Source organism: Oncorhynchus gorbuscha, linkage group LG13 (assembly GCF_021184085.1).
Source record: "Oncorhynchus gorbuscha isolate QuinsamMale2020 ecotype Even-year linkage group LG13, OgorEven_v1.0, whole genome shotgun sequence".
Taxonomy (NCBI): domain Eukaryota; kingdom Metazoa; phylum Chordata; class Actinopteri; order Salmoniformes; family Salmonidae; genus Oncorhynchus; species Oncorhynchus gorbuscha.
This window is the reverse complement of record NC_060185.1, coordinates 22222365-22366543: the sequence shown is the minus strand read 5'-3', so window position 1 is coordinate 22366543 and position 144179 is coordinate 22222365. Positions and strand designations below refer to the sequence as shown.

Genomic DNA, 144179 nt, shown 5'->3' with positions numbered 1-144179 from the left:
GGTGGCTAGTCTGACATACATGGAGGACAGGAGAGGAGGATGGCTCGTCTGACGTAGATGGAGGACAGGAGGGGAGGATGGCTAGTCTGACATACATGGAGTACAGGAGGGGAGGATGGCTAGTCTGGCGTACATGGAGGACAGGGGGAGGATGGCTAGTCTGACATACATGGAGGACAGGGGGAGGATGGCTAGTCTGACATACATGGAGGACAGGGGGAGGATGGCTAGTCTGACATACATGGAGGACAGGGGGAGGATGGCTAGTCTGACATACATGGAGGACAGGGGGAGGATGGCTAGTCTGACATACATGGAGGACAGGGGGGAGAGGATGGCTAGTCTGACATACATGGAGGACAGGGGGGAGGATGGCTAGTCTGACATACATGGAGGACATGGCTAGGGGGAGGATGGCTAGTCTGACATACATGGAGGACAGGGGAGGTGGGTGGCTAGTCTGACATACATGGAGGATAGGGGGAGAATGGCTAGTCTGACATACATGGAGGATAGGGGGGAGAATGGCTAGTCTGACATACATGGAGGATAGGATAGGGGGGAGAATGGCTAGTCTGACATACATGGAGGACAGGGGGAGAATGGCTAGTCTGACATACATGGAGGATATGGGGGGAGAATGGCTAGTCTGACATACATGGAGGATAGGGGGAGAATGGCTAGTCTGACATACATGGAGGATAGGGGGAGAATGGCTAGTCTGACATACATGGAGGACAGGGGGAGAATGGCTAGTCTGACATACATGGAGGATAGGGGGAGAATGGCTAGTCTGACATACATGGAGGATAGGGGGAGAATGGCTAGTCTGACATACATGGAGGATAGGGGGAGAATGGCTAGTCTGACATACATGGAGGATAGGGGGAGAATGACTAGTCTGACATACATGGAGGATAGGGGGAGAATGGCTAGTCTGACATACATGGAGGATAGGGGGAGAATGGCTAGTCTGACATACATGGAGGATAGGGGGAGAATGGCTAGTCTGACATACATGGAGGATAGGGGGGAGAATGGCTAGTCTGACATACATGGAGGATAGGGGAGGGAGAATGGCTAGTCTGACATACATGGAGGACAGGAGAGGAGGAATGGCTAGTCTGACATACATGGAGGACAGTCTGGGGGAGGATGGCTAGTCTGACATACATGGAGGACAGGGGGGGTTGGGGGAGGAAGGCTAGTCTGACATACATGGAGGATAGGGGGGAGAATGGCTAGTCTGACATACATGGAGGATAGGGGGAGAATGGCTAGTCTGACATACATGGAGGATAGGGGGGAGAATGGCTAGTCTGACATACATGGAGGACAGGAGAGGAGGAAGGCTAGTCTGACATACATGGAGGACAGGGGGAGGATGGCTAGTCTGACATACATGGAGGACAGGGGGGAGGAAGGCTAGTCTGACATACATGGAGGACAGGGGGAGAATGGCTAGTCAGACATACATGGAGGACAGGGGGAGGGGGTTGGCTAGTCTGACATACATGGGGGACAGGGGGTGGTGGCTAGTCTGACATACATGGAGGATAGGGGGAGAATGGCTAGTCTGACATACATGGAGGATAGGGGGGAGAATGGCTAGTCTGACATACATGGAGGATAGGGGGGAGAATGGCTAGTCTGACATACATGGAGGATAGGGGGGAGAATGGCTAGTCTGACATACATGGAGGATATGGAGGGGGGAGAATGGCTAGTCTGATATACATGGAGGATAGGGGGAGGATGGCTAGTCTGACATACATGGAGGACAGGGGGAGAATGGCTAGTCAGACATACATGGAGGACAGGGGAGGGGGTTGGCTAGTCTGACATACATGGGGGACAGGGGGTGGTGGCTAGTCTGACATACATGGAGGATAGGGGGAGAATGGCTAGTCTGACATACATGGAGGACAGGGGGAGAATGGCTAGTCTGACATACATGGAGGATAGGGGGGGAGAATGGCTAGTCTGACATACATGGAGGACAGGGGGAGAATGGCTAGTCTGACATACATGGAGGAGGGGGGGGGGGTGGCTAGTCTGACATACATGGGGGACAGGGGGGGTGGCTAGTCTGACATACATGGAGGACAGGAGGGGAGGAAGGCTAGTCTGACAAACCTGGGAGGAGGGTAGGGGAGGATGGATAGTCTTTCATACATGGAGGACAGGAGGGTAGGATGGCTAGTCTGACATACAGGGAAGACAGGAGAGGAGGTTGGCTAGTCTGACATACATGGAGGACAGGGGGAGAATGGCTAGTCTGACATACATGGAGGACAGGAGGGGAGGATGGCTAGTCTGACATACAGTGAGGAAAGGAGGGGAGGATGGCTAGTCTGACATACATGGAGGACAGGGGGGAGAATGACTAGTCTGACATACATGGAGGACAGGAGGGGAGGATGGCTAGTCTGACATACATGGAGGACAGGAGGGGAGGATGGCAAGTCTGACATACAGGGAGGACAGGAGGGGAGGATGGCTAGTCTGACATACAGTGAAGACAGGAGGGCAGGATGGCTAGTCTGACATACAGGGAGGACAGTTAGTGGAGGATGGCTAGTCTGACATACATGGAGGACAGGAGGGGAGGATGGCTAGTCTGACATATTGATCACTTGGCTCCATAGCTGATGCATGCTGGACTGTCCATTAATCACGGTACTCCATTCTGCTTGTTTATGTTTTATCTGTCGGCCCCAGCTGCACTCAGGCTCTGTGTGTAATTAATCCGACCCTCCCTGCCTTGCCTACGCCATTTTACCTGCTGTTGTTGTGCTAGCTGATTAGCTGTTGTTGTCTCACCTACTGTTTTAGCTAGCTCTCCCAATTCAACACCTGTGATTACTGTATGCCTCGCTGTATGTCTCTCTCAAATGTCAATATGCCTTGTATACTGTTGTTCAGGTTAGTTATCATTGTTTTAGTTTACAATAGAGCTCCTAGTTCCACTCTTCATACCCCTGATACCTCCTTTGTCCCACCTCCCACACATGCGGTGACCTCACCCATTACAACCAGCATGTCCAGAGATACAACCTCTCTCATCATCACCCAGTGCCTGGGCTTACCTCCGCTTACCCGCACCCCACCATACCCCTGTCGGCGCATTATGCCCTGAATATATTCTACCATGCCCAGAAACCTGCTCCTCTTATTCTTTGTCCCCAACTCTCTAGGCGACCAGTTTTGATAGCCTTTAGCCGCACCCTCGTACTACTCCTCCTCTGTTCCGCGGGTGATGTGGAGGTAAACCCAGGCCCTGCATGTCCCCAGGCACCCTCATTTGTTGACTTCTGTGATCGAAAAAGCATTGGTTTCATTAATGTCCACATCAGAAGCCTCCTCCCTAAGTTTGTTTTACTCACTGCTTTAGCACACTCTGCTAACCCTGATGTCCTTGCCGTGTCTGGATCCTGGCTCAGGAAGGCCACCAAAAATTCAGAGATTTCCATACCCAACTACAACATCTTCCATCAAGATAGAACTGCCAAAGGGGGAGGAGTTGCAGTCTACTGCAGAGATAGCCTGCAAAGTAATGTCATACTTTCCAGGTCCATACCCTACAGTTCGAACTACTAATTTTGAAAATTACTCTCTCCAGAAATAAGTCTCTCACTGTTGCCGCCTGCTACCGACCCCCCTCAGCTCCCAGCTGTGCCCTGGACACCATTTGTGAATTGATCGCCCCCCATCTAGCTTCAGAGTTTGTTCTGTTAGGTGACCTAAACTGGGATATGCTTAACACCCCGGAAGTCCTACAATCTAAGCTAGATGCCCTCAATCTCACACAAATCATCAAGGAACCCACCAGGTACAACCCTAAATCTGTAAACAAGGGCACCCTCATAGACGTCATCCTGACCAACTGGCCCTCCAAATACACCTTCGCTGTCTTCAACCAGGATCTCAGCGATCACTGCCTCCTTGCCTGTATCCGCTACGGAGCCGCAGTCAAACGACCACACCTCATCACTGTCAAACTCTCCCTAAAACACTTCTGTGAGCAGGCCTTTCTAATCGACCTGGCCCGGGTATCCTGGAAGGACATTGACCTCATCCTGTCAGTTGAGGATGCCTGGTCATTCTTTAAAAGTAACTTCCTCACCATTTTAGATAAGCATGCTCCGTTCAAAAAATGCAGAACTAAGAACAGATATAGCCCTTGGTTCACTCCAGACCTGACTGCCCTCGACCAGCACAAAAACATCCTGTGGTGGACTGCAATAGCATCGAATAGTCCCCGCGATATGCAACTGTTCAGGGAAGTCAGGAACCAATACACGCAGTCAGTCAGGAAAGCTAAGGCCAGCTTCTTCAGGCAGAAGTTTGCATCCTGTAGCTCCAACTCCAAAAAGTTCTGGGACACTGTGAAGTCCATGGAGAACAAGAGCACCTCCTCCCAGCTGCCCACTGCACTGAGGCTAGGTAACACGGTAACCACCGATAAATCCATGATTATCGAAAACTTCAGCCACGCTCAAGGTACTAAACGATATCATAACCGCCATCGATAAAAGACAATACTGTGCAGCCGTCTTCATCGACCTTGCCAAGGCTTTCGACTCTGTCAATCACCATATTCTTATCGGCAGACTCAGTAGCCTCGGTTTTTCGGATGACTGCCTTGCCTGGTTCACCAATTACTTTGCAGACAGAGTTCAGTGTGTCAAATCGGAGGGCATGCTGTCCGGTCCTCTGGCAGTCTCTATGGGGGTGCCACAGGGTTCAATTCTCGGGCCGACTCTTTTCTCTGTATATATCAATGATGTAGCTCTTGCTGCGGGCGATTCCCTGATCCACCTCTACGCAGACGACACCATTCTATATACTTTCGGCCCGTCATTGGACACTGTGCTATCTAACCTCCAAACGAGCTTCAATGCCATACAGCACTCCTTCCGTGGCCTCCAACTGCTCTTAAACGCGAGTAAAACCAAATGCATGCTTTTCAACCGATCGCTGCCTGCACCCGCATGCCCGACTAGCATCACCACCCTGGATGGTTCCGACCTTGAATATGTGGACATCTATAAGTACCTAGGTGTCTGGCTAGACTGTAAACTCTCCTTCCAGACTCATATCAAACATCTCCAATCGAAAATCAAATCAAGAGTCGGCTTTCTATTCCGCAACAAAGCATCCTTCACTCACGCCGCCAAACTTACCCTAGTAAAACTGACTATCCTACCGATCCTCGACTTCGGCGATATCATCTACAAAATTCCTTCCAACACTCTACTCAGCAAACTGGATGCAGTTTATCACAGTGCCATCCATTTTGTCACTAAAGCACCTTATACCACCCACCACTGCGACTTGTATGCTCAAGTCGGCTGGCCCTCGCTACATATTCGTCGCCAGACCCACTGGCTCCAGGTCATCTACAAGTCCATGCTAGGTAAAGCTCTGCCTTATCTCAGTTCACTGGTCACGATGGCAACACCCATCCGTAGCACACGCTCCAACAGGTGTATCTCACTGATCATCCCTAAATCCAACACCTCATTTGGCCGCCTTTCGTTCCAGTTCTCTGCTGCCTGTGACTGGAACTAATTGCAAAAATCGCTGAAGTTGGAGACTTTTATCTCCCTCACCAACTTCAAACATCTGCTATCTGAGCAGCTAACCGATCACTGCAGCTGTACATAGTCTATTGGTAAATAGCCCACCCATTTTCACCTACCTCATCCCCATACTGTTTTTATTTATTTACTTTTCTGCTCTTTTGCACAACAATATCTCTACCTGTACATGACCATATGATCATTTATCACTCCAGTGTTAATCTGCAAAATTGTAAATATTCGCCTACCTCCTCATGCCTTTTGCACACAATGTATATAGACTCCCCTTTTTTTCTACTGTGTTATTGCCTTGTTAATTGTTTACACCATGTGTAACTCTGTGTTGTCTGTTCACACTGCTATGCTTTATCTTGGCCAGGTCGCAGTTGCAAATGAGAACTTGTTCTCAACTAGCCTACCTGGTTAAATAAAGGTGAAATATATATATTTTTAAATACAGCCAGGAAAGGAGGGGAGGACGGCTAGTCTGACATACAGGGAGGACAGGAGGGGAGGATGGCTAGTCTGACATACAGGGAGGGGAGGATGGCTATTCTGACATACAGGGCGGACAGGAGGGGAGGATGGTTGGTCTGACATACATGGAGGAGAGGAGGGGAGGATGGCTAGTCTGACATACAGGGAGGGGAGGATGGCTATTCTGACATACAGGGCGGACAGGAGGGGAGGATGGTTGGTCTGACATACATGGAGGAGAGGAGGGGAGGATGGCTAGTATGACATACAGTGAGGACAGGAGGGGAGGATGGCTAATCTGACATACATGGAGGAGAGGAGGGTAGGGGAGGATGGCTAGACTGACATACAGGGAGGAAAGGAGGGGGATGGCTAGTCTGACGTACATGGAGGAGAGGAGGGGAGGATGGCTAGTCTGACATACAGGGAGGAAAGGAGGGGAGGATGGCTACTCTGACTTACAGGGAGGACAGGAGGGGAGGATGGCTAGTATGACATACAGTGAGGACAGGAGGGGAGGATGGATAATCTGACATACATGGAGGACAGGAGGGGAGGATGGCTAGTCTGACATACAGGGAGAACAGGAGAGGAGGTTGGCTAGTCTGACATGCATGAAGGACAGTGGGCGGGAGAATGGCTAATCTGACATACAGGGAGAACAGAACGGGGGGATGGCTTGTCTGACATACATGGAGGACAGGAGGGGTGGATTGCTTGTCTGACATACAGGGAGGACAGGAGGGGAGCATGGCTACTCTGATTTACAGTGAGGACAGGAGGGGAGGATGGCTAATCTGACATACATGGAGGAGAGGAGGGGTGGATGGCTAGTCTGACATACAGGGAGGACAGGAGGGGAGGATGGCTAGTCTGACATACATGGAGGAGAGGAGGGTAGGATCGCTAGTCTGACATACAGGGAGGACAGGAGGGGAGGATGAATAATCTGACATACATGGAGGAGAGGAGGTTGGGGGGAATGGCTAGTCTGTCATACAGGGAGAACAGGAGAGGAGGTTAGCTAGTCTGACATGCATGAAGGACAAGGGGCGGGAGAATGGCTAGTCTGACATACATGGAGGACAGGAGGGGAGGATGGCTAGTCTGACATACATGGAGGACAGGAGGGGAGGATAGCTAGTCTGACATACATGGAGGACAGGGTGGGAGGATGGCTTGTCTTACATACATGGAGGACAGGAGGGGAGGATAGCTATTCTGATATTTATGGAGGACAGGAGGGAAGGTTGGCTTGTCTGACATACATGGAGGACAGGAGAGGTGGATGGCTTGTCTGACATACATGGAGGACAGGGGGGAGGATGGCTAGTCTGACATACATGGAGGACAGGGGGGAGGATGGCTAGTCTGACATACAGGGAGGAAAGGAGGGGAGGATGGCTACTCTGACTTACAGGGAGGACAGGAGGGGAGGATGGCTAGTATGACATACAGTGAGGACAGGAGGGGAGGATGGATAATCTGACATACATGGAGGAGAGGAGGGTAGGGGAGGATGGCTAGACTGACATACAGGGAGGACAGGAGGGGGATGGCTAGTCTGACGTACATGGAGGAGAGGAGGGGAGGATGGCTAGTCTGACATACAGGGAGGAAAGGAGGGGAGGATGGCTACTCTGACTTACAGGGAGGACAGGAGGGGAGGATGGCTAGTATGACATACAGTGAGGACAGGAGGGGAGGATGGATAATCTGACATACATGGAGGACAGGAGGGGAGGATGGCTAGTCTGACATACAGGGAGAACAGGAGAGGAGGTTGGCTAGTCTGACATGCATGAAGGACAGTGGGCGGGAGAATGGCTAGTCTGACATACAGGGAGAACAGAACGGGGGGATGGCTTGTCTGACATACATGGAGGACAGGAGGGGTGGATTGCTTGTCTGACATACAGGGAGGACAGGAGGGGAGCATGGCTACTCTGATTTACAGTGAGGACAGGAGGGGAGGATGGCTAATCTGACATACATGGAGGAGAGGAGGGGTGGATGGCTAGTCTGACATACAGGGAGGACAGGAGGGGAGGATGGCTAGTCTGACATACATGGAGGAGAGGAGGGTAGGATCGCTAGTCTGACATACAGGGAGGACAGGAGGGGAGGATGAATAATCTGACATACATGGAGGAGAGGAGGTTGGGGGGAATGGCTAGTCTGTCATACAGGGAGAACAGGAGAGGAGGTTAGCTAGTCTGACATGCATGAAGGACAAGGGGCGGGAGAATGGCTAGTCTGACATACATGGAGGACAGGAGGGGAGGATGGCTAGTCTGACATACATGGAGGACAGGAGGGGAGGATAGCTAGTCTGACATACATGGAGGACAGGGTGGGAGGATGGCTTGTCTTACATACATGGAGGACAGGAGGGGAGGATAGCTATTCTGATATTTATGGAGGACAGGAGGGAAGGTTGGCTTGTCTGACATACATGGAGGACAGGAGAGGTGGATGGCTTGTCTGACATACATGGAGGACAGGAGGGGAGGATGGCTAGTCTGACATACATGAAGGACAGGAGGGGATGTTTGCTAGTCTCGCATACATGGAAGTAAGGGTTAGGGGTGGATGGTTAGTCTGACATACATCGAGGACAGGAGGGGAGGATGGCTAGTCTGACATACATGGAGGACAGGAGGGGAGGATGGCTTGTCTGACATACAGGAAGGACAGGAGGGGAGGATGGCTAGTCTGACATACATGGAGGAGAGGAGGGTAGGGGAGGATTGATAGTCTGACATACAGGGAGGACATGAGGGAAGGATGGCAAGTCTGACATACATGGAGGACAGGAGGGGGGATGGCTAGTCTGACATACAGGGAGGACAGGAGGGGAGGATGGCTAGTCTGACATACATGGAGGACAGGAGGGGTGGATGGCTTGTCTGACATACATGGAGGACAGGATGGGAGGATGGCTAGTCTGACATACAAGGAGGACAGGAGGGGAGGATGGCTAGTCTGACATACATGGAGGACAGGAGGGGTGGATGGCTTGTCTGACATACAGGGAGGACAGGAGGGGAGGGTGGCTAGTCTGACATACATGGAGGACAGGAGGGGTGGATGGCTTGTCTGACATACAGGGAGGATGGCTTGTCTGACATACAGGAAGGACAGGAGGGGAGGATGGCTAGTCTGACATACATGGAGGAGAGGAGGGTAGGGGAGGATTGATAGTCTGACATACAGGGAGGACATGAGGGAAGGATGGCAAGTCTGACATACATGGAGGACAGGAGGGGGGATGGCTAGTCTGACATACAGGGAGGACAGGAGGGGAGGATGGCTAGTCTGACATACATGGAGGACAGGAGGGGTGGATGGCTTGTCTGACATACATGGAGGACAGGAGGGAGGGTGGGGAGAGGGGTGGATGGCTTGAGGGAGGCTAGTCTGACATACAAGGAGGACAGGAGGGGAGGATGGCTAGTCTGACATACATGGAGGACAGGAGGGGTGGATGGCTTGTCTGACATACAGGGAGGACAGGAGGGGAGGGTGGCTAGTCTGACATACATGGAGGACAGGAGGGGTGGATGGCTTGTCTGACATACAGGGAGGACAGGAGGGGAGGATGGCTAGTCTGACATACAGGAAGGACAGGAGGGGAGGATGGCTAGTCTGACATACAGGGAGGACAGGAGGGGAGAATGGCTCGTCTGATATACATGGAGGAGAGGAGGGTAGGGGAGGATTGATAGTCTTACATACATGGAGGACAGGAGGGGAGGATGGCTAGTCTGACACGTTGAGGACCAGTTAGAAGGCAGGTGTCCTTGGATCTAATATGCTTAATATTAATACAGGGAGTAGCAGTGTCCCAAATGTAAAGTGTCCTATTAAAGCCACCATGAGCCACAACAGCTTCAATGTACCTTGGCAAATATTCTACAGATGGTGATGAAAAAGGCTGTCTCAGGCACTGCGCCAGAATCTCCCATAAGTGTTCAGTTGGGTTGACATCTGGTGACTGAGACACACACATCCTTTAACACCTCTATGCTCCTTTGAGACCCCTCTTTCAAAGTCACTGAGATCTCTTCTTCTAACCATGGTAGTCAAAACAGTTGGCAACTGGGCATATTTATATGAGACCCTAAGCATGATGGGATGTTAATAGCTTCAGTAACTCAGGAACCAAACCTGTGTGGAAGCATATGCTTTCAATATACTTTGTATCCCTCATTTACTCAAGTGTTTCTTTTGTTCTGGCAGTTACCTGTATGGGTGTGTGTGTGCACTTATGTGTGTGGGTTGTGCGCCATTAGGGAAGACTAGTAATTCTTTAGAAGGTGGGTGGGCGGGCAACCAGCTCCAACACCTCCTTATGGTCACATTCTTAACCAACTAACACCACATATTTGATATTGGGTATCACCATATCAAATCCATGAGGACAACATACTCTGACAGTCTTTGATAATGGGTATCATATCATTGAGAATCTCTGCCCAACCTCTCTGTGTGTGTTTCGGTTGTCTGTCTGACCAAGCAGCAGATGTTTTTAATAACATACACTACATGACCAAAAGTATGTGGACATCTGCTCGTTGACCATCTCATTCCAATTACATGGGCATTAATATGGGGTTGTTCCAACACCCCCCCCCCCCTTTTGCTGAAATGGCAGCCTCCATTCTCCTGGGAAGCCTTTCCACTAGATGTTGGAACATTGCTGTGGGGACTTGCTTCCATTCAGCTACAAGAGTATTAGTGAGGTCAGGCACTGATGTTGGGCGATTAGGCCTGGCTCACAGTTGGCGTTCCAATTCATCCAAAAGGTGTACGATCGGGTGGAGGTCAGGGCTCTGTGCAGGCAAATCCAGTTGTTCCACACCAATCTCGACAAACCATTTCTGTATGGACCTCACTTTGTGCACGGGGACATTGTCATGCTGAACCAGGAAAGGGCCCTCACCAAACTGTTGCCACAAAGTTGGAAGCGCAGAATTGTCTAGAATGTCATTGTATGCTCTAGCTGTCACGCCTTGGTCTTAGTATTTTGTGTTTTCTTTCTTTATTTGGTCAGGCCAGGGTGTGACATGGGTCTATTTTGTAGTGTGTTTTTGTATTGGGGTTTTAGTAGGTATTGGGATTGTGGTTGAGTAGGGTTGTCTAGGAAAGTCTATGGTTGCCTTGAGGCGGTTCTTAATCAGAGGCAGGTGATTTCGTTGTCTCTGATTGGGAACCATATTTAGGCAGCCATATTCTTTGTGTGTTTCGTGGGTGATTGTTCCTGTCTCTGTGTTTGTTGTCACCAGATAGGCTGTATAGGTTTTCACATTCCGTTTGTTGTTTTTTTTTTTTTTGTCATTAAAGATGTATCGAACTAACCACGCTGCATTTTGGTCCGACTCTCCATCAACGGAAGAAAGCCGTTACAGAATCACCCACCACACCCGGACCAAGCTGCGTGGTGACAGGCAGCGACAGCAGAAGCAGTGAAAGGAGGAATGGACATGGGAAGACGTTTTGGATGGCAAGGGTTGTTACACTTGGGAGGAGATACTGGCTGGAAGAGATCACCTCCCATGGGAACAGGTGGAGGCACTTAGGAGAGCAGAGGCAGCCGGAGAGAGGAGCCGACGATACGAGGGAACACGGTTGGCAAGGAAGCCCGAAAGTCAGCCCCAAAAAATGTATTGGGGGGGGCCTCAGGGAGAGTGTGGCAGAGTCAGGGTTCAGACCTGAGCCAACTCCCCCTGTTTATCGTGAGGAGCAGCGATCACAGGACTTCTGAACTTGGGAGAAGATATTGGACGGAAAAGGACCCTGGGCACAGCCTGGTGAATATCGACGCCCCAAAGAAGAACTGGAGGCGGAAAAAGCGGAGAGGTGCTGGTATGAAGAGGCAGCACGGCGATGCGGATGGAAGCCTGAGAGTCAGTCCCAAAAATGTATTGGGGGGAGGCTCACAGGGAGTATGGCTACGCCAGGTAGGAGACCTGCGCAAACTTCCTGTGCTTACCGGGGGGCTAAAGAGACCGGGCAGGCACTGTGTTATGCTATGGAGCGCACGGTGTCTCCAGTGCGGGTGCATAGCCCGGTGCGGTACATACCAGCTCTTCGTATTGGCTGGGCTAGAGTGGGCATCGAGCCAGGTAAGGTTGGGCAGGCTCGGTGCTCAAGAGCTCCAGTGCGCCTGCACGGTCCGGTCTATCCAGTGCCACCTCCACACACCAGTCCTCCGGTGGCAGCTCCCCGCACCAGGCTTCCTGTGCGTGTCCTCGGTCCAGTACCACCTGTTTAGCGCTGCCAGAGCCTTTCTCCTCTCCTGCGCTGTCGGAGCCTCCCGCCTGTTCAGCACTGTCGGAGCCTTTCTCCTCTCCTGCGCTGCCGGTGTCTCCCGCCTGTTCAGCGCATCCAGAGCCTTCCTCCTCTACAGCGCTGCTGGAGTCTCCTGCCTGTCCAGCGCAGCCAGAGCTGCCAGCCTGCATGAAGCTGGGCTTCCCCTCAGTGCTGGGCTTCCCCTCAGTGCTGAGCTTCCCCTCAGTGCTGAGCTTCCCCTCAGTGCTGAGCTTCCTCAGTCCCGAGCTGCCCCTCGGTCCCGAGCTGCCCCTCAGTCCAGTGGGGTTCTGGGTGAGGACTACTGGGCCATGGTCGGCGGCGAGGGTCGCCAATCATAGGACGCGTTACAAGGGGACTAAGACTTGGTTGGAGTGGGGTCCACGTCCCGAGCCGGAGCCGCCACCGTGGACAGACGCCCACCCGGACCCTCCCCTATGGGTTTAGGTGTGCGGCCAGGAGGCCGCACCTTGGGGGGGTTCTGTCACGCCTTGGTCTTAGTATTTTGTGTTTTCTTTCTTTATTTGGTCAGGCCAGGGTGTGACATGGGTCTATTTTGTAGTGTGTTTTTGTATTGGGGTTTTAGTAGGTATTGGGATTGTGGTTGAGTAGGGTTGTCTAGGAAAGTCTATGGTTGCCTTGAGGCGGTTCTTAATCAGAGGCAGGTGATTTCGTTGTCTCTGATTGGGAACCATATTTAGGCAGCCATATTCTTTGTGTGTTTCGTGGGTGATTGTTCCTCTCTCTGTGTTTGTAGTCACCAGATAGGCTGTATAGGTTTACACATTCCGTGTGTTGTTTTTGTATTGTTCGTGTTTTTTTTTCGTCATTAAAGATGTATCGAACTAACCACGCTGCATTTTGGTCCGACTCTCCTTCAACGGAAGAAAGCTGTTACACTAGCGTTAAGATTTCCCTTCACTGGAACAAGGGGGCATAGCCCGAAAACATGGATAACAGCCCCAGACCATAATTCCTCCTCCACCAAACGTTACAGTTTCACTGTGTATTGGGGCAGGTAGCGTTCTCCTGGCAACTAGATTCGTCCGTCAGACTGCCAGATGGTGAAGCATGATTCATCACTCCAGAGAATGCATTTCCACTGCTCCAGAGTCCAATAGAGGTGAGCTTTACACCACTCCACCCGACACTTGACATTGCACATGGTGATCTTAGACTTGTGTGAGCCTGCTCGGCCATGGAAATCCATTACATGAAGCTCCTGACTAACAGTTCTTGTGTCAGTTCCAGAGGCAGTTTGGAACTCAGTAGTAAGTGTTGCAACTGAGGACAGATGATTTTTATGCGATCCACCCTTCAGCACACTGTGGTCCTGTTCTGTTGAGCATAGCTTGTGTTGCCTACAACTTCGCAGTGCCACAATGAAAGTCACTGAGCTCTTCAGTAAGGCCATTCCACTGCCAATGTTTGTCTATGGAGATTGCATGGCGGTGTGCTTGATTTTATACACCTGTCAGCCACGGGTGTGGCTGAAATAGCCAAATCCACTCATTTGGACGGGTGTCCACATCCTTTTGTATGTATAGTGTAACTTAAATAAACCAAGCAGACTTGTGTCTGTGATCTGTGTCAGTCATGCCTGGGCATGACTGTTTATCATCATCATTCCCACCAGGGGGCAGTGTGTATGAACAAAATAGACTAGGGGGTCTATCTGTAGGTAATATCTTTGTAATGACCAATGATGTATATAAAGCCTGGATTGCTGATGCCATGTATCTGCAATTGAGAGGTTTTGAAGCCACCAGTTGGCCATATTGACACTCCCCAGTAGGAGCATGAAATTCTACATTATTTAAATTAAATGTTTCTAGGACCAAATTACATGTATTTAAGTATTTCTTGTTGTTGTCGTGGGGACAGTGACATTAGTCATCTCCAAAAATAATACTTTAAGTAAATTGTTTTAATTTACATTTTGTATTTTTATATTCATTACAATGGTGGGGGGGTGCCAAGATGGAGGCAAGGTGGCTTTCACACAGCGCCCCCTATCAGTTTATCTAGTGAGTAGTGTTAAGGGCGGCAGGTGGACTAGCAGATCGAATACCCGAGCCAACAGTTGAACAAATCTGCCGATGTGCCATTTAGCAAGGCACTTAACCCTAATATGCTCCAGGGGTAACATACTACTGGCTGACCCTGTAAACAACACATTTCACTGCATCTATCCGGTGTATGTGACAATAAAACTGGTCATTACTGGCCTTATTCAGTGGCTGGGTGGCTTTGTCTTCAGACTGCATTTGTGGTGTGTCAGGTATTGACTCTAATTACCAGTACGTCTAAATTCATGGATTAGCTACTTTGTCATTCTGAATTGATGTCATTGCAGATGTGTATTTTCATAGGTAAATATCTATGGAGGATATTAACTACATCTTTAGACTCAACACAGAATAAGCTTTTTACCCTCTCCCTCGGACGTTGCTGGCTGTGGTAATACCAGTAAAGGTGTTTAATTGGAGAGTAGCAATAAGCAGCCTAACAGGATTATTTCTTCAAAAGAAACATTAGCTGCTTTTAGAGAGAAGTGTGAGATTGAGGCCTACCCTCCTAATCTGCAGCACCCCTATGGTCAACACTCCTCACCAGGCTCTCATTACCCCTCGCCAATCCCTAATCCCTCCGTTTGTTTTGCTGGACAGAGGGAGAGGGATGGAGGGAGATAAAAGGAGAGCAAAGAAGATAGACAGACAGACAGATAGATAGATATATATTATTTGTCTGGGTGTCCGTGTGTGTGTGTCTGCCTGTACATTTGTGTGTATGTGTGTGTGTCTGTGTGTGTGTCTGCGTGTACGTTTGTGTGTGTGTGTCTGTGTGTGTGTCTGCGTGTACGTTTCTGTGTGTGTGTGTGTGTGTGTCTGCCTGTGTCCATGTGTGTGTCTGCCTGTATGTTTGTGTGTCTGTGTCTGCCTGTGTCCGTCTGTGTCTGCCTGTACGTGTGTGTCCTGCCTCGCCGACCTTCTCTCTTTAATAAAAGTATGGTTTGTGTTCCCTGATTAGGAACATGTTGGGTCGGGTCTGGCTAAGCCAGGCCGTGGAGGGGGGGTATTTGAGGGTCGGACTGGGGGAGCTGTATGTGTGTCTTCCTGTGTCCGTGTGTGTGTCTGCCTGTACGTGTGTGTGTGTGTGTGTGTGTGTGTGTGTGTGTGTGTGTGTGTGTGTGTGTGTGTGTGTGTGTGTGTGTGTGTGTGTGTGTGTGTGTGTGTGTGTGTGTGTGTGTGTGTGTGTGTGTGTGTGTGTGTGTGTGTGTCCTGCCTCGCCGACCTTCTCTCTTTAATAAAGGTATTGTTTGTGTTCCCTGATTAGGAACATGTTGGGTCGGGTCTGGCTAAACCAGGCCGTGGAGGGGGGGTATTTGAGGGTCGGACTGTGGCCCTGTACTCCGGGGGTCTTCCCTCCTGCTCCTTCCTCTCCTCCCCTCAGAAGTCCCGTCCGCTCACGGGGCCCCGAGGTCGGGATGACCCCGCTGCGGGATGACCCTGCACTACCACTATTGGGTAGTCCCCCCTTAGTCCCTCCTCCCCTCCCTGCAGGTCAGTAACACACACACGCTGGTCACACAGAGCCATAACACAATCTCTATCCCCATAGGTCAGTTTGTCTAATGAAGGGTGGGGTGTGCTCAGTTCTGCCTGTGTGACAGCAGCCCTCTTGCCCCGGCGATGCCTTGCGTGGTAGATCACTGGCCCCGATAGTGTAAACATGATCACTTTAAACCACTTTAAACCAGGTGAAGTATGGAGAGAGAGGGGATGGAGAGAGAGGTGCAGAGAGAGATGGAGAGTGGGAGAGATAGAGAGGGATGGAGAGAAGTATGGAGAGAGAGAGGTGCAGAGAGAGGTAGAGAGGGAGGGAGAGAAGTATGGAGAGAGAGAGAAGTGCAGAGAGAAATTGAGAGATAGGGAGGGAGAGAAGTATGGAGAGAGAGAGAGAGAGGGATGGAGAGAGAGGTGCGGAGAGAGATGGAGAGAGAGGGATGGAGAGAGAGGCAGCAAGAGATTGAGGGAGGGAGAGCAGTATAGAGAGAGAGAGGATGAGATGGAGAGAGGAAGGGAGAGAAATATGGAGATAGAGAGAGGTGCAGAGAGAGGGAGGGAGAGAAGTATGGAGAGAGAGGTGAAGAGAAAAATGGAGAGAAAGAGAGTGAGGGAAGGAAGCAGTGAGAAAGGGAGAATGAGGTCGAACAAGAGAGAGAGAGGGATATATGGAGAGAGAAATATTTTTCGAGAGGGAGGCGGATATAAAGAGAGAGGGGTGTAGAGAGATTATACCATACACATCCCACCCTCACAGCATGATAGATGTACACATCATTCACACCATCACAGCATGAGAGATGTACACATCATTCACACCATCACAACATGAGAGATGTACACATCATTCACACCCTCACAGCATGAGAGATGTACACATCATTCACACCCTTATATTAGCTCACTAGTCAATAACCAGCCACACCAGTTGAACATGATGTCATGTTCTGCTCTTATCTGATGCTCTTATCTGATACAGATAGGATTTCAGAGAGAAAGAGAGACAGACCCAGACACTGTAGACCAATATAGGCCTACACTATCTTACACATATGTGTAGAGAGAGGGGGGGGGGCTCAGATCTTCCGAACTCTTGCTATGATGTTCCGATCTCAGCTCTCCCGTCACAAACGCTCAGGAAGCAAGAGAAGTGTTGAGAAGTGAGGCTGATGAGGTGAGAAAGATAGACAGGGACATAGAGAGAGAAAGAGTAGAGGCATGTTTAGAGTGACAAAATGAGAGGAAAGAGAGAGAAAATACTGAGAGGAGAGGGAGAAAAAAAGGGTCAGTGTTTGTGATGTCACTGTGACTTACAGCAGTGTGAACAGACATGAGCGGAATACTCACCGTGAGCCTGGTCTATGCCTCAGAGGTAAACTGTGTGTACGTGTGTGGATTCACATCCGTTACCCACTTGCCTGTGTGTGTTAATGTGTGTTTTCATGTCTGTGTGAAAATCTGAGTATACAGTCGTGGCCAAAAGTTTTGAGAATGACACAAATATTCATTTCCACAAAGTTTGCTGCTTCAGTGTCTTTAGATATTTTTGTCAGATGTTACTATGGAATACTGAAGAATAATTATTAGCATTTCATAAGTGCCAAAGGCTTTTATTGACAATTACACTAAAGTTGATGCAAAGAGTCAATATTTGCAGTGTTGACCCTTCTTGTTCAAAACCTCTGCAATCCGCCCTGGCATGCTGTCAATTAACTTCTGGGCCACATCCTGACTGATGGCAGCCCATTCTTGCATAATCAATGCTTGGAGTTTGTCAGAATTTGTGTGGTTTTGTTTATCCACCTGCCTCTTGACGATTGACCACAAGTTCTCAATGGGATTAAGGTCTGGGGGGTTTCCTGGCCATGGACCCAAAATATTGATGTTTTGTTCCCCGGGCCACTTAGTTATCACTTTTGCTTTATGGCAAGGTGCTCCATCATGCTGGAAAAGGCATTGTTCGTCACCAAACTGTTCCTGGATGGTTGGGAGAAGTTGCTCTCGAAGGATGTGTTGGTACCATTCTTCATTCATGGCTGTGTTCTTAGGCAAAATTGTGAGTGAGCCCACTCCCTTGGCTGAGAAGCAACCCCACACATGAATATTCTCAGGATGCTTTACTGTTGGCATGACACTGGACTGATGGTAGCGCTCACCTTGTCTTCTCCGGACAAGCTTTTTTCCGGATGCCCCAAACAATCGGAAAGGGGATTCATCAGAGAAAATGACTTTACCCCAGTCCTCAGCAGTCTAATCCCTGTAGCTTTTGCAGAATATCAGTCTGTTCCTAGGAAAGCTGCCGTTACCATCAATATTACTCGCCAACGTGCAATCATTGGACAATAAACTAGACGAGGTATGGTCACGAATACCCTACCAACGGGACATCAACAACTGTAATATCCTATGCTTCACGGAATCGTGGCTGAATGACGACATGGATATTCATCTAGCGGGATACACGATGCACCGGCAGGATAGAACAGCACACTCCGGTAAGACGAGGGGAGGCGGTCTGTGCATATTTGTAAACAACAGGTGGTGCACGAAATCTAAGGAAGCCTCTAGGTTTTGCTCGCCTGAAGTAGAGTATATTATGATAAACTGCAGGCCACACTACTTGCCTAGAGAGTTCTCAGCTATACCTTTCGTGGCTGTTTATTTATCAACACAGACAGATGCTGGCACTAAGACCGCACTCAGTCAGCTGTATAAGGAAATAAGCAAACAGGAAACCACTTACCCAGAGGCAGCGCTCCTAGTGGCCGGAGACTTTAATGCAGGGAAAATTAAATCAGTTCTACCAAATCTTTATCAACATGTTAAATGTGCAACCAGAGGGAAAGAAATTCTAGATCACCTGTACTCCACACACAGAAACACGAACAAAGCTCTCCCTCGCCCTCCATTTGGTAAATCCGACCACAACTCTATCCTCCTGATTCCTGCTTACAAGCAAAAGCGAAAGCAGGAAGCACCAGTGACTCGGTCTATAAAAAAATGGTTAGATGAAGCAGATACTAAACTACAGGACTGCTTTGCTATCACAGACTGGAACATGTTCCGGGATTCTTCCGATGACATTGAGGAGTACACCACCTCAGTCACTGGCTTTATCAATAAGTGCATTGAGGACGTCATCCCCACAGTGACTGTACGTACATACCCCAACCAGAAGCCATGGATTACAGGCAACATTCGCACTGAGTTAAAGGGTAGAGCTGCCGCTTTCAAGGTGCTGGACTCTATCCCGGAAGCTTACAAGAAATCCTGCTTTGCCCTGCGACGACCCATCAAACAGGCAAAGCGTCAAAACAGGGCTAAGATTGAATCCTACTACACCGGCTCCGACGCTCGTCGGATGTGGCAGGGCTTGCAAACTATTACAGACTACAAAGGGAAGCACAGCCGCGAGCTGCCCAGTGACACGAGCCTACCAGACTAGCTAAATCACTTCTATGCTCGCTTCGAGGCAAGCAACACTGAGGCATGCATGAGAGCATCAGCTGTTCCGGGCGACTGTGTGATCACGCTCTCCGTAGCCGACGTAAGACCTTTAAACAGGTCAACATACACAAGGCTGCGGGGCCAGACGGATTACCAGGACATGTGCTCCGGGCATGTGCTGACCAACTGGCAGGTGTCTTCACTGACATTTTCAACATGTCCCTGATTGAGTCTGTAATACCAACATGCTTCAAGCAGACCACCATAGTCCCTGTGCCCAGGAACACAAAGGCAACCTGCCTAAATGACTACAGACCCGTAGCACTCACATCCATTTCCATGAAGTGCTTTGAAATGCTGGTAATGGCTCACATCAACACCATTATCCCAGAAACCCTAGACCCACTCCAATTTGCATACTGCCCAAACAGATCCACAGATGATGCTATCTCTATTGCACTCCACGAAACAACCGTGGTAGGCCTGATCACCGACAACGACAAGACAGCATATAGGGAGGAGGTCAGAGACCTGGCCGGGTGGTGCCAGAATAACAACCTATCCCTCAACGTAACCAAGACTAATGAGATGATTGTGGACTACAGGAAAAGGAGCACCGAGCACGTCCCCATTCTCATCGACGGGGCTGTAGTGGAGCAGGTTGAGAGCTTCAAATTCCATCAACAACAAACTAGATTTGTCCAAACACACCAAGACAGTCGTGAAGAGGGCATGACAAAGCCTATTCCCCCTCAGGAAAATAAAAATATTTGGCATGGGTCCTGAGATCCTCAGAAGGTTCTACAGCTGCAACATCGAGAGCATCCTGACCGGTGGCATCACTGCCTGGTACGGCAACTGCTCGGCCTCCGACCGCAAGGCACTTCAGAGGGTAGTGTGAACGGCCCAGTACATCACTGGGACATAGCTGCCTGCCATCCAGGACCTCTACACCAGGCGGTGTCAGAGGAAGGCCCTAACAATTGTCAAAGACCCCAGCCACCCCAGTCATAGACTGTTCTCTCTACTACCGCATGGCAAGCGGTACCAGAGTGCTAAGTCTAGGACAAAAAGGCTTCTCAACAGTTTTTACCCCCAAGCCATAAGACTCTGGAACAGGTAACCAATTGGTTACCCGGAGTATTTGCATTGTGTGCCCCCCCCCTCTCTTTTACGCTGCTGCTACTCTCTGTTTATCTTATATGTATAGTCACTTTAACTATACATTCATGTACATACTACCTAAATTGGCCCGGCCAACCAGTGCTTCCACACATTGGCTAACTGGGCTATCTGCATTGTGTCCCGCCACCCACCACCCGCCAACCCCTCTTTTACGCTACTGCTACTCTCTGTTCATCATATAGGCATAGTCACTTTAACAAAACCTACATGTACATACTACCTCAATAAGCCTGACCAAAATGTGTCTGTATATAGCCTTGCTACTCTTTTTTCAAATGTCTTTTTACTGTTGTTTTATTTCTTTACTTACCTACACACACACCTTTTTTTCGCACCATTGGTTAGAGCCTGTAAGTAAACATTTCACTGTAAGGTCTACACCTGTTGTATTCGGTGCACGTGACAAATAAACTTTGATTTGATGTTTGTCCTGGAGAGAAGTGGCTTCTTTGCTGCCCTTCTTGACACCAGGCAAACCTCCAAAAGTCTTTGCCTCACTGTGCATGCAGATGCACTCCCACCTGCCTGCTGCCATTCCTGAGCAAGCTCTGTACTGGTGGTGCCCCGATCCCAAAGCTGAATCAGCTTTAGGAGACGGTCCTGCCATTTGCTGGACTTTCTTGGGTGCCCTGAAGCCTTCTTCACAACAATTGAACTGCTCTCCTTGAAGTTCTTGATGATCCAATAAATGGTTGATTTAGGTGCAATCTTACTGGCAGCAATATCCTTGCCTGTGAAGAACCTCTTTGTGCAAAGCAATGATGATGGCACGTGTTTCCTTGCAGGTAACCATGGTTGACAGAGGAAGAACAATGATTCCAAGCACCACCCTCCTTTTGAAGCTTCCAGTCTGTTATTCGAACTCATTCAGCATGACAGAGTGATCTCCAGCCTTGTCCTAGTCAACACTCACACCTGTGTTAACGAGAGAATCACTGACATGATGTCAGCTGGTCCTTTTGTGGCAGGATTGAAATGCAGTGGAAATGTTTTTGGGGGATTCAGTTCATTTGCATGGCGAAGAGGGACTTTGCAATTCATCTGATCACTCTTCATAACATTCTGGAGTAAATGCAAATTGCCATCATATGAACTGAGGCAGCAGACTTTGTGAAAATTAATATTTGTGTCATTCTCAAAACTTTTGGCCATGACTGAACAATGCCTTCAAGAAGGTATTCATACCCCCTTGACTTGTTCCACATTTTTTAAGTTACCGCCTGAATTTAAAATGGATTAAATTTCTATTGTTTTGGTAATGGCCTACACACAAAACTCATAATGTCAAAGTGAAATTAATGTTTTTGTAATTTTAACAAATTAATAAAAAATGAAAAGCTGAAATGTCTTGAGTCAATAAGTATTCAACCCCTTTGTTATGGCCTAATTACCTTCAGGAGTAACAATGTGCTTAACAAGTCACATAATAAGTTGCATGGACTCACTCTGTGTGCAATAATAGTGTTCAACATGATTTTTGAATGATTACCTCATCTCTGTACCCGACACATACAAGTGTCTTTAACCTCAAATGACTCCCCATCCCGCATGAGGGAGCGTAATCATCGACTGACACTAATTAGCATAACGCAACGGACATAAATATTCCTAGAAAATATTCCTATTCATGAAAATCACAAGTGAAATATATTGAGACACAGCTTAACCTTTAGTTAATCACCCTGTCATCTCAAATTTTCAAAATATGCTTTACAGTCAAAGCTAGACAAGCATTTGTGTAAGTTTATCGATAGCATAGCATTTTGTCCAGCTAGCAGCAGGTAACTTGGTCACGGAAATCAGAAAAGCAATCAAATTAAATTGTTTACCTTTGATGAGCTTCGGATGTTTTCACTCACGAGACTCCCAGTTAGATAGCCGATGTTCCTTTTTTCCAAAAATATTATTTTTGTAGGCGAAATTGCTCCATTTGTTCTTTCACGTTTGGCTGAGAAATCGCCCAGAAATTGCAGTCACTAAAATGCCAAAGAATATTCCAAATTAGCTTCATAATATCGACAGAAACATGGCAAACGTTGTTTATAAACAATCCTCAAGATGTTTTTCAAATATCTATTCGATAATATATCCACCGGGACAATTGGTTTTTCAGTAGGACCGATTGGAATAATGGCTACCTCTGAATTTTACGCGAGAATCACTCTAAAATTACATCACAATGTTGGAGACACCTTGGGGAAATGGAGAAAAAGTAATCTGGTTGATAGCCCATTCACTGCTCAATAGGGACGCATTGGAATGTGGCGCATTCAAAACATGAGGCACTTCCGGGTTGGATTTTTCTCAGGCTTTCACCTGCAATATCAGTTGTTATACTCACAGACAATATCTTTACAGTTTTGGAAACTTTAGAGTGTTTTCTATCCTAAATTGTCAATTATATGCATATTCTAGCATCTTGTCCTGACAAAATATCCTGTTTACTACGGGAACGTTATTTTTCCAAAAATGAAGATACTGCCCCCTAGTCACTTAAGGTCCCTCAGTCCAGCAGTGAATTTCAAACACAGATTCAATCATAAAGATCAGGGAGGTTTTCCAATGCCTAACAAAGAAGGGCACCTATTAGTAGATGAGTAAAAATGTAAAAAGCAGACATTGAATATCCCTTTGGGCATGGTGAAGTTATGAATTGCACTTTGGATTGACACCCAGTCAATACATCCTTCCTATCTCAGTTGCCAGACAGGAAGGAAAACACTCAGTGATTTCACCATGAGGCCAATGGTGACTTTAAAAAGTTAGAGGTTAATGGCTGTGATAGATGAAAACTGAGGATGGATGAACAACATTGTAATTACTCCACAATACTAACCTAAATGACAGCGTGAAAAGAAGGAAGCCTATAGATGATAAAAAATATTCAAAATCATGCATCTTGTTTGCAATAAGGCACTAAAGTAATACTGCAAAAAATGTGGCAAAGCAATTAACTTTTTTGTCCTGAATGCAAAGTGTAATGTTTGTGGCAAATCCAATAGAACACGTTACTTAGTACAGCTCTCCATATTTTAAAGCATAGTGGTGGCTACATCGTGTTATGGGTATGCTTGTAATCGTTAAGGACTGGGGAGTTTTTCAGGATACAAAATAAATGGAATGGAGATAAGCACGGGCAAAATCTTAGAGGAAATCCTGGTTCAGTCTGCTTTCTACCAGACACTGTGAGATGAATTCACCGTTCAGCAGGACAATGACCTAAAACACAATGCCAAATCTACACTGGAGTTTGCTTACCAAGAAAACAGTGAATGTTCCTGAGTGGCTGAATTACAATTTTGACTTAAATCTGCTTGAAAGTCTATGACAAGACCTGAAAATGGTTGTCTAGCAATGATCTGTCATGTTTTGTCTTATATTGTCTTGTCATTTTGCTTTTCCTTCTGTTCGTTTTCCCCCTGCTGGTTTTTTTAGGTTCGTTCCCCTTTTTCTCTCTCCCTCTCTCTCTCTCTTCTCTCTATCGTTCCGTTCCTGCTCCCAGCTGTTCCTATTCCCCTAATCAATCATTTAGTCTTCCCACACCTGTTCCCTATCTTTTCCCCTGATTAGAGTCCCTATTTCTCCCCTTGTTTTCCGTTTCTGCCCTGTCGGATCCTTGTATACTGTTCACCGTGCTGTGTCTTTGTATCGCCCTGTCGTGTCGTGTTTCCCTCAGATGCTGCGTGGTGAGCAGGTGTCTGAGTCTGCTACGGTCAAGAGCCTTCCCGAGGCAACCTGCAGTTCATTATCGAGTCTCCAGTCAGTTCTCGTGATTACGAGTGAGATTGTTTCTTATGCTTTATTTACCGCTCCGATTTGTCTAGGAGTATTGCTATTTCCTTAAACTGGATTAAAGACTCTGTTTTCGCCAAGTCGCTTTTGGGTCCTCATTCACCTGCATAACATGATCAACAACCAAGAATTTGGAAAATAATAATTGGCAATATTGTACAATCCAAGTGTGCAAAACAGAAAGAGATACAGCTGTAATCGCTGCCAAACAAGATTCTAACATGTATTAACTCAGGGGTATAAATGTCAATTAGATATTTCTTTATTTCACTTTCAATAAATTTGCAAAGAAACATTTTTGACATGTTTTCACTTTGTCATTAGGGGGTATTGTCTGTAGATGGGTGAGAGAAAAAGCTTTTTAATACATTTTGAATTCAGGCTGTAACACAACAAAATGTAGAATAAGGGGTATGAATACTTTCTGAAGGCACTGCATGTAGTGCAATTATAATGATGATAGTGCAATCACATACTGGATGCGAGTCGGTGAATGTGTGTGTGCATGTTAGCATGCATTTGCTTGGATGCATATGTGTGCATATTAATTCCTGAATGTCCACGAATGAGAGCTCATCTCCACAGAGAAGGCTTTAGAGCCCAAGGTGATGTTGTTTCCTGCAGGAGAAAAAGAAAACAGGACATCTTGAGGTCCGCTGGGAGACAGACCTCAGTCCTCCTCTCTCTGCCCTCAAGGAACACTAACGAGGAAGTATTCTCTCTCCATCCTTCTCTAAATCCCCCTCTCTCTTTCTATTCATCCTCAGATGTGAAAGATGATGTATCTATGACTTAGGACACACGTCAATACTTATACTCCCATTGAATTCAGATTCTCCATTGAGCCTGCTTTTGAATCCTTTAGCCTTGTCCAACAGTAATTAGGTGATGATGATTGTACAAGGGAGACTGGGCTGCTGTAGCTGTGTTCTGGGTAACCCAAAACCCTCCTCTCCCCACAGACACCCACCTCTCAAACCATCCTCAGGGCTGTAACGGGGTGTGTGTGTGTGTGTGTGTGTGTGTGTGTGTGTGTGTGTGTGTGTGTGTGTGTGTGTGTGTGTGTGTGTGTGTGTGTGTGTGTGTGTGTGTGTGTGTGTGTGTGTGTGTGTGTGTGTGTGTGTGTGTGTGTGTGTGTGTGTGTGTGTGTGTGTGTGTGTGTGTGTGTGTGTGTGTGTGTGTGCTGGGGTGCTCACTGAATGTTTGGCCGCCTGGTTGTCCTGTTTGTTATTTTGGTGATAGGAGAGAGGAAAGGCCTTGTGTAGGGCAGGCATGTGTGGTGTCGGTCAGACAGACTGTATTTCTAGATGTTTAGTAGGTCAGACAGACTGTAGTTCTAGAGGTTTGGTAGGTCAGACAGTCTGTAGTTCTAGAGGTTTGGTAGGTCAGACAGACTGTAGTTCTGGAGAGGTTTGGTAGGTCAGAGATAGTAGTTCTGGAGAAGTTTGGTAGGTCAAACAGACTGTAGTTCTGGAGACATTTGGTAGATCAGACAGACTGTAGTTCTAGAGAGGTTTGGTAGGTCAGAGACTGTAGTTCTGGAGAGGTTTGGTAGGTCAGAGACTGTAGTTCTGGAGAGGTTTGGTAGGTCAGACAGACTGTAGTTTTGGGGACATTTGGTAGATCAGACAGACTGTAGTTCTAGAGGTTTGGTAGGTCAGAGACTGTAGTTCTGGAGAGGTTTGGTAGGTCAGATAGACTGTAGTTGGGCTGATTTTAGCAATTCAGTGTTGTTAACTCTTGAGCATGTTGAGAGGCCCTGTCAATGTGCTTACTTAGAGCACACTTATAGCACCTCTCTGAGTGTTTTTCAGTGACTTCATATGTCAGTCACATCTTTGTTTTTGAGACAACATTATACCACCCTGCATCCCACTGCTGGCTTGCCTCTGAAGCTAATCAGGGTTGGTCCTGGATGGAAGACCTGATGCTGCTAGAAGTGGTGTTGGAGAGCCAGTAGGAGGCACTCTTTCCTTTGGTCTAAAATATAAATATCCCAGTGCCCTAGGGCAGTAATTGGGGACATTGCCCTGTGTAGGGTGCTGTCTTTCGGATGGGACGTTACATGGGCTGACTCTGTGGTCATTAAAGATCCCATGGCACTTATTGTAAGAATAAGGGTGTTAACCTCGGTGTCCTGGCTAAATCCCCAATCTGGCCCTCATACCATCATAGTAACCTAGCCATCCCCAGCTTCCAATTGGCTCATTCATCTCTCTCCCCTGTAACTATTCCCCAGGTTGTTGCTGTAAATGAGAATGTGTTCTCAGTCAACTTACCTGGTAAAATAAATGCTTATCTTCTGGCAACACAGCACTAACAGATGCTAACTAATGCTGCAGTATGTGGTGCATCAAATCAAGATGACTATCATTAGCAGAGTAGCTCAGCATCCTCCCCTACCTACTAGGATGGGTTAATGAATAATGAACGATGGATGAATAACCTGTCGATAAAGGAGAGAGGTAGAGAGAAACAGAGAGACAGAGTAATAGTCTGAGAGAGAGAGAGAGAGAGGGAGGGAGAGAAGGAGGGAGGGAAGGAAGGAGGGAGGGAGGCCAGCTGGTGGACCCAGTCAGGACTTACAGAGGCTGTTTTTCTCATTGGTCTCTATTAGTGGAGAAGGGAGATAACATCTCTTACCTTATTCACAGCCACCCACATGCACTCTGAGCTATTGTACAGTGGCATGGTAGCATGCTGGAGAAAAAAAAAGTCTGGTTACTCTGGCAACCCTGGGTTTTGTGTGTGTGTGTGTGTGTGAGAGAGAGAGAGATAGTAGACACAGAATATACGCAGATAGCACAGATAAAGTATAACATTGTAGAGTAACTCATGTAACTTGGCAACACTGAGAGAAAGGAGGAGGCAAGGCAGTGGGTAGGATATGAGGAAAGTGAGTATGAATGGTAGGTGGGTGTATTCTGTTTCCGATGGTAGAGCTGGAGGCAATATCCTCACTAACCCCAGCACAGACAGACCACCTATGCAGAATGAACCCAGTCTTACCCATCTGACTGTATCATTCTGGTTCTGCACCATTAACGCTCAACTGTTCACACACATCTCAACTGTGAAGGTCAACACATTCAAGTTTCATTCCAGACGTCTTTGTCCTTGTGTCATTCAACGTTTAATCATCTTTTTAGCTGTGTGTTTCTGCATTGAGACGTCAGAACAGTTTGGTCAGTGTGTAGTTTGCATTGACACTAAGCCAGAGAGAGAGGGAGTGAGTTGTGTGGGTTGTAAAATGGCAGTTATTTGAGTTCTGTCGGCTGATTCCTGTCAAACAGTAGCTTTGATCTGTCTTCAGGTTGTCTGTCGGCAGCCATGTTTGTTTGGTCAGAGAAGTCGTGCTACCTGGGCAATTACCTCTAATGACTTGTTTTGATTTGGTCTGGAATCTAATCCCATCGGATACGATGAGGAAAAGTGTTGAGTTTTTTTGTCTCTAGTTGGGTTGTGAAGATTTGAGTGTGATTCTGACTTGACGGGTGTGTTTGGAAGGTTAGCCATGTGAAAGGTGGGTTTAATGTTTTATTTTGGAAGGTGAGGATGCTTCTCGCTCTCATACACACCCACTCTCACACACACCTCACACACACATCTAACACACACACATGCACTCACACACATACAAATGCACACATTCACACTGTTTTCCTCAAACATAACCTTATCTTACACTCTCTCACAAAAACAGACACATTTACACACACACACACACACACACACACACACACACACGCACACATGCACGCATACACACACTCGCTCCTGTGAGTCATTTAGGCCCTGGCCCCGGTTCAAGAAAGCCTCAAAGAGAATCTTGTTGGCAGGAGGCTCCAGCGCTTCACCTCTCAGCAGAGGTTAACAGGAACACATTGTCTCTCTCCCTCCTCTCCCCTCCCCTCCTCTCCCCTCTTCTCCTCTCTTCTCATCTCCTCTTCCTTCTTCTCCCCTCCTCTCCTCTCCCCTCCCATCTTCTCCTCTCTTCTCATCTCCTCTTCCTTCTTCTCCCCTCCTCTCCTCTCCCCTCTTCTTCTCTCGTCCATCACAATGGTTAGATCATCTGTTGTTTTACGCCATACAGGAATAAGAATGCAGCTCATAGACCTAGGCAGAGGTCAACCAATAGAATATAATTGATACTTTACTGTCCAAGCAGCAGTCCCTTTGTGGCGTTAATGCCAGGTTACTATAAAGACTACAGGCTTGTTAGTTAATAAGAGAGTGATGGATGATATTAATGAGACAGCAGGGCAGGGGAGAGCAGGCAGAGCAGGGGAGAGGGGCTTAGTGCTTCCCATAGGCTTCCTCTGGGATATAAGGAAGACAAACACAACGCCACTAGGATACACCACAGCCACCTTCCGCTCAAGGCAAGAGAGAAGGGAAAGAGGAGGCATGGAGGAGGGGGGCTCCTTTATCATTTTTGACAATGATCTGTGTGTTGGAAAGGGGGATTTACAAAGTAAGGAAGCCCCTCACCCGTTTTATTAATACATTTTATATCTTAAATTAAAACAGACTGACACAAGAACACACACCAACACACACACTAGTTCTTTGAGTGTTGAGGTGGATATGGAGTATAGTGTGTGTGTGTGTGTGTGTGTGTGTGTGTGTGTGTGTGTGTGTGTGTGTGTGTGTGTGTGTGTGTGTGTGTGTGTGTGTGTGTGTGTGTGTGTGTGTGTGTGTGTGTGTGTGTGTGTGTGTGTGTGTGTGTCCACTAGACGGTGTGTGCGCACTGTGTGTCTACTCCTCTCATGCCCCCATCCCCTCAACCTCCCAAAGCGTAATCCATGTGGGTGGGGGGGTAGAGGGAGGATAACAGGGGGGAGGTCCCTGTTTATTTGCTCTATCCTCTCTCTTCTTTCTGAGGAGGAAGAAGAGACACATTTGAGGCGCTGCATGAGGGCTGTGGGTACATCCTCCTTTTTCATCCCATCCCTCTATCCGCCGTCCCCCCTTCTCCTGTCCTCCACTCCGCTCATAAGGATGCCATTCAGAGGAGGCAGTATTTTGCTGATGTATCAATGCATGGCAGCCATCTACAGATGATCCACAGTAACCCAGTGAGATCAAACTGGGAGAACCCAGGGGGCTCTCGTCCCCTATCGGCCTGCCCTGTGCAGATGCACTGACACTCTGATGGACCGGGTGACCCTCCCCCTCTACCCTGGAGGGGCTGATGGAGCATGGTTTTTTTCTGTTCATTGCTTATTTCTGTCATGATAAAAATGATTGTGTGCACACACATACGATCCACACACACACACACACATACGATCCACACACACACACATACACATGCATGCAAAAACACACTTTCACACACAAGCACTCTCAAATACACACATACCTGCATCAAGCAGTGAACTCATTCATGTTTTACATGATGTGATTTGACCTGAGCGACAAGGCCTGATTGGACAAAGCAAAAAGCACTCAAGCACCAATGACCTGAGGTGACCTACTTCACATCTGTATTTATCAGTCTCTATTAGAAATATAACACAACAACATAACGTTTTAAAATGTGTGTTTTTTTCTCATTTAAGACTAAAACATTTAGTAAGCAATGGTCATGAAAAAGAGTGTTTTTCTTGTTAGTTCAGATCAGGGTTGGTTTAATTTTATTTTCAACCACAGTATGATATTTACTCACCAGTTATCCCAGCAAACCAGGGACATTCCCAGAACATTAGCTAAGATTCCCATTAAGTTTTAGTTGGTGTTTTATCTAACATTCGGATGAGGGAAAAAATTATGTTTTTGATAACAAAATGTTATGTTTTGTGTGAAAATGCTTTAACTGAAAAATCCTTGGAATGTTCTCCTAACATTAGCTCAAATCTATAACAACCACAGAACATTCCCCAAACATTCTCATTAGGTTTCCAGGTAAGAACAGACGAAATGTGTTCCGGGAAAGTTATTGCAAAATCAGGCTAATGTTTTATAGTCCTACAAACAATGTATAATCATCAGCACAACAGGACAGTTTTTGTGTTATGAGAACATTTTCTGCAACCTAACGAATGTTCTTGGAACTTTCACAGAACCAGATTTGTCTTCAGCAGAGACCAAACTATTTTGCAAGAGAGATGTAGTACATTATCAATATTTCAATAGGCTACATGAATAACTGACAGAATTTCGACTAACTGAAATGGATATTTTTCGGGTCGGCATAGCCTAGAAACCATGATGGAGAAGCATTGTGACGCGTCCTCCTTCTTCACAGAAGGATCCATCTTTTCTCCCACATGGCTCAATGAACAGACAAAAAAGTTTGTCAAACGTAAGTCAATATCCAAAGAAAACATAACACCTCGCCATAACTGCCGCAACCCTGGAGGGGCTGATGGAGCTTTGGCTGGTCACACATCAATACCTTTAACGATTGAACCGTAAAAGTGGAAAGGGGGATCTGTGTCGTGATTTTTAACTGATCAGATAATAAAAGTTGTGAGGGATTTATTCGACATATGACTAAATGAACAAAATATATAGGAATGCATAAATTATATTTAAAAAAGATCTGTTCTTCAACAATTCAACAATTTGTCACATGGTTATGATAATGTATGCAGGTTATATTAAATACAAAACAGTGCACATAGCCTAATAATGCTCGACATTTCTATTATTATAGGCTTAGCAATAAGGGCTTGGCATAGCCACGACTGAATGTGATGTCCAGATGCAGTATAATCCCACTCTGGGCGGAAAATGTCATTGCAGCAGTGAAATTAGTACAACAAAAATGCATCGAGAATTTGTGAAAACGTATTATTATTCATAATAATATTATTATTAATGAAAACATAATTCACATTAACATAATGAATTCATGATGGGTATTGTTTACCGCAATTACAAATACATATGTTTATAGAATACCCTATCCTAACCATACTGTATGTCCTGCTCTTCTCAACTGGATATACTGCTGCCAGTGCATGGCTTCACTCCGTGGGCTGTGACTCGGTGGGTTCGCCCCGGACCGGTCCCCGGGCTGACCTGGCGGATCTCGTCCTTCGCATTCCTCACGCGCACCCTATCATAAACATCCTCGACAAGACCGAGGGCAGGAAGTGCGCGAGGACAGGAATTTAAGTCTTTCAATGTGCATTAAAGCTGAGGGCCGGTTAAGAGATGGTGCTGCCATGTTTGCTTTGTTATCTTATTGTAGGCCTTCAAACGGGCTTTGCGACACAGTCACACTCGCATTCATGCGCTCCATTTTGGTGTTTTGTCGTTATTTCTCTGTATTATTCTGGTGGTTGCCACTAAAAAATGGATAGTTTATTATTATTGTTGTTCATATTATTATGTTGACTACTATTTGTTTCTACTTACACAAAACTATAACAACCTCGGTGCATTTACGAGGTGATATATTATATATCATTACTGCAATTAAAGCGTCGGCTGAGCAGCAACAGAACCCTGTCAGCTGTGGAACTGTTTTACATTGTATCTTTTTATTACACTAAGCGTTTATTCGCTGATGATTGTTGGGGATCAAGCGAGAATTTGAGAAGGATTTGTAGAGGGTGTGTATTTATCTAAGAACAAAACATAGGCTGCCCTGTGTCTATCTCATGGCTCTCTCGTATTCTCTTTGTTGCACAGCAGTGATCGGCCTTCATTGCCTTTGGTTTATTGCACGTCTGCTTTTTTGTTCAGATCAATTCGTTCAATATAACAATTTGATTGTTATTTTGCTTAAACTTTTGGTATCATGCCTAGTTAATTCGTATTCATGTTACATCATTTAGTTTAATATTTGAACATATCCCTCATCAAATGACGAGTGCCATTTGGTATTGAGAACTCCTGATGAAAAGTCAGTCGTTGAAGAAAAGTTAGGCCTGGTGTTTTAGACAGTATAGCCTAGCTTCAGACGTGTATCCAGGAGCTATACCCATACTATACCCATACTATACCCATATTTCCCTCTACAACTGTTCTCTTTCTGCACCGTGGTATTGTGAACATTTCCATGCATCCAAAAATAACGCATAACCCCTTTGGTGCAATCTTGGTTGAATGAGACTGTTAATTTGCCAGTGCGCCTAAACCATGTTTTAGCGTAATGTACATGTTACAATAGGTGGATTAATAGTATTTACCTTCTTTTGTCAACCAACGACTTTTTCCTTCGTTCCCTTTTATCCAATTTAAAACGTGATATAAAGATAACATGTGACAATCGAATTAACATTCCTCAGCGCGCTCTAAAGCCAAGCTATAGTTCAGGTTACACATTGGCCTCGCGCAAGCGGTGTTTACAGATTCTTAACATGTTTATTTACAGCTTGTTGTGACGTGACGCGCGTGACTGTAGCAGCCCCGGCCAGATACCGCGCGCAGGTGAGCGAGGTGTGCCCGGGGAAAAGTCGACGATCTCCTGCAGTCGTTTGGAGTAAGACTCAAGCAAGCGTCCAAAGTTTCAGTCAGCAAAAGGTATGTAATTATTTATTAAAATAATCTTGTGGTATTCAGAAAAAATGTAGTTGAAAATAGAAAACATATAAGTGGCATTAATGACTGATAAATACCTATAGACCAACACGTGGTTCCAAAACAATGGAACCTATTTATATTCCTTGTAAACCATGCAGGGCATAGACAAGTCCTGACCTAGGCAACAATAAATAATCTATTGTCACAGAAATGCTGAATAATTTGTAAATATTCCAGTTTAAACAAAAATATATATTGAAACAGATCTGCAGTTTTAGCCTTGAGTTTGAGACTTTGTAGCCTTTTAAACATCGTTGCGTTTCCCTTCCCACGTTGTTCCAAACGTTTTTTGACGTTTTCTTTGACCTTCTGAGCCATATGAGTAGGCCTAATGGTAGTCTAATGACGTTATTACAGTAATTTATGTTATTGCACAATAGGCATTACTGCTACTGTTGTTATTAATGATTGTTTAATAACAATAGGATAATAGCAAAACGATTGAATGATAACCTCTATAATTGTTGACCGTTCAGCAACTCTTCTTCTCTCTCTCTATTCGTGTTCCTTGTTCTAATCCTCATGGACTTGGGCGCATGGGAACATGAAGAGACCACAGACTTTCTCCGCAACAATAAAGACTAAACAACCCCCCAAATCACGAGGTATTACTAAACACACGCGCACTGTCATAACTGCCCAACAAAAGGCTCAAGTTTTGTGGTGTCTTCTTTGTTTTCATTCACTGAAAGACCACATCACCGCATCGATGTCGCTTTGTTAAAGTAGCATGTCAGTGAAGTATAGGCCTGTATTCACCTTGATTTTGAAAATAAAACCATCAAACTGTTTCTTTGACTTTTCATGTGTGTTTGCTATCCAAAATATACATTTTTAATCTTGGTGAAAACGAATGTTTGGGCATTTTGGTCAATTATATCTCCAAACACATTTGACCTGACCATGTATATCGTACAACACTTCCAAAATATGCAGCACTCCGTGGATGTTTTATACCATATTTAGCATAATTATTTACAAACTACGTTCCTACACTTAGTAACTACATGTGGTGCCTTTTGACACGCGCATGCACAAATTACAAGCCTATGGTAGGCTATGTATGATAATTCATTATTATTGTTATTTATATCATTGCTATGTGATACATTGACACACGTTTAAAAAGTAGCCACGTGATTTATTTTGTCGACGCTATCTGAACTAGACACAATTAAGCAGAGTAATGTATTTTCAGCATATGCTTTTCAGTCCAAAAGCATAGGCATCATGAACCTGAAAAAAAGTATTTATTTTAGCGCTGGAAACGGCCCATTCTGTGTCTTGTAGTAATTGCGCGCTGAGAGACGGTTGGCTTTCACCGCTGTTCAGCTGTTCCTCCGCGAGGCGAGCTGGGGCTTCTCTACAGCGGCCGGCCGGGCCAAAGACTGTGGTCCGGTGGCGGGCGATGACACACATGCCAATGCTGTTCCACCTGCGTCAGCTCTCATTGCACGGAAATACCATCTCGGAGAAAGCCGACGGGACCCACATGGGTGGCCAGGGAAGAGTATAGCCCTTTCCTACACCTCCATTACAATGCCTGCTAATTAAGCGGCACTATCAATCCAGTTTTTCTGCGGCTGCTGCGGACAAGCGGTCAGTAGCTAATGAGGCTTCAGCCTACAGTCAGTCGGAATGCAATAACACGTTGAGGTAAATCTGAGTGTATAGGCCGAGGTTATTTACTTACAATAGCTGAAAATACTATTTATATTAGGTCTACCTTGTTTTATCATTGGACAATGTGGAAAATTGCAGTCAATACAACAACACAAAGATGATATTATTTTGTACAAACTATAAGTCAACATAAATAAAGGACTTAACAGTTTGCTATTTTGTCAATCATAACTGTGTCCCGTGCTACATTAACACGTGCCATGAATGGCATTGAAATTCACGAAATGAATTACAGTACCTTGAAATTCTCTTTCTCTTAATAATTTATTTTTGACACAAACGTTTCTCTAAACTGTTTTCCTATTCACTTGCAATGAGTGCTATCTTGTCTAAACCCCACTCTAACACATGTTATTTTTTAAACGTGTGTGAACAGGAAAATGTATTTGATCATGTGAAGTGGGTAGACGAGAGATTCCTCACCACGCAGCTGTAAACCAACAGAGGCGGAACTCGTCCAATGCGCACAAATCACAGAGCAGTACGTCGCACGACGCACTGGAGTGCCACCGCCACTAGTAGGCCTACCGTCTGCCTGTGGAAAAAAAGCGAAAAGGGCTGGGCTTAGAGAGGAATCAAACCACAACCTGGGCTGCGCCTCCATCACAAACCAGTTTGGAAGAACGTTTGTTCTAGAGGAGAGTCTAGTGCCTAACAAGTCACCAACTGTGGCTCAAAACACGGATTTCTCTGCGCGCTCAACGTTAAGGAGGCAGCCTCAGAGTTTTGTTTTGAAGTCCATCTTGAGGTGCTAAGGCTAATATAATTTTCTGCAACAAATCGCGTTTGTTGTTCTGTATTTGTGCTGTATTTGTTTTGTTTTGGTGTGCGCAATGATGGCCACTTACCAAAACCCAGAGGATGACGCAATGGCCCTGATGGTCCACGACACCAACATGGCGAAGGATAAGGAGCGACCCAAAGAGGAACCGGTCCAGGAAAAAGTTTCGGAGAAAACGGACCCGTCTCAAAAACCACCGTATTCGTATGTGGCTCTCATTGCCATGGCCATCCGGGAGAGCACTGAAAAGCGCCTCACTTTGTCTGGTATTTACCAGTATATCATCACCAAATTCCCTTTCTACGAGAAAAACAAGAAAGGCTGGCAAAACAGTATCCGGCACAACTTGAGTCTGAATGAATGCTTCATCAAGGTTCCTCGCGAGGGAGGCGGCGAGAGAAAGGGGAATTACTGGACCCTTGACCCGGCGTGCGAGGACATGTTCGAGAAGGGAAACTACAGAAGGAGACGTAGAATGAAACGTCCCTTCAGACCTCCACCGACCCATTTCCAGCCCGGGAAATCCCTCTTCGGCGGTGATGGGTACGGCTACCTGTCCCCTCCAAAGTACCTGCAATCCAGCTTCATGAACAACTCATGGTCGCTGGGCCAGCCGCCCACCCCGATGTCCTACACCTCCTGTCAGATGGCCAGTGGCAACGTGAGTCCCGTCAATGTGAAAGGACTGTCCGCTCCCTCCTCATACAACCCGTACTCCCGGGTGCAAAGCATGGGTCTCCCCAGCATGGTGAACTCTTATAATGGCATGAGCCATCACCACCACCCACACGCTCACCATGCCCAGCAGCTGAGCCCCGCGACCGTTGCGCCGCCCCCGGTATCCTCCAGCAACGGAGCGGGCCTGCAGTTCGCCTGCTCCCGCCAGCCTACCGAGCTCTCCATGATGCACTGTTCGTATTGGGATCACGAGAGCAAACACTCTGCGTTACACACGAGGATTGACATTTAGAGTTTACGAGAGGGCCACTTGTAAAATGGACTCTCGTGCGAGAAAGACAATAAGTCTATTCCTGTGTATTCAAACCAGAAAAAAAAGTATTTTTGAAGAGACAATACTATGACGGGCTCTTTTGATCCAAATAATGTACTGAAAATTCATATGGAAAGATATACAAGTGGGGATGCTGAGAGGATTTTCAAAAACTGGAAATGGTGATATTAAGAGGTCTCGACTAGGCACGAGGTAAAGCAGAACTTTTGGGGGCCATTTCGTGCGCCCACTGTTGCCTTGGACTGAAGGCAACCGTGTGTTATAAACACTGTTGTATGTTAGAAACATTTGTCAAATCAGACCAGTTCCCTATTCACGGGGATACATATTCAAAATACAATTAATTGAAAACAAAATACACAAAACCCTCCCCCTGTCTTGGAATTTAAAACATCACCCGAATGAGTGATCATTTAATTAGAACTATGTATTTGAACCAGTATCGTGAACTGAGCCAACTCCAGCAAGATCAGGTGAAAATTTGATTATTTAGCCTGTCTTTATTTTTTTATATATATTTTTCCGTTTCACAGTACTTAATCGGAGTGCAGGTGGAAGAGAGAGAGAGAGAGAGAGAGAGAGAGAGAGAGCACCGTCAGAATGAGCAATACCAAAGATGTGTTTGTTACCTCTGGGGTCATTGACTTTGTAGGCTTCGTGACCTCTGATAGAGATGGTTTAGTTTCCGATAACATTCAGTCCAGTGGCAGATTTTTTTTACCTTTCTTGTTTTTTATAAACGTAATTATTTTTGTCTCATTCATGTTGGGACCATGTTAAATTAGCACTTTTCCCTCTTTTTCTAGTTTTGTGAATGTCTTAATAAACTTTTTTTCAAAGTAAAACATTGGTCATTAATTAATCCTTATTTGTGCGAAAACTGTATTATATAAACGTATTAGGCTTGCAATGTAGTCTTAGAGCTATATAGTCCACAGATGAAGTTAACTGGAATTCTGTCCGTGAATGTTCTTCACTTAGGCCTAAACCCGAGTGTGTATTTTTAGTCTTGAAAATGCTTAATGTTAAATTGCACTTATTTTAAAAACATTGACATGTAAAATCTCGAAATATCTAGCAGATGCGTAATAAGGCCTAATCATTTTGTACAATATAGCTACATTTCAGGGAGTTGGTTGGATATTTCAGTTTTATACACTAAATATATATTATTCCTTTCGAAAGTAGTTTTGGGAAATGCCATTTCATTATAAACCATTAGAGCTGTTGAGCTATTAGACCTTAATGGAATGAAAACACAGCATGGCCTACTCTGGGGACTTGCATGCATTACAAAATGAAACATTGAACTTTTGGCTTATCTGAACAGTCTACATTCATTATTAGAGTTAACAAATACGTCTATGGCATCTCATTTGTTAGCAGAGTGCAATAATGGAAGAGAGAAAAACAAGAAAAAGCCGTGAGTGTTTAGGAATACGTTGTGAACTTTTTAGAGTTTTTTTTGGCAGGCGTTGCTCGGAGGCCGAATGCTTAGGAGAAACAGATGCTGCAGAAGTTAAGGGTCGTCATCAAAGTCATTCCATTTAATCATTATCCCGATATGATGTAGGCTAACTAACCTACATTATGTGTTTAAGCTAATTGTGGCTTCAGCTCCATGAGCTTTTCTACGGAGCATTAGGAGTTTTTTTCTGTGTGTTTACCAACTGCACATGCATAATTGCGCATTGGCACTTGATTATTACTATTGTATTATTATTACTATTATACATTATTATTATTATTATTATTATTATGGCCTGTTATTATCATTCACAATAAGGTGAATTTGGTGAACCAAGGAGTTTAGCCATGGATGGCTTCAAAATCAATTTGCCATCCACCCAAAACGTTCGGTTACACTATGGAGCTGACCTTTAACCTTTACTGCATGATTCTTATCTAAAGATTGACGTGTCTGACGTGTCTTACACCTTACTTGGCCATCAGTTGGGTTGTCCAGATATTCGAAAAAATGTGCCTAAGGCATTTTTGGCCAAATCATTTCAACTTGAATAGCCTAGACCTTTATGGGCCTACCTGTATGAAATCTAGCAATGAAATCAATATTTGTATTCATTTTAGCGACAATTTGTATTCATTTTAGCGACAATTTGCTTACATATGCGCTAAGAGAAGTGACGTGCGAGTTGGCTGAGTTGAGCGTAAAGTAATAGGTGACACAATACTGTTTTCCTGCATATTTTGCTAAACGAATCATCAAAACTAAGATCAAACGTAGGTCTATAGGCAATATGTCGTGTCATTAACGTTAAAAACCTACAGGCTACAAAACAATAGCATCCACCTATAGGTTTAAACGATGTTTCATGTTGATGCCTAAATTGCTATAGTCTATCAGAGAAGGATGTTATAGCTTTACACACGTCTTTACACACGTCTTTCGGCTGAATTCGATGTACGTGCATTTTCCAGTGAGGCCCAAGAGAGCCGTTCCGACCCCGGGGTAGTGACGCTCTTGATAAGAAAGACGTGGTGACGAGTGAAACGCTTTCAATACACGTCTATTTTCAACCCTCTTCCACCTATTATCACTTTAACAACACTCAGGTTCACACACACACAGCTATCGGGTGACTATTGTATGGTTTAAAACGTTTTACAATGACAATTATTTAGAAAGATTCATAATTTCATAATTGGATTTGAATTGTATTGATTATTATGAATATAATTCATGTCACTATTGCAGCGCTGAAACCAATACTTTTTCAACAGTTCTGCCAATATTTTACGATAGGCTGCTGATAGCACATTAGCAGAACCTTTTGATTGATCCTAGGTTGTCTCATATGGGGTCATAATCTGGGTCATGCATTAGGCTCTTCTGAATGGGATGTCCACCCTCAGTGAATTCGAGCCTTATTTTAGACTGACCAGATCATTATGTGACTGTAGACAGCAATCATGCAACAGTATATCATTCACCTTGATCCACCCTCCGCTCCAAAGCAACGTCCTCGGCACATTCGCAGCGTCGTTCATGACATGCATATTATACATGAACATTTAACATTTACATTTTATACATTAACTATAGGTGAGAAATGGAGTTGAGGTGAGTCCTGCAGTGTTGTCAGGAGTTTAAATAGGAAATATTTTTTTTGTGGATTAATCCCAAAATAATGATTATCGTTTACTAAACTAAATTGGCTAGTCACTTTGGCAATATGTGGATTATTCAGTTAAATTCAAGAAAATGCAATTGTATTTAATTCCTAGCATTTAAAAAAACATGATTTTTATACGTACAAGTTAACACAAGTTGCCATTCATATATTATAAGCCAATACTTGTTTGCTTTATATATTTGCATTGATGCAAAAGTGTCGCGCACAGAGGATATTGCGAGCCTTTCCTTAATTCGCTATTCATTGTGCGGGCACGGTGAGCCACGAAAATAACACCTGTCGTTTGTGTACTTGGAGAATATGATTACGATGAAAATGTAACGCATGACCTATTGACCTACAGTATATATTTTCCCGTTATAGTCTATGCCTTGAAGTCTATGCCATGTATATAAAGCCGTTTTATCCTATCATCAGGTGCATGTTTATTAATTAATAGGCCTGGTGCCACTGTTGCATTGTTTTACTTGCAGCTGAAGGGCCTTGGTTGAAATTAATGGTGTAAGGCATTAGCCCACCTTTGTAATTACATGTGTACGAGGCAAATTGTAGATACATTCAGCCCAACAGAAACCATCATGATTAAAGTTTTTAGCTTTCTGTGTGGGCATATTCCATGACTTGAGACTCCGTTTGCATAAGATACTATATGGAATGAATGAAGCATGTTGTTTTAGCAGAAGCTAAATTCAACCAATCATTCTCAGATATAAATCATAAAACAGGTAGCCTAACATGAGAGACAACTCAACTCATTGTACTCTTATTAATAATAGAACACCACTTTAATTAGGCCTAAAAAATGTACATATACATAATTCATCCAACTTTAGAATGCTGTGCACTCTAATTCAAATTGTTATTTAACTTGGGGAACAAAACTACCTCAGCAAATAAGAAAAATAACAAACAGTAGTTCAAAGACATTGGTTGAGCATTGATTCAAACTCCGCGAAGCCAATTGGCGCTTCATCCGGTAGATCTATTCTGCTATACATTGTGTGTCTCTCTGTTTAACGAGCTGGATTGAGCAGCGCGCGAGCGTCACCTTTCAGCGCTGCGCGGCCACTTGGACACTGCGCGCGCAGAGGTAGCGACAATGCAAGGTTTGAAGGTAGGCCTCGCTGTGTATATTTTATGCTTCCTCGCATTAATGTTTTGTAAACAACGAGGAGATAAGGACGTGTATGAAAGGCCAGTGTATTCTAAACATGCTTCTTCAAATAATAAATAGGCTTACAACATTTCACGAAAAATAAGGCATGGTGTCAGCGAGCTAGTAACCATTTTCGGAGACTAGCCTACATTTAGCCGACGATGGATGTGTAGTCTATATCTTGCTTTGCCTATTTAACCAACTGAACGTGTGATATTTTAACATTCCTATATTATGATAATGATAGCCTATATTAGCATATGATGACACTAATAATAATGATTATTATTATAATACCTATGTTAAATGTTCAATGCACCAGATGTTGTACTATTTGTTACAATTGTACAGACAACATTCATGCTGATGATATGAGCAGGTACAGAATTCTGAGTACATTTGAGCGTAGGTATAGAAGAGCGTTGCACATGTAACTGTAGAGTTGCGTTTTGTTTATTTGAATTTGTGGATTATATTATTTGACAAAGACATGACCAATGCATTTTCGGTGTACTTTTGATGTTGCAATATGTATTTCTCTTTTAGTTTACAGTGCCCTGAGAAAGTATTCACACCCCTTGACTTTTTCCACATTTTGTTGTGTTACAGCCTGAATCTAAAATAGATTAAATTGAGATGTTTTTGTCACTGGCCTAGCACAATACCCCATAATGTCAATTGGAATTGTATTTATAGAACATTTGACTAATTAATTAAAGGTGAAAAGCTGAAATGTCTTGAGTCAATAAGTATTCAACCCCTTTGTTATGGCCTAATTACCTTCAGGAGTAACAATGTGCTTAACAAGTCACATAATAAGTTGCATGGACTCACTCTGTGTGCAATAATAATGTTTAACATGATTTTTGAATGACTACCTCATCTCTGTACCCCACATATACAATGAACTTTAAGATCCCTCAGTCCAGCAGTGAATTTCAAAAACAGATTCAACCACAAAGATCATGGAGGTTTTCCAATGCCTGCAAAGAAGGGCACCTATTGGCAGATGGCTAAAAACAAAGCTGAATATCCCTTTGAGCATGGTGAAGTTATTAATTACACTTTGTATGGTGTATCAATACATCCAGTCACTACAAAGATACAGGCTTCCTTCCTATCTCAGTTGCCGGAGAGGAATAAACCACTCAGTGATTTCGCCATGAGGCCAATGGTGACTTAAAACAGTTATAGAGTTTAATGGCAGTGATAGGAGAAAACTGAGGATGGATCAACATCATTGTTGTTACTCCACAATACTAATCTAATTGACATAGTGAAAATAAGGAAGACTGTACAGAATAAAAAATATTCCTAAACGTTTTCAACAAGACACTAAATTAATACTGCAAAAAATGTGGCAAACCAATTTACTTTCTGTCCTGAATAAAAAGGGGTTGGAGAAAATTCAATACAACACATTAGTACCACTCAGTACCACTCACTACCAATCATATTTTCAAGCATAGTGGTGGCTGCATCATGTTATGGGTATGTCTTGTAATTGGTCATTTTTTCAAAATCAAAATCCTAGAGGAAAACCTGGTTCAGTCTGCTTTCCACCAGATACTATGGAGATGAATTCACCTTTAAGCAGGACAATAACCTAAAACACAAGGCCAAATCTACACTGGAGTTTCGTATCAAGAAGACAGTGAATGTTCCTGAGGGGCCGAATTACAGTTTTGACTTACATCTGCTTGACAATACATGGCAAGACCTGAAAATGGTTATCTAGTAATAATCAACAACCAATTTGGCAGAGCTTGAAGAAATGTGAAAATGTACAAATGTTTTAATTTTTGTTCCTCTTTGTAATTACAGAGTATTTTGTGTAGATCGTTGACAACAAAAATGTCTATTAAATCCATTTGTAACCAACTTTGTAACACAACAACATTTGGAAAAAGGGGGGTCAAGGGGTGTGAATACTTTCTGAAGGTACTGTATGCCTGAGCATAAAGCCAGACCCAATAGAATTGTCTGCACAGACATGACACACCAAGCAGATCGCTCAAGATTGCCAACTGTCCGTGTCCTAAAGTCGTCGGGAAATGCCTTCAAAACTGTCCACTAGGGGCATTAGTGAGCGCTATTATCATCAAGTAGGCTTGCGTTTCGCTAGGGAGTTGTTGACAAACCTTAACTCTTAATTTAACTATTGGGAATGGATGCCTAAACTTAATGTTTTGACGCTCCGGATCTAAAGGTTGCTGTTCAATCCCAGCGGTATTATTAATGATGCTGAGAATGAGGAGTCATCCCAGGGTGTCAACAACTGTCCCATGACTCCGGATCTGAAAGTTATGTGTTTAATCCCAGTGGTAGACAGTCATTAATTTTGTATTTATTTTTTAACCCAATCCCAAATTTTAATCCTTAATTTAACTATTTGAAATTAATGTCTAAACGTAATGTTTTAACCCTCCAGATCCGAAAGGTCATGTGTTCAATCCCAGTGGAAGACACTATCTTATTTTTATTTTTTTATTAACCCTATACCAAACTTTAAGATTGAATTTAACCAGAAATGGAATGATGCTGAGCAGGAGTAGTCAATCCCCAATCCCCCCAACCCCCCCACCCACCCATACACAAATCAAACATTTTCGGTGCATGGAGCGCATGCATATGTTTGTTCAGTGTAGGTGCGGCAGGTGTGCATTTTAGCAGAAAGGTTGCCAGTTCAGCTAAACTGAGCTGAGTTTAGCGGGGCGCGCGGGAACAATGGTCCTGCATGCAGGATGTCCCCAGGGCTGCGGGAGATAAGACAAGCTCGAATCAGGAATTCCTCGCTCCTTCCGCGAAAATAGTTTTTTAAAATATATATATATATAGAGAGAGAGAGTGTCACACACCATATGAAAGATGCAGAGTCGGTCATTGCCATAGAATGGGAAATTATAATACTAATATATAGTAATTTAATAGGATCTTAATGGTCATTGCTATGACTGGAATATACAGTTGGCTATCTGACTGCACTCCTTGAATGCAATTAGCAGCCCTATTCAAACCCCTGTGCGTTCTAACATCCCTATTCAATCTGTCTTGGAAGCGCATTGATTTAATCATTTAGTAGAGATATTTAGGCCTACAATATGTTCTGAAAATGTCATACCTGAAACATGGGGTCACGGAGTAAGCAAACCTACATTAGGCACCATAGTAGCCTGTCGTTTCAATAATTATTATTTATAAACATTTGATCCATATTACCAATAAAACATTTGCCAAGTACTCAAACAATTATGTGGCACATGTAAAACTATCACAATAATGCTCGCATCACTTCAGTTAAGAGGATCGATTTTTAATAGGCCTAACATAGTCCAAATGTGTCCACATGACATGTTCTAAGATACGTTTAATTGCGATGCAGTATATATTATGCATGTCAGTTTCTCATATACATTAATTCAAAACAGCTTAAAACAGGAGTTCACTGTATCTTACCGGGAGAGTCTTTCCCTTCATTATGGAGCGTTGCATCTAATAGAATTAGCGTACGTCCAAAAAATGTGTAAACCTATTAGGCTACGGTTTTTCGCACGCTATTACGCTAATTATGATATGATAATAACAAGAGATTAAAACTATTACACAACAAAAATAAATAATCATATTGGTCCAAATCTTAAATTTTCTGCAAAACAAGGATATTGAGTGTGCTCTTCTGAGTAGGCCCCGAAGTGGTCTACATTTCAGTATGGAATCTAGTTAAATCACAACCCTTAAAGCCTTTATCATGAAGTTAAACTTTATTGTTTATTTTTTTATGAAGAGCCTCATTCTCAAGCCCGTTACGGCAAATCTGATTTTCCCAACCTTAGCTTGAAACAGTGCATTCTAAAAATTCATACCACTTGACTTATTCCACATTTTGTTGTGTTACAGCCTGAATTTAAAATAGATTAAATAATTGTTTTTTCTCTCACCCATCTACACACAATACCCCCAAATGACAATGTGAAAACATGTTTTAGAAGTGTTTGCACATTTATTGAAAATTAAATACAGAAATATCTCATTACATAACTATTCACACCCTCGAGTCAAAACTTTGTAGATGCACCTCTGGGGAAAATTAAAGCTTTGAGTATTTTTGGTTAAGTCTCTAAAAGCTTTGCACAAGTGGATTGTACAATATTTGTGCATTATTATTTTAAATATTCATCAAGCTCTGTCAAGTTAATTGTTGATAATTGGTAGACAGACATTCACAAGTCTTGCCATAGCTTTTCAAGCCGATTTAAGTCAAAACTGTAACTAGGCCGCTCAAGAACATTCAATGTCGTCTTGGTAAGCAACTCAAGTGTAGATTTGGCCTTGTGTTCTAGGTTATTGTCCTGCTGAAAGGTGAACTCCTCTCCCAGTGTCTGTTGGAAAGCAGACTGAACAATGTTTTGCCTGTGCTTATTCTTTATTTTTGCAGTATGCCTTGTTTTTTGGGGGGTTGGGTAGCCTAGTGGATAGAGCATTGGACTTGTAACCGAAAGGTTGCTAGATCGAATCCCTGAGCTGACAAGGTAAAAATCTGTCCTTCTGAAGAAGGCAGTTAACCCACTGTTCCTAGGCCGTCTTTGAAAATAAGAATATGTTCTTAACTGACTTGCCTAGTTAAATAAAGGTTCAAAACAAACAAATTCGTATTTACAACAAATGCATGTTCTGTAAAGGTTCCCTTTTTTACTATGTAATTTAGGTTTGTATTGTGGAGTAACTACAATGTTGTGTATCCATTCTCAGTTCTCATATAGCAAACATTAGAATCTGTAACTCTTAAAATCACCATTGGCCTCATTGTGAAATCCCTGAGCAGTTTCCTTCCTCTCAGGCAACTGAGTTAGGAAGGACACCTGTAGCTTTGTAGTGACTGGGTGTATCGATACACCATCCAATGCCAAATTATTAACTTCACTATGCTCAAAGGGATATTCAGCGTCTGCGTTTTTATGTATTTTTTGACATCTACCAATTGGTGCCCTTTTCTAGGCTTTGGAAAGTCTCTATGGTCTTTGTGGTTGAATGTGTGAATGTGTGCTTGACTCGATTGAGGGACCTTACAGATAATTGTATGTGTGGGGTACAGAGATGGGGCAGTTATTAAAAATAACTTTAGCCACTAATATTGAACAAGGAATGAGTCCACTTATTACGCGATTTGTTAATCAAATTTTTACTCCTGAACTTATTTAGGCTTGCCATAACAAATGGGTTTTAAAAAGTATTTATTAATCATTGCATAACATCTGCAATCCTTACAATCCCTCATAATAATAAGTCGTGATCAGTCGTTTAATTCCATCCTTTCTTTACAAGTTTTGCTGCACATTTATAAATGTAGCGTCTGTATATTGCGTGTTCAGTTTGGGTTGTAGCCAAATCGGAGATTGGTCCCAACAATCTACCTTTGTGAATCCTTTTCAATAACAGTAACTTAATTATATTTTTTCTTCTTCTTAAAATGCACACATTCACTACAATATATATCTTTACAGATGAAATATTGTTATAATATGTGGTGTATTACTGAGGTATCTGCGCATGCGTGTATATGTGTGTTTGTCATACTTGAGTAAAAGTAAAGATACCTTAATAGAAAATGACCCAAGTAAAAGTCACCCAGTAAAATACTACTTGAGTAAAAGTCAAAAAATATTTAGTTTTAAATATACTTACGTATCAACAAGTAAACATATAAATAATAAAAAAATCCTTATATCAAGCAAACCATAAGGCACAATTTTCTTGTTTTAATTTTATTTACGGATAGCCAGGCCATACATAATTTACATCAACGCGTTTGTGTTTAGTGAGTTCGCTAGGGATGCTCTTTTGATAAGTGGCGAATTGGACAATTTTCCTGCATGTCCTGCTAAGCATTCAAAATGTATCGGGTACTTTTGGGTGTCAGGGAAAATGAATGGAGTAAAACGTAGATTATTTTCTTTATGAATGTAGTGAATTTAAGTTGTCAAAAAATATAAGTACAGACCCCCCCCCCCCAATACTTATTAAGTAGTAGGCCAGTTTGAAGTACTTTACACCACTGGTGTGTGTCGGGGTGAGAGAAATGGAGCCACACGCAGGCCTTGCATCCAAAGTTCTAGGTGTATGTCAGTGGGGGGTATTATTATTACATGATGAGGTGAAAAGGTTTCGCACACTGTGAGGTTTTGTTTTTGCGTGTCTTTCCATTGAGCGCGCAGTGAATAACCGTGATTGTATCCTTTGTTGTGCTCGCAGAGATGACAGATTATAATCAACAAGACGAATGAGGTCAAATCATTCTCACAGAACACATTTGACCCTCAAGTTCCAGGCGTACCTGAACTCGTGTGTGCGTGCGTCGATCCCTGGCTCGTGAGGTGACAGGCGAGTGCGGCAGCTGCGCACGCTAGGGCAACCCGGACGCCCAAGTCACACACAGGTTGCCGGTTTCCCAATGCTCTCACACAATTGAATTCAAGGCATTCTTGGGAATGTTTGAGATTTAACCGCAACGGTTTCCATTTGGACGCAGCGCACATCACCCCAAACCCATTGAAAAGGAGAGTGGGGTCACCATTGTTTGGTATACACTAGCTCGAAACAGGAAAATATGCAAAGATTTGATTCGCAGAAAATCCGGCAATTGTTAGGATCTGCGTGAGGTTTTTTCCCTCCCTTGCACCAAAAATACTAAAAGTTAATTCGGTCCAAAAGCTTTGTCCTATTTGTAAGACATTGCACAAGTTTTTTTCTGTGCATCCCTTGGTGGATCTCGAATGTAATCTACTTGTCACACTGATCTACGTGATGTTTTCACTTACAGTGGATTTTTATCTTAATGAAAACCCCGAGAAACAATAGATTACATGAAATAATTCCCTAATCAACCAACATAATAATGACAATGTGTTTTGATACACCACGATAGTTTGTAAATAGGAAATACACACACGGGTTTGTTGACAGGACCCCTGGCCAAAAGAACACTGAAGTTCATAAAACGTATATAAACACGTGATAATAAATACGCAGGATGAGTTGTCATCCACTCAGGGAGAATGGTTGACCGTGTGCCCAGGGTAACATCACGCACCGACCTCTCTCTGCCCCCGCCACAATGGGGCCACCAAAATGGCACCTTGCACAACTGCCAAGGGACAAGGGATCGTTTATAGGCTCTGGCGCGCTGTGCGCGTCTCCAAATATGTCTGGCGCTCCAGAAAAGTGGGGTAACAATGTAACGGAATACTTATAGGTGATTAATATATGTACGCTTCATTAATGTTTCCCAAATGTCACTTATATAAATAATTGGCATATGGGTTGAAATTGTAGTGCTTCAAATAGTTGCATACCTAGGCCTAGGCTAAATGACCATCTGAAATTCAATAGAATATAGGTTAGTTTAGGATAAATCCATGTATCATCATGTTCAAACTGCCTGCTGAATTACCAGTGGTTTACCTCTGAATGGCGGAACTGGTTGGCCGTTTTTGCAAAGGGAAATGCGATACTCTTTACAACAGCACTTTCTCTTCTCTTGATTATGAGTTCTAAATTGCTTTGTCGGTTTTAAATGGGAATCATTTTTCCATAGTGCCCGTTGATGGAAGCTATTTTTAACCTCTTCCGCTTCTTGTGCTTCGAGAAAACTTCCGGTGACTTGGCCAGGGTAGGCTAACCAGCTCTCTGGGGCCACTACTCATTTTCACATTTCATGATTAACCTGGAAACCTTGGGGCCCATTAAGGCTCAACACTTGCTAAAAATAATTTAATTACATATTTTTGTTGTTTAGTTTCTCGTATCAGGGCTCCCAAGTGGTGGAGTGGTCTAAGGCACTGCATCTCAGTGCTCAAGGTGTCACTACAGACCCAAGTTCAACCCTGAGCTGTATCACATGTATCACATGTAAACACAGGCCCCAGCTGTAAAAGAGACATTGGGTCTCAGTCTGTGTAATAATAATAATCACAACCGGCCGTGATCAGAAGTCCCATAGGGCGGCACACAGTTGGCCCAGCATCATATGGGTTAGAGGAGGGTTTGGCTGGGGTAGACTTTCATTGTAAAATGCGTTCTTGTTCTTAAGAACAAATGTGTTGTTCTTAACTGACTAGTTGAATAAAGGTTAAATAACAAAATATTTAAAAACTATTTGTCTATATCCATTTTGATTGGGAAATATGACATTTTAGGCTTGCCTGACGACTCAACCTGAATGTAATTCCACTGCTCTATCGATCCTAGCCTATACACTGTACATGCTGTCTGAAACTGCCATTCTAGAAGTTGTTTGTGTGAATTCCAAATGAGGGGAGTTGTACAACACAAATTAATCAGCGATTGGATCATCTCAAACAAATCTAACCAATCAGAGTATCAACGTTAATAACGTGATCATGTAGGCCCGCTCTGGCCCGACCCATTTGTTTCTGGGACCAATTAGAAAGGACAGACTGTGTACGCATTCTAGAAATGTTGGGGAGACTCATCATTGAGAAGAAATGTCAGTTTGCTGGAGCAATGCGGATGGGTTGCCAGGTAATTTATAGGCTACATTGGCTCACTTGGGGTTTTGAATAAGGAAAAAACTGACTAAAACGAGCATATCCTTAAATGCCCCTTTGCCATTACCACAACAATTATAATATCTTGACTTTAAATACTATTGTCCTAGAGCTGGGGTGCTGGTCAATGTTTCCAATTCACTCCCTCAGTACCCCTGAAAGAGTCTGTTTCCACATGCCAGTTTATGGCCACATCCATTCTCTAGGGGCACACCCCTGTAAACCATTGCCCGTTGCATGGTTCCATTCTGTATTCATTAAATGCTTCATTAAACCTCATTGATACAGGAATTATTTTGAAAAATGACCAACATATCCAGGCTAGAGGTTTAGGACCAGGATGTAGTGACATGACACTATACAGGTGACTTAATTAGCTGAGTAAAAATACAATAATGGTTATTATTGCATGTTGATTACAACATGATTTTCATGTTATAATAAGTTGTTATTGGTTAGGTCATTTATTTATGTGCTGTACCCTGAGAAAGGACAGGAATGTCTCTCCAATGGAGAGAGTGAGTCTCTCTCCATTGGCTGTGTATGGGCACAAAACAGGAAGTTTGCCTTGGGCCTGACCCTGGGTCTCCTCCTCTCCAATCAAGCATAGCCTCGTCACATCCCAGATCACATCACAGTACAATCCAATTTCAGCCCCAGAAACAATATATTCCTTTCAAGCAATTACATACCTATTGGCAAGGGCTCACAATTAAACAAATGATTATATTTTGATACCCGTAATTATATGCATTCGCATGAGGTCTCCTTTCAAGTCCAATGTGCTTTTTATTACACGCTTATCTCGCGTTACGAGATTATGCAGCGAGCAGGTTTGGATTGAGTTAGGGTACATTTAATTGAATAAGAGGAGAATAACTCTGTAATAGAAGCATGCTGGAGCCAGCCATACAGCACCCTGGCCCTTCCCTTTGAGCCGCCTTATGTTTACCAAATTTAAGACAATGAGAATGTTATGAGGGGGTTAGGAGGGAGCGCCCCACGCCCCTGCCTGCCTATGCAGGCCATATGACACATGACATATGGCACAGCCTGTCCCTGGCTCTGGCCTGCTTCACAGAGCAGAGGGTTTCCTTTGAAAGGCGATTTATTTCATTAGTCATATTCCCAGCTTGGCTCAGAGCCTCGGTATGGTTTGGATAGCCTTGTGCGATTTGTTTGTATATAACCACCACTTATTCAACCAACAGGGGTTTGATTAGGGTATTGTATTAAGTGGGTCTGTCCTCAAATTGGTTGCCTTTTTATTATAGTGTTTTAGAGGCATGTATTACATTCCCAATGTAGGCTGCTGTCTCCCATGCTGAAGTGGTGGAACCAAAGTCGCCAAGTAACTTGGTAATACTTATTTTATTCATGCATGTATACATATTTATATTATTACTTACTCTTTTATAAATGTAATAATGAGGGGTAGGGGTAAATTCCATTTAGGTCTCAGCCAATGAGTGAAGCTTACATTCAATTCATTACTCCTGGCCATGAACCTAGTCCTAAAACATATCTGGTGATCTTTGGGATAAAGGTTGATGCACATGCTAGGCTGCTATGTACCGCCCTCTTGTGGAATGAAATGTTGTATTACAGCTAAAAATGAGAGTGCTTCTTGAAGTTCAGTGATGTGTGAGTGTGCATGTGTGAGTGTACATGTGTGAGTGTGCATGTGTGAGTGTGCATGTGTGAGTGTGCATGTGTGAGTGTACATGTGTGAGTGTGTATGTGTGAGTGTACATGTGTGAGTGTGCATGTGTGAGTGTGCATGTGTGAGTGTGCATGTGTGAGTGTACATGTGTGAGTGTACATGCGTGAGTGTACATGCGTGAGTGTGCATGTGTGAGTGTGCATGTGTGAGTGTGCATGTGTGAGTGTACATGTGTGAGTGTGCATGTGTGAGTGTACATGTGTGAGTGTGCATGTGTGAGTGTACATGTGTGAGTGTGCATGTGTGAGTGTGCATGTGTGAGTGTGCATGTGTGAGTGTACATGTGTGAGTGTGCATGTGTGAGTGTGCGTGTGTGAGTGTGCATGTGAGTGTACATGTGTGAGTGTGCATGTGTGAGTGTACATGTGCGTGTGTGAGAGCAATAGAGAGTGGAGTGGCATTGGAAATGGTAAACCACAAGAGGTTGGTGGCACCTTAATTGGGGAGGACTGGCTTGTGGTTATGGCTGGAGCGGGAATTGGTGGAATGGTATCAAATAAAATAAACACATGGTTTCCATGGAAACATTTCCATCCATCAGATAAAAGCTCTAGTAGAAATGTCTCACATATTCCACATGTTCAAATCTGGGGTCAGATTAGTTTAGTAATGTCATAGTCACAATCAGTGTTATAGGTTCGATCAGTTTAGTAATGTTATAGTCAATCAGTGTTATAGGTCAGATCAGTTTAGTAATGTTATAGTCAACCAGTGTTTTAGGTCAGATCAGTTTAGTAATGTCATAGTCACAATCAGTGTTATAGGTCAGATCAGTTTAGTAATGTTATAGTCAATCAGTGTTATAGGTCAGAACAGTTTAGTAATGTTATAGTCAATCAGTGTTATAGGTCAGATCAGTTTAGTAATGTTAAAATCACAATCAGTGTTATAGGTCAGATCAGTTTAGTAATGTTAAAATCACAATCAGTGTTATAGGTCAGATCAGTTTAGTAATGTCATAGTCACAATCAGTGTTATAGGTCAGATCAGTTTAGTAATGTTGTAATCACAATCTGTGTTATCGGTCAGATCAGTTTAGTAATGTTATAGTCAATCAGTGTTATAGGTCAGATCAGTTTAGTAATGTTATAGTCACAATCAGTGTTATAGGTCAGATCAGTTTAGTTGTTACAGTAAATGAGTGAGGAGGTGTGGAGTCAGGTGCAGAGAGCAAAAGATGTGGGAAAAAACACGCTTAAATATCCCGGAAACATAACATGAACAAAAGTACAAAAACAAATGATCAGAAATATAAACGGACAGCGTGAAACCCAAATGCAAACAAAAATACACTCAAACAACAAAACAGACGAACAAGCTCGCACGAAACAGAAGCGGGCTGAACAAACTATATATAACCCTACCCTAACAACCAAACAAGAAACAGGTGATACCAATAGACAGAACTAAAGGAACACAGAACAACGGATCGGCGATAGCTAGTAGACCGGCGACGACGACCGCCGAGCGCCACCCGAACAAGAAGGGGAGTCACCTTCGGTAATATTCGTGACATTAGTAATGTTATAATCACAATCAGTGTTAAAGATCAGATCAGTTTAGTAATGTTATAGTCAATCAGTGTTATAGGTCAGATCAGTTTAGTAATGTCATAGTCAATCAGTGTTATAGGTCATATGAGTTCACTAATGTTATAGTGACAGTCAGTGTTATAGGTCAGATCAGTTTAGTAATGTTATAGTCAATCAGTGTTATAGGTCAGGTGTGGTTAGTAATGTTATAGTCAATCAGTGTTATAGGTCAGATCAGTTTAGTAATGTTATAGTCAATCAGTGTTATAGGTCAGATCAGTTTAGTAATGTTATCGTCAATCAGTGTTATAGGTCAGATCAGTTTAGTAATGTTATAGTCAATCAGTGTTATAGGTCAGATCAGTTTAGTAATGTTATAGTCAATCAGTGTTATAGGTCAGATCAGTTTAGTAATGTTATAGTCAATCAGTGTTATAGGTCAGATCAGTTTAGTAATGTTATAGTCAATCAGTGTTATAGGTCAGATCAGTTTAGTAATGTTATAGTCAATCAGTGTTATAGGTCAGATCAGTTTAGTAATGTTATAGTCACAATCAGTGTTATAGGTCAGATCAGTTTAGTTGTTACAGTAAATGAGTGAGGAGGTGTGGAGTCAGGTGCAGAGAGCAAAAGATGTGGGAAAAAACACGCTTAAATATCCCGGAAACATAACATGAACAAAAGTACGAAAACAAATGATCAGAAATATAAACGGACAGCGTGAAACCCAAATGCAAACAAAAATACACTCAAACAACAAAACAGACGAACAAGCTCGCACGAAACAGAAGCGGGCTGAACAAACTATATATAACCCTACCCTAACAACCAAACAAGAAACAGGTGATACCAATAGACAGAACTAAAGGAACACAGAACAACGGATCGGCGATAGCTAGTAGACCGGCGACGACGACCGCCGAGCGCCACCTCGAACAAGAAGGGGAGTCACCTTCGGTAATATTCGTGACATTAGTAATGTTATAATCACAATCAGTGTTAAAGATCAGATCAGTTTCGTAATGTCATAGTCACAATCAGTGTTATAGGTCAGATCAGTTTAGTAATGTTATAGGTCAGATCAGTTTAGTAATGTTATAGTCAACCAGTGTTTTAGGTCAGATCAGTTTAGTAATGTCATATTCACAATCAGTGTTATAGGTCAGAACAGTTTAGTAATGTTATAATCACAATCAGTGTTATAGGTCAGATCAGTTTAGTAATGTTATAGTCAATCAGTGTTATAGGTCAGATCAGTTTAGTGATGTTATAATCACAATCAGTGTTATAGGTCAGATCAGTTTAGTAATGTTATAGTCAATCAGTGTTATAGGTCAGATCAGTTTAGTAATGTTATAGTCACAATCAGTGTTATAGGTCAGATCAGTTTAGTAATGTCATAGTCACAATCAGTGTTATAGGTCAGATCAGTTTAGTAATGTCATATTCACAATCAGTGTTATAGGTCAGATCAGTTTAGTAATGTCATAGTCACAATCAGTGTTATAGGTCAGATCAGTTTAGTAATGTTATAGGTCAGATCAGTTTAGTAATGTTATCTTCAATCAGTGTTATAGGTCAGATCCGTTTAGTAATGTTATAGGTCAGATCAGTTTAGTAATGTTATCTTCAATCAGTGTTATAGATCAGATCAGTTTAGTAATGTTATAGTCAATCAGTGTTATAGGTCAGATCAGTTTAGTAATGTTATAGTCAATCAGTGTTATAGGTCAGATCAGTTTAGTAATGTCATAGTCACAATCAGTGTTATAGGTCAGATCAGTTTAGTAATGTCATAATCACAATCAGTGTTATAGGTCAGATCAGTTTAGTAATGTCATAGTCACAATCAGTGTTATAGGTCAGATCAGTTTAGTAATGTCATATTCACAATCAGTGTTATAGGTCAGATCAGTTTAGTAATGTCATAGTCACAATCAGTGTTATAGGTCAGATCAGTTTAGTAATGTTATAGGTCAGATCAGTTTAGTAATGTTATCTTCAATCAGTGTTATAGGTCAGATCCGTTTAGTAATGTTATAGGTCAGATCAGTTTAGTAATGTTATCTTCAATCAGTGTTATAGATCAGATCAGTTTAGTAATGTTATAGTCACAATCAGTGTTATAGGTCAGATCAGTTTAGTAATGTTATAGGTCAGATCAGTTTAGTAATGTTATCTTCAATCAGTGTTATAGGTCAGATCAGTTTAGTAATGTCATAGTCACAATCAGTGTTATAGGTCAGATCAGTTTAGTAATGTTATAGTCACAATCAGTGTTATAGGTCAGATCAGTTTAGTAATGTTATAGGTCAGATCAGTTTAGTAATGTTATCTTCAATCAGTGTTATAGGTCAGATCAGTTTAGTAATGTCATAGTCACAATCAGTGTTATAGGTCAGATCAGTTTAGTAATGTTATAGGTCAGATCAGTTTAGTAATGTTATCTTCAATCAGTGTTATAGGTCAGATCCGTTTAGTAATGTTATAGGTCAGATCAGTTTAGTAATGTTATCTTCAATCAGTGTTATAGATCAGATCAGTTTAGTAATGTTATAGTCAATCAGTGTTATAGGTCAGATCAGTTTAGTAATGTTATAGTCAATCAGTGTTATAGGTCAGATCAGTTTAGTAATGTCATAGTCACAATCAGTGTTATAGGTCAGATCAGTTTAGTAATGTCATAATCACAATCAGTGTTATAGGTCAGATCAGTTTAGTAATGTTATAGTCAATCAGTGTTATAGGTCAGATCAGTTTAGTAATGTCATAGTCACAATCAGTGTTATAGGTCAGATCAGTTTAGTAATGGCATAGTCACAATCAGTGTTATAGTGTTATATCAACGAAAATGATACTGAACGACCAGCTGAAAATCGTTGTGAGGTTGGTAGCCCAGAGGGCGATTACTGTCTGGTGTTTGGTGGCCCAGAGGGCGATTACTGTCTGGTGTTTGGTGGCCCAGAGGGCGATTACTGTCTGGTGTTTGGTGAGTTTTGTTGTTTAAGATGGTCACACCAATATTAAATGATGCGATACCTTGAAGCAAACGTACCTCGAAGGCTGTTGAAGAACGGTGCATACTTTTTTGGGGAAACGTGTCGTTCAGTACAAACTGTCACATAACGTAGCAAACATTAATTCAAACTGAACTCACAACTGTTCTCTGTCAATGATGTAACATGTCCTCATTTATATAAACAGGTCACCAGGAGGCGACACAGTTCTTTCATTAATGGTTACATTTCTCCCTGCAGCAACACGACTGCTGTATCAGTACAAATACATACTTGTTTCTGCGTTTTGTCACTATGCTTTTCAAAATGATAAATCAGAGACAACACCAACGTTGACAAGTGACAAGGGGTCAACTTACTGCCCTTTCAATTGATGAGGCAACTAACTTGTGTTGCATGGTGCAGGCATTATAAAATTATTAATAACTAAAATACCTCTGGTTTATCCTTACTCTATGAGAGGGTTTAGATCAAAACCATGATGAACAAAGTAGCCTAGTTTAATGTGAACCATTAGCCTAGGGGGCTACATGTTGGTTATGCATTCACAGTAGGCTTAGCTATAGATGAATACACTGCCTTTACTGTTATTGACATACAAAATAAGGCATAGTGTACCTATTTGTTTTTAACACCGCCTCACAACCAGGCAGGCACTGACTGTCAGAGAAAACCCAGTATAATGACCGCCTCAAGTCAACACGCGACCCCCTCACCAAAAGAATGCATCGGGGATAATCGACGCGCCTTTGGCAACGTTGGAATGAATGTTTCAACTGGCAAATTCAACTCGCGTTTCTTTCATCTCAATTAGTTGGAGAGGTTTCAGAACTGTGTGTTTCCGGGTGAAATCTCGGCCCCGAAGTTTCATGCCGAAGATGTGAAGATAGGGGAAGCAAAGCCGGTTGAGTACTTGGCGACTGCAAGAACAGTGTAGGCTACGCAGGGAGGGGGAGAGACCGAACGGGAGGGATAGAATACAAAAGCGAACAGCACCCGAACTGTGCGTGGTTCACCTTCTGAAAAACAGGAAGCCAACAACGATCAGCCCACCTGGCCGCATTGTCCTGCGAGGAGAAGACAGAGGTTTCTCACGGCTCATCTTGTCACGCATATTTTAAAGCCTAAATATCGTTATTGTGGATTCAGTCGAGAGAGAAAAACTACTTTTAAATATACCTATTCCCTCACTAAGACGGTCGATATTCTCCCATTCCCAACAGGAGTGTAACTCAAGGTAAGTCCCTGGCACACTTCCGTCGCTATCTCGAATTAGTAGGCTAACCTACATAGAGTCAGTCGACCGAGGTGCACTTGAACTGCTACGTTGTATCTACACCTCACCCAGATGGTTGTTTGAATTTATCGGCTACATTTCCACTTTTGTCGTGTTTTGAAAATATTAGTTTCTTAATTTTGTCAAACAATAGGCAATGTTTCGAAACGAGTTTCATGATTGGCTTGCTCTCAGAGCACCCAAGGAGACATGTTGCCTTATCCCCAGGGTTATCATCCGTAAATATCGTCCACACCGAGTTATGTAGACTATGCCAAATATCCTCAGATTGTAGTCGTTTTTAAATATGGGTCTTTGAAAGCAGCGATATGTTTTGGTCTCACAACTATGATGCAATGTATTTAAGATGCGGTTGGGTGTCATTTTTAGAATTTTATTTGGTGACTTGCCATTAATAAAAACTCTGGCTTGACGCACTCGTTTACCCCTCTGCACCCGGTGTAGTTTACTCCTGGTGTATTCCGCTGCTGCAGTTCCCCTCGTTTTTATCTCAGGCTATACAAAACTATAGGCTACGGATGACACGATGGGGACATGTTTAGGCTACATTTGGTACCATTGCTATTCTTTGCTGTTGGTTATGTCAGGATTTATTTGGTATGTTCTCTATGCCAAAACTGAAGGGGATGTTGCAGGAACATTGACAGAGTGGTAAAATAGGGCACGTCACATCGACGTTTGCCCCACTGTAGTTTATATTTAAACTCAGACGTGACGTTATGTGTAGAACCGGGAAGTTTTTGGAGAGGACGGGTAGAATTGAGCGGTTAACTCGTTTCAGGAAAATTAATGAATAGCACACTGTCATTTTCGCCAGGCCTATGCTTTTTGCTCCACTTTGTCTGCTTGTAGGCCTGCCTACACTTGGATAGGCTAACTCCGAGCACAGTTGGTGACAAACAACATATGCCTAGGACAGGGGCTATGTCTTTGAGATTTTGATACAGTTATTGCCAAGCCAATGTGATGGCACACCTTACCTGTCCTTAGATATATTTGTGAATTACGTGACACAATTTTAGATGTACTTTAAATTATATTTGATAAATTCTAATGCTCATGCAAGTTTGAGCATGTATCTCTCAGATTCTCTCAAAGCTGCAATATAACTTTTGGGGCAAAGACCAAACTCACATAATTGTAAGTTATAGATATGTTATTCTCATTGAAAGTAAGTCTAAGAAGTGGTAACTTTGTTATGTGCGCTATGCTTCCCGGTCTTACCTGTAATTTCTGCACTTTCTTTCTTTCGGTTTTGTACAGCTGAAAATACATTATTTTTGGTTATGGAAAATATATTTCAGAGGTTTAGATGGTACAATGATTCTCTAAGATAAGACAATGGAAATGACACCTGTTAGAACTCAGACATGTTTCTCTGTCTTTACCATCTCACTCCAACACACACAATCCCCATTCCTGTATGATTATCTAAAGTATCATTTGATTCAGACGTGTGTGTTTACAGCAGCCTGGCGACACCAAGTCAGTAAGCTTCCCAGCGGGACGAGATGAGGGAGGCATGATGTCAGGGGACTGTCAGAGACCCAAACAGGAGTGTGCGTCTAATACAGTATCTGTGGCTATGAGAGCCAATTCCACACACAGCCCCCCCGGAGCACTAACACACGGGTCTGGGGGAGAGGTGGTGGGGACTGGAGCCATGAATGGAGCAATTATCTCAATCATGTGAGAGAGAGCTCTGTGCTTCCGAGGGGACAATTTGTTTGCATAAACACTTAATACACATATTTGACTTATTTACGATACAGTACGCAAACACACGCGCACACACTCATTGACCTCAGCACACTTCCACTACATGAATTCCTAAATGGCAATCATGCATGGTTTATCTATTGCCCTCTCACACAGACAGCTATAGTAGCCATTTGGTGCGTGCGCGAACACACGCACTATATTAAGAGTGTGCCCAGACGGTGGCCATGACTGCGGAACTAATTATCGTTGAGAGCATTAATGCACTTCCTGCAAAGAAAGGTCAGAACTGTCTGACTGATGGTAGTAGACTATTGTAAATGTGTGTTAGTGTTTTTGTGTGCAGCCTCATGATTGCACTGTATTCAATAGTGCAGAAAGTGAGGATCATTAGCAAACGTGTCATGATTAAATTGACATTTGGATCTCTGATAATACAGATAAGTATAAGTATTCACCATTTACTGTAGCTGCTCATTGAAATGAACGGGTGCTGATCAAATGAACTTGTATTTAGTTCTCTCTCGAAGGATAATGTTATTTTGAGTTGGTGTGATAGCGCTGTGGGAAACAGGAGATATTTTTAATCAGGCAGTGGACCAGGCTGCCCAGTTGTGGGTGGGGCTGTTCTCAAGCCCCCTCTGGGGAGGGGGGGCTGATAACACCGCTGACGTCAGTCTTCGGTCAACCTAACAATGCAGCCTTTTAGACAGTATGCTATTTATTCCACAACCAGGCCTCTCCTAAACGTTATTATAAAATGACCTGGTCTCTTGGTGAAAAGGGATAGCTAAAAGGACTGGTTCCTACTGTTCCTCCCCCTTTAAAATTAGCCAGCCGTACTGGGTGTGTCACTCATCTGAACCCAATCCTCCAATCCAGTGGGGGTGTGATTGACATCCTGTCCTCCATCTCAATGACACCTACTGGTGTGCTGCAATCTATCCCCGCTCATCCTTCTCCCCTCTTCTTCCTCCTCTCTATTCGTTACAACAGATTTACTGTACTGAAACACTCTCCTTCAGGGACATGTACTCCCCACCTGCCTGTTTATACAATACCATTGAGGTCATGTGTGTTTGTACAGTAGTCAGTGATCTTGTTGAATGAATGAGACACATCTTCTAATATTGCTGCCACCCACCATCCTCAACTGTCTTCTTGCTCCTTAATTTTAACTGGTTCTCTGACACACACGCAAACACACACTTCCTGCTGTCACAGTCAAATGTAATCACCCCTCACAGCCGTTGATGGCTTGTGTAACATCCTCTCTGAAATCGGAAGGGAAGCCAGGAGTGTGTGTTGTGTGGAGCAGCTATGCTCGTGTGTGTGTGATTGTGTGTGTTTGGGGGGGTGGGGGGTGGTGTCATGCCCCATCAAACAGTTGTATCCCCTGAGCCAAATACCTTCTGTGGCTTAATAGGCAGAAAGCTCTAGCATGTCCTCAGACGAGGTCACATGCATACCGAGAGATGCACTAGGTAGATATACAGTTGGTAGATTTATAGTAGGTGTACAGTAAATAGATTTACACTAGATAGACTTCATATAATATTGAGCATATACAGGACATGCAGACACATAGGAAGTGTGACATGAACAGTGACTGAACCAGAGAGAACAGCAGCCTGATGGAATTCTCCACTTTCTTGCTTCACAAGCCAAGACCTGCAAAGGAATTCAGAGAGGAAGATGGGAGGAGGAGCGAGGAACATCAGGTGAAAGAAAGGGGCTGAGCAGTTCAGCTACAGTATGCAGGCAATAATAAAGGAGTACAGAAGGGGATATATTGAAACAAAAAGAAAGATGATTTTACAGCATTAGTTTGCTGTGAAGGAGAGAGGAAATAAGAGTTGAAAAGGTTGAGCGATCGATGGAATGAAATGAAAGAAAGACAATGTAGATGCAGAAAGGTACAGAAAGAATAGATCTAGTTTTGAATGGAGGTTTGCTTGGTATAGAACAGGCCTGGTCAAAGGTCGGCCCGGGGGCTGTATGCGACCCACGACCTTATTCAATACGGCCCGCGGAATCATACTCTTGACAGTCTGGCATCCACGTCACCGTTACAAATTGTAGCTAGTTAGAAATTGTGCAAAATGAGTTTTTCAAAGAAAAGGAAAGTAGACAAGTAGGGTGTTCCAGCAAGAGTGGACATCGAAATATTTCTTTATTGAGGTATCAGGGAAGGCTATGTGCTTAGTGTGCAAAGAGAGCATCGCTGTCTTGAAAGACTACAACTTGTTCCGACACTTCCAGACGAAGCATGCAGAGAAAGATAGGAATATGTCTTCTGAGCAGAGGGCAAGTGCATCGAAAGAGTTGCTGTCTCAGTTGCAAAAGCAGCAAGGACTTTTTACAAAACGGCATTCGGCAAATTACGGAATTGCGAGAGCTATCTATGTATTGTCCCACACAATTGCTAAACATAGCAAGCCATTCGCTGAGGGCGGATTCATTAAAGAATGTTTAATTGACTCTGCAGCAATACTTTGCCCCGACAAGAAAGAGCTGTTTGAAAATGTTTCCCTGTCAAGACGGATCAGTAACACGGCATGTTGAGGACATCGCAGAGAATATGGAACAACAGTTGGAAGACAAGGTAAAAGATTGAACCTATTTCTCCATGGCCCTGGATGAGAGCAGTGATGCACGTGATACAACACAGTTGTTGATATTCTTACGAGGTATAACTCCAGACTTTGAAATGACAGAGAAGCTTCAGTGCAGTCAATGAAGAGCACAACCACAGGGAAATATTTATTGGAGTAGGTTAATAAGTATGGCAAAGCTGGGACTGAGTTTTAAAAGTTATCCAATGTGACCACTGATGGTTGCCCAAACTTGACAGGAAAAAAACATTGGCCTTTTGAAAATGATACAAGATCAAGTCGCTGAGCTGAACCCAGATCAGATTTTCTTTTCTCCTGCGTTGCATTATTCATCAGGAGGTGCTCTGTAAATGTGTTCTGAAAATGAGCCATGTTGTGAATACAGTCACTAAAGTGGTAAACTTTATAAGAGCGAAATCACTGTTGGAAGAGACAGAGTCGGGTCATGCAGATCTCCCCTACCTCACAAATGTGAGATGGCTGAGTTTGGGGAAGGTGCTTAAAAGGGTGTGGGACCTGAAGTCAGAGATTGCTGAGTTTTTGCAAATGAATGTAAAATATGTGGATTTCCCTCAACTACGAGATATAGAATGGTTGGCTGATTTTTGCCTTCACATCATGGCCCTCATAAATTAACTGAATTCCAAACTATGAGGGAAGGGGAAGGGCCTTTTTGCACATGAGATGTACAGCCTTGTCATAACCTTCAAAGGAAAATTACTCCTCCTGACCCACCAAGTCGAAGCCAACAATCTCACCCACCTTCCGACACTACTAGTGTGTTCCCTATCAGATGACACTACTAGTGTGTTCCCTATCAGATGACACTACTAGTGTGTTCCCTATCAGATGACACCACTAGTGTGTTCCCTATCAGATGACACTACTAGTGTGTTCCCTATCAGATGACACTACTAGTGTGTTCCCTATCAGATGACACTACTAGTGTGTTCCCTATCAGATGACACTACTAGTGTGTTCCCTATCAGATGACACTACTAGTGTGTTCCCTATCAGATGACACTACTAGTGTGTTCCCTATCAGATGACACTACTAGTGTGTTCCCTATCAGATGACCTACTGACACTACTAGTGTGTTCCCTATCAGTTGACACTACTAGTCTGTTCCCTATCAGATGACACTACTAGTGTGTTCCCTGTCAGATGACACTACTAGTGTGTTCCCTATCAGATGACACTACTAGTCTGTTCCCTATCAGATGACACTACTAGTCTGTTCCCTATCAGATGACACTACTAGTCTGTTCCCTATCAGATGACACTACTAGTCTGTTCCCTATCAGATGACACCACTAGTCTGTTCCCTATCAAATGACACTACTAGTCTGTTCCCTATCAGAAGACACTACTAGTCTGTTCCCTGTCAGATGACATTACTAGTCTGTTCCCTGTCAGATGACACTACTAGTCTGTTCCCTGTCAGATGACACTACTAGTCTGTTCCCTGTCAGATGACACTACTAGTCTGTTCCCTGTCAGATGACACTACTAGTCTGTTCCCTGTCAGATGACACTACTAGTCTGTTCCCTATCAGATGACACTACTAGTCTGTTCCCTATCAGATGACACTACTAGTCTGTTCCCTATCAGATGACACTACTAGTCTGTTCCCTATCAGATGACACTACTAGTCTGTTCCCTATCAGATGACACTACTAGTCTGTTCCCTATCAGATGACACTACTAGTCTGTTCCCTATCAGATGACACTACTAGTCTGTTCCCTATCAGATGACACTACTAGTCTGTTCCCTATCAGATGAGACTACTAGTCTGTTCCCTATCAGATGACACTACTAGTCTGTTCCCTATCAGATGAGACTACTAGTCTGTTCCCTATCAGATGACACTACTAGTCTGTTCCCTATCAGATGACACTACTAGTCTGTTCCCTATCAGATGACACCACTAGTCTGTTCCCTATCAGATGACACCACTAGTCTGTTCCCTATCAGATGACACCACTAGTCTGTTCCCTATCAGATGACACCAAGTCTGTTCCCTATCAGATGACACTACTAGTCTGTTCCCTGTCAGATGACACTACTAGTCTGTTCCCTATCAGATGACACTACTAGTCTGTTCCCTATCAGATGACACTACTAGTCTGTTCCCTATCAGATGACACCACTAGTCTGTTCCCTATCAGATGACACCACTAGTCTGTTCCCTATCAGATGACACCACTAGTCTGTTCCCTATCAGATGACACCACTAGTCTGTTCCCTATCAGATGACACCAATAGTCTGTTCCCTATCAGATGACACTACTAGTCTGTTCCCTATCAGATGACCAGCGGGAGAAGTATACATCCCTGCTGTGTGTTTCGAACGGTGAGTTTTCTCGTCGTTTTGAGGATTTCAAAGTGTTGGAAAATGACATGCTGTTGGTTTCCTCTCCTTTCACCTTCAATGTGGATAACGCTCCCACTGACCTGCAACTTGAGCTTATCGATCTTCAGTTTGACGCAGTGATAGTTTTTGAATTGTTCTAAAATGTCACTGACGAGGTTCTAAGCATCTCTCAATGAGCAAAACTTTCCAAAGATCAGGAGTCGTGCTCATAAGATGTTTGTACTGTTAGTTTGACCCAATGTATGTGAACAGACATTTTCAGTGATGAAATAACACGTCAAGACACAGATCATCTCTTACATCTCAGCAATCCTGCTCATAGCGACGTCAGAAACTATACCTGACTTCACTGCTCTAGTCAAAGCCCATCAGTCTTCACTCCTCACACTGATTGAGTAGTTTAAATGTCATGTTGAGCTCTCCCTCTTTCTTGTGTTTTTGTGCGTTAACAAGAGTTCTATCTGTGGTGCTGAATGCACATATCGTATCTGGATGTGATTTACAGTAGATACAGTTGAAGTTTACATACACCTTAGCCAAATGCATTTAAACTCAGTTTTACACATTTCCTGACATTTAATCCTAGTAAAAAATCCCTGTTTTAGGTCAGTTAGGATCACCACTTTATTTTAAGAATGTGAAATGTCAGAATAATAGTAGAGTTATTTATTTCAGCTTTTATTTCTTACATCACATTCCCAGTGGCTCAGAAGTTTACACACACTCAATTAGTATTTGGTAGCATTGCCTTATAAAGCAGCAGCTACTCTTCGTGGGGTCCAGCAAAATGAAGGCAGTTAATACAATTTTTAAAACATTACAATACATTCAGATTTCACGACAATGTGTGCCCTCAGGTCCCTACTCCACCACTACCACATATCTACAGTACTAAATCCATGTGTATGTATAGTGCGTATGTTATCACATGTGTCTGTGCCAATGTTTGTTGCTTCACAGTCCTGCTATTCCAAAATAGTTATTTTTCTTCTGTTTTTTTACATCTAATTTTACTGCTTGCATCAGTTACTTGATATGGAATAGAGTTCCATGAAGTCATGGCTCTGGGAAACACACAGTACTACATATAGTCTACTCTGGACTTGGGGACTGTGAAGAGACCTCTTGTGGGGTATGCATGAGTGTTTGAGCTATGTGCCTGTAGTTTAGACAGACAGCTCGGTGCATTCAACATGTCAATACCTTTCATAAATAAGTCCATCTCTCCTCCACTTTCAGCCAGGAGAGATTGACATGCATATTTATTAATATTAGTGCTCTGTGTACATTCAAGGGCCAGCTGTGCTGCCCTGTTCTGAGCCAATTGCAATTTTCCTAAGACCTTTTTTGTGGCACTTGACCACATGACTGAACAAAGTGCGACAAAACTAGGGCCTGTAGGACCTGCCTTGTTGATAGTGCTGTGAAAAAGACAGAGCATCACTTTATTATAGACAGACTTCTCCCCATCTTAGCTACTGCTGCATCGATATGTTTTGACCATGACAGTTTACGATCTAGGGTTACTCCAAGCAGTTTAACCTCTAGTGGGTGTGGGATGATAGCGTCCCACCTGGCCAATATCCAGTTAATTTGCATAGCGCCAAATTCATAAACAGAAATACTCATTATAAAAATTCATAAAACATACAAGTGTTATACATCGGTTTAAAGATGAACTTCTTGTTAATCCAACCACGGTGTCAGATATCAAAAATGCTTTACCATTTACCAAGCATACCATGTGATTATCTGAGAACAGCGCCCAGCAGACAAATCATTACAAACAGTTACCAGCCAAGTAGAGGAGTTACACAAGTCAGAAATAGCGATACAATGTATCACTTACCTTTGATCTTCATATGGTTGCACTCACAAGACTCTCATTTACTCAATACATTTTTCCTCAGGTTGTTTTTAGTCATAATAATCAATGATATTTCAACCGAACAGAAGCTTCATCAATATTAAAGGAAAACAAGAAAGGCGCGCTCTCGGTCGTGTGCATGAATAACCTCTGGGACACTGCAGTGTCCACTCATTTAGAGTGGTCTTACTCCCTCATTTTTCCGAATACAAACCTGAAACAATTTCTAAAGACGGTTGACATCGAGTGGAAGCCATAGGAAGTGCAATTTGAGTCCTAAGTCATATGGAATCTGTATAAGCAGTCAATGGAAAACTACAAACATAGATAAAATAAATAAATAATAACTTCCTGGATGGATTTTTCTCCGGTTTTCACCTGCCATATCAGTTCTGTTGTACTCACAGACATGATTTTATCATATGGAATTTACCAATTATATGCATATCCTAGCTTCTGGACCTGAGTAACAGGCAGTTTACTTTGGGCACGCTTTTCATCCGAAGGTGAAAATTGTGCCTCCTACCCTAATGAAGTTAATCATCTCAACTTGCTCAATTTCCACATTATTTATTACAAGATTTAGTTGAGGTTTTGGGTTTAGTGAGTGTATTGTTTGAAATACAATGCTTTTAGTTTTAGAAATATTTAGGGCTAACTTATTCCTTGCCACCCACGCTGAAACTAACTGCAGCTCTTTGTTGAGTGTTAGTCATTTCAGTCGCTGTAGTAGCTGACGTGTAGTGTTGAGTCATCCACATATGTAGATACTCTGGCTTTACTCAGTCAGTGGCATGTCGTTAGTAAAAAATGTAAAAGGGGCCTAAGCAGCTACCCTGGGAATTCCTGATTCTAACTGGATTATATTTGAGGCGTCCATTTAAGAACACCCTCTGTGTTCTGTTAGACAAGTTACTCTTTATCCACATTATAGCAGGGGGTGTAAAGCCATAACACATGTTTTTCCAGCAGCAGACTATGATCGATAATGTCAAAAGCTGTACTGAAGTCTCACATGACAGCCCCCACAATCATTTTATCATACATTTATCTTAGCCAATCAACAGTCATTTGTGTAAGTGCTGTGCTTGTTGAGTGTCCTTCCCTATAAGCATGCTGAAATTCTGTTGTCAATTTGTTTACTGTTAAATAGCATTGTATCTGGGTAAACACTATTTTTTTTTCTCCAGAAGTTGGTAACAGGCTGATTAGTCGGCTATTTGAGCCAGTAAAGGGGGCTTTACTATTCTTGGGTAGTGGAATGACTTTAGGTTCCCTCCAGGCTTGAGGGCACACACTTTCTAGTAGGCTTAAATTGAAGTTGTGGCAAATAGGAGTGGCAATATCGTCTGCTATTATCCTCAGTAATTTGCCATCCAGATTGTCAAACCCCGGTGGCTTGTCATTGTTGATAGACAACCATTTTTTCACCTCTTCCACGCTGACTTTACGGAATTCAAAAGTACAATTCTTGTCTTTCATAATTGGGTCCGATATACATGGATGTGTAGTGTCAGTGTTTTTTGCTGGCATGTCATCCCTAAGTTTGCTTATCTTGTGGCGAAATCCTGCACGGAGCCTTCACTGTGTGCTGCCACTTTAAGAGCGCTTCAGCAGTAAGGAAGGAGGAGATATAGACAGCTCCTTCAGCTCTCTGGGAGGGAGCTCTTGGTTGGCGCTACAGTTTGATTGTATGTGCTATGCTGCAGAAGTCTTGTTTATTTTCAGAGTGTGTAGTTTGTTTAACTCAATCATCGGTGTGACCGCTCTAGGTCGTGGTTGTTATCGTTTGGGACCGCACCGGTTATGGATCGCATGGTTTAGTAGCAACATTGTTGCAAAGCTTTGACATACAAACAATCAGACGGTCACAGTACAACTGCAAGCCTGAAGACCACAGCTAAGATCTCTCTGGTTCTCTTTCTCTTCCCTTTATCGTTCCAGTGCTTTACCCTGCAGCAGACTTTCTATTTTTCAGATGCATTTTCATTAGATCCGGACTATTATTGCCCTATTTGGGTTGACATTTGAGTTAAAAGGGAGGTTGCTTGCAAGTTGTGTGTTGTTATTTGAACTGTATTGAGGTGGTGTGTACTACTGACATGTGGCCGATAAGATTGTGGACAGTTTAAGGCCTTTGTTTTGTCTATGAACAACCCCACACATTCATACCCTCTCTGAGTTGGCTCTTTTTCCCAAAATTTCATTTAAGGTGCCCCAAAGTTTTTTACTGTCCTTCTTTATACAATTTAGCTTTGTTTCATAGTGTAGTTTATTTTTGTTTAGTCACGTTAGTTCTTAATTTGCAGTACGTTTGCCAATCAGTTGGGCTACCAGACTTCTTTTTCATAACTTTTGCCTCATCCCTCTCAACCATACCATTTTTCAATCCATGGGGATTTAACAGTTTTTACAGTAATTTTTTTAATGGGTCCATGCTTATTAGTAACTGGAAAAGTAGTTTCATAAATGCGTCAAGTGCAGTGTCTGGTTGCTCCTCATTACACACCACAGACCAGCAGTGTCTGGTTGCTCCTCATTACACACCACAGACCAGCAGTGTCTGGTTGCTCCTCATTACACACCACAGACCAACAGTGTCTGGTTGCTCCTCATTACACACCACAGACCAGCAGTGTCTGGTTGCTCCTCATTACACACCACAGACCAACAGTGTCTGGTTGCTCCTCATTACACACCATAGACCAGCAGTGTCTGGTTGCTCCTCATTACACACCACAGACCAGCAGTGTCTGGTTGCTCCTCATTACACACCACAGACCAGCAGTGTCTGGTTGCTCCTCATTACACACCACAGACCAGCAAATATTCTTTACATCCTCAACATATGAATCACCACAAAACTTCTTGTATGACCACTTATATATTAGCCCAGCCTTTGGAACTTATGTTTTCCTAGATATGGCTATTATTACATGTAAGTCATTTAGCAGACGCTCTTATCCAGAGCGACTTACAAATTGGTGCATTCACCTTATGACATCCAGTGGAACAACCACTTTACAATAGTGCATCTAAATATTTTAAGGGGGGTGAGAAGGATTACTTTATCCTATCCTAGGTATTCCTTAAAGAGGTGGGGTTTCAGGTGTCTCCGGAAGGTGGTGATTGACTCCGCTGTCCTGGCGTCGTGAGGGAGTTTGTTCCACCATTGGGGAGCCAGAGCAGCGAACAGTTTTGACTGAGCTGAGCGGGAACTGTACTTCCTCAGTGGTAGGGAGGCGAGCAGGCCAGAGGTGGATGAACGCAGTGCCCTTATTTGGGTGTAGGGCCTGATCAGAGCCTGGAGGTACTGAGGTGCCGTTCCCCTCACAGCTCCGTAGGCAAGCACCATGGTCTTGTAGCGGATGCGAGCTTCAACTGGAAGCCAGTGGAGAGAGCGGAGGAGCGGGGTGACGTGAGAGAACTTGGGAAGGTTGAACACTAGACGGGCTGCGGCGTTCTGGATGAGTTGTAGGGGTTTAATGGCACAGGCAGGGAGCCCAGCCAACAGCGAGTTGCAGTAATCCAGACGGGAGATGACAAGTGCCTGGATTAGGACCTGCGCCGCTTCCTGTGTGAGGCAGGGTCGTACTCTGCGGATGTTGTAGAGCATGAACCTACAGGAACGGGCCACCGCCTTGATGTTAGTTGAGAACGACAGTTTGTTGTCCAGGATCACGCCAAGGTTCTTAGCGCTCTGGGAGGAGGACACAATGGAGTTGTCAACCGTGATGGCGAGATCATGGAACGGGCAGTCCTTCCCGGGAGGAAGAGCAGCTCCGTCTTGCCGAAGTTCAGCTTGAGATGGTGATCCGTCATCCACACTGATATGTCTGCCAGACATGCAGAGATGCGATTCGCCACCTGGTCATCAGAAGGGGGAAAGGAGAAGATTAATTGTGTGTCGTCTGCATAGCAATGATAGGAGAGACCATGTGAGGTTATGACAGAGCCAAGTGACTTGGTGTATAGCGAGAATAGGAGAGGGCCTAGAACAGAGCCATGGGGGACACCAGTGGTGAGCGCGTGGTGAGGAGACAGATTCTCGCCACGCCACCTGGTAGGAGCGACCTGTCAGGTAGGACGCAATCAAGCGTGGGCCGCGCCGGAGATGCCCAACTCGGAAAGGGTGGAGAGGAGGATCTGATGGTTCACAGTATCGAAGGCAGCCGATAGGTCTAGAAGGATGAGAGCAGAGGAGAGAGAGTTAGCTTTAGCGGTGCGGAGCGCCTCCGTGATACAGAGAAGAGCAGTCTCAGTTGAATGACTAGTCTTGAAACCTGACTGATTTGGATCAAGAAGGTCATTCTGAGAGAGATAGCGGGAGAGCTGACCAAGGACGGCACGTTCAAGAGTTTTGGAGAGAAAAGAAAGAAGGGATACTGGTCTGTAGTTGTTGACATCGGAGGGATCGAGTGTAGGTTTTTTCAGAAGGGGTGCAACTCTCGCTCTCTTGAAGACGGAAGGGACGTAGCCAGCGGTCAGGGATAAGTTGATGAGCGAGGTGAGGTAAGGGAGAAGGTCTCCGGAAATGGTCTGGAGAAGAGAGGAGGGGATAGGGTCGAGCGGGCAGGTTGTTGGGCGGCCGGCCGTCACAAGACGCGAGATTTCATCTGGAGAGAGAGGGGAGAAAGAGGTCAGAGCACAGGGTAGGGCAGTGTGAGCAGAACCAGCGGTGTTGTTTGACTTAGCAAACGAGGATCGGATGTCGTCGATCTTCTTTTCAAAATGGTTGACGAAGTCATCTGTAGAGAGGGAGGAGGGGGGGGGAGGAGGATTCAGGAGGGAGGAGAATGTGGCAAAGAGCTTCCTAGGGTTAGAGGCAGATGCTTGGAATTTAGAATGGTAGAAAGTGGCTTTAGCAGCAGAGACAGAGGAGGAAAATGTAGAGAGGAGGGAGTGAAAGGATGCCAGGTCCGCAGGGAGGCGAGTTTTCCTCCATTTCCGCTCGGCCTTCCGGAGCCCTGTTCTGTGAGCTCGCATTGAGTCGTCAAGCCACGGAGCGGGAGGGGAGGACCGAGCCGGCCTGGAAGATAGGGGACATAGAGAGTCAAAGGATGCAGAAAGGGAGGAGAGGAGGGTTGAGGAGGCAGAATCAGGAGATAGGTTGGAGAAGGTTTGAGCAGAGGGAAGAGATGATAGGATGGAAGAGGAGAGAGTAGCGGGGGGGAGAGAGAGCGAAGGTTGGGACGGCGCGATACCATCCGAGTAGGGGCAGTGTGGGAAGTGTTGGATGAGAGCGAGAGGGAAAAGGATACAAGGTAGTGGTCGGAGACTTGGAGGGAAGTTGCAATGAGGTTAGTGGAAGAACAGCATCTAGTAAAGATGAGGTCGAGCGTATTGCCTGCCTTGTGAGTAGGGGGGAAGGTGAGAGGGTGAGGTCAAAAGAGGAGAGGAGTGGAAAGAAGGAGGCAGAGAGGAATGAGTCAAAGGTAGACGTGGGGAGGTTAAAGTCGCCCAGAACTGTGAGAGGTGAGCCGTCCTCAGGAAAGGAGCTTATCAAGGCATCAAGCTCATTGATGAACTCTCCGAGGGGACCTGGAGGGCGATAAATGATAAGGATGTTAAGCTTGAAAGGGCTGGTAACTGTGACAGCATGAAATTCAAAGGAGGCGATAGACAGATGGGTAAGGGGAGAAAGAGAGAATGACCACATGGGAGAGATAAGGATCCCTATGCCACCACCCCGCTGACCAGAAGCTCTCGGGGTGTGCGAGAACACGTGGGCGGACGAAGAGAGAGCAGTAGGAGTAGCAGTGTTATCTGTGGTGATCCATGTTTCTGTCAGTGCCAAGAAGTCGAGGGACTGGAGGGAGGCATAGGCTGAGATGAACTCTGCCTTGTTGGCTGCAGATCGGCAGTTCCAGAGGCTACCGGAGACCTGGAACTCCACGTGGGTCGTGTGCGCTGGGACCACCAGATTAGGGTGGCAGCGGCCACGCGGTGTGGAGCGTTTGTATGGTCTGTGCAGAGAGGAGAGAACAGGGATAGACAGACACATAGTTGACAGGCTACAGAAGAGGCTACGCTAATGCAAGGAGATTGGAATGACAAGTGGACTACACGTCTCGAATGTTCAGAAAGTTAAGCTTACGTAGCAAGAATCTTATTGACTAAAATTATTAAAAATGATACAGTACTGCTGAAGTAGGCTAGCTGGCAGTGGCTGCGTTGTTGACTTTGTAGGCTAGCTGACAGTGGCTGCGTTGTTGACACTACACTAATCAAGTCGTTCCGTTGAGTGTAGTAGTTTCTACAGTGCTGCTATTCGGGGGCTAGCTGGCTAGCTAGCAGTGTTGATTACGTTACGTTGCGTTAAAAGAACGACAATAGCTGGCTAGCTAACCTAGAAAATCGCTCTAGACTACACAATTATCTTTGATACACAGACGGCTATGTAGCTAGCTATGTAGCTAGCTACGATCAAACAAATCAAACCGTTGTGCTGTAATGAAATGAAATGAAAAATGTGATACTACCTGTGGAGCGAAGCGGAATGCGACCGGGTTGTTGAGTGCGGAAGTTCTATTCAGTAGACGTTGGCTAGCTGTTGGCTAGCTAGCAGTGTCTCCTACGTTAAGGACGACAAATAGCTGGCTAGCTAACCTCGGTAAATTAAGATAATCACTCTAAGACTACACGCTCTAAACTACACAATTATCTTGGATACGAAGACAGCAAAGACAACTATGTAGCTAGCTAACACTACACTAATCAAGTCGTTCAGTTGAGTGTAATAGTTTCTACAGTGCTGCTATTCGGTAGACGGTGGACGTTTGCTAGCTGGCTAGCTGCTGGGCAGATAGCAGTGTAGACTACGTTAGGACGACGAAATACGAAGTTGCAATAGAAGTGCTGACTGTTTCACTTTGTTGTCCTCTTTCTTTTCCTTTTTCTTCTGTCCTTCTTTTGTCCTTATTTTGTCTTCCTTTCTTCTGTTAACTAGATATTTTTTATTATATTGTGATCACTACATCCTATGGATTTGGATATGGCTTTAAAGCAAATATCTGCAGCGTTAGTAAAAATGTAATCAATACATGTTGATGATTTAATTCCTGTGCTGTTTGTAACTACCCTGGTAGGTTGACTGATAACCTGAACCAGGTTGCAGGCACTGGTTACAGTTTGAAGTTATTTCTTGTGTGGGCAGCTTGATGAGAGCCAGTCAATATTTAAATCACCCAGAAAATGTACTTCTCTGTTGAATTCAAATGCATTTCACACACATTATGCAGATACTGACTGTTAGCACTTGGCGGTCTATATCAGCTTCCCACAAGAATGGGCTACAGGTGAGGCAGATTAACCTGTAGCCATATTACTTCAACAGAATTTAACATTACTGTCTCTAAGCTTTACAGGAATGTGGTTCTTTGTGTTTGCCCATGCCCCTAAGGTCATGTACATTTGATACAGCATTATGACGACTCATTGTCACAATGGTAGGGATTAACTGAGCTGGTCTTGGGTCATTTACCAGTCATTTGTTTCAATGTGGCCTTGGAATGCGTGGGGTCCAGGAGCCAAGATGATTTGGATGAACTCTGTCATTCCTGTCGAGTACCTTCTGTTTCTAGAAGGTTTCAAAGTTATCTATAAAAGTGACTCCAGCAGAGTACAGTAGTCTTTTAGCCGGATGTGTAATGCCAGCAGTCTGCTGAATCTTTCACACCCGCGGCCCAACGAGGGTAGTGGACCTGAAACTATTGGCAGTTTTTTGGAGTCTTTTAATGCTCAAATTAGTTATTTTAAAATCAATTTTCAAATGTTCCGAGTTAGCCCTCCTGATGTTGTTTGACCCCACATGGACTACGACAGTGTCAGCTCCCGGCATCTGTGGTAGAACAGTTAGAAGCAGACTTGTTATGTCCTGTACTTGTGCTCCTGGGTAGCAGAGAGTTTTTGCCTTGGGAACCGAGATGTTTCTCACCGTAGAGCTGCCTATGATGACAGGTGGTGATGTTTCATGGGCAGGTCTCAGATCTGAACACCAGGTAGAAGCCACCGGAGAAGGAGACAGAACCAAGGACGAAGACGCAGGTACCTCCGGATCCGATCTTGATTGGGAAGCCACCAAGGACGAAGGCACTGGAACCTCTGGATCCAGGGCGGCAAACTGTTTCTGCTCTGTGTCAGTTTCGGACACCTTCAACTTCCACGGCGAGTGACTTACCTCCGTGGCTGGTTGGTTGGGTCGAGAACAGCTCCGTTCTCCAAGGAAGGGGGAGACCCCTTTGAGGATGAACCCTGCCTAGCGCCGGCCAGTCGGCTGTGGAGAGCCGACGCGGCGGATAAACTTCCACCAGACCAGAGCGGCGTCCGGCTACGTAGGTGAAAAAAAGTAGGTGGGCGTGGGTTCCCCATTTAGGTTTGTTACTTGCTTGCTGAGTATATCTACTTCGCTCCTGTAGTCCTCCGCAAGAAAGCTGTTGCTACATTGAAAGTCAGCACGGTCCACATTGTCCCGGAACAAAGCAAAGTAAACACAGCTCCTGCAACACTGGAAACGTTCAATAGTGGCCTCCATTTGAGACCGCCGAGCCAGCTAGGCTAGCTGGGCTTTCGCGTCTCTCTCCCCCTATACGGAATCTGGCAGGATCCTGGGACAGATGGCAGCGCTCACAGCAATTTAGCCCAACAGAGCCACAGGATTCTAAATAAAATAAAATAATATAAAAACACTGTCAGCTTTTAAACCGAGGTCTTTAGTTCAGGTTTCGGCGTTCGACAACAAACATGCGTTGCGCTCTGATGACGTAGTGATTAACATGCGTGTGTGTGTCTATGGATGTGCTTGCCTAGTTAAAGGTTACACACACACCACACTGACCAACAAGTTATTTTATTGGCATTTACGTGTCCCCATTACCAGTAAAACCTCATCAAAACCTATTTCTTTCACTTACTAGCTGTGCTTTTTCTTTGTTCATTTGTTCTGTCGTTTCATTCTCAACCAGGATTTATATAGAACGCCATTTGGGTCTTTGCGTGTCCAAAAAGATACTCGTCAAATATCACTATTTGACGTGTCAAATAAGCTTGTTGACCAATCAGGACCTGAATATGACTGCACGTCAAATAATTTTACACGTTAATACATTTTTTTTTACGTAGTGTAATCGATGTGTAGAAACTCACTCGTATTTCATATGTCACAATGATTTCATCAGTACGTATGCTATGATGCTGGTAAAGTTGTCTCGCGCACCTACAGTGCTGGTCATAAAATAAAAAAGCTAGCTAGCTCATGGATGCAAACAATGTAGTTCTTCCCCAAAAACATAGCAACATATCTGTTTCAGTAGCTATAGTTAGTTAGCTGACTGTCGCTTGGTGTCATCTAAAATAACCCTAATTTATAAAACAGTTCTTATTTGATTAATGGTGGTCGGACCCATCTATGTGAAGCGAGCCACGATAAGGATTAGCCACAATAGTGGGCTGTTAGCCTTCAAAATAAAAGTATGGCATAATTATACTATTTGTATTAATTTGCATCGCTGTCAATTATATACTTTTATTTTGAAGGCAAACCGCAAATTCCATTATTTGGCCTAATCATTATTGTGTCTAGCTTCACAACACAGTCCGGTTGGGCCTCACTAGCCAGCTGCTTATAACGTTAGCTGTGGGCAACAGGGTTAAGTAGCTGGCTAGTTCAATTTCAATAGGCGAACATCGAGTGGCAACCTAGCTAATACTTGCAAGATTTCCTAAATCATTGCTAAGAATAATGAAAGTTACTGTAGTTTCTACTGGTCATTGTTTTCAGGCTGGTTGTATTGGTGCTAAAGCTAGCTACCCGAGAAGTTGCAGTTGAACAAATGATGCTTTATAACCAACGCGGTATTGTAAATACATTGTTTGTGGCTGGTGTATGCTTGGTTGCAGACTTTTTTTGTACGTCTTTGACAGTCATACTGTATATTTTTTTGACACGCAAAGACCCAAATGGCGTTCCACAGTATGTATGTCGTGAAGCTAACAGCAGTGTGTAACTCTGGGTGGGCGACATTGAAAAATAGCACACTTGGTGGTGTCTACCGGTGCTCGGCCAGTCGGCGAAAGCCAACATCACCCACGATAGAGAACGGTTGATTGTCAAGGGCAATGAATTCCATTATCTTGGCTTTAATGGATTTCGCCTATTAGTTGTCTCGCTGAAATTCTTACTCTTTCAAATGACTGCTCGACTTGTTTGACTGCTCGATCCACACAGCACAGATATTGTGGAATGCTGTGTTGCACATGTAGCGCTAAATGTTACGTGGCGTCATTATGTCCTGTACCTACGTTAAATAGGTATGCACGGTTTTAACATCTGCGTTAAACTAGACATCCGGCTCATACCGATGTTGCCGTTTTTAGATCATATTAGCCGATTCCAATATGTTCACCAACTATATCGTGCATCCCTCAGTGAAATGTGTTGTTTTACAGGGTCAGCTGTAGTAAAATGGCACACCTGGAGCAAATTAGGTTTAAGTACCTTGCTCAAGGGCACATAGACAGATTTTTCACGTTGTCGGCTCTATTCAAACCAGCGACCTTGCGGTTACTGGCCCAACGCTCTAACCACTCGGCTACCTGCCATCTACATACCGGTGTTCATGCATTCCCTCTCCCTTTTCTGCCTGTTGTTTATCATCTGACTGCTCTTAGCCAAATACTGTAGATCACTCCTACAGGTTAGGGGTGTGTGTGTGTGACACCTACACAAAAAATGTGCAGGTGTGGATTGTAAATGTAGACATAAACGTCCAGTATATTGTGGGAGTATTTGCGCCTGGTGAGCAGACATCATGGAAATGTTTTCTTACTATTTGTCTGCTAACCCTCCATCTCACCATGTGTGTGTGTGCACCATACCCTTGGCTGGGGCAGACCTTTGTTCATGCAGAAGGTAACTGATTTACAGCATCCAGGGGAGCTATGGCAACTATATCAGACTCACACACACACACAGCCCCTCCCATCTTGGGGCAGTCTTACATTGGTCCCTAAAATCAGACGGAGAGAAGGACGGAGAAAGTTCACAAGCTGTCTCACACAGTCCAGGACACACACACACACTGACACTCCTCTCACACAACATCATCGTCACAGTTTTCTTAGATAATTAAAATGTATGGACTTTAAGTGAGTGATTGTGTACTGTGTGTTATTCTGAGTACATCTGTAATACATGAGGGGCAGGGTTCATAGGTGTCCTAGTATGGCTGTGTATTGTGTTTGTGATTGGCAGACCGAGGTATTTTGTTTACTTCCAGGCAGTGATGACGCAGGGTCTTCTGTAAAGACTTCTTGAGGACCTGGTGTGTGTGTGTGTGTGTGTGTGTGTGTGTGTGTGTGTGCTCTTGATTAGTGACTAAAGGAGCCTCTGAGTCGTTGATGAGAGGATGTGAAGGGTACACCTACTGAGAGGGGTGCCTAGCTGGTGGGTCTTCAGATCTAGTTGAGAGAGATGCGTGTCTGTCTTCATGTCATATAGTCAGTGTTCTTTAGACTAGGTGAAGAGGGCTGTTACGTACAGGGCTATAGAAAGTCTACTCCCCTTAGAATTTTAATGTAGCAAAATGGGAAAAAGTTTCATCTAAATAGGGATTCAAAAAAAATTTTCCTCCAGATCTACACAACCTACTTTACATTTTCAAAGTGAAAAAGTTATATATTTCCTAATTAAGAAAAACTCATATCATAATTGGATAAAGGCATCCACATGCTTCCCAGCCGAAGCAATTCGTGCATATATTATGACGACATTTTGCAACGTTGATGTTTGTTTTGGACATCGACAAGAGTTTTTTTTCTCTCTCTCGGCAGTTCGGGTGCACAATATTCTTTTTCTCGGGGCAAGCCGAAGTCGGTAACCCCCTCATCAGCGATTTGGTCAACAGTAGGGATTCTTCAATGGAGTGCCGGTAGTCATTCAACGAGACTGTCTTCATGCAAAAAATTCACTTGAGAAATACTGCACCAAACATCCGAGTCAGATGCAATGAAGATCTCCAATGCAAAAACATCAAAAATGAATGACAACTCAAATCTATCTTAAATCAATGGACTTTTTTTGAGGAAGTGTATGCATGCGTGTGAAGGCTTTGTCTGCGTAAGCATCCACGCTCAGCACAGATGCAGCACCCAGACCTGCGCCATCCACCATTGCTTTGTGCATTGTGCTACGTACCGTTAGCATTTTTTGGCTAGCGCCATGAGCCTGTCAGCTAGTTAGCCATTGATTCAGTGAAGAGCCCAGTGTTATCTTAGACTGCAAAGCATGCTTGAATAAGGCCCCTTTTTACTGTGGTTCCAGGCAGCTTAGACGGACGCCAGTGACGTTCTACTGAGATGGATCTCTCTCGTCTCATCGCTTGTAGAGGCATGTGCATCCAGACAGGGATGAATCAATAACTGTCCCTGCCATAATACTGCTAAATACACTGAACACAAATATAAACGCAACATGCAACAATTTCAAAGATATTGCTAAGTTACAGTTCATATAAGGAAATCAGTCAATTGAAATACATTTTTTTAGGCCCTAATTTGTGGATTTCACATCACTGGGAATACAGATATGCATCTGTTGGTCACAGATACCTTAAGTAAGCATTTCACTGTTATTCTACCCCTGTTGAAGCAAACAAAATTTGTTGCTAGAGGTTTGGTGTGTTGGTTAACGTTTAGCATCCGAGTTTCCTGGTACAGCCAGACAGGCCGAGACTGACAGACGCACAGACAGACCGAGACTGACAGACGCACAGACAGACAGGAGTAAACCGCATGCTTAGACAGACACATGCACACAAAAGCAAACTCGGACAGAGAAATACACAACTGTTGGATGTATTGGGTTATGTGATCATTTGAGATCTTTGATAAGCCCAGCTCCCTATGAATCCATCCAGTCAGTTAAACATTGACTCTCCAGACTACAGCATCTTATCAGTACAGCTACAGCCACACAGTTCTTGGAATGAGAATGAGTCTGCCGCTCAGGAGTTTTTGCGGTGTGTGTGTGTCTGCTTGTGTGTGTGTCTGCTTGTTTTTGTGACCTAGCTTTAGCTGTCCGTTTCTATAGCCTATTCTGGAGAAACTCAGAATGGACTGTGTGCTTGACTGTCCGTAATATATTACATTACGCCCAGTTCATCGCTGTCTTTCTGAATTGATCCAGTCCCTTACAGGTGGATGATATGCTCCATTCTGAGTGACACTGTCATAGTGAACACAGACAGACACACAAACTCTGGTGTTGTTTTCCTGCGCTGCATAGGGTCACACCCTCCTAAACAAGATGAGCCATCTGCCATTGGGAAAAAACAGGAAGTCGGCAGCCTTCCTCCTCGTGTGTGTATTACGTATCTGTCTTCAGTGTTTGTATATTTGAAGTCGGACTGTGTGTCTGCAGTATGTTTATCTACCAGACCACAGAGTTTACGTTTCCTCTGCCGTCATTGAGTGGATAAAGCCCTTTGAAGCGCGGGAGCTGGTGTGATACAGGGCCATATGGAAACAGCAGGATAATATTGTGGTACATTATGTCAGTAGGCCTCTACCACTGTATTCTGTGTACCATAGCTCTAAGTACCCTCTTATGAGAAATCTGATGCCTCAGCTATGTTTGAAAAATATGATATTCACATGCACCTTCCCTGGAGAGGGGCGAGAGCTAGGAGGGGAAGGGAGAGCGGGAGGGTGAGCCACAGAAACAGCTGAGTTGTTGTGCTTGCAATATCCTTTGTCTTAAATGGAGAGAAAAGAGGAGCCCCTTTGAGGGAGTGAAATGCCACTTGGGTTGAAGGGCCATACATGTATGGTCTCACTCTCTGAGAAGGACCCCATCATCTGTCTTCTCGCTCAAACACTCACTGACTGTGTGATCTCGTTCTCCGGAGCTGATGTGAGTAAGACCTTTAAACAGGTCAACATTCGCAAGGCCGTGGGGCCAGACTGAATACCAGGGTGCGTACTCGGAGCATGCGCTGACCAGCTGGCAAGTGTCTTCACTGACATTTTCAACCTATTCCTAACCCAGTCTGTAATACCAACGTGTTTCAAGCAGACCACCACAGTCCCGTGGCCAAGAACGCCAAGGCAACCTGCCTAAATGGCTATCATCCCGTAACACTCACATCTGTAGCCATGAAATGCTTTAAAAGACTGGCTCACATCAGCGCCATCATCACAGACACCCTGGACCCACTCAAATATGTATACAGCCCCAACAGATTCACAGATGACACGATCTCTATTGTACCCCACACTGCCCTCACCCACCTGGTCAAAGGGAATGCCTATCTATGTAAGAATGCTGTTCATTGACTACAGCTCAGCATTCAACACCATAGTCCCCTCCAAGCTCATCACCAAGTTCAGCACCCTGGGACTGAACTCCTTCCCCAGCAACTGGATCCTGGACTTGCATGTGGGCTGCCCCCAGGTGGTGAGTGTAGGCAACAACACATCCACCACGCTGACCCTCAACACAGGGGCCCCTCAGGGGTGTGTGTGCTTAGTCCACTCCTGTACTCGCTGGTCACCCATGACTATTGCCACGCACGACTCCAACACCATTAAGTTTGCCGACAATACGAAGGCCTGATCAACAACAATGAAGCAGCCAATAGGGAGGTCAGAGACATGGCAATTTGGTGCCAGGACAACAACCTCTCCCTCAACATCAGCAAGACAAATGAGCTGATCGTGGACTACATGAAACTGATCGATAGGGCTGTAGTGCAGGGGGTCCGTGTACACATTACTAAGGAATTAACATGGTCCACACCAGGGGTTGGAACCAAAATTATTTCCAGATCATTTTGTTTTGAACAGAACCATTTTTTCCCGTACTGTTCTGACCAGAAAAATACAATTCTGAACTGGTTCTAATGAAGAACAAAAAAGTAACGCTTGATTTCAGTAATTTTTTAATATCTGAAATCGATGGTGCGGGTAAGATATATTTTGTATCGGAAATTTGAAATTTGCCGTAATAGCATAGTTTAATCATAATGAAAGACAAGCACACACACTGTGCTGCCAATCGGTGTAGGGTGTGAGGTGTAATATACATTTTGCGGGTGAGGCGTGAGAGAGGATGGAGGAAGCTTGCTTTGAAGCACTGGGCGTCTTGTTACGACATGCATTATGTGGATTAGGTTCTGAATTATTGAGGAACTTCGAATGTGTTTGACCTTGAATGACTTTAACGTTGAACCAGAGTAAACGTTAGCTACCCAGCTAACAAGCTTGTGTGTGCAGAGCAGCACCAGAATTTAAAAAAGGTTTTACCTTTATTGTAGTTAATAAATCCACTGTGAAACATGATAACTATAGTTTCCTTAACTTGCATTAAAAAAAATTAATCCATTCTTCTCTGTATAACATCACTAATAACTGAACCACATCTTATGTCTTCATTAGGCTATAGTAACCTATGCTTGAGAGATGAAGGGCAGGTAGCCTGCAGCCATTCAGGCATGTGCAAGGCACCCGACCGTAAGGCGCTCCAGGGGATGGGGAGTACAGCCCAATGCATCACTTGGGCCAGGCTCTCTGCCACCCAGGACCTTTATACCAGGCTGTGTCAGAGGAAGGCCCCAAAAAATTGTCAAACTCCAGCCACCAAAGCCATAGACTGTTCTCTCTGCTACCGCACAGCAAGCGGTACCAGTGCTTGAAGCCTAGAACCAACAGGACCCTGAACAGCTTCTACCCCGAGCCATAAGACTGCTAAACAAGACTGATAAATAGCTAATCAAATGGGTACCCGGACTACTTGAATTGACTTTTTTAGTTGCACTACCTCCCTTGCACTGACTATGCTCACACATACTTGCACACACACACCACATACACTGCTGCTGCTGTCTATTATCTATTCTGTTGCCTAGTCACTTTACCCCTACAGTTGAAGTCGGAAGTTTGCATACACCTTAGCCAAATACATTTAAACTCACTTTTCACAATTCCTGACATTTAATCAGAGTAAAAGTTCCCTGTTGTAGGTCAGTTAGGATAACCACTTTATTTTAATAATGTGAAATGTCAGAATAATCGTAACGAGAATGATTGATTTATTTCAGCTTTTATTTCTTTCATCACATTCCCAGTGGGTCAGAAGTTTACATACACTCAATTAGTATTTGGTAGTGTTGCTTTAAAATTGTTGCTTTAAAATTGTGTCGAACTTGGGTCAAACGTTTCGGGTAGCCTTCCACAAGCTTCCCACAATACGTTGGGTGAATTTTGGCCCCTTCCTCCTGACAGAGCTGGTGTAACACATTTTCTATAGGATTGAGGTCAGGGCTTTGTGATGGCCACTCCAATACCTTGACTTTGTTGTCCTTAAGCCATTTTGCCACAACTTTGGAAGTGTGCTTGGGGTCATTGTCCATTTGGAAGACCCATTTGCGACCAAGCTTTAACTTCCTGACTGATGTCTTGAGATGATGCCATCTATTTTGTGAAGTGCATCAGTCCCTCCTGCAGGTAGGGACTGATGGTAGGCAAGTTGAGAACAAGTTCTCATTTACAATTGCGACCTGGCCAAGATAAAGCAAAGCAGTTCGACAGATACAACGACACAGAGTTACACATGGAGTAAAACAAACATACAGTCAATAATACAGTATAAACAAGTATACATATGATGTGAGCAAATGAGGTGAGAAGGGAGGTAAAGGCAAAAAAGGCCATGGTGGCAAAGTAAATACAATATAGCAAGTAAAACACTGGAATGGTAGTTTTGCAATGGAAGAATGTGCAAAGTAGAAATAAAAATAATGGGGTGCAAAGGAGCAAAATAAATAAATAAATGAAATACAGTTGGGAAAGAGGTAGTTGTTTGGGCTAAATTATAGGTGGGCTATGTAAAGGTGCAGTAATCTGTGAGCTGCCTGACAATTGGTGCTTAAAGCTAGTGAGGGAGATAAGTGTTTCCAGTGTTTCCAGTTTCAGAGGTTTTTGTAGTTCGTTCCAGTCATTGGCAGCAGAGAACTGGAAGGAGAGGCGGCCAGAGGCGGCCTATATCCTGTGGATATAGATACTTTTGTGCCTGTTTCCTCCAGCATCTTCACAAGGTCATTTGCTGTTTTTTTGTTGAGGTCGTGGCTTATTTCTTTAGATTTCCCCATGATGTCAAGCAAAGAGGCACTGAGTTTGAAGGTAAGCCTTGAAATGCATCCACAGGTAGACCTCCAATTGACTGAAATGATGTCAATTAGCCTATCCGAAACTTCTAAAGCCATTACATTATTTTCTGGAACTTTCCAAGCTGGTTATAGGCACAGTCAACTCAATGTATGTCAACTTCTGACCCATTGGAATTGCGATTAAGTGAAATAATCTGTAAACAATTGTTGAAAAAATGACTTGTGTCATGCACAAAGTAGATATCCTAACCGACTTGCCAAAATTATAGTTTGTTAGCAAGAAATTTGTGGAGTGGTTGAAAAAATGAGTTTTAATGACTCGTAAACGTTCGACTTCAACTGTACCTATATGTATATAGCTACCTGAATGACCTTGTTCCCCTGCACATCGACTCGGTACTTGTACTCCCTGTATATAGCCATGCTATTGTTGTTATTCACTGTATTTATTACTGTCACTTAGCAGTGTTGGGAAAAGGACCCATAAGTAAACATTTCACTGTTAGTCTCCACCTGATATTTATGAAGCATGTGACAACAATGTTATTTGGTACCTCCCGTTGATTCTCTGTAACTGATCTCCTACACACACACACACACACACACACACACACACACACACACACACACACACACACACACACACACACACACACACACACACACACACACACACACACACACACACACACACACACACACACACACACACACACACACACACACACTGATTTTGTTCCTTCTCCCCCCAGATGCAGTGTCCCTCCACCTCCCCAGACGCCATTAGCATGGAGAAGAGCCACAGGGAATAAGAGCCTCCAGGAGACCGCAGGTAAGACCTGCATGTATTTGTCTTTAGGAAAAGCACCAGGCAAATACTGTGCCTTCAGAAAGTATTCATACCCTTTGACTTATTCCACAATTTTTGGTGTTACAGCCTGAATTCAAAATGGATTAAATATATTTTTTTCTCACCAATCAATACAAAATACCCCACAATGAAAGTGAAAACATGTTTTTAAAAATTTGAGTAAATTTATTGAAAATGAAATACAGAAATATCTAATTTACACAAGTGTTGACATTTACTGAGTAAATAATTTGTAGAAGCAATTTGACAGTGATTGCAGCTCTGAATCTTTGAGTAAATCTCCAAGAGCTTTACACCGGAGTTGTGCAACATCTGCCCATTTTTATTCTTTTCAAAATTCTTCAAGCTCTGTCAAATTTGATTGTTGATCATTTCTAGACAACCATTGCCGTAGATTTAAGTCAAAACTTTAAATCGGCCACTCAGGAACATTCGGTGTCTTCTTGGTAAGCAACTCCAGTGTAGATTTGGCCTTGTGTTTCAGGCAATTGTCCTGCTGAAAGGAGAATTCCTCTCCCAGTGTCTGGTGGCAAGCAGACTGAACCAGGTTTCCTCTATGATTTTGTCTGTGCTTAGCTCCATTCCATAAATGTTTTATTCTGTAAAACTCCCCAGTTCTTAACGATTACAAGAATACCTCTAACATGATTCAGCCACCACTATGCTTGAAAATATGGAGAGTGGTACTCATATGCTTTGGGCAAATCCAATACTACTAACACTTTGTATTCAGGACAAAATATTTTCAGCTGTTCAGTTTTCATTTGAAAAAAACAGTGGAAATTCAAAAGGCACAATTCCACTTTGGCATTATGGGGTATTGTATTTAAGACAGTGACAAAAACATCTCAATTTAATCCATTTTAAATTCAGGCTGTAAAACCAAAAAAAGGTGGAAAAAGTCCATGGGTGTGAATACTTTCTGAAAGTACTGTATATCTTAGCAAAAAATGTTGGCAAGTTAGAAACGGCTTTTCCCACCTACATTAGTGTATTCGGTACCACACCTACTTGTTAAAGGGTTTTTCTTTATTTTTACTCTTTTCTACATTGTAGAATAATAGTGAACACATCAAAACTATGAAATAACACATGGAATCATTTAGTAACCATATATTTGAGATTCTTCAAAGTAGCCACCCTTTGCCTTGATGACAGCTTTGCACACTCTTGGCATTCTTTCAACCAGCTTTACCTGGAGTGCTTTTCCAACAATCTTGAAGGAGTTCCCACATATGCTGAGCACTTGTTGGCTGCTTTTCCTTCATTCTGCGGTCCGACTCATTCCAAACCATCTCAATTGGGTTGAGGTCGGGTGATTGTGGAGGCCAGGTCATCTGATGCAGCACTCCGTCAATCTCCTTGGTCAAGTAGCCCTTACACAGCCTGGATGAGTGTTGAGTCATTGTTCTGTTGAAAACAAATGATAGTCCCACTTTGCGTAAATCCAGATGGGATGGCGTATCGCTGTAGAATGCTGTGGTAACCATGCTGGTTAAGTTTGCCTTGAATTCAAAATAAATCTTTGACAGTGTCACCAGCAATACACCATCACACCGCCACCTCCATGCTTCACGGTGGGAACCACACATGCAGCATCTGTGAAGCATTTATTTGGGCTGCAATCTGAGGTTCAGTTAATGAACTTGTCCTCTGCAGCAGAGGTAACTCTGGGTCTTCCTTTCCTGTGGCGGTCCTCATGAGAACCAGTTTCATCATATCGCTTGATGGTTTTTGCGACTGCACTTGTAGAAACTTTCAAACTTCTTTTAAATATTCTGGATTGACTGACCTTCGTGTCTTAACGTATTGATTGACTGTCGTTTCTCTTTGCTTATTTGAGCTGTTTTTGCCATCATCTGGACTTGATCTTTTACCAAATAGGGCTATTCTTTTGCTCAAACGCATTAAGAAGGAACATTTTTTAACTAATTAACAATGCGTTCCAGGTAACTGCCTCATGAAGCTGGTTGAGAGAATTCCAAGAGTGTTCAAAGCTGTTGAGCCAAAGGGCTATATTTTTTAAATTTGTTTAACAATTTTTGGTTACTTAGCGTGGTGACGACTGCCGAGAGGCTCCCTGTTTCATCCATTGCTGCTTATTGGACCCTATGATCACTCAGCCACACAGCTGATGCCTGCTGGACTGTTTATGAACACGGAACTTCATTTTGTTATCTGTCGCCCCAGCCTCGAACTCAGTGTGTAGCTAACTTGCCTATGCCGTTCTGTACCATCACTCATATATCTTTATGTACATATTCTTTATCCCTTTACACTTGTGTGTGTATAAGGTAGTAGTTTTGGAATTGTTAGGTTAGATTACTCATTGGTTATTACTGCATTGTCGGAACTAGAAGCACAAGCATTTCGCTACACTCGCATTAACATATGCTAACCATGTGTATGTGACAAATAAATTAGATTTGAACTGACACTCTCTGCCCATTCATCGCCATTTACCCGTTGTTATTGTCCTAGCCATTTACCCGTTGTTATTGTCCGAGCCATTTACCCATTGTTGTCTTAGCCATTTACCCGTTGTTATTGTCCTAGCCATTTACCCATTGTTGGGTATTGTCCTAGCCATTTACCCATTGTTGTCTTAGCCATTTACCCGTTGTTATTGTCCTAGCCATTTACCCATTGTTGTCTTAGCCATTTACCCGTTGTTATTGTCCTAGCCATTTACCCGTTGTTATTGTCCTAGCCATTTACCCATTGTTGTCTTAGCCATTTACCCGTTGTTATTGTCCTAGCCATTTACCCATTGTTATTGTCCTAGCCATTTACCCGTTGTTATTGTCCTAGCCATTTACCCGTTGTTATTGTCCGAGCCATTTATCCATTGTTGTCTTAGCCATTTACCCGTTGTTATTGTCCTAGCCATTTACCCGTTGTTATTGTCCTAGCCATTTACCCGTTGTTATTGTCCTAGCCATTTACCCATTGTTGTCTTAGCCATTTACCCGTTGTTATTGTCCTAGCCATTTACCCGTTGTTGTCTTAGCCATTTACCCGTTGTTGTCTTAGCCATTTACCCATTGTTATTGTCCTAGCCATTTACCCATTGTTATTGTCCTAGCCATTTACCCATTGTTGTCTTAGCCATTTACCCATTGTTGTCTTAGCCATTTACCCATTGTTGTCTTAGCCATTTACCCATTGTTGTCTTAGCCATTTACCCATTGTTGTCTTAGCCATTTACCCATTGTTATTGTCCTAGCCATTTACCCATTGTTGTCTTAGCCATTTACCCATTGTTGTCTTAGCCATTTACCCATTGTTATTGTCCTAGCCATTTACCCATTGTTGCCTTAGCCATTTACCCATTGTTATTGTCCTAGCCATTTACTCATTGTTGTCTTAGCCATTTACCCATTGTTGTCTTAGCCATTTACCCATTGTTGTCTTAGCCATTTACCCATTGTTATTGTCCTAGCCATTTACCCATTGTTGCCTTAGCCATTTACCCATTGTTATTGTCCTAGCCATTTACCCATTGTTGCCTTAGCCATTTACCCATTGTTATTGTCCTAGCCATTTACCCATTGTTGTCTTAGCCCTTTACCCGTTGTTGTCTTAGCCATTTACCCATTGTTATTGTCCTAGCCATTTACCCATTGTTATTGTCCTAGCCATTTACCCATTGTTGTCTTAGCCATTTACCCATTGTTGTCTTAGCCATTTACCCATTGTTATTGTCCTAGCCATTTACCCATTGTTATTGTCCTAGCCATTTACCCATTGTTATTGTCCTAGCCATTTACCCATTGTTATTGTCCTAGCCATTTACCCATTGTTGTCTTAGCCATTTACCCATTGTTGTCTTAGCCATTTACCCATTGTTATTGTCCTAGCCATTTACCCATTGTTGTCTTAGCCATTTACCCATTGTTGTCTTAGCCCTCCCAATCAACACCCATGATTGCTTTATGCATCCCTCTAATGCCACTATGCCTTATATACTGTTGTTTAGGGTAGCTCTCATTTGTGTTTTTGTTTTACTGCGGAGCCCCTAGTCCCGTTCTACATGCCCCAATCCCACACGTGGAGACCGTACCCACTGGCGCTTCCAGAGATGCAGTCCCTCATCGTCACTCAATGCCTAGGTTTACCTCCTCTGTACTCACACCCTACCATGCCCTTGTCTGTGCATTATGCCCTGAATCTATCCTACCACGCCCAGAATTCTGCTCCTTTTACTCTCTGTTCCGAACGCGCTAGACGACCAGTTCTTGTAGCCTTTAGCCGTACCCTTATCCTACTTCTCCTCTGTTCCTCTGGTGATGTAGAGGTTAACCCAGGCCCTGTGTGTCCCCAGGCGCTCTCATTTGTTGACTTCTGTAACCGGAAAAGCCATGGGTTCATGTATGTTAACATCAGAAGCCTCCTCCCTAAGTTTGCTTTATTCACTGCTCTAGCACACTCCTCCAACCCTGATGTCCTAGCCGTGTCTGAATCATGGCTTAGGAAGACCACTTAGGAAGGCCACCAAAAATTCTGAAATTTACATCCCCAATTACATTTTCCGTCAAGATGGAACTGCTAAAGGGTGCAGAGTTGCAATCTACTGTAGACTGTCTGCAGAGTTCTGTCATACTATCCAGGTCTATGTCCAAACAGTTCGAGCTACTACTTTAAAAAATCCATCTCTCCAGAAATAAGTCTCACTGTTGCTGCTTGTTATAGACACCCCTCAGCTCCCAGCTGTTTCCTGGTGTCTATCTAGACTGTAAACTCTCCTTCCAGACTCATATTAAGCATCTCCAATCCAAAATTAAATCTGGAATCGGCTTCCTATTTCGCAACAAAGCATCCTTCACTCATGCTGCCAAACATACCCTAGTAAAACTGACGATCCTTGACTTCGGCGATGTCATTTACAAAATAGCTTCCAACACTCTACTCAGCAAATTAGATGTAGTCTATCACAGTGCCATCTGTTTTGTCACCAAAGCCCCATATACTACCCACTATTGCGCCCTGTATGCTCTCATTGGCAGGCCCTCGCTACATATTCGTCGCCAAACTCCCTGGCTGCAGGTCATCAATAAGTCTTTGCTAGGTAAAGCTCCGCCTTATCTCAGCTCACTGGTCACCATAGCAACACCCACCCGTAGCCCGCGCTCCAGCAGGTATATTTCACTGGTCATCCCCAAAGCCAGCATCTCCTTTGACTGCCTTTTCCTTCCAGTTCTCTGCTGCCAGTGACTGGAACGAATTGCAGAAATCACTGAAGTTGGAGACCTATATCTCCCTCGCTAACTTCAAGCATCAGCTGTCAGAGCAGCTTACCGATCGCTGCATCTGTACACAGCCCATCTGTAAATATTAAAATACTACGCCACTATGGCCTATTTATTGCCTTACCTCATTTGCATCCACTGTATACATATTTTCTATTGTGTTATTGACTGTACTTTTGTTTATCCCATGTGTAACTGTTGTTTTTGTCGCACTGCTTTGCTTTATCTTGGCCAGGTGGCAGTTGGAAATGAGAACTTGTTCTCAACTGGCCTACCTGGTGAAATAAAGGTGAAATAAAATAAATAAAACAATTGAGTCTTTGAATGAAGAGATAAAACAGTTTTGTTGCAACTTGTTCCAGTCGCTAGCTGCAGCGAACTGAAAAGAGGAGCGACCCAGGGATGTGTGAGCTTTGGGGACCTTTAACAGAATGTGACTGGCAGAACGGGTGTTTTTATGTGGAGGATGAGGGCTGCAGTAGGTTTCTCAGAGGGAGTGAGGCCTAAGAGGGTGTTATAGATAAGCATCAACTAATGGGTATACAGAGATTACCAGTTTACAGAGGAGTATTGAATGCACTGTATGGTAAAAGGTCATTGTAAAGGACACGTGCGTGCTGGAATGCATTGCGCTGAGTGCGCTGGAAACTGGGAGGGTGGTGTCCTGACAGGCGGAGAATGTTGGAAATCTGCCAGAGCAGTTTGGGAAAAGCTGCTGGGTGAAAACTACGTAGCCGAGCCACCATGGGGTTTCACTTTGCTATCTAATCACAAAAACTGGATTTGTGTCCTAGTTCACTGCTTTAGTAAGTAAGTCACTGCTCAGCTGTTCTCCATCCTTAGTTCTGGCCTGTGTTCAAATGTCTGTTTTGTAAATCCCCAGGACCATGGAGGAAAACTGTAGTGACTCTCCTCCAGACTTCTATGATCTACAAATATGACCTTCTGTAGTAACATGGGGCTGTGACTGAGTCTCTGACTATGGCGCTATGGCTCACTCATCATGGTGTGTGTAGGTGTCGTGCTTATGTGTGAACAGTGTACATAGAGATGTGTGTATACATACCAAAGAAGTGTTCTGTGGTAAAGGGTCATTGCTTCTGGCTCCTAGCCAGATCTATTGCATCCAATGAACTCGATAAGCAATGTTCCGTCTCTGAGAGCTTTGCGTGTGACAGAGAAATATGTAATGTGAAGCCAAATGTGGGCATTAAAGTCCTGTTGGACACATGTACAGTGCATTCGGGAAGTATTCAGTTCCCTTGACTTTTTCCACATTTTGTTACGTTGTCGCCTTATTCTACAATTGATGAGGGGGGGGGACAATTTAATCAATCTACACACAATAAAACCCATAATGACAAAGCAAAATCAAGTTTTTAGATATTTCTTTGAAATATGACATTTACATAAGTATTTGCCCCAGTCGGAAGTCCGCGCTGGAGTAGGTTTTCATCAAGGATATCTCTGTGTACTTTGCTCCGTTCATCTTTCCCTCGATCCTGACTAGTCTCCCAGTCCCTGCTGCTGAAAAACATCCCCACTGTATGATGCTGCCACCACCATGCTTCATCGTAGGGATGGTATCAGGTTTCCTCCAGACGTGACTAGGGCTGTTGCGGTGACCGTATAACTGCCACACCGGCGGTCACGAGTCAGGAAGGCAGTCAAATTCCACGTGACCTGTAGTCACAGTAATGAATTATTATTCTCCAATACCAAGTTTGACTGTCTACGCTCTAAAGTGGACTGGCACGGCACTCTCCATTCCTGGAAAGGAGCTCAAACTTGGTTTTCTTCTGGTTTTTTGTTGTGTGTTTTGATTTATAGTTGGATTATTTTCACTGCTATGACTTTGGTTAATATGTGAACCCTTCCACATACAATCCTAGGAAACCCTTCTACGGTGCCTTTTCTTAATGCAGTGTGCTGGTGGTATTATTAACAGTCCTCTACAGTGTGCCACTACCCATTTTATAAGGTTATTGTACTGCAAGTGTGACTAGACAGTATAAAGGACTATGGTAGATTATACATACAGTATAGTGATAATATAGGAACCTATTGCCGATGCATGTTGTGGTACTCGATTCAATGCATATACAGCAACCGTGCAGATTGCAGCAATTGGTTTTAACGCAAATGTAAAATAACTCCGGGTGAATGAGAGCTGGAGAGTTACAACCTGAACGGACGGACGCACGGAAGGACACTGTAACTCTTACTGGAGCAGTGTCCCTGGCAACAGTCAGCTCAATAGAGTGTTGGAGTCTGTGTGTGTTGCGTGCCTTTTTTTGAGAGAGCGACACACAGGAAGACTTTGTGTGTGTGTGTAGATTGTGTTACATTTAAGACAGTTTGGTGTTATCTTTATACGTTTGTTCCTGGTGTTCTCCGTCTGCTAGTTCAGTCTGTCTGATCATTATCGGGAGCAGAGACAGTTTGGGACTTCTTTATAGCCAGTCTGGAGCCAGCGACTGGTTTGAAGACACTCCTAGCATTGTGCTTCGACAGGAACGTTACAATACCTCTTCATCAATCAGTGTTGATTTGAAAGAGGATAGCTCAACTTCCCTGTTTCTGCCACAGCCTACTATTCTCATATAGAAATAGCTATCAGTCTCTTTGTCTGTTTCTCCAGGTAAAATGGCACGGACATATAGGCTAACGTTTGTACATAGGGGCTTAATCACCTTAAGGCATCGGTAATATTTCTCTCAACTACCCTGTTTGTCAGATGAGTGAATATTATTAAGAGGAGTAGAGGATGCCTTTAGACTATTGAGGAACTTTGAACTCTCACCCTGCCTCCTCATAGCTCACACACACTTACCAGATGTCCTCTTTGGGTGTCACATTTGCTCATAGAGGGGTACTTCCTCAATGTTTGTTTTTGTTAAATGAGCTGATTGTGTCAGAGGACAGAGCTGAATCGGTCTCGTTGTGGTTGCGTCGTCCTGGAGTCGAGGGTTAAAACAGGAAGGGACATAGCGGCCACATCCTGTCAGTGCGCATCTGCTTGTCGCTCATTTGACAGTCAGGGAATGGGGCGTGTCCTAAAATCACAATCACTTAAAATTCAGTAGTTGTGGCTCCAGTTTGAGGAAGAGAGAGAGGGTGTCAGTGAGATGGGGAGGAAAGAGATGGGAACGTGGTGTCTGAGCTGAGATCTTATTTTCTCTCACTTTGTTTACAAACCCTGTTTCACAGAATCTGTTGGGGCATGACTACTTTGCATATGTGGTTGTTCCCTGGAGTGTGTGTGTGTGGGAGGATGCTTTGAATAATGATCTTTGACTATGATAAAATGAAGAGTTTACGTAGACCTCGTTCACTCATTTGACATGTGAGTGTAGTAGGTGGGTCAGTTGGAGGAACTATATGTGTTAAATTAGAAGAACAGATAGCAGTGAGATTCTTTCTAGAGACTAGAATACCATGATTCTTCTCATTGGTTATCTACAGCAGGGTTTGTTTGTGTGTTGGTGTGTGACTTTAGTTTGACCCCTGTGATTATGTCTGGTGGGCTGGACTACATGCAGTATGGGTATCCTGGGTTTGCTATATAAATGCATGTACTTGGGTGTGAGTGTTTGCGTGGCAGCCGGAGAAGAGTTTGACAGCTCCATGCCAAAATAGACCACGTACTGTATACACATTACACTAGTCCAGTGTGGGCCCCAGTTCCATGTGACCTCTGTCGCCCTTGTGTTTTGCTGGGTCGTAATGGCCTGTTGGGCTTTTGTGCAAGACTGTTTTTCCTGCATGGAGAAAGCAACGGGTCTGACGAGTTGACGGAGGTGAGGGGTGGGGGCAAGGCTGACACAAGGCCAGTGTTTGTGTGGAGTCGGGCACAGGACTGCCTTCACTGACACTCTGAAAGACACACACACACACCACACACACACAGATGGTTGAGATGAGCGGGTACAGAGGACTATTGTAGAGACCCGGCCCAGGCCAGCCCACCCGCCACAGGCAAGCATTGTAACTCAGCCTCCCATCTCTCACTTCCCCTCTCTCTGTTCTCTCTCTCTGTGTTCTCTCTCTCTGTTCTCTCTCTCTCTGTTCTCTCTCTCTCTCTGTTCTCTCTCTCTTCCCCTCTCTCTGTTCTCTCTCTCTGTTCTCTCTCTCTGTTCTCTCTCACTTCCCCTCTCTCTGTTCTCTCTCTCTGTGTTCTCTCTCTCTCTTCCCCTCTCTCTGTTCTCTCTCTCTCTGTTCTCTCTCTCTTCCCCTCTCTCTGTTCTCTCTCTCTCTGTTCTCTCTCTCTTCCCCTCTCTCTGTTCTCTCTCTCTCTCTCTGTTCTCTCTTTCTCTTCCCCTCTCTCTGTTCTCTCTCTCTGTTCTCTCTCTCTCTCTGTTCTCTCTTTCTCTTCCCCTCTCTCTGTTCTCTCTCTCTGTTCTCTCTCTCTTCCCCTCTCTCTGTTCTCTCTCTCTCTCTCTGTTCTCTCTCTCTTCCCCTCTCTCTGTTCTCTCTCTCTCTGTTCTCTCTCTCTTCCCCTCTCTCTGTTCTCTCTCTCTCTGTTCTCTCTCTCTCTGTTCTCTCTCTCTGTTCTCTCTCTCTCTGTTCTCTCTTTCTCTTCCCCTCTCGCTGTTCTCTCTCTCTCTCTGTTCTCTCTTTCTCTTCCCCTCTCTCTGTTCTCTCTCTCTGTTCTCTCTTTCTCTTCCGCTCTCTCTGTTCTCTCTCTCTGTTCTCTCTCTCTCTGTTCTCTCTCTCTTCCCCTCTCTCTGTTCTCTCTCTCTGTTCTCTCTCTCTGTTCTCTCTCTCTCTCACTTCCCCTCTCTGTTCTCTCTCTCTGTTCTCTCTCTCTTCCCCTCTCTCTGTTCTCTCTCTCTCTGTTCTCTCTCTCTCACTTCCCCTCTCTGTAACTCTCTCTTCCCCTCTCGCTGTTCTCTCTCTCTCACTTCCCCTCTCTCCCTGTTCTCTCTCTCACTTCCCCTCTCTCTGTTCTCTCTCTCTCTGTTCTCTCTCTCTGTTCTCTCTCTCTCTCACTTCCCCTCTGTTCTCTCTCTCTCTGTTCTCTTTCTCTTCCCCTCTCTCTGTTCTCTCTCTCTGTTCTTCTCTCTCTCTCTCTGTTCTCTCTCTCTTTCTCTCTCTCGTTCTCCTTTCTCTCTCCCTCCATTGCATGTACCATCTATCCACATTTAACTCTTATCCCCTCCATCCATAAACTCTCTCCTCTTCCCTCTATCTCTGATTTCCTGTTGCAACTTGAATCCTGAAATAATATTGCTTAATAAAATGATCTTCTATTACCCTACAGTCCTCTTTTGCTCTTTCCTTCTTTCTAACTCTGTCTACCTCCCTCGCTCCCTCTCATTCCCTGAGGGAGGTGTGAAGAGTCTGAAACTCTCTGTAGTGGAGAGCTCCTTGTTAGAACAGCTGCTTGTTACTGTGAGCTTTCCTGTGAGTGTGTGTGTGCAGTGTTTCCCCTATATACATTTTAGCAGCAGTGGGCAGCAAATCATTGGCGCCACTCCCAAAAATATGATTGAAAAATAAATATACAGTTGAAGTCGGAAGTTTACATACACCTTCGCCATACACTAGGCTATCTGGCAGCAGGTAGCCTAGTGGTAAAGGCATTGGACTTGTAACCAAAAGGTTGCCAGATCGAATCCCTGAGCTGACGAGGTAAAAATCTGTTCTGCCCCTGACCAGGCAGTTAACCCACTGTTCCTAGGCCGTCATTGAAAATAAGAATTTGTTCTTAACTGACTTGCCTAGTTAACTAAATAAACACATCTCAATTGGGTGAAGGTCAGGTGATTGTGGCGGCCAGGTCATCTGATGCAGCATGCCATAGCTTTCCTTGGTCAAATAGCCCTTACAGAGCCTGGAGGTGTGTTTTGGAATTCTAAATAAATCACAGTGTCACCAGCAAAGCATCATCACAACTTCTCCATGCTTCATGGTGGGAACCCCCTCTGACCATCATCTCTTCACCTGCTCTGCGTTTCACAAAGACACAGCAGTTGGAACCAAAAATCTCAAATTTGGACTCATCAGACCAAAGGACATATTTCCACTGGTCTAATGTCCATTGCTCGTATTTCTTGGCCCAAGCAAGTCTCTTCTTCTTATTGGTGTCCTTTACTAATGGTTTCTTTGTGGCAATTTGACCATGAAGCCCTGATTTTCATATCTTTGGGTTTCAATTTCTGGGGTGCAGTTAACTCTGATGAATGTACCCTCTGCAGCAGAGGTAACTCTGATGAATGTACCCTCTGCAGCAGAGGTAACTCTGATGAATGTACCCTCTGCAGCAGAGGTAACTCTGATGAATGTACCCTCTGCAGCAGAGGTAACTCTGATGAATGTACCCTCTGCAGCAGAGGTAACTCTGATGAATGTACCCTCTGCAGCAGAGGTAACTCTGATGAATGTACCCTCTGCAGCAGAGGTAACTCTGATGAATGTACCCTCTGCAGCAGAGGTAACTCTGATGAATGTACCCTCTGCAGCAGAGGTAACTCTGATGAATGTACCCTCTGCAGCAGAGGTAACTCTGATGAATGTACCCTCTGCAGCAGAGGTAACTCTGATGAATGTACCCTCTGCAGCAGAGGTAACTCTGATGAATGTACCCTCTGCAGCAGAGGTAACTCTGATGAATGTACCCTCTGCAGCAGAGGTAACTCTGATGAATGTACCCTCTGCAGCAGAGGTAACTCTGATGAATGTACCCTCTGCAGCAGAGGTAACTCTGATGAATGTACCCTCTGCAGCAGAGGTAACTCTGATGAATGTACCCTCTGCAGCAGAGGTAACTCTGATGAATGTACCCTCTGCAGCAGAGGTAACTCTGATGAATGTACCCTCTGCAGCAGAGGTAACTCTGATGAATGTACCCTCTGCAGCAGAGGTAACTCTGATGAATGTACCCTCTGCAGCAGAGGTAACTCTGATGAATGTACCCTCTGCAGCAGAGGTAACTCTGATGAATGTACCCTCTGCAGCAGAGGTAACTGATGAATGTACCCTCTGCAGCAGAGGTAACTGATGAATGTACCCTCTGCAGCAGAGGTAACTCTGATGAATGTACCCTCTGCAGCAGAGGTAACTCTGATGAATGTACCCTCTGCAGCAGAGGTAACTCTGATGAATGTACCCTCTGCAGCAGAGGTAACTCTGATGAATGTACCCTCTGCAGCAGAGGTAACTCTGATGAATGTACCCTCTGCAGCAGAGGTAACTCTGATGAATGTACCCTCTGCAGCAGAGGTAACTCTGATGAATGTACCCTCTGCAGCAGAGGTAACTCTGATGAATGTACCCTCTGCAGCAGAGGTAACTCTGATGAATGTACCCTCTGCAGCAGAGATAACTCTGATGAATGTACCCTCTGCAGCAGAGGTAACTCTGATGAATGTACCCTCTGCAGCAGAGGTACCTCTGGGTCTTACTTTCTTGTGGCGGTCCTCATGAGAGCCAGTTTCATCATAGCGCTTGATGGTTTTTGCGACTGCACTTATACAATGTAGAAATAAAGAGAACCCCTTAAAGGAGTAGGTGTCCAAACCTTTGATTGGTGCTGTATATCCATTTATTTGAGATTTTGGGGGGTGGGTGTCTTTAGCCATGGTGAAATGTTTTCAGTGTAAAACTTAAATGGATAAAACCAGATGTAAAGCATGTGGAAAATCTAGAGCTAAATATTTTTAAATAAGATCATTGAAATCTAACAATCACAAAACTAAAAATGTACAGTTAGGGGGAATGTAAGATTCCATAAATGTCATGGCATGGGGCTCCCAGTTGATTTAGTCATGTTTGAGTCACTCAGCATCAGAACATGGTAGAAGCCATGTCAAAATGTGTAGAAATACATGAAATGATATTTACAACTGAAATGGTCTTCTCTCGGTCCCATAACATGTGTAGAGTGAGACTTCCTGTTGTTGTTTTAAACCACATTGTGGACCACTGGGTTTTGAAATACCAAACAAAATCCTAGTCAAACATGGTACAGGCATCATCTATAATGCATGACCTCATCGATACACATGAATGCATAAACACAACGTGGAATAAAGGACAATTAGGCACTTTCTTTATAGGTGGTAGACTTCTGTACTACAGTATGACTCATTCTTTGTTTATAGTGTCATTTGAGTAAGAATTTGTTAATTAGCATAACATTCGCTTTTCTCATTATAGCTCCTATGATTTGTAAAATAGGTTTAGCTTGTTTTTAACACCAATGGCCTTTTTGATACGCATGTGTTGATAATCCAAGGTGACTTCCAGCAGCCCCTGTGTCATCTTGCCAGGGTTCAATACGCACTGTGTTTCTGTGTTCTACTCTACACTATGTTTGCCATGTTAACAGACCATTTTAATCCGAGGGATTAGAATTGGGCTCACAAGGTCAGAATTATGGCACAGGCACAGAAGTGGGGCATCCAGTGGAACCCATCTAACACTACTGCCACAGAGATAAATATTAACATCATACTTGTCTTGCCATCTCTCAATCTTCTTACTCGCTGTTTCCTCTCTCCTCATTCTCTCCCTCCCTCTTTCTTTCCCCATCTCTTTATCATTACTCACTCTCTCTCCCTCTCCATTATGTTTGGCAGGAGTGAGTTCTCTGCCTCCACCCAAATGTTCTCCCAGAGGCCTCACGTTCAAGTCAAGTGCAGCCACGCTGTACACTGAGTGGATTCCAAAGAAAACAACATGATTAAGAACTGTGTGTGTGTGAGAAAATAGTGTACAGTATCTGAATTTAGTGTAACACTACTATCTGTGTGTGTGTTCAAATGCCCAGAAGGGGGGGTGGTGGTGGTGGGTGGTGGTGGTGGTGGTATGTGACAGGCTTGTGTCTCAGAGAGGATATGACACACTGGAACGCTCCACCACTAAACTCCCTGCCTAGTGGCGCTGCATCACACAAATGTCAGTGTCAGAACAGATGAGTGGTTGAGGCATGCTCAGTATCCAGGCGTGTACAGTAATGTGTTGAGCCTAACCCTCATTAACACAGTGGTATCTGTGGCATCTGACTTTGGGCTGTGCTGATCCTTCCAAACATTTATCCTTTCCCCTTCCCTCTACTCCCTTACCCCTTCCCTCTACTCACTTACCCCTTCCAAACATTTATCCTTTCCCCTTCCCTCTACTCCCTTTCCCCTTCCCTCTACTCCCTTTCCCCTTCCCTCTACTCCCTTACCCCTTCCAAACATTTATCCTTTCCCCTTCCCTCTACTCCCTTACCCCTTCCAAACATTTATCCTTTCCCCTTCCCTATACTCACTTACCCCTTCCAAACATTTATCCTTTCCCCTTCCCTATACTCACTTACCCCTTCCAAACATTTATCCTTTCCCCTTCCCTCTACTCCCTACCCCTTCCCTCTACTCCCTTACCCCTTCCCTCTACTCACTTACCCCTTCCAAACATTTATCATTTCCCCTTCCCTATACTCACTTACCCCTTCCAAACATTTATCCTTTCCCCTTCCCTCTACTCCCTTTCCCCTTCCCTCTACTCCCTTACCCCTTCCAAACATTTATCCTTTCCCCTTCCCTCTACTCCCTTACCCCTTCCAAACATTTATCCTTTCCCCTTCCCTCTACTCCCTTACCCCTTCCCTCTACTCCCTTACCCCTTCCCTCTACTCACTTACCCCTTCCAAACATTTATCCTTTCCCCTTCCCTCTACTCACTTACCCCTTCCCTCTACTCACTTACCCCTTCCAAACATTTATCCTTTCCCCTTCCCTATACTCACTTACCCCTTCCCTCTACTCACTTACCCCTTCCAAACATTTATCCTTTCCCCTTCCCTCTACTCACTTACCCCTTCCCTCTACTCACTTACCCCTTCCAAACATTTATCCTTTCCCCTTCCCTATACTCACTTACCCCTTCCCTCTACTCACTTACCCCTTCCAAACATTTATCCTTACCCCATCCCTCTACTCCCTTACCCCTTCCAAACATTTATCCTTTCCCCTTCCCTCTACTCCCTTACCCCTTCCCTCTACTCCCTTACCCCTTCCAAACATTTATCCTTTCCCCTTCCCTCTACTCACTTACCCCTTCCAAACATTTATCCTTACCCCATCCCTCTACTCCCTTACCCCTTCCAAACATTTATCCTTACCCCATCCCTCTACTCCCTTACCCATTCCAAACATTTATCCTTACCCCATCCCTCTACTCCCTTACCCCTTCCAAACATTTATCCTTTCCCCTTCCCTCTACTCCCTTTCCCCTTCCAAACATTTATACTTTCCCCTTCCCTCTACTCCCTATCCCCTTCCAAACATTTATCATTTCCCCTTCCCTCTACTCCCTTACCCCTTCCAAACATTTATCCTTTCCCCTTCCTTCTACTCCCTTAACCCTTCCAAACATGTATCCTTACCCCATCCCTCTACTCCCTTACCCCTTCCAAACATTTATCATTTCCCCTTCCCTCTACTCCCTTACCCCTTCCAAACATGTATCATTTCCCCTTCCTTCTACTCCCTTACCCCTTCCAAACATGTATCCTTACCCCATCCCTCTACTCCCTTACCCCTTCCCTCTACTCCCTTTCCCCTTCCCTCTACTCCCTTACCCCTTCCCTCTACTCCCTTACCCCTTCCAAACATTTATCCTTTCCCTTTCCCTCTACTCCCTTACCCCTTCCCTCTACTCCCTTACCCCTTCCAAACATTTATCCTTTCCCTTTCCCTCTACTCCCTTACCCCTTCCCTCTACTCCCTTACCCCTTCCAAACATTTATCCTTTCCCTTTCCCTCTACTCCCTTTCCCCTTCCCTCTACTCCCTTTCCCCTTCCCTCTCCCTCTCCCTTTCCCCTTCCCTCTACTCCCTTTCCCCTCCCTTTCCCTTTCCCTCTACTCCCTTTCCCCTTCCCTCTACTCCCTTTCCCCTTCCCTCTACTCCCTTTCCCCTTCCCTCTACTCCCTTTCCCTTTCCCCTACTCCCTTTCCCTTTCCCTTTCCCTCTACTCCCTTACCCCTACCCTCTACTCCCTTTCCCCTTCCCTCTACTCCCTTTCCCCTTCCCTCTACTCCCTTTCCCCTACTCCCTTTCCCTCTACTCCCTTTCCCCTTCCCTCTACTCCCTTTCCCCTTCCCTCTACTCCCTTTCCCCTACTCCCTTTCCCTTTCCCTCTACTCCCTTACCCCTTCCCTCTACTCCCTTTCCCCTTCCCTCTACTCCCTTACCCCTTCCCTCTACTCCCTTACCCCTTCCAAACATTTATCCTTTCCCTTTCCCCTACTCCCTTTCCCCTTCCCTCTACTCCCTTTCCCCTTCCCTCTACTCCCTTTCCCCTTCCCTCTACTCCCTTTCCCCTTCCCTCTACTCCCTTTCCCCTTCCCTCTACTCCCTTTCCCTTTCCCTCTACTCCCTTTCCCCTTCCCTCTACTCCCTTTCCCCTTCCCTCTACTCCCTTTCCCCTTCCCTCTACTCGCTTCCCCTTCCCTCTACTCCCTTACCCCTTCCCTCTACTCCCTTTCCCCTTCCCTCTACTCCCTTTCCCCTTCCCTCTACTCCCTTTCCCCTTCCCTCTACTCCCTTTCCCCTTCCCTCTACTCCCTTACCCCTTCCCTCTACTCCCTTTCCCCTTCCCTCTACTCCCTTACCCCTTCCCTCTACTCCCTTTCCCCCTTTCCCCTGGCCAAGATAAAGCGTAGCAATTCGACACATACAACCACACAGAGTTACACATGGAGTAAACAAAACATACAGTAGAACAAAAGAAAACAAAAAGTCTATATACAGTGAGTGCAAATGAGGTAAGTTAAGGAAATAAATAGGCCATGGTGGCGAAGTAATTACAATATAGCAATTAAACACTGGAATGGTAGATGTGCAGAAGATGAATGTGCAGGTAGAGATACTGGGGTGCAAAGGAGCAAAATAAATAAATAAATACATACAGTATGGGGATGAGGTAGGTAGATGAGCTGTTTACAGATGGGCTATGTACAGGTGCAGTGATCTGTGAGCTGCTCTGACAGTTGGTGCTTAAAGCTATTGAGGGAGATGTGAGTCTCCAGCTTCAGAGGTTTTTGTAGTTTGTTTCAGTCATGGGCAGCAGAGAACTGGAAGGAAAAACAACCAAAGGAGGAATTGGCTTTGGGGTGACCAGTGAGATATACCTGCTGGAGCGCGCGCTACGGGTGGGTGCTGCTATGGTGACCAGTGAGATATACCTGCTGGAGCGCGCGCTACGGGTGGGTGCTGCTATGGTGACCAGTGAGATATACCTGCTGGAGCGCGCGCTACGGGTGGGTGCTGCTATGGTGACCAGTGAGATATACCTGCTGGAGCACGCGCTACGGGTGGGTGATGCTATGGTGACCAGTGAGATATACCTGCTGGAGCGCATGCTACGAGTGAGTGATGCTATGGTGACCAGTGAGATATACCTGCTGGAGCGCATGCTACGAGTGGGTGCTGCCATGGTGACCAGTGAGATATATCTGCTGGAGCGCATGCTACGAGTGGGTGCTGCTATGGTGACCAGTGAGATATACCTGCTGGAGCGCATGCTACGAGTGGGTGCTGCTATGGTGACCAGTGAGATATACCTGCTGGAGCGCATGCTACGAGTGGGTGCTGCCATGGTGACCAGTGAGATATATCTGCTGGAGCGCATGCTACGAGTGGGTGCTGCTATGGTGACCAGTGAGATATACCTGCTGGAGCGCATGCTACGAGTGGGTGCTGCTATGGTGACCAGTGAGATATACCTGCTGGAGCGCATGCTACGAGTGGGTGCTGCTATGGTGACCAGTGAGCTGAGATAAGGCGGGGCTTTACCGAGCAGAGACTTGTAGATAACCTGTAGCCAGTGGGTTTGGCGACGAGTATGAAGCGAGGGCCAACCAACGAGAGTGTACAGGTCGCAATGATGGGTAGTGTATGGGGCTTTGGTGACAAAACGGATGGCACTGTCACAGACAGTTTGTTGAGTAGGGTATTGGAGGCTATTTTATAGATGACATCACCGAAGTCGAGGATCGGTAGGATGGTCAGTTTTACGAGGGTGTGTTTGGCAGTATGAGTGAAGGATGCTTTGTTGCGATATAGGAAGCCGGTTCTAGATTTAATTTTGGATTGGAGATGCTTAATGTGAGTCTGGAAGGAGAGTTTACAGTCTAGCCAGACACCCAGGGATGTTGTAGTTGTCCATGTATTCTAAGTCAGCGTCATCCAGAGTAGTGATGCTGGACGGGTGAGCAGGTGCGGGCAGCGATCGATTGAATAACATGCATTTAGTCTTGAGGATTAAGCAGTGGTGCACTCCGAGTGGGCTGTGCTGAGCATGAAATAAATCTGACATTTCCTCCCTCCCTCTCTCCACCCACAGGGCGATGAGTGAGGAGGGAGGTGGGATGAGAACAGGCTTTTATGACATCATAATGGATGCATTATGGAGCCACATGGATGCTCTGTGATGTCGCAATAAGCCTCTGCCGCTACCGGGAGATCAATGGGGCGGTGCACAATTGGCCCAGCATCGTCCGGGTTAGGAGAGGGTTTGACCGGCAGGGATGTCCTTGTCCCATTGCGCTCTAGCGACTCCTGTGGCAGGCTGGCGCAATGCACGCTAACACGGTCGCCAGGTGTGGGGTGTTTCTTCCGACACATTGGTGCGACTGGCTTTCGGGTTGAGCGGACAGTGTGGCTTGGCTGGGTTGCGTTTCGGAGGACACACGGCTCTCAACCTTCGCCTCTCCCGAGTCCGAGTTGCAGCGATGAGACAAGATTGTAGCTACCAATTGGATACCATGAAATTAGGGAGAAAAAGGGGTCCAAGTAAAAAAATAGAAATATAATCTCTTGGCCACATCAGTACCCACTGATACAGGGTGGGGAGGAGAGGGACAGACCAGAGAGATAGAAGGTAGGGGGGGGGTTGTAGTTTGAGCGCTAATCCAAATATCCTCGGCCACTTTTCCCACCAAATGGACAACTACAAGATATGACATTGATGTTTACCACAGACAGGAACATGTGGAAAACCACAGTGTCTGTGTGTTGAATAAATACAATCAAAGCCTTTCACACACTATGTTATCTCCACCATCTAGAGTATACAGCCTCATTACCCTGTCCTCTATGGTAGGTCTACTATGTCCAGTTGATTGTTGTTGGACTGTACAGACCAGACCACAACTATGATGTTGCTACAGTAGACCTCACTACAGTAAAGTTTATTTATCCTCTTCAGTTTTTTCTATCACATCCTGTCTCAAGCCCACAGCCACTCTCTAAATCCACAAGTAGGAGTGTCTAGTGATTTCTGTCATGTTAGAGCAGCAGTGAGGGTGACTGTTTCTCACACACACACCCTTCATAAGCCTCATACACACACCTCAAACACACTCCTAATTCGCCTGTTATGTTGGTCCTCACACTGAGACAGAACCTCAGGGTAACTGTGGACCACTAGTTCTACATCAAAATGTGTTCTGTTTACCTAGAAGTGCTACCACTGTGTACCACAACACTTTCAAAACTCACGCCCTACTGACTAACCTCACTCACACACACACTCAATTTCCCCCCCATTCCCAAGGGGAGTTAACATGTTCAGAGAGGGAAGGGGTATGACATGACACCATGTGGGCTGATGTGGATGAATGTGACTGGATGTGGTCAGTACAGTCCCTAAGCCCCAATTCCCCCCTGAACAACAGCCCCTCAGCTAGAGAGCTAGAGGAAAAGCTGACTCGGGATGCCCTAGTATAGATTGTGTGTGTGAGAGAGCGAGAGAATGTGACCTCATTCACACCGGTACTGTATTTATAGTGGAGCGGGGGTGGGGGTCTTCCTCTTTTGTGAACTCATTGTAGTATTTTTAGAAGTGTCACAGAGTCCTTAATCACTGACCATGACCTCATATCTCCCCCCTCCTCGCACACACTGCCCCATTGTAGACTAGAGTACGAGAGAGAGACCAACAGTTTACAAAGAGCATAAGGACATACTTGTTAATAATCCTAATCATAATGTATTCGTCAGGCTTTAGGGGAGACCTTTTCAATAGAACAATGGGTTGTTACCATGACAACGGTTCTTTCTTTCCAAACTGACATGGTGGAATAATTTCATTAAGTGTGACAGTGGAATATGTGTGTCATTAATATTGACTAGGCTGTCGTAGTTCTAAAGTGACTCCTCTGCTATCACAGACGCCCTATACATTCTCCTATACCCTTTACACTGTCATGATGAAATCACACCTGTATGACTTACACACACACACACACACACACACACACACACACACACACACACACACACACACACACACACACACACACACACACACACACACACACACTAGCCCAGGGGAAATCTTCTCATCAGCTATATACGGGTAACTCAACCTTATTCGCAAATCCTACGTTGAATGTCAATGTGACATTTGCATATACAGTTGAAGTCTGAAGATTGGAGTCATTAAAACTAGTTTTTCAACCACTCCACAAATTTCTTGTTAACTAACTAGTTTTGGCAAGTAGGTCAGGACTGCTACTTTGTATGACACAAGTCATTTTTCCAACAATTGTTTACAGAGAGATTAAAGCCCTTGAATTGAATTGAATTGAGATTATTTCACTTATTCACTGTATCACAAGTCCAGCGGGTTAGAAGTTTACATACACTAAGTTGACTGTGCCTTTAAACAGCTTGGAAAATTCCAGAAAAGGATGTCATGGCTTTAGAAGCTTCTGATAGGCTAATTGACATCATTTGAGTCATTTGGAGGTGTCCATATGGATGTATTTCAAAGCCAACCTTCAAACTCAGTGCCCCTTTGCTTGACACCATGGGAAAATCAAAAGAAATCAGCCAAGACCTCAGGAAAAATAATTGTAGACCTCCACAAGTCTGGTTCATCCTTGGGAGCAATTTCCAAACGCCTGAAGGTACCACATTCATCTGTACAAACAATAGTGCGCAAGTATAAACGCTATGGTACCACGCAGCCATCATACCACTCAGGAAGGAGACGCGTTCTGTCTCCTAGAGATGAACGTACTTTGGTGCGAAAAGTGCAAATCAATTCCAGAACAACAGCAAAGGACCTTGTGAAGATGCTGGGGGATTCAGGTACAAAAGTGTCTATATCCACATTCGAGTCCTATAATAACCTGAAAGGCCGTTCAGCAAGGAAGAAACCACTGCTCCAAAACCGCCATTAAAAAAGCCAGACTACGGTTTGTAACTGCACCTGGGGAAAAAGATCGTACTTTTTGGAGAAATGTCCTCTGGTCTGATGAAACATATAGAACTGTTTGGCCATAATGACCATTGTTATGTTTGGAGGATAAAGGGGGAAGCTTGCAAGCCGAAGAACACCATCCCAACTGTGAAGCACGGTGGTGGCAGCATCAGGTTGTGGGGGTGCTTTGCTGCAGGAGGAACTGGTGCACTTCACAAAATAGATGGCATCATGATAAGGAAAATTATGTGGATATATTGAAGCAACTTCTCAAGACATCAGTTATAGCTTGGTTGCAAATGGGTCTTCCAAATGGACTATGCCCCAAGCATACTTCCAAAGTTGTGGCAAAATGGCTTAAGGACAACAAAGTCAAGGTATTGGAGTGGCCATCACAAAGCCCTAAACCTCAAGCCTGTAGAACATTTGAAAAAGCCTGTAGCCTCAAGCCTGTAGAAAACTGAAAAAGCGTGTGCGAGCAAGGAGGCCTACAAACCTGATTCACCCAACTTATTGTAGGAAACTTGTGGAAGGCTACCCAAAATGTTTGACCCAAGTTAAACAATTTAAAGGCAATGCTACCAAATACTAATTGAGTGTTTTTAAACTTCTGACCCACTGGGAATGTGTTGAAAGACATAAAAGCTGAAATAAATCATTCTCTCTACTATTATTCTGACATTTCACATTCTTAAAATAAAGTGGTTATCCTAACTGGTCTAAAACGTAATTTTTACTAGGATTAAATGTCAGGAATTGTGAAACTGAGTGTTCATGTATTTGGCTAAGGTGTATGTAAACTTCCAACATTTCTTCTTTACAATAACAATAAATATCTCCACCCTATATATGGCAAAATGTTTAGAATTGCAAAGAAATTGCTTTAAAACTGCATTATTTTCTCTGTGGCCTATGGCGAAGTTTAACTTTATTATTATTATTATTTTTTCTCCACTGTGAAGAGGGGGGCCACTAAAAGATTTTGCCCTTGATGTGGGTGGGCCTGTCATGACAAAATGATCTTATTAGCTAAACAAAACTTGTTTAAACAGCAAAATCAGCTTTGTTTACGTAGCAGGGATGAAAATGTTATTTTTGCTGTAATCTCCAAAATGCAATGCATTAGGTTATCATACCGTTGCTATAGCAACGGATGCTAATAGTTTATCAAATCCCATTGCGACTCTAGAGGGGATGTTCAGTGTGTCTCCTCATGTTAGTTGTGACTGCGTCAGACAGACACGTTGTGGTGTCACCTTTCCTTTCATGAGTGTAACTGAGCTCCTCTGTGACATCACCCTCTGCAGTGTTTGTCTGAGACAGGCATTCAACTGCACATTTGACAAGGTGCTTAGAACTGGGCGATATGGACAAAAATCCATTTAGTGATAAATTGCTTGAATTGATGCAATAACGATGAATAAGTAGAATGATACATTTCTAACATTGTCCACAATTAAACTTTTTCTTTAATGATCCTTTACAGTGCATTCGGAAAGTATTCAGACCCCTGGACTTTATCCACATTTTGTTACATTACGCCTTATTCTAAAAGGGATTTAGTGTTTTTTCCCCTTCATCAATCTATACACAATACCCCATAATGACAAAGCAAAAACAGATTTTTAGAAATATGGCATTAATTATAAATAATTAAGATTGAAATATGGCATTTACAAAAGTATTCAGACCCTTTACTCAGTACTTTGTTGACGCATCTTTGGCAGCAATTACAGCCTCATCTTCTTTTGGTATGACGCTACAAGCTTGGCACACCTTTATTTGGGAGCTTCTCCCATTCTTCTCTGCAGATCCCCTCAAGCTCTGTCAGGTTGGATGGGGAGTGTCACTGCACAGCTATTTTCAGGTCTCTCCAGAGATGTTCAATTGGGTTCAAGTCCGGGCTCTGGCTGGGCCACTCAAGGACATTCAGAGACTTGTCCCGAAGCCACTCGTCAGTGTCTTTGCTGTGTGCTTAGGGTCGTTGTCCTGTTGGAAGGTGAACCTTTGCCCCAGTCTGAGGTCCTTAGCGCTCTGGAGCAGGTTTTTATCAAGGATGATAAAGGGAAAATGATGGACACCGACCATATCGATCAGTTATCATCTCAGGCACTTTGCTGATGTCGTTGATTATGATAAGTAGCCTATACTAGAGAAATATCAATGAAATGCATTTGCTAATTGGAAAATTGATGGCTACAACCATCAAACTAGTGGTAGTAGTTTACAGTGCGTTCCGGAAATATTCAGACCCCTGGACTTTTTCCAAATGTTAAGTTATGCCTTATTCTAAAATGGATTAATTATTTTTTCCCCCTCATCAATCTACACACAATACCCTATAATGACAAAGCAAAAACGTTTTTAAATAATTAAAACTGATCCTGTTGGAAGGTGAACCTTCGCCCCAATCTGATGTCCTTAGTGCTCTGGAGCAGGTTTTTTAAAATCAAGGATCTCTGTTTTGGTTTTGGTACCCTTCCCCTGATCTGTGCCTGGACACAATCCTGTCTCAGCGCTCTACGGACAATTTCTTCAACCTCATGGCTTGGTTTGCGAGAATATCTAAAAACCTGTTTTCGCTTTGTTATTGTGTGTCGATTGAAGAGAGGTTTTCTTTTTCAATTGAATCCATAATGTAACAAAATGTGGAAAAAGTCAAGTTGCCTGAATACACTCTGGATGCACTGTAAACTACGACTAGTCTGATGGTTGTAGCCATCAATTGTCGCATTAGCAAACGTATTTCATTGACATTTGTCTAGTATAGGCTACTTATTGTAATGAACGACATCCGCAAAATGCCGGAGATGATAAGTGATCAATATGGTCGGTGTCAATCATTTTATCTTGATCATCCCAGCACTAGTGTTTAGTTCCACCACTCACCAAATTGTACAGTCCCTTTGAGAGAATGTTCTAGTGTTGAATGGCAGTCAGAGCAGTTGCATCTGCATAGCTGATCATGTTAAGTGGCCAAGATAGTGGCTCCAAATGGGCCACGATACTGTACTTGCTGCAGAGCCAAAATGGACCCAAGCACTTAACACCATTAGAGAATATGGGGCTGCTGCTGGATTTAATGGCCTGGTGATATTGAGCCAAAATAGAGATTGAACTGTGGCCTGCTGGAGCACTTAAAGACATGCTCTTCAGGAATAGGTCATTACAGAAAGGCAACTGTGATTGTGGATGGTCCATTGTGGTGAAACACTGAGCCAGAATGGAAAAAGAGCTGCTCAAGCTCTTACTCTAGTGTGTGTGTGTGTGTGTGTGTGTGTGTGTGTGTGTGTGTGTGTGTGTGTGTGTGTGTGTGTGTGTGTGTGTGTGTGTGTGTGTGTGTGTGTGTGTGTGTGTGTGTGTGTGTGTGTGTGTGTGTGTGTGTGTGTGTGTGTGTGTGTGTGTGTGTGTGTGTACTTGAACCACCTCCTAAACCCGTAACAATTTTTTTAAAGGGAATTTTGAAAACCTGTCAACTCCAGTCCCACACTAACTACGGTTATTCTACACTCACTGGATGATTTGAAAAATGTCAGCTAAATTTACCTCAACTCCGTTTACTTGATAATTGCCTTGACAACAGCCTCACGGTCAAGTGAGGGGGGGAACCAGAGCAGGTTGTCAGGGGTGAGGGGAAGGGTTGGTGACCTTTTTGTTCCTGTGTTTGCTTAGTGGGCATTCCTCTGAGGGCTCACCCAACCAGGGCCAGTCCGTGTTATACAGGGTTCCCCCTGGGGGCAAAGAGTATAACAGCCCCCTCAGCCAGACACCACCCAACTTTCAGTCATCAGTAAAGACTATCAAACTATGTCTGCATTTCAATAGGATAGTAGGAATTGGAAGAGCTCTGTGAGGTGTGGTTCAGCCATTCATGGTTACAGTTCTATACTCTCTGCATGTGGTTGTGGTTCTTCAGCAGTTCATGGTTACTCTCCCTAACGGTCCTCTTTCCTCCTCCCAGGTCCTTATGGTTGAGCTGGGTGTTGGTCCCTGCGATGCCTCCCGCCATGACAGACGACCTGGACTTGTGGGCGGCCCACTCCCAGCTGTGTGGAGAGGACCTGGTCACTGTGGACTTCCTGTTACCCACCGGCATCTACATCCAGATGGACGTGCCCAGAGAGGCCACCATACAACACATCAAACTGGTACGAGAGAGGGGGACTGTGTGTGTGTTTGAAATGTAATTATATGATATTTTGCTGGGTATTCTGTAGTTAACAGGCTTGCCTATAGCCTAATGTTAATCATTTCAGACCGCAGTCGAAACAGTGCAGTTGTAATCTTAGAACAGCATTGGAAAGTATAGCCTAGAGGCCTGTAATAGGCCTACTATGCACCTCAATGTTTGTATTTATTGTTCTTATTGTTATCATGAGGATTCAGTAGGATTATAATGATATGGATTTCTATCCACATTGTCTGTCCAGCACTACAACACCTTCAGCCTTTCAGGTTGTTAGAATCAACCCACATGGAACACATTACTTTACAATTTATTAGTTTAACATTACGGAGATTGGTTAGGATTGTTTTGATGAATGACTCTGGGTGCTGCCTGGCTGAAGTTCTGGTTCTGAGCCATTGTAAAAGGCCATCATAACAACTAGAACAAGCTGTAGGCTGCTGTAGACTGTCGCCTCCTCTCCAGTCCAGACAGACACTGTCTAATGGGTGTTATGCTGGTGGCTGTTTGTTTGTCTCTGAGCTGCACTCTAACTGCATGCAAATATCCTATGACATCATGCGTGACCCTGCTAGTGGGTAAAGGTGGGGTGAGATGTAAGCCAAAGGTCAGGAATGTAACCATACACTATAGTCTTTACCATCATGGAAGGTTTCATACTTCAGCCAATATGAATTTTTAAGATGATTTTTAGTTTGACCTTTTAAAGTGTAAATACCTTGAAGGATGGCCGTTTTTGTATTTGACCCGGTGGTGAGATCCCTCTCCCTGTGACCCTCTCTCCCTGCTGGTGTTTTCCTCATGTGATGTTTTCCTCCATTCTGAGACACTATTTCTGATGCACACACACACACACACACACACACACACACACACACACACACACACACACACACACACACACACACACACACACACACACCCACATAGAGAGACAGCATATTTTCCTCAGACAGGCTTTGTTGAATAGTTCTTGAACAACAGTGTGTAATGTCTGTTTCTCTGAATCACCCCTGGCTCCAGTGTTTCTAATGAGGGGTGACCTAACACTCCAATTCACAGAAGTGCTTGTTTGTCTGTCTGCTTTTCATATGTCTACAAAACAGAACTAACAGACTCGATGACTTGTGATCTGCTTTACAGTTATGCAGACAGTTGTGCAGACAGTTGTGCAGACAGTTATGCAGTATTCTCAGTTATGCCCTGGTAGGTAGGCTAGCCGGTAAGCTACCGTCTGGCTACCTGTTGGTGGATTCGGTTCAGGGAGGGCTAGTGAGGGCTTGCTCAGTGGAAATCTATTCCCTGGAGCCAGTAAAGAGGAGATATGGAGGAAAGCTCAGAGAAATTAAAAAGTATCTTAGTGTGACTGCAGAATGAGGGAGAATGTGAGGGAGCAAGAGAGGGAGAAGGAGAGGCTCAGGTAGACCAGCAGCAGATTAATTTATTTACCCAACTAAAAATGTTTAGGAGGAGAGTAGTCCCCAGACGGAAGGCTTGCCAGCCAGCTAACAACGTTAAACCTCAGATACTGATTTGTAGACAGCACAGTGGCAGTGTGGAGAATAAAGATGTCTCCCCTGCTCAGATGTAACGTGGGCATGACATTTATCAGGGGTGCAATGACACACCACTCCTCCATCTCCATTAGAATAGCTCTTCTTTCACTTCTATTAAAATGTGTTCTGATATTCATCCTCGACTAGCCAACAGCACCAGAACTGTTGTGACGTGTTCTCAATAAATGTTGGTTTAGATTTTTTTTTTTTATGGTTACCTTGCAAGTCCATCCAACATGCATGAAATAAAACAACGAACTGAATGTAAGAGAAAATGTTCAAGAGATACTCTTGAAGGAAATGGTAAAGTTCAATAAAATGTCTCTTAAGTGAGGCTGTTATCCAGCTACTTCAAGGTGCTTGCTTTCATTTGAGATCATAACAGTAGTAGTGATATTGTCTCTGGATGGCTACAAATAGCATGCTGGTGAAATGTGACAGATAATTAGATGTCACACAACGGATAATAACAACACATTTGTTAAGTAAAAGCAGTTATTTGTCATGTGAACATGGTACAGCCCAAGTAGTAAACTGTAATCCAATCATTGGTTTTTTACCTTTATTTAACTAGGCAAGTCAGTTAAGAACACATTCTTATTTACAATGACGGCATCTGATGCAGTAAAAGTTGAATTCCGGGAGTATTTTGTTTTAGCCTCTAAAGGTCTATACTTTGAGGGGACTTGGTCTGATGTTATGGTCAGTAAGGTGGTTATGACACAAGACTGTTTGTCTGAAGGGAAGAGAGGTGACATGACTCCTTGTCTACTCTGTCTCCATGTTTGTCTACTTCGTGCCCTTCAGCCTCAAACACACACACACACACACACACACGAACACACGAACACACGAACACACACACACACACACACACACACACACACACACACACACACACACACACACACACACACACACACACACACACACACACACACACACACACACACACACACACACACACACACACACACACACACACACACACACACACACACACACACACCCTGTGACTGTGCCATGGGACATGATTCATGTCCTGATTGGTCTATTCAGGACCTGTGTCATCATGTTTGTTCCCCTGTCATCATATGACATAACATTGTTGTTCACCCATTGGTTGTTAACATTTCAGTCACGATGATTTGTAGAACTACTGTTGTGCTTTAGAATCTGGATTATTGTGATGTGAGTCATGGCTAATCGTTTAGGTTCCTGTTGTTGTTGTAGATCATGTATTTTAGAGGCTGAGCCTGTGTCTGTGTAGCCTCTGATCATACAGGTAGATTGTGTTAACTTGTCTTGCCATGTAATAACTGTGGTGTCCCCCTCTTCTCCTCATAGCTCCTATGGAAGCAGGCCCAGTCATACCCCCTGTTTCCGTCTCTGGGGGAGATGGAGGGCCACATGTTTGAGTGTGTGAACCAGGCAGCTGTGCACGAGGAGCTGGAGGATGAGACCAGGCGCCTCTGTGATGTTAGGCCCTTCTGTCCCATGCTCAAACTGGTCACACGCAACTGTGGCCGCGCGGAACGCTTGCTCGACTCCAAGATCGGTGTGCTCATCGGAAAAGGTGACGTGCGCGCACACATGCACCCAGTAACAGTAGACCCTTACACTGATGTTTGACCTGTGGTTTGAACAGAGTAGAGATGCTCCTGGACAGTGATCACTCAAACACACAGATACTCTTTAGACACACCAGCACCATTTAATCTCTTTCTCCAATATATTGATATCCTCTTTGCCTTGGCTGTCAGATCTGAGTCTTGTCTTCAGAAGTGTCATGTCATCATCCCAGTATCAGCTGAAGTCAGGCCCGTAGGATGGAAAACAATCCGCTTAGAATGGACAGGCTCCTGATGTCTGTTATTATCATCCGTCACTCAGTATTATCTGTGATGGTGATAAGATGCTGTGCTGAGTGGAGGAGGCAAGCCAGACCACCACTGTAATGGTAGGGTGGAAAGGTCAGTCTATTGACACACAAACCCAAATATGCGCACATTCCTACATACACTAAGTCTCCCTTACATTCTCTATCTCATCCACATATACACATAGCTATAAGTGTACACACACACAGGGTCTTGTTAGTCTGAGGGTGTGTGAGGACAAAGATGGTGGGGCTCTATGGAGGTGCTCCAGGCTGCAGGCCAACCAGGCCTGTTCAGAGAGGGAGTCAGTCAGTCTAATGGAAGGAGACTCATCCCATATTGATATGCTCCCTCCTGCCTCCACTTTTGTCAGATGTGATCTGTAAAAGGCTTTTGTCAGTAAGCGGTACTCAAAACATCCCTCAGGCGCTGGCTAGCCACACACACGCTGGCTAGCCACACACACGCTGGCTAGCCACACACACACTGAAAGCACACATACACTGAAAAGCATACACGTGCGCACACACACAAAGAAGCAGACACACGCACTCACACAATCTGAGAGCTGAGGGTCATATGAATGTTTAATGGTTTTAAATGTCAACATGTTGTTTTCATCATCCAAAGTGTTCTACTGGCCCAAAATACTGAGCTCTGTTCAACTGACAGATATAGTATAATGAATTTAGGAGCTAGATTTTATAGTGACAGCGACAGTTGTATTTCAATGAAAAGAGTAGGTTAGAGTTCAACACTGTTGAGATTGGATTGTCATTTGTAATCCCTCATAAACAGGAATTGCTACTTGTTTCCACGCCAGGTATCAAATGTCAGTCACAGATGTAGTGCATTAAACATGAATGGTAATGCCTTTTAATGCAGTGCTGTTAGACCCAGTCATGCAGAGGTTATACTCTTGTTTTTCACGTGCTTTAGTGTGTGGCTTCTTATGACTGCTCACAGGTGTTCACAAACGGAACACTATCGGCAAATTCATCTTTAGTGCAAAATGTTGCATAACCTCTTGTGGCCTAATCATGATATCTTTATCACCTGCGAAGTCGTTGTGCAATGTTTATAAAGTGGTCATGGAGTGGTTATGAAGAGCTTATGAAGCTTCATGAACCATTCACAGGTCTCCACGAGCTGGACGCTCTGCAGGACCAGGAGGTGAAGGACTTCCGCAGTAAGATGTTCCGTATCAGCGAGGAGAAGATGCAGCGGGTACAGCTGATGACCTGGAGCGAGTGGCTGCAGGCCTGCTTCTCTCCGCAGCTGGAGCCAGGGGGAGGAGCCACACCCGTCACAGACGGTGTCAACGACAAACAGGCCGAGGCCAGCCTCAAAGTCACCATGCACTTCGACCAGTCCCAGGTAACTACAGTATCTGTACACACTGTGAGCACAATATTTCCTACCAGAAATACTTACATGCACACATAGCAAAATATGCCCAGCAATGGAGTGAACGAGGCCATTGTTACTCTCTTCGAGTAGTGTGTAGTATTTACAATACTATACACCCTCAGCTGTCATCAAGCAGGAGTCACATCTACAATACTATACACCCTCAGCTGTCATCAAGCAGGAGTCACATTTACAATACTATACACCCTCAGCTGTCATCAAGCAGGAGTCACATCTACAATACTATACACCCTCAGCTGTCATCAAGCAGGAGTCACATCTACAATACTATACACCCTCAGCTGTCATCAAGCAGGAGTCACATCTACAATACAATACACCCTCAGCTGTCATCAATTAGGTGCCATCACATACAGACAACAGTATGCAGACAGACACTGATTCGACAAAATATTAGGAACACTTGCTCTTTCCGTGACATAGTTTTCACCTGGTCAGTCTATGATCCCTTATTGATGTCACACAACTGTGGGAAGCATTGGAGTCAACATGGGCCAGCATCCCTGTGGAACGCTTTTAAAACCTTGTAGAGTCCATGCCCCGACGAATTGAGGCTGTTCTGAGGGGGAATATTAGGAAGGTGTTCCTAATGTTTGTTATACTCAGTAGGCTACAGACGAGTAAACAAACTCTCTCACACAATAATATACTCCCCTCTCATCTTCTCTGTTGGCTATTCCCTAATAGGACCTGGTCATATGACAGTTAACGGTCTGTTAATAGTAGAGGTCGACTGATTATGATTTTTCAATACCGATACCGATTATTGGAGGACCAAAAAAAGCCGATACCACAATTTTTTAAAAATGTATTTGTAATAATGACAATTACAACAATACTGAATGAACACTTATTTTAACTTAATATAATACATCAATAAAATCCATTTAGCCTCAAATAAATAATGAAACATGTTCAATTTGGTTTAAATAATGCAAAAACAAAGTGTTGGAGAAGAAAGTAAAAGTGTAATATGTGCCATGTAAGAAAGCTAACGTTTCAGTTCCTTGCTTAGAACAGGAGAACATATGAAAGCTGGTGGTTCCTTTTACCATGAGTCTTCAATATTCCCAGGTAAGAAGTTTTAGGTTGTAGTTATAGGAATTATAGGACTATTTCTCTCTATACCATTTGTATTTCATATACCTTTGACTATTAGATGTTCTTATAGGCACTTTAGTATTGCCAGTGTAACAGCATAGCTTCCGTCCCTCTCCTCGCCCCTACCTGTGTTTCGAACCAGGAACACAACGACAACAGCCACCCTCGAAGCAGCGTTACCCATGCAGAGCAAGGGGAATAACTACTCCAAGTCTCAGAGCGCGTGACGCTTGAAACGCTATTAGCGCGCACCCCGCTAACTAGCTAGCCATTTCACATTGGTTACACAAGCCTAATCTTGGGAGTTGATGGGCTTGAAGTCATAAACAGGGCTTGAAGCTTGAAGCTTGAAGCACAGCAAAGAGCTGCTGAATGAATGCTTACAAGCCTGCTGGTGCATACCATCGCTCGGTCAGACTGCTCTATCAAATCATAGACTTAATTATAACATAAAACACAGAAATACGAGCCTTAGGTCATTAATATGGTCGAATCCGGAAACTATCATCTCGAAAACATAATTTCAGTGAAATACAGAACCTTTTTTTTGTGTTTTTTTTGTGTGTGTATTTTATCTAACGGGTGGCATCCATAAGTCTAAATATTCCTGTTACATTGCACAACCTTCAATGTTATGTCATAATTACGTACAATTCTGGCAGATTAGGCTGCCCAAACTGTTGCATATACACTGACTCTGCATGCAATGAACTCAAAAGAAGTGACACAATTTCACCTGGTTAATATTGCCTGCTAACCTGGATTTCTTTTAGCTAAATATGCAGGTTTAAAAATATATACTTCTGTGTATTGATTATAAGAAAGGCATTGATGTTTATGGTTAGGTACACATTGGAGCAAGGACAGTCCTTTTTCGCGAATACGCATCAATTATATGCAACGCAGAACATGCTAGATAAACTAGTAATATCATCAACCATAAACTAATGATTATGATTGATTGATTGTGTAATGCTAGCTAGCAACTTACCTTGGCTTACTGCATTCACGTAACAGGCAGGCTCCTCGTGGAGTGCAATGAGAGGCAGGTGGTTAGAGCGTAGGACTAGTTGTAGGGTTGCAAGATTGAATCCCCGAGCTGACAAGGTAAAAATCCATGGGTCTGTCCCTGAACAAGGCAGTTAACCCACTGTTCCTAGGCCGTCATTGAAAATAAGAATGTGTTCTTAACTGACTTGCCGAGTTAAATAAAGATTAAATAAAGGTGTAAAAAAAATATATATATATAAAAAAATACAGATTTCCAAAAATACAGATTTCCCAAAAAATACAGATTTCCAACTTGAAATCGGCCCGAATTAATCGGCCATTCCGATTAATCGGTCGACCTCTAGTTAATAGGACCTGGTCATGTGACAGTTAACTGTCTGTTAATAGGACCTGGTCATGTGACTGTTAACTGTCTGTTAACTGTCACATGACCAGGTCCTATTAAGACAGTTAACAGTCACATGACCAGGTCCTATTAACTGTCTGTTAATAGGGCCTGGTCATGGGACAGTGGACGGTCCCCTAATAGGGCCTGGTCATGGGACAGTGGACGGTCCCCTAATGGGATAGTGGACGGTCCCCTAATAGGGCCTGGTCATGGGACAGTGGACAGTCCCCTAATAGGGCCTGGTTATGGGACTGAGCCAATCTCTGGCAGAGTGATGGCTCTAAATGGGTCATCACCACCATGAGACACTGAAGCACGTGACATCTGAGGACGCTGACACCATATCTCTTGCTTGCTCTCTTGCACTCTCCCTCTCTTCCCCTCTTCCCCCTCACCCGCTCTCGCTCTCTCTCTCTATCCCTCTCTCTCTATCCCTCTCTCTCTCTCTATTCCTCTCTCACTCTCACACACTCCTCACTATCAACCTCTCTACACACTACTGTATGTTCTATCTGAAAAAAGATATGCATCGTGCGCTAGGGTCAATAGCTCACTGCACACTACATGGCCCAAACCCTTACTGTCTTTGTTCTTCTGTCCAGGTGGATAGTGGCAGGAAGTCAGTGTGTTTTTTAGGAGTCCAGACACTAAGCCACATTAAGGACAGGAAGTGGACCTTTTATTGTCTAGAGTCTTGTTAACTCAATTGGTTGGTTGGCCTGGTTTTCAGTTGCTCTGATATAACAAAGCCTTATTTTACTACCTGTTTACATGACATTTACTTGGACATTACATTGTAAAACTGCAGTCTTTCACTAGAAGGTACAAGGTGCTATAGTTACCATTTTATTTGAAGCAATTACCCAAAAGTACACATAGTCTTGACTGTAATGAAAATGTGAAATCATTTCAATAATTTTTACTGCTCTATTTGGAACTTGACCACTCTGGCCAGTGTCACCATGGTGATATGCAGCAGGTGGTTGTCATGCCATTGTGAGTGTGTGGCGGCTGTGCCCTCACGACCAGGTTGGGCACCAGGCTTCAAGGCAGGTTGGGTAGGGGGGTGTGTGCGTTTCTCTGTCTGAATGCTCTTTAAGCCTTCTCTGTCTGACTGGGATTGTGTGTTAAGCCTTGTCTGTGAGGCAGCAGACACACACTGCAGGACAATCTACACAGCTCAAAAAAATAAAGGGAACACTTAAACAACACAATGTAACTCCAAGTCAATCACACTTCTGTGAAATCAAACTGTCCATTTAGGAAGCAACACTGATTGACAATAAATGTCACATGCTGTTGTGCAAATGGAATAGACAACAGGTGGAAATTATAGGCAATTAGCAAGACACCCCCAATAAAGGAGTGGTTCTGCAGGTGGTGACCACACTTCTCAGTTCCTATGCTTCCTGGCTGATGTTTTGGTCATTTTTGAATGCTGGCGGTGCTTTCACTCTAGTGGTAGCATGAGACGGAGTCTACAACCCACACAAGTGGCTCAGGTAGTGCAGTTCATCCAGGATGGCACATCAATGCGAGCTGTGGCAAGAAGGTTTGCTGTGTCTGTCAGCGTAGTCTCCAGAGCATGGAGGTGCTACCAGGAGACAGGCCAGTAAATCAGGAGACGTGGAGGAGGCCGTAGGAGGGAGACAACCCAGCAGCAGGACCGCTACCTCCGCCTTTGTGCAAGGAGAAGCAGGAGGAGCACTGCCAGTGCCCTGCTAAATGACCTCCAGCAGGCCACAAATGTGCATGTGTCTGCTCAAACGGTCAGAAACAGACTCCATGAGGGTGGTGTGAGGGCCCGACGTCCACAGATGGGGGTTGTGCTTCCAGCCCAACACCGTGCAGGACGTTTGGCATTTGCCAGAGAACACCAAGATTGGCAAATTTGCCACTGGCGCCCTGTGCTATTCACAGATGAAAGCAGGTTCACACTGAACACATGTGACAGACGTGACAGTCTGGAGACGCTGTGGAGAATGTTCTGCTGCCTGCAACATCCTCCAACATGACTGGTTTGGCGGTGGGTCAGTCATGGTGTGGGGTGGCATTTCTTTGGGAGGCCGCACAGCCCTCCATGTGCTCGCCAGAGGTAGCCTGACTGCCATTAGGTTCCGAGATGAGATCCTCAGACCCCTTGTGAGACCAAATGTTGGTGCGGTTGGCCCTGGGTTCCTCCTAATGCAAGACAATGCTAGACCTCATGTGGCTGGAGTGTGTCAGCAATTCCTGCAAGAGGAAGGCATTGATGCTATGGACTGGCCCGCCCATTCCCCAGACCTGAATCCAATTGAGCATATCTGGGACATCATGTCTCGCTCCATCCACCAACGCCACGTTGCACCACAGACTGTCCAGGAGTTGGCGGATGCTTTAGTCCAGGTCTGGGAGGAGATCCCTCAGGAGACCATCCGCCACCTCATCAGGATATTGCCCAGGTGTTGTAGGGAGGTCATACAGGCACGTGGAGGCCACACACACTACTGAGCCTCATTTTGACTTGTTTTAAGGACATTACATCAACGTTGGATCAAACTGTAGTGTGGTTTTCAGCACATTCAACTATGTAAAGAAAAAAGTATTTAATAAGAATATTTCATTCATTCAGATCTAGGATGTGTTATTTTAGTGTTCCCTTAATTTTTTTGAGCAGTGTATATCCCTTACCCCCTGTCTTTCTGTTATTTTAATATCTCCCCTTGTCCTCTCTCCTCGCTTACTTTGAGATGTCACTTTGTAATATAAACTCAGCAGAAAAGGAAACTTCCCTTTTCAGGATCCTGTCTTTCAAAGATAATTCATAAAAATCCAAATAACTTCACAGATCTTCATTGTAAAGGGTTTAAACACTGTTTCCCATGCTTGTTCAATGAACCATAAACAATTAATGAACATGCACCTTTGGAAAAGTCATTAAGACACTAACAGCTTAGACAGTAGGCAATTAAGATCACATTTAGGAAAATTTGGGACACTAAAGAGGCCTTTCTACTGACTCTGAAAAACACCAAAATAAAGATGACCAGGGTCCCTGTTCATCTGCGTGAACGTACCTTCGGCATGCAGCAAGGAGGCAGCCATACAGCCATACTGCTCGTTCTGTGCGTGATTTCCTGAAAGACAGGAATATCAGTGTTCCATGGCCAGGCAAGAGCCCGGATCGCAATCTCATTGAGCACGTCTGGGACCTGTTGGATCAGAGGGTGAAGGCTAGGGCCGTTCCCCCCAGAAATGTCTGGGAACTTGCAGGTGCCTTGGTGGAAGGGTGGGGTAACATCTCACAGCAAGAACTGGAAAATCTAGTGCAGTCTGTGAGGAGATGTTGTACTGCAGTACTTAATGCAGCAGGTGGCCAAACCAGATACTGACTGTTACTTTTGATTTTGACCCCCCCCCCTTTATTTCAGGGACACATTATTACATTTTTGTTAGTCACATGTCTGTTGTTGAATCTTATGTTCATACAAATGTTTACACATGTTAAGTTTGCTGAAAATAAACCCAGTTGACCGTGAGAGGACATTTCTTGCTGAGTTTCGAACATTAAGTGCACCACGCCATCTCTTTCTCTTCTCTGTCTCTCTTTGTGTTTGTTGTGTTGATGATAATGTTCTCTCCCTCCAGGACACAGCTAGTCTGAAGGTGTGGCCCAGCACCAGTCCCAGTGAGCTGATGGAACAGGCGTTGAGGAAATGGCTAACGACCCACGGCCCCGAGGAGGAGGGACGCCAGGCCGAGCAGTATGTTCTGAGGGTCAGCGATAAGCTGGAGTTCCTCTGTGGAGACCACCCCCTCATACAGTACAAGGTGACCCCTTACTCGTAGGCTAAACTTCAGTGCATACAGTGCAAAGGGACCCTAATGTTGCCCAATGAACCCTTCACCTTTAACCCCTAAACCCTCTGTAGAGTGCTTTCTTACCATCAAATTGCTCCCTTTCTCAATCTCTTAACCTCAAGTTGCTGTGCTGTGCTGACCTCAACCATTCCTTAATGATTACTATCATAATTAGTCAACTCTCTTCGACCGTAACGGTTAATGTTCCAGTCTCAATGTTCCAACGTCAGAGAGTGTGTAGTGAGCTGTCAGGTTAGGTTTGACGAATGTCTTTAGGTTATGATCGTAACCCCGGTTCTCTGATAGTAAGAGTGAGGTATTTTACTTATGGGATACGCCCCCAGCGTATTCGTCAGAAGCCTTTATTACACTAAGCCAACCATGATTGGCTGGATGTTGAGACGTGTGCGTCGGGGAAGGGTGTCCCTCCTACCCTATAAAAGGTCTCTATAAAATAATCTTTCAAAAATAAGCAACTCCTCTTCCTCGCTCCTGCAAGGAGGGTGTTCTGGTGAAATACCTCACTCATGCTATCAGAGAACTGGGGTTACAGTCGTAACCTAACGTTGTCTTTCAAGTATTCATTTCGGTATTTCACTTATGGGATAATCTGATTCCCGTATTGCCAGACAAGCTTGACAATCCTGATGACCTACTGCACTGTGCTGTATATCACACACATTGGCTTTGCCCCTCAGGAGATCCTACACGTAAAGCGGTGTGCGCCAGGGTCAGTGCAGTGACCTGTAGCCATTCCTCCAGTGGAATGAGCCCATAGGCCAGCAGGAGACTGAAGACCCTTACTTGTGTATGCCAAAGTGATAGCCTCCACTATCCAGTGGGAGAGGCGTTGTTTAGTGAGGGCTTTATCAGTGAGGTTTCGCCCAGGAAACAAACAGCTGATCACATTTTCTAAACCCCTTGGTCTTGTCCATGTAGATGTGCAGAGCGCATACTGGACACACCATATGCAGCCGTTGATGTTCTGGAGAGGGAGGGGGTAAAAATCTTCCAGCTCAACGGGAAGACTAGTAATAGCCTGGTCTTAAATGAAAGCATCTTCAGTTCCACCTGATCCAGGGGCTCAAAAGGCTGTTGGCATAGAGCATCCAAAACAACTGATAAATCCCATGACGGAGCAAACTGTTTGGACCCTGGACACACACGACGTGCACACTTCATAAAACGGGCGACGAGGGGGTGTTTCCCCACTTTCGTGCTCCCAAAACCTACATGACAAGCCAAAATGGCTGCTAGATATACCTTAATAGAAAAAGCATTTCCTTTTTCTAATAATTCCTTTTATAAGCAACAGAATTACCAGGACAGAGCACTGGAATGGCACTGTCTGTGATTTAGTGCACCATTCCTCAAACACGCACCATTTACAATCATAAAGGGACCTGGTGGACGAGGCTCTAGCACTCTGAATAGTCTAAATGACATTTTAGGGAAGCACGGCAGTGTTCAAGTTGCACCATCAACGGGCCAGGCCCAGAGTGCCAACCGTTCCAGGTGAGGATGGACAATCTCCCCTTCTGCCTGGCACTGTAGGTCCCGATGCAAGGGAAGGGGCCACGGGTGGCCGCATAGTAGTTGAGTGCTCTCCACTAGCCAGTGTTTCTCTGGCCAATGTGGCACTATTAGTATGAGAGAGAGGGTAGGGGAAGTCAGGGCCAGTGGGTGGGAATGCATACAGGAGCATGTGTGGTCACTCGTGCGCCAACACATCCACTCCCCTGAATGTATCCTGATCCCTCAGGGAAAAGAACAAGGAACATAAAGATCCACTGCTGGCATGCTGAGGTGCATCCAAACCTGATTGGCTGCCTCTGGGTGGAGCTTCCACTCTCCATAGAGGATTCCCCCTGGCAAGTAAATCTTCCCCCAGATTCAATACTCCCGGTACATGAGTAGCTCTCAGTGACTGGAGATGCACACTGCTCCACATAATCAGTCTGTGTGTAAGTGAGGGGATCGCAGTCCCCCTTGTCTGTTTATGTAAGCCACAACACTGGTATTGTCTGTTCTGACTAGAACATGACGACCCTCCAGAAATGGGAGGAACAACTTTAATGCTAAGGACGCGAAGGACTTCCAGTCAGTTTATCTGAGTAGAACGGAGATGGGGTCTCCGTACCCCGTTGACTGTTCTGCCATCGTGGGACGCTCCCCAACCCGAGAGAGATGCGTCGTGACTACTTTTCTGGATAAAAAGAAAACTCCGGTATCTTCAGGAGTGCAGTGCTACCATGAAATCTATGGAGATCTGTACACGGTGATGTTTGTAATGTATTGGGCTCAGAACTAGAGAGGAGACCCAGCGTTGAAACCCTTTCATATTCAAATGTCCTAATGGGATGACTACTAAAACCTAGCTGCCTCAGGCATGTTTTCAAAGGCACCAGGTTCCTTCTGCCTAGCACTGTTTCGCAATCTTGGAATGTTCTTATACATTCCACTGAAAGGCAAGCTTTGAATGATACTGAATCTAGGATTAAACCTAGGAAAGAGTCTGCATGGGAATCAGAATGCTCTTTCCTGTGTTTATTCTGAAACCTAGAAATATCAGGTGTTCCAAAAGTAGCTGACTGTGTTCTAAGACCTCTTGTCTCGATTGCGCGCACAGCAGCCAATCGTCTATGTACATCATCAACCGAATGCCCCTCTCTGAGTGGGGCTATGGCTGCCTTGGTACACTTTGTAAAAACACAAGGTGACAGTTAGGCCGAAGGAGTACCAGAAATTCATAGATTACACCTTGAAAAGCAAATCTGAGAAATTTCCTGTGAGGAGGGTATATTGAGATGTGAAAATAAGTGTCCTTCAGGTCAATGTATACGAACCAATTGCCTGGGCGCACAGAACGTATACTTTCCCATGTGCCTGTTCAGAGCACGTAGATCTAGGATTGGGCGTATGGGTCCTTGGTGCCATGGGTGGGAAGGGAGGCTTCTTAGACCAGGGGATCCAAGGTTCTCTGCTGCCCTGACCTCCCAGCCTGGGGGGCTGGACGTCAGGAGATTTTAAAGGTTGAGGGGGGTCGACCTGCTGCAGCCTGGGTGAAGGTGTGGCGAGGCACTGTGCTGTGTCTTCCTGGGCAGACAGCTGAAGGGCTTCACCCTCCCTCTTTTTCCTCCACTCACTGTTTCTGCATCATCTCGACGGTGTGGTAACACAGATCTCATCCCACAGACCCGGCTCCGGTGTGACCATTAGTGCCTCTTGTAGCTCAGCTTGGTATACCGATAGCCCTCACCGCTGTGGCGACCAACCTGTAGACCTTCTCTGTTGCAGAGGACTGGAAGTGCTCGTACTTGGTTGGTAAGGTGGGGCCAGTTGAGGTCGTGGAGGACTTCTGGCTGGGGTGTAGATGGGAAGGTACCAGAGGTTCAATGATGAGCATGTGGGCAATCCCTGCCATGTCAACACAGTCCAACACCGACCCACCTTGGACAGAGTTCTTGGTGTACTCCAGTACAGGTAACCTCCTCCAGGCATTCTGGGAAGACTGGTAGTAATTGCCTGGCTGCCCGTTTGGGTAGCCTCTTACCCTCGTAGCTGGATGTGGTGGTCTCTGCTATTGCATTGGGACAGGGAATCACCAGTTTATTAGCAGCGTGTTTGCACACGTTCTGCAGGTCCACATCGAGTTCCAGTGTTGATGGCTCCCCGCCTGTGTGCCCTGTTTCGGATTCCCCGGCAGGAGGTTTCGTGGCCTGGCCTGGCCTGAGGGGATGAAGAAGTCTTCGTTTCCATCCGATTCCGAAAGGAGTTATCGCCTCTAATCAGGAAGCCCGGCAGGGAGGCGTTAAGGTGGTTGTTGGCGTCCTCCAACAGCGGGACAATGGCGTCGAGCTGGTCGCCCCAGCTAGCACTGGCCGCCACGTTTTCACGTGGGGATATACATCGCCTCTGGTGAGTCGCTGGCTCCCATGTTAGGGTCCTGTTGACTCAGGCTAGCTTGGCGTGCTGGCCTGCGACGGAGGCTCTTCACAGTGAAGAGGGCACAGTGTGGACAGGAGACAGGGGAGGATAAGGTAAGCGGACCACACAGTGTGGGTGTCTTTGGCCGATATCTTGTTTCCACAGGAGCAGATTCATGCCGGGTGCTTCTCCTCGTTTGGGGAGGGAGATGTTTTTGTTACCATAGCTTAGATCCTATGTTTTTAGCTGTCAGGAAAAAACAAGCGTGGTAGGCTAGTCCGATAGCTAGTGATTTAGTGGGTTATCTCTGACGCTGGCACTTGTGATGTCCGGATACTGTTTCTGAAACAACAGGTTACAAAAGATAGCTTGGTGTCGGTAGTAAAAACTTTTCTTGTCTAAGTAAAACCACAGACGCGAGCTAGTGAATAATTGTATATAATAATAATTGTCCTCTATGGTGAAGGAAAAGGAAAATTGTCACCACCGCACAGTCCTGAGAATAGAGCCTGGCGAGCGAATTGTAAGCTCACATCTGTGGACAGTTTAGCTAGTTCTGGAAAATGCAGTTGTGTCGAGGTAAGCTTTCTGATGAAAAGCGAGAAGAGGTGTTTGAATGGCTCAGACGCTGCTCAACCATGGCTGGGGTAGTGTTGTAAAGGCTTCTGACGAATACGATGGGGACGAATACGCTGGGGACGAATACGATGGGGACGAATACGCTGGGGACGAATACGATGGGGACGAATACGCTGGGGACGAATACGATGGGGACGAATACGCTGGGGACGAATACGATGGGGACGAATACGATGGGGACGAATACGCTGGGGACGAATACGATGGGGACGAATACGCTGGGGACGAATACGATGGGGACGAATACGCTGGGGACGAATACGCTGGGGACGTATTCCATAAGTGGAATACCGAAATGAAAACTTGAAAGAGAACTCCTTGTGTTTAGCCATAAACAAGACTCAGTGATCCAGAAACAGTAATTTGACTGATGTCCTAATAATGCCTCATTAATAACACTGTCTTCCTCGAACACATTACTGTTACTCTCAAACCTGGTAGATGTGTATGACTGAATCCATATGTGTATGAGTGTGTGTGTGTGTTTCTGTGTGTGTGTGTGTGCGTGTGATGAAACAGACTCTGACCATTACGCCCTGCAGAAATGGGTCCGGACCCATTTATTCTCGTTCACGGAAAAGTGTTTAGAACCAGGAACCGTCTGATCTACATAGGTCATGTCTATACATTAGATGTGGGCTACCTTCCATCTGTCTGATTTCCTCTCTTTGACCTCTCATCCCTCAGTGTGTGTACTCTCCTCTCCCTCTTCTGTCCTCTCCTCAGAACATATGGACTTGTGTGATGTATCTCTGTTTGGGTGTGTGGGTGTGTGGTGTTTGTGTGCGCGCCATTCACATTTGTAAGAGGTGGCAGGTAGCCTAGCGGTTAAGAGCGTTGGGCCAGTAACCGAAAGGTTTCTGGTTCCAATTCCCCGAGCCGACTAGGTGAAAATCTAGCAAGGCACTCAACCCTAAAATGTACATTTGGATACAGACGGCATAAAGAATGGTACTCTGTATTAACTCCTCTCTTCTCTTCTCTGTCCCAGTACATCAAAGCTTGTCTCCAGGCTAAGGAGTGTCCCCACCTGACCCTGGTCCAGGTCAGCACTGTCCAGGCCATGTTCGAGAAGGAGATCTCGGCCATCGGAGCTGTTGTCAACCGAAAGAGCTCCAACCCCCCCTTACCCCTGCCCCCTAAGAGGAGGGGACCCTCGGTCAGTTACACTCTTTCTCTGTGCCGTGTGTGTGTGTGTGTGTGTGTGTGTGTGTGTGTGTGTGTGTGTGTGTGTGTGTGTGTGTGTGTGTGTGTGTGTGTGTGTGTGTGTGTGTGTGTGTGTGTGTGTGTGTGTGTGTGTGTGTGTGTGTGTGGGTGTGTGGGTGCAGGTATGTGTTAGTGAGTCTTTTATGACGTTTCGCCTGGTCCTAAAGGTCAGGTGCAGTTGAATTGCTCATTAGGGCTTAATTGCACAGTACCATGACGACTACATCCCACGGTGACAGGTGACATCTAACAGTAAATGACACACATGACAATCATTAGCACTTCAAATGTCAATCATCACAACTAAATGTCAACATCAACAAGACTGCATCTGCACTGATCTGAAAAGAAGAAAGATGGCGGTCAAACAGTGATGTCTTGTGGTAGTTGGACGCTTGAAGTAGGGCTTCAAGCACAACAAGCCTGTTTACCCAGCAGCTCTCCAGTAGAGCTTTGTTCTAGGTAGTGAGGAGAGGTTGAGAGAAGGACAGGCTGTTCTTGTGGTGGTGTACTGTAATCAGACATTACAAACATATACATGCACTCCTCTGTCACATAGACACTGACCTAAATGCACAAACACTGACATACAGTACACATTTTTGCATTCAAAAACGCACTCGTTTACACTTACGCTGTCCACTAGCTCTCTCTGTGTGTGTGTGTTCTTTACACACACACACACACACACACACACACACACACACACACACACACACACACACACACACACACACACACACACACACACACACACACACACACAGAGAGAGAGCTAGTGGACAGCAGGAAGTGTGCTGCTTATTCATGTTTGTGGGCTGTAGCTGAGGGCCAGTCATGTGGAGTGTTTTTCCTGCTGTGCTGACCCTCGTAAATCTACTCTGCTTGACAACAGTTTGACTCGCCCAACCTTCAGTGTGTGTGTTATTCCTACAGTAAGTGATGTTCTCCTTGCGTACTCATGAAAATATTTCCTCCTCCCCTCTGTTCCTCTCCTCTTCCCTCTGTTCCTCTGTTCCTCTTCTATTCCCTCTGTTCCTCTTCTCTTCCCTCTGTTCCTCTCCTTCTCTGTCCTCTGTTCCTCTCCTTCTCTGTCCTCTCTTCCCTCTGTTCCTCTACTCTTCCCTCTGTTCCTCTCCTTCTCTGTCCTCTCTTCCCTCTGTTCCTCTCCTCTTCCCTCTGTTCCTCTTCTATTCCCTCTGTTCCTCTCCTTCTCTGTCCTCTGTTCCTCTCCTTCTCTGTCCTCTCTTCCCTCTGTTCCTCTCCTCTTCCCTCTGTTCCTCTTCTATTCCCTCTGTTCCTCTCCTTCTCTGTCCTCTCTTCCTCTGTTCCTCTCCTTCTCTGTCCTCTCTTCCCTCTGTTCCTCTCCTTCTCTGTCCTCTTGTCCTCTCCTTCTTTCCTCGTTCCTCTTCTTCTCTTTCTTCTGTTACTCTTCTGTTCTTTGACCTTTGTAGCAAGTGAATACGTGTGTATGGGAGGTGTCCACCCCGTTTAAGATTGTCCTAATCAAAGGCAGCAAGGTGAACGCTGAGGAGACCGCCAAGGTAACCACTGATGATGTGAACTTGCAAACCTGGAATTTTTGTTGCATCTTTGGTGTTTGCACTAGGATGTATTTATAACCCATAGTCAGTAGAACACTGTTATCTCTCACGATCACCGTATTCTGGTGAACCCCTTGTCGCCCCCCCCAGGTCCAGGTGCGTGCAGGCTTGTTCCACGGCACAGAGTTGTTATGCAAGCCGGCGGTGAGCAGCGAGAGCAGTGGACGCTCGGAACACGTGTGGAACCTCACGCTAGAGTTCGACATCACTGTGAGCGACCTGCCGCGCATGGCCCGCCTCTGCTTCGCCGTCTACGCCGTCATGGACAAGGTCAAGAAGCAGAAGTCCACCAAGAACGCCCACATCAACAAGTACCAGACCATCCGCAAAGCTGGCAAAGTGGTATGTCAAACACAAAGCACAGGCATACTCACACACACACACACACACACACACACACAGAGACATTTAATATGCATCTCTGTCCCCTCTCTCGTGCTTTCTGTCTCTCTCTCTCTGTCTCTCTCTCTCTGTCTCACTGCAGCACTACCCTGTAGCCTGGGTGAACACCATGGTGTTTGACTATAAAGGACAGCTGAAGACTGGAGATATCATCCTTCACAGCTGGTCTTCCTTTCCTGGTGACACACACACACACACACACCTTCATGCACTTTACAAACACTTTAATTAACCTATACACACACACCTTCATGCACTTTACAAACACTTTAATTAACCTATACACACACACCTTCATGCACTTTACAAACACTTTAATTAACCTATACACACACACCTTCATGCACTTTACAAACACTTTAATTAACCTATACACACACACCTTCATGCACTTTACAAACACTTTAATTAACCTATACACACACACCTTCATGCACTTTACAAACACTTTAATTAACCTATACACACACCTCCATGCACTTTACAAACACTTTAATTAACCTATACACACACCTTCATGCACTTTACAAACACTTTAATAAACCTATACACACACACACACCCTCATGCACTTTACAAACACTTTAATTAACCTATACACACACACATCCTCATGCACTTTACAAACACTTTAATTAACCTATACACACCTACACACACCTTCATGCACTTTACAAACACTTGAATTAACCTACACACACACACCCTCATGCACTTCACAAACACTTTAATTAACCTATACACACACACACACACACCCTCATGCACTTTACAAACACTTTAATTAACCTATACACACACACACCTTCATGCACTTCACAAACACTTTAATTAACCTATACACACACACACACACACCCTCATGCACTTTACAAACACTTTAATTAACCTATACACACACACACCTTCATGCACTTTACAAACACTTTAATTAACCTATACATGTTCACACCTACACACACACTTCTGAAACTCACCTACATACTTATACACAAAATGTTAGTGTATGAGTAATTTGTCTGTGTCCTCCAGATGAACTTGAAGAGATGCTGAACCCCATAGGAACCATCCAGACCAACCCGTACACTGAGAATTGTACAGCACTCCACATCCACCTCCCTGACTACAACCCTCACCCCATCCTATTCCCCCCCTTCGACAAGGTGAGGACACACACACCGTGACGTATTCAAACATGGTTGTAGTTATGAACCATTTCTACCACTGATACGGATGTGTGTGATCTACTCCTGCAGATTCTGGAGAAAGCTGCAGAAATCGCTGGGTCAAGCGATTGCTCGACCATGGTACTGTCGTGAGTTCCAACCACTCAAACACACACAAACACTCTTAAACATCTACGCAGTCCGTCCATCGCACAAGCACCCCTTCTACTCCAGAGCAGCAGGCATTTCTAGGACAGAAATACAGACACCAAATGTGTCAGAGGGGAGGGAGGAAATTGCTGTGACTGGTTTCCAGGGCAACCCAGTCAGTCCTGATTCTGATCCAGGGTGATGTTGGCAGGATGGTGCACTGCCACAATGTGTCTCTCCGAGGCTAAGATCAGACCTGCTGTTACACACACACACACACACACACACACACACACACACACACACACACACACACACACACACACACACACACACACACACACACACACACACACACACACACACACACACACACACACACACACACACACACACATATACCTACCTAACCTACCTAACTAACTAACTAACTAATTTTTACTATTTTCTACATTGTAGAATAATAGTGAAGACATCAAAACTATGAAATAACACACATGGAATCATGTTGTAACATTCATGTTGACATTCTTCAAAGTAGCCAGCCTTTGCCTTGATGACAGCTTTGTAAACTCTTGGCATTTTCTCAACCAGCTTCCTGAGGTAGTCCCCCGGAATGCATTTTAATTAACAGGTGTTCCTTGTTAAAAGTTGATTTGTGGAATGTATTTCCTTCTTAATGTGTTTCAGCCAATCTGTTATGTTGTGACAAGGTAGGGGGATATACAGAAGATAACCCTATTTGGTAAAAGACCAAGTCCATATTATGGCAAGAACAGCTCGAATAAGCAAAGAGAAACAGCAGTCCACCATTACTTTAAGACATGAAGGTCAGTCAATACGGAAAATGTCAAGCACTTTGAATGTTTTTTCAACTGCAGTCGCAAATACTATCAAGCGCTATAATGAAACTAGCTCTCATGAGGACCGCCACAGGAAAGGAAGACCCAGAGTTACCCCCAAATAAATGCTTCAGAGTTCAAGTAACAGACATGTCTCAACATCAACTATTCAGAGGAGACTGTGTGAATCAGGCCTTCATGGTCAAATTGCTGCAAAGAAACCACTACTAAAAGACACCAATAATAAGAAGAGACTTGCTTGGGCCAAGAAACACAAGCAATGGACATTAGACCTGTGGAAATCTCTCCTTTGGTCTGATGAGTCCAAATTTGAGATTTCTGGTTCCAACCGTCGTGTCTTTGTGAGGCAGAGTAGATGAACAGATGATATCCGCATGTGTGGTTCCACCGTGACTCATGGATACGGGGGTGCTTTGCCGGTGACACTGTCTGTGATTTATTTAGAATTCAAGGCACATTTAACCAACATGGCTACCACAGCATTCTACAGTGATACACTGTCCCATCTGGTTTGCTCTTAGGGGGACTATCATTTGTTTTTCAACAGGACAATGACCCAACACACCTCCAGGCTGTGTAAGGGCTATTTGACCAAGGAGAGTGATGGAGTGCTGCATCAGATGACCTGGCCTCCACAATCACCTGACCTCAACCCAATGATGATTTGGGATGAGTTGGACCGTAAAGTGAAGGGAAAGCAGCCAACAAGTGCTCAGCATGTGTGGGAACTCCTTCAAGACTGTTGGAAAAGCATTCCAGGTGAAGCTGGAAGAATGCCAAAGTGTGCAAAGCTGTCATCAAGGCAAATGATGGCTACTTTGAAGAATCTCAAATATATTTTGATTTTTTTTCAACTTTTTTGGTTACTGAATGATTCCAAATTTTATTTCGTAGTTTTGATGTCTTCACTATTATTCTAAAATGTAGAAAATAGTCTAAATAAAGAAAAAACATTGAATGAGTAGGTGTGTCCAAACTTTTGACTGGTACTGTGTACACACACACACACACACACACACACACACACACACACACACACACACACACACACACACACACACACACACACACACACACACACACACACACACACACACACACACACACACACACACACACACACACACACACACACACACACACACACACATACATCAACTCTCATAAAGACCCTGTGGGACAGGACACAGATGGTTATGTAATGCTATGTGAAGCAGGGGGCTTGCCAAAACATGCCCCTTGCAAGGGGGTGGGGGGTGTATGATGGGGGTTGGAGGTTGGAGGTTTTCTTGCTGTCTCAAGCTTCAAGCTCTTATTCTATGTGTTGCCTAACAATGTTTCTTGTGGATCCATAAAGCAATAAAACTTGCGTGCAAGTACAGATCTATTTTTATCCCTCTAATGGGGGATAGGATTACTTGCAGTGTTCTCTGATTACATTTTAACTTCTACCTTTAGCGCAGTGTGCTACTCCTCTTTACATGGTGTGATTTCTTACCATTTGCTGCCACCTAGTGGTGACTGACCACCACTGCTGTTTCCCCACAGGGCCGAGGCGGTAAGAAGTTCCACATCGAGCTGAAGGAGATCATGGAGAGGGAGCCTCTGTCCCAGCTGTGTGAGAATGAGAAGGACCTCATCTGGACACTACGCTACGACTGCATGGAGAACTTCCCCCAGTCACTGCCCAAACTGCTGCTCTCCGTCAAGTGGAGCAAACATGAGGACATGGCCCAGGTTCATACATTTACATTGTGTCATTTAGCAGACACTCTTATCCAGAGCAACTTTTCATACTGTGCCAGATGTATCTAGCCTGTGTATTGACAGTGTTTTTTAACACAATCAATTCTTTCTCAATTGCAATAACTATTCTATTCATTCCAGTCCAATGAAAATGTTGTCTGAGTGTGCCTCAATGGTCTGATCCTAAATGGACCCCTAGCCCATACCACTATTTCCCTCATCAGTCCCCTTCAAAGATCTGCTGTGCTCCTGTATTGGTTATAAAGCATAGTGAATGATCTCTATGTCTCTCTCTCTCAGCTCCAGGCCTTGCTGCAGATCTGGCCCAAGCTGAGTCCCAGGGACGCTCTGGAGCTGCTCGACTTTAACTATCCAGACCAGTATGTCAGAGAGTACGCTGTGGGCTGCCTGAAGGATATGAGGTACTCCTCACACACTCGCACATACCTATTCCTAGTTCACTTACTGTTGTAATGACTTACTCACTGCCTCTCTCCCTCCTCTCCCCCTCTTCCTACTTCATATTCCCACTCCCCCCAGTGATGAGGAGTTGTCTCAGTACCTGCTCCAGCTGGTCCAGGTGTTACGTTATGAACCCTACTATGACTGTGCGCTCACCCGCTTCCTGTTGAACAGAGCTCAGTGCAACCGAAACATAGGACACTTCCTCTTCTGGCATCTCAGGTGAGCGAGAGAGACTTGTGTACATGAAAAAGCAAGAGAGAGACTAGTGTACATGAAAAAGCAAGAGAGAGACTTGTGTACATGAAAAAGCAAGAGAGAGACTTGGGTACATGAAAAAGCAAGAGAGAGACTTGTGTACATGAAAAAGCAAGAGAGAGACTTGTGTACATGAAAAAGCAAGAGAGAGACTTGTGTACATGAAAAAGCAAGAGAGAGACTTGGGTACATGAAAAAGCAAGAGAGAGACTTGTGTACATGAAAAGGCAAGAGAGAGACTTGTGTACATGAAAAAGCAAGAGAGAGACTTGTGTACATGAAAAGGCAAGAGAGACTTGTGTACATGAAAAAGCAAGAGAGAGACTTGTGTACATGAAAAAGCAAGAGAGAGACTTGTGTACATGAAAAGGCAAGAGAGAGACTTGTGTACATGAAAAGGCAAGAGAGACTTGTGTACATGAAAAAGCAAGAGAGGGACTTGTGTACATGAAAAAGCAAGAGAGACTTGTGTACATGAAAAAGCAAGAGAGAGACTTGTGTACATGAAAAAGCAAGAGAGGGACTTGTGTACATGAATAAGCAAGAGAGAGACTTGTGTACATGAAAAAGCAAGAAAGAGCATGTGTGCATGAAAAAGCAAGAGAGAGACTTGTGTACATGAAAAAGCAAGAGAGACTTGTGTACATGAAAAAGCAAGAGAGACTTGTGTACATGAAAAAGCAAGAAAGAGACTTGTGTACATGAAAAAGCAAGAAAGAGACTTGTGTACATGAAAAAGCAAGAGAGACTTGTGTACATGAAAAAGCAAGAGAGACTTGTGTACATGAAAAAGCAAGAAAGAGACTTGTGTACATGAAAAAGCAAGAGAGAGACTTGTGTACATGAAAAAGCAAGAGAGAGACTTGTGTACATGAAAAAGCAAGAGAGGGACTTGTGTACATGAATAAGCAAGAGAGAGACTTGTGTACATGAAAAAGCAAGAGAGAGACTTGTGTACATGAAAAAGCAAGAGAGAGACTTGTGTACATGAAAAAGCAAGAGAGGGACTTGTGTACATGAATAAGCAAGAGAGAGACTTGTGTACATGAAAAAGCAAGAAAGAGCATGTGTGCATGAAAAAGCAAGAGAGAGACTTGTGTACATGAAAAAGCAAGAGAGACTTGTGTACATGAAAAAGCAAGAGAGACTTGTGTACATGAAAAAGCAAGAAAGAGACTTGTGTACATGAAAAAGCAAGAAAGAGACTTGTGTACATGAAAAAGCAAGAGAGACTTGTGTACATGAAAAAGCAAGAAAGAGACTTGTGTACATGAAAAAGCAAGAGAGAGACTTGTGTACATGAAAAAGCAAGAGATACTTGTGTACATGAAAAAGCAAGAGAGAGACTTGTGTACATGAAAAAGCAAGAGAGACTTGGGTACATGAAAAAGCAAGAGAGACTTGGGTACATGAAAAAGCAAGAAAGAGACTTGTGTACATGAAAAAGCAAGAGAGACTTGTGTACATGAAAAAGCAAGAAAGAGACTTGTGTACATGAAAAAGCAAGAGAGACTTGGGTACATGAAAAAGCAAGAAAGAGACTTGTGTACATGAAAAAGCAAGAAAGAGACTTGTGTACATGAAAAAGCAAGAGAGACTTGTGTACATGAAAAAGCAAGAGAGACTTGTGTACATGAAAAAGCAAGAGAGAGACTTGTGTACCAAGAGAGGGACTTGTGTACATGAATAAGCAAGAGAGAGACTTGTGTACATGAAAAAGCAAGAAAGAGCATGTGTGCATGAAAAAGCAAGAGAGAGACTTGTGTACATGAAAAAGCAAGAGAGACTTGTGTACATGAAAAAGCAAGAGAGACTTGTGTACATGAAAAAGCAAGAAAGAGACTTGTGTACATGAAAAAGCAAGAAAGAGACTTGTGTACATGAAAAAGCAAGAGAGACTTGTGTACATGAAAAAGCAAGAGAGACTTGTGTACATGAAAAAGCAAGAAAGAGACTTGTGTACATGAAAAAGCAAGAGAGAGACTTGTGTACATGAAAAAGCAAGAGATACTTTGTACATGAAAAAGCAAGAGAGAGACTTGTGTACATGAAAAAGCAAGAGAGACTTGGGTACATGAAAAGCAAGAGAGACTTGGGTACATGAAAAAGCAAGAAAGAGACTTGTGTACATGAAAAAGCAAGAGAGACTTGTGTACATGAAAAAGCAAGAAAGAGACTTGTGTACATGAAAAAGCAAGAGAGACTTGGGTACATGAAAAAGCAAGAAAGAGACTTGTGTACATGAAAAAGCAAGAAAGAGACTTGTGTACATGAAAAAGCAAGAGAGACTTGTGTACATGAAAAAGCAAGAAAGAGACTTGTGTACATGAAAAAGCAAGAGAGACTTGTGTACATGAAAAAGCAAGAAAGAGACTTGTGTACATGAAAAAGCAAGAGAGACTTGTGTACATGAAAAAGCAAGAGAGAGACTTGTGTACATGAAAAAGCAAGAGAGAGACTTGTGTACATGAAAAAGCAAGAGAGAGACTTGTGTACATGAAAAAGCAAGAGAGAGACTTGTGTACATGAAAAAGCAAGAGAGAGACTTGTGTACATGAAAAAGCAAGAGAGAGACTTGTGTACATGAAAAAGCAAGAGAGAGACTTGTGTACATGAAAAGCAAGAGAGAGACTTGTGTACATGAAAAAGCAAGAGAGAGACTTGTGTACATGAAAAAGCAGAGAGAGACTTGTGTACATGAAAAAGCAAGAGAGAGACTTGTGTACATGAAAAAGCAAGAGAGAGACTTGTGTACATGAAAAAGCAAGAGAGAGACTTGTGTACATGAAAAAGCAAGAGAGAGACTTGTGTACATGAAAAAGCAAGAGAGAGACTTGTGTACATGAAAAAGCAAGAGATACTTGTGTACATGAAAAAGCAAGAGAGAGACTTGTGTACATGAAAAAGCAAGAGAGACTTGGGTACATGAAAAAGCAAGAGAGACTTGGGTACATGAAAAAGCAAGAAAGAGACTTGTGTACATGAAAAAGCAAGAGAGACTTGTGTACATGAAAAAGCAAGAAAGAGACTTGTGTACATGAAAAAGCAAGAGAGACTTGGGTACATGAAAAAGCAAGAAAGAGACTTGTGTACATGAAAAAGCAAGAAAGAGACTTGTGTACATGAAAAAGCAAGAGAGACTTGTGTACATGAAAAAGCAAGAAAGAGACTTGTGTACATGAAAAAGCAAGAGAGACTTGTGTACATGAAAAAGCAAGAAAGAGACTTGTGTACATGAAAAAGCAAGAGAGACTTGTGTACATGAAAAAGCAAGAGAGAGACTTGTGTACATGAAAAAGCAAGAGAGAGACTTGTGTACATGAAAAAGCAAGAGAGAGACTTGTGTACATGAAAAAGCAAGAGAGAGACTTGTGTACATGAAAAAGCAAGAGAGAGACTTGTGTACATGAAAAAGCAAGAGAGAGACTTGTGTACATGAAAAAGCAAGAGAGAGACTTGTGTACATGAAAAAGCAAGAAAGAGCATGTGTGCAAAGAACAAAAATGCATCTTCAGAGATATAGGCTGTATTTCTTTCATGGTATAATTTCAGTGAGGTGAAGTATGTTAACCAACCCCAGGTATGAGTAACTGTAGGGTGACTGCGCTGCCCCCTGCAGGTCAGAGATGCACATGCCAGCCGTCTCTGTCCAGTTCTCTCTCATCCTCGAGGCCTACTGTCGTGGCAGCATCCCTCACATTGAGGTCCTGAAGAAACAGGTAGGACCCCAACACACATGTCCTGACTCCAACCTTAAGTCATGAGTTAATCACTACAGTACATCTATTTCTGTCACCACCTATAATTCTATAGTTTCATCTGTCAGTTTAGAATGGGGTTATTTATAAAGAAGTCAGATGACAGCAGCCTGACCTCTAACCTCTGACCTCTTCTACTGTATTAGCCCAGACATCTGCACTGTTGGCAGCTTCCTCCCACTTCCTGTCCATCCCCTCTCCTTCCTGTTTTGGAGTTAGCTACCACACTGTGGGATGTTTCGGGAAGACCATGCTGTCATGCGTAGCATCCTTGTCATATTTGGAAGGCAATTGCATTATAGTGCATAAATACAGCATACATCTGTGGTATAATTTAATCATTATTTCATTATTACATCACATTGTAACAACATTACGCCCCCTCTCTCCATCTAGGTGGAGGCTCTGAGCAAGCTGAAGTCTGTGAACGAGCTGATCAAGCTGGGCACCATCAAGAACGCACGCAGTAAGACCAAGGAGGCCATGCTCACCAAAGAGGCCATGATGACTTGTCTGAGACAGAGTGGTTACACAGAGACCCTCTCTGACCTGCACTCCCCTCTCAACCCCAGTGTCCTGCTCTCTGGAATCAAGTAAGGGTCAGGGGGGAGAGGTTAGAGGGGAGTGGAGAGGGTGATCTGGGAGTGGATGTGGTTGGATGACTTTGATTTGACTCATTTTTTATTTTTCTTGTTCTTCTCTTTTCATTTGTCTCGCCCCTCCCTGCTCTTTCCCCTCCTCCCCCTTGCCAGTGTGGAGAAGTGTCGGTACATGGACTCGAAGATGAAGCCTCTGTGGATCGTCTACAACAACAAGCTTCTAGGGGGAGACACCCTGGGAATCATCTTCAAGAACGGAGACGGTACAAGGGCTGAGGGAGGGAGGTGGCTCTAACAGAGGAAATGTAAGATCACTAAAGTTCAGGGGGAGAGAGGGAGTGGAGGAGAGTGAGAGGGAAGAATAGTGAGGTCAAGATGGAGGGATGTGTATTATGGAAGGTGAAAGAAGATGGAAGGATGAATGAAAGACTGTAATTGTGTTCTCTCTACTTCGCTCCAGACCTGAGACAAGACATGTTGACACTGCAGATCTTGAGGTTGATGGACCTGCTATGGAAGGAGGCCAATCTGGACCTCAGGTGTGTATATTAATATGATAAGAGGTGTGTGTGTGTGTGTGTGTGTGTGTGTGTGTGTGTGTGTGTGTGTGTGTGTGTGTGTGTGTGTGTGTGTGTGTGTGTGTGTGTGTGTGTGTGTGTGTGTGTGTGTGTGTGTGTGTGTGTGTGTGTGTGTGTGTGTGTTTCCTCAGGCGGACTCTGTCAGTCAGGCTTGTTTGTTCCTGCTCTCTGTGGGGAAGAGGAAGCTGTGTTGGGGGGGGACCCTAAATCACCCCCAGCTAGCCTGACCTCTAACCCCCCACATCCATACCCCCAGCATCACACACACACTACCCTGCTTCTCATCCTAATCAAATCCACACACACTAGCGCTCGCTCTCATACTCTAACACACACAGACACACACATCTGGAGCCGAGCAGTGTGTGGGATTGTTTTGACAGTTGAGCTTGGGGGCAGGCCTTTAGGTTACAGGGACAAGGGTTCAGAGAGGAGAGGAGAGGAGAGGAGAGGAGAGGAGAGGAGAGGAGAGGAGAGGAGAGGGAGGGAGGGAGCTCTGCAGAGATGATGATAATGGTGAGGATAATGAAACCGCTGTGATGTGGTGTTTTTGAGCGTAATCATGCGTACATTCTGGTCGTGTGTCGAGACGGGGGGGGGGGGATTATAGGATGCATCTCAATGGTGTTTATGATGATTAATTGGAACAAAATGTTTCCTCGTGTCTGTGCAGAATTGTACCTTACGGTTGCCTAGCAACTGGGGACCGGTCAGGGCTGATCGAGGTGGTGTCGTCGGCGGATACCATCGCCAACATCCAGCTGACCAGCAGCAACGTGGCGGCCGCCGCAGCCTTCAACAAGGATGCGTTACTTAACTGGCTCAAAGAGAAGAACTCTGGGTAAGACGGCACTTTTTAATATAAAACATGTGTATTACTGACATATTTCATAGATACAGGGCCTTCGGAAAGTATTCAGACCCCTCAACTTTTTCTATGTTATGTCATGTTATGTTATGCCTTATTCTAAAATGATTTAAATATATATATATTCTCATCAATCTACACACAATACCCCATAATGATAAAGCAAAAACAGGTTTTAGAAATTTTAGCAAATGTATTAAAAACAGAAATACCTTATTTACATAAGTATTCAGACCCTTTGCTATGAGACTTGAAATTAAGCTCACGTGCATCCTGTTTCCATTGATCATCCTTGAGATGTTTCTACAACTTGATTGGAGTCCACCTGTGGTAAATTCAGTTGATTGGACATGATTTGGAAAGGCACACACCTGTCTATATAAGGTGCCACAGTTGTCAGAGTAAAAACCAAGTCATGAGGTCGAAGGAATTGTACGTAGCCCCCCGAGACAGGATTGTGTCGAGGCACAGATCTGGGGAAGGGTACCAAAAAATGTCTGCAGCATTGAAGGTCCCAAAGAACACAGTGGCCTCCATCATTCTTAAATGGAAGAAGTTTGGAACCATCAAGACTCTTCCTAGAGCTGGCCACCCGACCAAACTGAGCAATCGGGGAGAAGGGTCTTGGTCAGGGAGGAGACCAAGAACCCGATGGTCACTCTGGTCAGAGCTCCAGAGTTCATCTGTGGAGATGGAAGAACCTTCTAGAAGGACAACCATCTCTGCAGCACTCGATCAATCAGGCCTTTATGGTAGAATGGCCAGACGGAAGCCACTCCTCAGTAAAAGGCACAAGACAGCCCGCTTGGAGTTTGCCAAAAGGCAACTAAAGGACTCTCCGAACATTAGAAATTAGATTATCTGGTCTGATGAAACCAAGATTGAACTCTTTGGCCTTAATGCCAAGCATCTTGTCTGGAGGAAACCTGGCACCATCCCTACGGTGAAGCATGGTGGTGGCAGCATCATGCTGTAGGGATGTTTTTCAGCAGCAGGGACTGGGAGACTAGTCAGGATTGAGGCTCCAGAGATCTCAGGACCTCAGACTGGGGGCGATGGTTCACCAACCCTAAGCACACAGCCAAGACAACACAAGAGTGGCTTCGGGACAAGTCTCTGAATGTCCTTGAGTGGCTCAGCCAAAGCCAGGACTTAAACCTGATCGAACATCTCTGGAGAGACCTGAAAATAGCTGTGCAGCGACGTTCCCCATCCAACCTGACAGAGCTTGAGAGGATCTGCAGAGAAGAATGGGAGAAACTCCACAAATACTGTACATGTGTGCCAAGATTGTAGCGTCATACCTTTTCTAAAAACCTGTTTTTGCCTTGTCATTATGGGGCATTGTATGTAGATTGATGATGTTAAAAATAAATAAAAAATCTAAATTTTAGAATAAGGCTGTAGTAACCTAACAAAATGTTGAATAAGTCAAGGGGTCTGAATTGTTTCCGAAGGCTCTGTATGTATATAACAGGCAACATGTTAGTGAGCTGCTATGCTTTGGCGGTGCAAACCCAGTGAAGTCTCCCACTTGGCCAACACTTTGTTCTGTGTTTGTGTACTATGCAGAGATGCTCTGGAGAAGGCGATCGAGGAGTTCACCCTGTCATGTGCAGGCTACTGCGTGGCCACCTACGTCCTGGGGATAGGTGACCGCCACAGTGACAATATCATGGTTCGCAGCACTGGACAGGTGGGTTGAGGTGCTCCCCTCTACAACAGGCTAAATCACAGAGGTTCATTTATGGTCTTTTAATGGAGCTCAGAATCAAGTTCTTAAATCCTGTGTGTCTTTCAGCTCTTCCACATAGACTTTGGGCATATCCTGGGGAACTTCAAGTCCAAGTTTGGCATCAAGAGGGAACGCGTCCCCTTCATCCTGACCCATGACTTCATCCACGTCATCCAACAGGGAAAGACGGGCAACACTGAGAAGTTTGGCAGGTGAGCTTCTGTCCCCATTCACTACTTGGGTCAGATAATCATTTATCTATGTGCTAGTTGAGTGAGTGTATAGTGAACAGAATGTGTGTGTTGTGCCTAGTTTCCGTAATTACTGTGAACAAGCCTACCTGATTCTGAGGCGGAATGGGAACCTCTTCATCACCCTGTTTGCCCTCATGCTGACTGCTGGACTGCCCGAGCTCACCTCTGTCAAGGATATACAGTACCTAAAGGTAAGACGTACACACAGACACACAGACACACACACACACACACACACACACACACACACACACACACACACACACACACACACACACACACACACACACACACACACACACACACACACACACACACACACACACACACACACACACACACACACACACACACACACACACAGACACACAGACACACACACACACACACACACACACACACACACACACACACACACACACACACACACACACACACAGACACACACAGACACATGCAGTACATAGTTGGCCACTTCACATGGGCTACAGTTTACATGTGCTACAGGAATGTACTGTCCAAAATCATTTATGTTATGCTGCAATAAGAGTAGTTGTTAAGGCTCTCTATCCCCCTCACCCCCCTTCTCCACCTGTAGGACTCTCTGGCCCTGGGGAAGACCGACGACGAGGCACTGAAACAGTTCCGCCAAAAGTTTGACGAGGCGCTGAGAGAGAGCTGGACCACCAAAGTCAACTGGATGGCCCACAACGTGGTCAAGGACAACCGCTCCTAGAACAGACAGACATCCTGGAGCTAGAGGGTGAAATGTTAAAGGTCAGGAGGGTCTGAGTTCTACCCAGTGCTGGGACAACAGTGACAGTGGGGGGGTAGGTGTTGCTAAGGGGTGAAGACCAGACAGGACTGGGCCGCAAAGAAGGGAATCTAGAAGGCTATCTTAAACACACATGCTCTTACAGGCTTAAATCCCCCTCCCTTTGCATTTCCTCTGGCTTTTGAAGCTGCTGTGTGCCTCCAGCCAGTCCAGCAGTCCCATTGCCTCTCCCTGATCATGTGACATATTTGTGGGTAATGTGGTTGCGAGTATTGCACTGCTCAGTGAGAGTCAGAGCCCCCCCTCTGAGTTGTGAATGGACTGCCCCCTTGAAGACTGGACTAGACTGAACCAATGAGGAAGGAAGGGGACGGGGGTGGTTTCACCCACCTATTAGCAAGACTTCTGATCTGCCTTGTGTTGAACTAAAGGGAGAGGTCAGGGTTGACCACACCCACTCACGGCCTCACACCGTGTCTTAAAACGACGCCAAAACGTGCACATAGCCAGAGGAAGTGCGTCTTATTGGACTTTTCCTCGCAAGGCCTCCAGTTTATCTCGAAAGTGTGCCTAAAAACTGCGAGAGGATTGTATTTGTTTAGTTTTTAAAAATGTTTTTTTAATTTCCATTTTAAGATGTTATTAATTAAGATGCTATAGGACATGTATATGTGCCAGACTACTTTTTATTTATATATATATATGTGTGTGTGTGTGTGTGTGTGTGTGTGTGTGTGTGTGTGTGTGTGTGTGTGTGTGTGTGTGTGTGTGTGTGTGTGTGTGTGTGTGTGTGTGTGTGTGTGTGTGTGTGTGTGTGTGTGTGTGTGTGTGTGTACACAGAGAGAGACACGCTGCATGGCCAAATTTTTCTGGATGTCTCTTGCAGATAGCTAAACAACAACTTTCCACACTCCGCTTATGCTGTCCCCTCCTAGTAGCTAGCTCTTTCCCTCACTAATGTTAGCACAACTTTGGAAAAGCAGTGCTCAGCAAGCTGGGGCAAAGGACACTGTGTCTCGGTGTTGGGATACACAGATTTGCCGTACATGCTCTCCACACTGAATAGACTATCCCAGTGATATCCAGATGGTTACCAATATTACAGTATTTCTCATGAAGGCTGTTATCCTACTTGGAGTAAAACAAACTGTAGGGAAACATTTGAGTTAATTAACATTGGAGTTAACATTGATTTGGTGGTTTAGCTCTAGAGAAGAGGTGTCCAGTGGGGGGCAGTTCAATTCGGTTACGCAACTTCAGCCATTGAGAAATGGGGTGAATTAGACCATCAATTACTGGAACCATTTGAAATACAAGGAAGAGAGAGCAAAAAATAATTCTACAACTTAATTTTGTGTTCCTGCTTTGGAATGTGGATGTAACATTCCTGTGTTCCATTTAATCAAGTTATGGTTGTTGTTGGACAAACAGAACAGGCACAATGGGTGAGTCATCACCACACTACCCCATGGAGGCATTATCACGGCCCAGTGGAGGCATTATCACGGCCATGTGGAGACATTATCACGGCCCCGTGGAGGCATTATCACGACCCCGTGGAAGCATTATCACGGCCCCATGGAAGCATTATCACGGCCCCATGGAGGCATTATCATGGCCCCATGGAGATTCGGTCTTAGACATAGACTTGCCTACGGATGTCAGATCTAGTCTTTCAAAGCACCAAGCTGCTCACATGACAATAACCACAATGAATAAACGAAGCATGTTACTAAAATGCCTTTTAGGACCAAAACAAAGAAAACCTTCAGTTGATTTAGGGTTGTTTTTACTGTGTTAAAGAATCTGTTCAGAAATGGAATGTTTTTGTGCAAAATGTGTCGCTTTCTTTTTCAGTGTATTTGTTTTTTAGATCAGCCAAATTGGGCGGAGTTTAAGACCTATGGAAGGGGTTTGCCAGCAGAGGGTGTAACACTGCGATTCAATGCTACTTCCTGGTTTTGTCATGAGGTGCTCTCTGTTTTGATTTTGTGCAATATCCGTATAGGAGTCTAGATGATGTAAATGAACCCTTGGGCCCTAATGCCTGAGGCTATAATGGTTGTCACTGTGGGTTCATGTGTATTGCTGCTGTATTTCTCCCCACCAGCCTTCTTAAGTCTCTCAGACACGGAATATGGTTAAATGTACAAGCTTTTATGCTTTCACTGTTTTTTGTTTTCATATGAGTTTTATTAAAGTTATTTTCCATCTAACTGGATTTTCCTTTTGTAATACATGTTTGTGTTTGTTCGTTCAATCACTGCAGTGCCAGTGTGTCTGTGAACAAATTAGATGTTCAGGAAATATACTACAACTTTGCAGGGCACAATGACGAGCAAAGATTTGGTCCCTGTGCCTGGGATACTGTGATGAATTCAGATTGATTCCAGGCCAAGATATCCTCCATTCTTTCCACTGTGGTTGTGTGAGGGAGGGAGGGAGGGAGGGAGGCCCACTGCGGGGCCCATCTCTGCTCTGCTGGAGGGGACCAACATGCCTCTTTGCTGATGTCATGTGGTGGTGGTGATGCAGTACATGGTGGAGTAGCCAATGACCCTTATTGCCAGAATATGAATCCTGAATAGAACTTGGTTGTGGGTAAACGGCTAACAGGATTCGATTTGAAGATGACAGGTAGGTCACGGTGCTATGTAGCTGTTGTTAATACCTGCACATATCATGATTGATAGGTTGTTGTTTGTCTGTGAGCATTTATGCAATGATTACCATTTTATAATTTCCCCAGCAATCTAGCTTGGGTAACAGTTGTTTACTTGAAGAACTCTGAATTTAAACGGGGAATTGACCCTTCCTCCCCTATTCAATTTTCTTCCCACACAACAAGTATTTTGTGTTTGTACCCTATTCTCTGTCTGCAGTTGAAATAACTACTCTTTTCTCTTGCTCTT

General features: G+C 44.3%; 2 protein-coding genes across 3 annotated transcripts; both read left to right on the top strand.

Annotated features, from left to right (window-relative positions):
- The first annotated feature begins 34988 nt into the window (after positions 1 to 34988).
- On the top strand, positions 34989 to 39943 carry LOC123992584 (forkhead box protein L2-like). Its single transcript, XM_046293841.1, has one exon. The coding sequence runs from the start codon at positions 35419 to 35421 to the stop codon at positions 36334 to 36336; it is 918 nt and encodes a 305-aa protein (XP_046149797.1). The 5' UTR covers positions 34989 to 35418; the 3' UTR covers positions 36337 to 39943.
- Positions 39944 to 56299: 16356 nt separating this feature from the next.
- Positions 56300 to 143483, top strand: LOC123992583 (phosphatidylinositol 4,5-bisphosphate 3-kinase catalytic subunit beta isoform-like). 2 transcript variants are annotated; one of them, XM_046293839.1, is made up of 24 exons: positions 56300 to 56762; positions 83315 to 83394; positions 108846 to 109032; positions 111974 to 112202; positions 113645 to 113883; positions 120065 to 120247; positions 125835 to 126002; positions 127504 to 127593; positions 127744 to 127995; positions 128138 to 128234; positions 129088 to 129218; positions 129312 to 129362; positions 131783 to 131971; positions 132281 to 132402; positions 132521 to 132664; positions 136320 to 136419; positions 136855 to 137051; positions 137211 to 137320; positions 137518 to 137596; positions 138309 to 138476; positions 140076 to 140199; positions 140305 to 140450; positions 140551 to 140683; positions 141091 to 143483. In XM_046293839.1, the coding sequence occupies exons 3-24, from the start codon at positions 108880 to 108882 to the stop codon at positions 141226 to 141228; spliced, it is 3243 nt and encodes a 1080-aa protein (XP_046149795.1). In that variant the 5' UTR covers positions 56300 to 56762; positions 83315 to 83394; positions 108846 to 108879; the 3' UTR covers positions 141229 to 143483. The 2 variants fall into 2 exon arrangements, with proteins under 2 accessions (XP_046149795.1, XP_046149796.1); XM_046293840.1 differs by lacking the exon at positions 56300 to 56762 and adding an exon at positions 60287 to 61146.
- The last annotated feature ends 696 nt before the right edge of the window (positions 143484 to 144179 follow it).

Coding starts and splice junctions, on each gene's coding strand:
- LOC123992584 (XM_046293841.1), top strand. CDS start 35,419: ATGATGGCCACTTACCAAAACCCAGAGGATGACGCAATGGCCCTGATG.
- LOC123992583 (XM_046293839.1), top strand. CDS start 108,880: ATGCCTCCCGCCATGACAGACGACCTGGACTTGTGGGCGGCCCACTCC. Junction 126,003..127,503: donor CTAAGAGGAGGGGACCCTCG/GTCAGTTACACT, acceptor TGACCTTTGTAG/CAAGTGAATACGTGTGTATG. Junction 137,597..138,308: donor GAGGCCAATCTGGACCTCAG/GTGTGTATATTA, acceptor GTGTCTGTGCAG/AATTGTACCTTACGGTTGCC.